Source organism: Marmota flaviventris, chromosome 2 (genome assembly GCF_047511675.1).
Source record: "Marmota flaviventris isolate mMarFla1 chromosome 2, mMarFla1.hap1, whole genome shotgun sequence".
In the NCBI taxonomy this organism is placed as follows: Eukaryota; Metazoa; Chordata; class Mammalia; order Rodentia; family Sciuridae; genus Marmota; species Marmota flaviventris.
The window spans coordinates 132,811,054-132,955,232 of NC_092499.1; the positions used below are offsets into that span (position 1 = coordinate 132,811,054).

The window sequence follows — 144,179 nt, forward strand, 5'->3', positions numbered from 1 at the left end:
TGCTGTGCTTTAGTCGGGCTCCCTGGGGAGTGTGAAGTTTGAGGCTGAGTTCCCTTTTTAAGAGGTGGACCAATGAAGTGGATCACATTAGAGGCAGGAAAAGAGCAATGTAAGACTTTTCAATTTAGCTCTGGCCTCTGATTTTAATTTTGTCTCCCACCATGTCTGGCCTTACCTCACCTTGTGCAAGCCACATTACATTCACCCAAATCCAAGCATTTAAGTTTCTCTGAATTCTTTTTGCTTAGAATGGTTCCTTCTTCCCTCAAAGCTCAGCTGTTCGAGAATCTCAACCAGCACCCCACAGAAGAATGAATCATTATGTATTCTCTGAGCACTTCCAGGATTCTCCTATCACTGCTACCCGGCAAGTGATATAAAAGTTATTTTTGCATGGCTTTCTCCCTGAGGGCAAGAGCATGGCTTATTCAATTTTATGACTCTTTTGTAAACCTTCTGAGGTTCCTGGAAAATATCATACCTCTATATATTCAGTACAGGGGATTGAACCAGGGGTGCTTTACCACTAAGCTACATCCCCAACCCTTTTTTTAATTTTAATTTTTAAAATTTGAAACATGGGTCTTGCTAAGTTGTGTTAGGGCCTCGCTAAGTTACTGAGGCTGGCCTTGAACTATTGATCCTCTTGTCTCAGCCTCCAGTCACTGGGATTATAGGCTTGTGCCACCCAACTTGATTTATATTTATTTTTATTCATTATACCTATCTTGTTCCAGAAATGATTTAAAAAGGTAAAAGATTACCAGGATACCTAAAATAAGTCCAAAAACTATAAGAAGGGTTTATTTATTTATTTTTATTTCTATTTATTTCTTTTTTCTTTTTTTTTTTCTCCCCCCCACCCCCAGTATCAGGGATCGAACCTAAGGGCTTTCTACTACCAAGCTACATCTCCAGTCCTTTTTATTTTTTTGTTTTGAGACAGGGTTTTGCTAAGTCAATGAGGATCTTGCTAAGTTACTAAGTCTGGCCTTGAACTTGCAATCCTCCTGCCTCCACCTCCAAAGTTGCTGAGATTTCTGGGTATGCATCACTTCACCCGGCACAAGTAAGGGTTTTAAGAGGAAAGCAAAAGAACAGAATGGCAACAAAATAAAAATAGAAGATAAGTTATAATTGTAAGTGATCACTGCCTCACTGGCTTTTAGAAGGCAGCAGTTAGCTGTAAGCTTTTTTATGAGCCAGAGTGAAAGGGTTATAATGGAAGCAAATGTACATTGTAAAGATTGTTGTGAGAATAAGCTGAGTCAATATATGTAAAGTCATATATCAATATGTTAAAACATGAGCACAGTAATTACTCAAGTGTTAGTTTTCATAATTATCATTAGTATCCTTATTATTACACATCAAGCACTATGCTTTGCAGAGCACAACAAGTAGAAAGGAATTTTCTACAAAACAGGCAAAAATACTACCGTCTGTCTGCTGCATGCCTCAGAATTACAAAAGGAGAATAGTAGCCAACATGTAGCAAGCTATTTTCACACGTCATGTGCTGAATATCATGCCTACATTATCTCCTCTAATCTTAACAAAGCCCTAAAAAACCAAGACACACGCAGGTTGACCATGTACCCAAGTTTATCCACCTGGCACTGGCAGAGTGGAATTTGAACCCAGGTTTTCAGTCACTGCTTGGTCTATCCAAGGGGTAGGAGAGATTCTTTTTTTTTTTTTTTATATTTATTTTTTTAGTTGGACACAATATCTTTATTTTTTTAAATTTATTTTTATGTGGTGCTAAGGATCGAACCCAGGGCCTCACACAGGCTAGGTGAACACTCTCCTGCTGAGCCACAACCCCAGCCCAGAGAGATTCTTTATGAAACTTTTATTAGAGAACAGAATTTAGTCACATGCTGCTGAAATGTTTGCAACAATAATCCTTTGAGGTCTTGACAGTTCACAGATATTTTCTCCCAAAAGGTGTTGTTATCCCCTTTTACATTTGGGTAAACTGCAGTTCAGAGAAGTTTTCTTTTTTCTTTTTTTTTTTTTTTTTTTTACCCATGACAAAATTGGATTCAAATCCAGATTTAACCCCTTTCTACAGCCTAGGCTCCTCCACTGACGAAAGTCTAGTAATAGAAAAGGAGTTGTAAAAGATAAAAAGATCTGGCTATCCCATCTTTTTACTGATCTGTATGGCACAGAGCAGAAGTCCAATAATATTTTGTTATACATGTGATCTAAGCAGGGAAGATTGGCAAAGTGGACACAGCCAAAGATGGGGGGAGGGGTGGAGGAAGGATGCCTATTAAGGTGCAAATGAGAACATTCCTGACACAATTCCCCAGGAAACCAAAGTCTGGAAGAACATTCTGTGTTAACAGATCAAGGAAGGACTAGGTGACAGACTCTGGAAGAGGGTCAGTAAGAGGAAGGAGAGTGGTAGAAGAACAGGATGCTGTTTTTAGGGAAGGGTCTTCCATCTCTGAGGAATGACAGTGCCACGTGAACACAAAGTGCAGGGGCTTACAATGTTTGTGGATAGTCCAGTAGAGAAGAAGTGGAAAGGCACGGAGAGGCATGGCAATGCAGAAGTCAGGCTTCATGGGTACAACCTGGCTGTGAGGACTACTGTCACCATTAAGGAAGAAGGCAGAAAAGGGAGGAGAGGAAGAGAGTAAGCCTGCTGCAAAAATCATCATGGAAGACAAAAGCATACCCTGGTTGTGCAGGTGCATCCGTCATGTTGTTCAGAGAAACAGAACCAACGGAACATGCATAGGGAAGTACAACATAGGAAGGAGACTTATGGGGACTGCCTCACAGTGAGACATCTCATCATCTGCTGTCTGCAGGCCCATCATGCAGTTTAGTCCAAAGGCCTAAGAACTAGCAGAGCCAGCCAATGGTGACTCCCAGTCTGAAGCCAAAGTCTGGCAACCAGGAGGGTAGGGAGGAAGGAGGGAGGAGTTGTCAGTGGAACAGAACTCACACTTCTTCCATCTTTTTGTTCTACCCAGTCCCTCAACAGATCAGATGATCCTGCCCACATCTTTACTCAATCTACTGATTCAAATGCTAATTATTTGCACTTGACATCCACACACACACACACACACACACTCACACACTCACACTCACACCCCCCCACACACACACACACACTCACACCCCCCCCCCCCACACACACACACACACAGAGCTATCTAAGCCTCCCTTAGCTGGGTCAAGTTAACACACAAAATTAAACATCACAGTAGGTACCAACATTGACACCATATTACATGGACTCCACAAGGAAAAGATGTATGAGGGCAGGGATGGGGGTGTGGAAGGTCACTGAGGATGGGCCATGGTCATCTTGTTCATTTTTATATTTTATGCAGAAATCATTTCTGGCTCCTAGTAGTTCTTGGGAGAGCTTTGCTTAATTCAATTGTAATAACATTATTTTGTTCTTATGTTAATAGAAAAGTATCTTTAGGATGTTAATTTCTTAAGTGTCTTAAAATAACTAGAACATCTTTATTATTCTAAAGTACCTTCTTTTCTCCATTTGAAATGACATTTATTATTCACTTTAAATTGTAAGACTAACATATGCTTAGAACTTACAGAATATCTGCATGTACTAGAAACAACCAACCAAGAAAACCATAATAAATCTCCTACAACCTCATTGTCCGACAACACTTTTTTTTCTGGACTTTTAAAGTACACTTACCTTTTGCAGATTGTTTTTATGTTATTTTCACTCAAAATGCTCTGGATATTTTCCTATATAAATACAGTTCTTCCATTTCCATTTTAGTGGCACATATTATCTACTGTCTGAAGATACTATTATTTACTTCTTTACTCTTTGATGAAATCATTTTCCTTTGCTATAATAAACTATACTGTCATAAACATCCTAGTATTTAAAATCTATGTGAAAAATGAGTAATTTCCTTTTACTAAATCCCAATCTGAATTACTGGAATAAAGTTTGTTATATTTTTAAGCCTTTTTATATATATTGTCAAGTTCCCTTCCAGAAAGTGAAACCAATTAACACTTCTGCCAGAAAATTGTACATGAGAAAGCCTACACTCTCACAGTGTTCAACAGAGTGCTCTTTTGTCTTGTTCTTAAATATTTGAGTCAATCCATGGACAAAAATACATTTTTAAAAATTTGCTTTGTTTTTAAAATTAATGACTCTAAGCTTTTTAAAAAATATATGCTTATTAGTCATTTGAACTATATATATTTTTCATTTTTTGTGGTACTAGGGACTGAACCCAGGAGCAAATCACCATTGAGCTACATAGGTTCCGCTTTTAATTTTTAATTTTGAGATAGGGTCTTGCAAAACAGCAGAAGCTGACTTCAAACTTGCAATCCTCCTGCCCCGGCCTCCTGAGTTGCTGTGATCACAGACATGTGCCACCACGCCTGATAAGCCCCTTCTCATAAAATGCTTGTTTGTGGATCCATTCTATGGTTTTGTTATGCTCGAATTCGGGACCCCCAAAAGACCACCAGAGACCCAAAATTGATGTAAGCAGCAAAGAGGTGTTTATTGCAAGCTAGCTCAGTCCTCCGCGCGCACACACAGCAACTGGTGATGCTGAGAGGCCCCGAGCCCAGGGTTTGCAGCAGTTTTATACATTCTTTGGAGAAGGCAGGGACCCCCACATACATCATAGCATCTCTTAGCAAATCATCACACACGGCGGGAAAATCAAATAATAACTCTAAAACATGATTAGCGCATTCACTGGCGGGAACAAGTTGGGTAGGGGTGATTGGTTACTACAAGAGGGGGATTCATTTGAACTGATTGGTTTAAGCCAAGAGGGGTGTTCATGCTGAATTACATGGTTTCCCAACACGTTATCAACCACCATAAACTTCTGGGAGGGTCATCTGGCATCCCAGGTATTTCCCTGTCTCATTCTGATTGGTGGCTGCTAGGGGGTTGCTATGGATCGCCACCTAGTCTGACTGAGTCAGGGACATCTGGTGCAGCAGATCTCTCTGTTATTTGTAGATAAACCACTTAGCAGGGTGGGAATGTGCCTAGGAGCGCTCTGTGGGTCTTTTCAAGGACAAAGGTCATGTCCCTTCCTTGGACAGGCTTTGCTCTGAGATAGAGGCTGGTTTTTCAGTTTCACATTAGGGTGTTTGACTTTTAAAAAATAAGATCATAGCTAATATTTTTGTTTAATTTCTTTGTCAAAATCCTGAAGATTAAAAAAGTGATTTTTTTCCCCAACATATAGAACAGTAGAGGGAATAGTATATCAAACCCCAATGCACTCATCAACCCATAACCTGGATTCAGCAATTATTCACTCATGGCTAATTAGTCTTGCTTCATGCCTGCCTCCCTTCCTCACCCTGTCCCTATATGCCTTTGTTGTTAGTAAATCTTCAACATCATATCATTTCATCTGTAAATATTTCAGTATAGAGACAACTGAAAATATAGGTAGTCAAATCACCCATCTTTCCCCTTGTGGCTTCTACCTTTGGTATTATGCTCAAAAAATCGTCTATTTTTCCAGTTGTCTTTAGTTTCATTAAAAAAACAAATAAACAAAAAAACTTTGACCTTTTGGATCCATCAGAACTGAAACTTTTTCAAATATTTAAGCCACTAAGTAAGTTAGAATATCCTTACTATCTTGAAACATTTCATATGTGAAATACTTTTGCACAGGTCATTTTGCCTTCTCTGTCCAGTCTTATGCTGTGATGATTATTTGCGGGAGTATAGATTTAATATTTATTATTGTAAATTCCCTGGAAAACACTACAAATTGATTATCACTTACATTGTTTTAATGTGCAACCATCTAAAATTCTGAAAAAAACAAAACAAAACCCTTAGTATTGCAGCCATGATATTGCTCATTAGTCCCTTAAAATTTGATTTTGCAAGCTCAGCATATAAAAGGCTCTCCATTTTCCATTTTAAAAATTATTTATTAAGGGAGTGGGGATGTGGCTCAGTGGTAGAGCACTTTCCCCAGCATTGGGGAAAAAAAAAGAAAAAGACTTATGAAGTAAAATTTTCGTTGTTACTTAATTATATCCAATCTAATAATTAATAATTACATCTTTGCACATTAAACAAAAGTGATTAGAAATTACCAGAAATATAATTTCAATCAATTGACTAAAACATTTTGAGTTCTCATGATGTGCTAGGTATAAAATAATGTTTGGTGATGACAAAAGAACAAACAAGATGGACACAGTCCTATCTTCAAGTAACTTACAACTCCAAATGCTGTGATCAATTTCAGGGACTCCAGGTCTGCTGTGAAGAATCCATGAATAGGTATTAGGACAGCTCAGTCAGAAATGCAGGTTTGAGGACATAATCATCCATGGAAAGACCTAGTTATAGGATCTGTGAAAACGTATTTCAATGGGTACTTGGTGTTTTATTTCTTTCATTCCTTATCTCTGCAGTGCTTTCTCAGCATTTTGTGGATCTCAGAGCTCCAGCTAGGTTTCAGTGACCTCATTCACAGCACTTTGGATAAGAGCCTGAGGCTGAGAAAGGTTCTGAGAAAAGATATTTTGCCGTCAAAAGCTTTCAGTTGAATGATGGATCTCTCACTCTAATTAATGCCATCATAGATCCCCTGGAATGGCCTCGAAGTATTATTTATCCTATTTTTATAATTGAAAATTATAAACTTTTCATTTCTTTACATTTCATATGTGTTCATTTAATAGATAACTCCTCAACAATTGGTTCCATCTTTAGTGATACTTAAATATTTTTCTATGTGGAAATAAGCAGGGTTTATGTATAACTACTCTGTTTTATTTTTTGTTTGTTTGTTTGTCTGTCTGTTTTGGTACCAGGGATTAAACTCAGGGTTACTTAACCACTGAGTCATATCTCCAACCCTATTTTGTATTTTATTTAGAGACAGAGTCTTACTGAGTTGTTTAGTGCCTCAAAGTTGCTGAGGCTGGCTTTGAACTTGAGATTCTCCTGTCTTAGCCTCCCAGGTTGCTGGGATTACAGGCTTGCACCACTATGCCTGGCACTACTGCACTGTTGATCAACAAAATACTCTCTCTGTTTCTATTGGGAAAGAGGTTAAGAATAATGTAAACTCTTTTGCTTCTGATTCTTCAATCAGTTAATGTTTCACTAGGCTATAGGTAATGAAAGAAAGACACTATCAGGCCATAAAGAAATTTGTTTGTTTGTTTGTTTTTTCACTTAACAATAAGTCTAGATAAAGACAGGCCGGAGCTGGGCAGATATTTAACAGTGTCATAAATAATCTAGGGCTGGGGTTGGGCTCAGTGGCAGAGTACTTGCCTCACACATGTGAGGCACTGGGTTCGATCCTTAGCACCACATAAAAATAAATAAACAAAATAAAGATATTGCATCCATCTATAACTAAAAAATATTTTTAAATAAATAAATAATCTAGATTCTATCTTTCTGTACCACCAACTTCAACTGTGAAATTCAACCTCATGGTTGCAAGATGGCTGCTATAATTCTAACAGCAAACCCACCCGAGCAGGAACAAAGGGAAAGTACAAGGGGCAAAATCACAGCTGAGTCTGGCTCTATTAAAAGTCTGACTAGGGTTGAGGGTATAGCTCAGTGATACAGAGTTTGCCCAGCAGATGTGAGGCTCTGGTTCTATTCCCAGCATCACAAAGAAAAAAAAATATATAGTCTTTCCAGAAGATTCCCCCAGGGCTCTCTACTTAGAGCCTATTGGATAGAATTGTGTCATATGCTCTCAGCAGGAGAGATGGGGTGATTGTGTGTCTTAATTGAGAGTACTATTATTCAGAACAAAAATTTGGGCTCTGTTGGTAAGAAAGATGGGAAGAATGTCACAATTCCCACTCACTAAGGGTGACGTTGGCATAAGCTTTGGAGCACTTTCATCTTCTTCAAAACTCAATAATACTGCCTATGCCAGAAGGCACCAGAATTTCTACATTCAATAAATCACTCACTCATTCTTTATCAATTCAGTTAATATTCACCAAGCATCTTCTCTACACTAGTCATGGCAGAAACAATGATGAACAAAAAGTAAAATAGGGCAATGTCTCAGATTTCATCCAGACAATGAGATTCAGTTTTTAAGCATCAGTATCTTTCTCTTATGGTCCATAACAAATGGATAATTCTCAACACCCAGAACACTAACATAGAAGACAGTCAAACATGTAATAAAGGGCCAATATTAAATATCAGAGACCAAAATATTCAGCCACATAGCATACTGTGTAATTCATCAATCTTGGCTGGTTTAAGAGGATACAGAGTTACTCCAGGCAGATTATACCATGAACTTGTACCTTTACATTCCAGGGGTTAACTCAGTGACCGATTCATGGTAAATACCCAGTAAATACATTTGCTGACCTGAATGCAAACTAAGATCTCACCCTAACAGAATGATAAGAATTACAGAGAAATTCTTTAAGGTCAAAGAGGATAGCTGGTAATCCCTGACCTTCGCATTTTGTAGGGCAAACTTGCTATCTGTGCTGTATTACATTCAAGTTTCCCAGCGGAAATGTCAGGGCACACTGACATATTTGTAGTGGAGATGTTACAGAGATACTGAAATACTGAATCTTTTAGTCCCTGGGTAGCACATCTCATCTGAGTGGGTCACACAAACTTCACTACTGGCTATATTTGGCATGAAGTGGGAAAGGCTTGCTAGTTCTGCTCTATGGCCCAGAACTTAGGGGTTTTAATTTAATACAATAATCAGAACAGTCATACCTCCTGGGGAATATGTGTTATTTCAGCCCACCTCTGCAAAGATTCCTAGCAGGATGAGAATAAAGGCCAGTCTTTTATTTATGTGCTTATTTATTGATTGATATTATACTGAATCGCACCTCACAAGTCTTTTGTGGAAAGAGATAGGGTCTAAACAAACAAATGTCTGTCTCTTTAATTTTCCACCAAGCCATATTGAATATGAAGGCGCGCTCTCTCTCTCTTTAGGACTAGGAATTGAACCTAGTATGTTGAGCTGCATCCCCAACCCTTTTCACTTTTTATTTTGTGTTAAGTTGCTGAAACTGGCCTCAAATTTGCAACCTTCTGGCTTCAGTCTCCCAAGTGGCTGGGATGCAGGTGTGTGCCCCTAGCTAGGTGCCACAGTCCAGCTGCAGCAAAATAACCGGGGGGGTGACGAACAACTTGTGTATGTTGATACAGCAGGAGAGGGAGCCGTTCATTGCAGGACAGGAGCAGTATTTATACATTCCACACAGCTTATCTAATTAGCATAAACTAGACACATCAGTCAACCAACAAGGAATCTCCACACTTAATGGCTCGCTTTTGTCACTTCTCAAACCACTCCCTCTGGCATTCTGCCAGGCACCATCCAGACTTGTTCACGAACTCTAACATTCCCCTGGCAAAATGCCAGGTGTTATTTTGACTTGTTTACAGACTCTAACATTTCCCCCTTTTGTTTAATTTAAATAACGACCATAGTGGTTTTTACAGAAACACCATAAATAACCTGCTACAAACAGAAAGGGAGGATACAAAATGCCACAATACCAAGCCAATTGATGGCTCCATGCAAGAAGCCCTTGGAAAAATTATACCAGCAATGACAGTGTTAGCAAAGATACCGAGTTACAATTTGTTATAGATTACAGTTTGTTGTCTCAGTCCAGGTAAAGTAGTGTCTCAATAGATTAACTCACAGTCCAGGTAAATCACAGTCCAGGTAAGTTCTGCAGGCAGCTAGCTTAAATCACAGTCCAGGTAAGTTCTGCAGGCAGCTAGCTTGATCCGAAGTCTCGTCCGTTTCTCAGCTGAAGTCTCGTCTGGTTCTCAGCAACACTGGAAATTCTTCCACCTTGGTCTTTACCGGCACTGGGACGAAGGCAGGAACTCAGGATGGCTAAAGAAAATCCTGTAGCATTCTACTAAGAAAACAACCTTCTGAACAATTTAGTACATTATCTCAAGGTTTTATTTACATTTGAAATAAGCATTAATAGTGCTCATTACTCATCAGCTTCCAGGTGTGGGAGAACCATTGTAGCTTAGTTATTGGCATTGAAAATGACCAAACATCAGGGACACCAGTAGCGTCTTCTGCTGGCTGTAGTGCCTGGGCAGCCCCAGATGGCCCTGGGGAGTGTCCCGGACTCAAACTGCTACTGGGCACAGGGAGCAAGAGCCTGCGAGACTGTGCCTCCAGGTCAGGTCTAGATTTGGGGTCGGCGCAGTGGCATCCCGCTCCCCGGGCGGGAGGCGGGGAAGGGCCAGTCACCGCTGCCTCTTGGAAAATCCTTGCTGCGCTGTGACCGGCTTGCACACTTGGCAGCCGCCTCTCTGCTTCACACACCCTCCGGTAACGAAAAGTATTTAGTAATAGCCTTTTGCTGCAACTTTTTTCCTGATAATCCTTCTTCTTCTGAATTTTCTTTTTCTTTCTGACTAGAGTTCCTGGGCTCTTATCAACACATGCCCTAACTATTCTTGGTTCCACTGGGGTGCCTTCTTCCCTTAGTAATTTGCTTCTCACCCCTTCCATATTTTCATCATAAAGACAATACAATACACTGAGACAAAACAAGACACAAACATACTGTATCAATCTTCTCCATTTTCTCGAAATGGTCATTTTTCCTCTCGCCCTATCTGCCTAGGGACGAGCAGATTTGCTCCCGTCCTATCTATGGACGGGCAGCATTTTTTTCGTTACTTACCCCCGAGTGTCCCGGGGCTCCCCGTACGGGCCACCATCTGCCGAAGTCCAGCTGCAGCAAAATAACCGGGGGGGGGGGGGGGGGGGGGGTGACGAACAACTTGTGTATGTTGATACAGCAGGAGAGGGAGCCGTTCATTGCAGGACAGGAGCAGTATTTATACATTCCACACAGCTTATCTAATTAGCATAAACTAGACACATCAGTCAACCAACAAGGAATCTCCACACTTAATGGCTCGCTTTTGTCACTTCTCAAACCACTCCCTCTGGCATTCTGCCAGGCACCATCCAGACTTGTTCACGAACTCTAACATTCCCCTGGCAAAATGCCAGGTGTTATTTTGACTTGTTTACAGACTCTAACAGCTAGGCACGGCATGAAGGTTGTCTTTTCCATCGCAGCACAAAGATATGGACTTGAGATCTCATCACAATCCCCTTTCATGACCCATGTGATGTTCAAACCTTGTCAAGAGACAGGTGAGAGGAGTGGTGTTTGAAAAAGATTGGCCAAGGGATGTGGTAGACACCCTTTCATCTCAGTTCTCAAAATTCTTGTCCTGCATTAGATTAGAAAGTAATGCACTTGGCTGTCACCTTTGCTCCCCTCAGAAACATCACCCTGAACTTTCCTCAAGTTTCATGAAGAGTTGAGATTTTTAAGACACATAAAAACAAACAAACAAAACTTATTGTGAATCTTTTGCTGATACCCTAGATTGTAAGGTCTGAGAGTAGGCATTATTTTACCTTCTGCAGTTTTAACAAACACCTTAGGGTGCTGTGGGCAAGAAAAAATTACATGCATGTATGTTGAGTACAAAAAAAAAAAAAAAAAAAGACCAAAGTAAAGTATACCAACATGCAGCAATTTACAAACCTTTTTTTTTTTTTTTGGGTGTGGGGGGGGAGGTATCGGGGATTGAACCCAGGGGCACTTAACCTCTGAGCCATATCCCCAGCTGTCTTTAAAAATATTTTATTTAGAGACAGGGTCTTGCTGAGCTGCTTAGGACCTTGCTAAGTTGCTGAGGCAGGCTTTGGATTTGTGATCCTCCTGCCTTAGCCTCCAGAGGTGTTGGGATTACAGGCATGCGCCACCAGTCCCAGTTTACAAACTTTTTTTTTTTAAAGGAAATCTAATTCTGTGAAGCTAAAATTTGGCTTTAGGTGAACAGTTTCACCAAGTGTGAATAACTTTAAAACAGACTTCAAATATGTAGTCTGAACAGGCTTAAAAACTTTTAAAAAAATTTACCAGGTTTTTAAAAACTAAGTTTAAATAGTTCAGAAACACCTAAAAATTGTTTCAGAACAATTTTGTTAAAGAACGTCTTCTTTAACAAAGTTTTCAAGTTTACTGAAATCAGTATGGGTAAATTCATCTAGATGAGCGTGCTCAAAATTCTTCTTCTAAGAAAGCCACAACAACAAAAAATTCTTCTCCACACACCAGAGTTAAAACCGCAGGTGGAGTGGAAATATGGCAATTTCGGAGCTCCTAGTTGCCTTACTGCCTGCCAGGCCAGGAAAGGACCTCCTGCCAATTCCCCAAAGAGAATTTAGGCCGCCAAGTCAGGAGGGAAAAGGCAAGTGCAGAGGCTGGATGAGCTTGGCACCAGAGCACGCAAGTTTCAAGGTATTGAGTTATATTTGGAAAAATCATTTAGAGGTGACTGCCAAGATTATAGTGAATTAAAATCATTGTAAGATGTGGGGATAGGAAAGATAGTAGAATAAAACAGACATTATTACTGTATGTATATATGTGACTACATGACCAATATGATTCTGCAACATGTCCACTCAGAAAAATGAGATTATATCCCACTATGTATAATAGAAAATCTACCCCACAAGAAACAGAAAAGACAACCTCACCAAGGTTTATTGCGAAATACATTACGGCCTCGTTACAATAGCTGACCCTTTCTAAGTGTTGATGGACCTTTATTTTATTTATTTATTTATTTATATGCAGTTCTGAGAATGGAACCCAGTGCCTCACACATGTGAGACAAACGCTCTACCACTGAAACATGATCCCAGCCCAATAGCTGACTTTTATAGATACAGGGATGTACTAAAAGTGAAGTCATGTCCCTAGAAAGTTAACAATGTTGCTACATATGCAGAAACATCTGCATGGAACTGGGAAATACATCCATGATTGTCCCATCCCACATCTCTAGTACCCCTTATGGTGTGGAGACAAGTCAGAAAGTAGCACAGACACCAAGAGCCAAACACTGAAGGTTCATTTTAATTCCTTTCCAGTCGTTAATTTTCTTTTCAATAGATTCCCAAGAACCACCATCCGACACAAAAACTTGGATTTGGGTAAGGAAATACCAAGGGGAGGGGAGTGAGGGGAACACTCACTCAAGAGTGACGCCTGTGTCCCCCCCCCAGTCCGTTCCCAGTATCAGCCCAGCTGCCCAGCTCCCCGGAGTAGCGCTCCAGCACGAGGCACGAGAACGCGCTCTCCAGGCCCGGGAAGGCAGGAGCCCGCGCCCAGCACCGCGGCGCAAGGCGGGCAGCGGGGAGCCCCGCCCCAGAAGCCGCCTCGCGCGTCCCGTGGGGGCGCCGCGGCGCGGTAACCCGGAAGCGGCGGCGGGCGTGCGGGAGCGCGGGCGGCGCGCACAGCCGGCCCTGGCCGCCGCCGGCTTTGTGTGCCGCGCGCGGGCCCCGGCCGCCCGCGCGTCGCCCGGGCCGCGGGGCAGCCGCTGACCCGCCCTCCCGCTCCTCCCTCCCGCCGCGGGCGGGCCGCAGCCTCCCTTCTTGTCGCGCCCGCGCGCTCCCTCCTCCCCGTCAGCCACCAGCCAGCCGGGTCGCCGGCGGGCGCCAGGCCGCCCGGATGCCTGAGCCAGGCCCCAGGATGAACGGCTTCTCGCTGGGAGAGCTGTGCTGGCTCTTCTGCTGCCCGCCCTGCCCGAGCCGCATCGCCGCCAAGCTGGCCTTCCTGCCGCCCGAGCCCACCTACACTGTCCTGGCGCCCGAGCAGCGCGGCCCCGGCGCGCCCTCCACGGCCCCCGCTCCGGCCCCGGCAGCTGCGGCCCAGCCGGCGCCGCAGCAGCCTGAGGAGGGCGCGGGCGCGGGGCCCGGCGCGTGCAGCCTGCACCTGAGCGAGCGCGCCGACTGGCAGTACTCGCAGCGCGAGCTGGACGCCGTCGAGGTCTTCTTCTCGCGCACCGCCCGGGACAACCGGCTCGGCTGCATGTTCGTGCGCTGCGCGCCCTCCAGCCGCTACACGCTGCTCTTCTCTCACGGCAACGCCGTGGACCTGGGCCAGATGTGCAGCTTCTACATCGGCCTCGGCTCGCGCATCAACTGCAACATTTTCTCCTACGACTACTCGGGCTACGGCGTCAGCTCAGGCAAACCCTCCGAGAAGAACCTCTACGCCGACATCGATGCCGCGTGGCAGGCGCTGCGCACCCGGTGAGCCTGGCGGGGGTCACCAGGCCCGGCTTGCAGCTGTAGACAGGCTGGTGGGGGTCTCCTCGGCGGTCTTCAGGGAGAGGGGCCTCTCCTCTCCGACTGGGGCGAGTAGAGAGCCCCAGATTGCTGAGGATTCGCATTTCGTCCCCACTCCTGTCCTGTTTTCACCCTCTTTCAAACCTGCCAGCCCTCGGGTTGCTGGAGAGCTTAGATCCCGGCGCTGTGCCGCTTTAGCACGCCCAGGTGCCGCAGGTCTTGGGGCTGGGTCTTTTGTGGCTCTGGCCACTGCAAGTGGCGGCGTAGGGATGTGTAAGTACTGGGCAAAGAGAACCAACTTGTTTCCTGCTTAGTTTGTATGAGCTGGCCATCAAGACTGAAGGTCCTTAGGCAGAAGTGACCTTGGGCAAGACATAAGTCTCTAGACTCTGTTTCGGCCACGTGAAACAGGAGGCCAGATGGGATGGCCTCGGAAGACTTTCTGATTGTGAAGTGCCCTTGGAGCAAAGCCTTTGCAGACAGTTGGAGGGTCGGATGGTATGAAGAGTTTGCCTCCCAGTGGAGCAGAGTAGCTGGCACTGTTTGGACAGGAAGTTAGCTGGTGACCTGGCACCTTTCATAGAGCCTCAGTAAACAGCCCAGGATGAGTTTGAATCATACAGGGATGGGGAATGTCTTGACCTTGAATTAGTACTCATGGAAGGATTGGAAAGTATTTATTGAGTGCCTTTTTATGTACCAGGCACAATCTGGGTACATGATTTAGGGGCTAGACCTGGTAACACAAGCAAAAACCTGAGTTTTGTGGCCAAGTCAGGTCACCTGCTTGTGCTCCAGTTTAGATGTCAGCTACCTTTCTCACCTACCTCATAGCAGTAATTGGTGAAGATACTTGAGGTCATGTCTATACAGAGGTTGGTTTTCTTCAGAGGAAAGAGTCCTCAGAATAAGCACAATAAGCACTGTGTTGCTGTAGACCTTTTTATAGTTCTTAAGCTTGTTTGTTCAACTCATAAGCATGGCCAGTGTTAATGATTTTGTTTCCATTTGTGTTTATGCGTAGGTTCATAACTTACCCATTGCCTTTCTGGGAAATGGCTTGTCCAACAGAGAAGTACTGGCTTGTTCATGTTCTGAAGTCCTGATGGGATGTCCTCATTTAGAGTATATAGCTTTTGGAAAATGGTTTAGGCAAATGAGAATGTATCATATGCTCATGTATTGAGTCAGAATCCACAAGTAGTTAAAAGCCACCTGTTCAGGAAAGGGTTTCAAAAGTATGTGCAGATTGCTAGAATTTGCCATTGGAATAGGTATTAAAATGTAAGGTTGGTTGGCATTAGATCTTTTTTAAGTGAAACATAAAAATTCTACTTTGAGTATGTTATTCAAAAGTTTCTGTAGAATTTTGTTGCTTACATGTACATCAGCATTAAAATGAAAGAACCCTTTGCCCTGAGCAAGTAGGTGTGTCTGAGTTGCCTCATATGTAAGGCATAGTTACTTCCTGAAGTCTTCTGTCATCTTTAGTTTTGGATTTGAATTATCTGATGGTATTCCCAAACTTTGCTCTCTGATATTTCCAAATTTTGCTTGTGATTCTCAACTAAAATAGGTTAGAATTTAGTGGCTATAAGTGAGAATCTTAGAATTTGAAGAAAACTTACAAGTTCTCTGGTCTAGTTCTTTTCAGACTTTGTGATCCTACAGTAAAAAAACTTGTTTTACATCTTGATCAAGCACTGTGCTACATATTTAAAGTGAATGTTTCACAAAACAATGTTTTTCCTTATGAGTGATTCACATAGCAGAATATGTTGTGTTCTGTTTTATTTCGCTTAAGAAAGTAAAGAAAATGAATGCTGGTTGTAAGCTGTTAGATGGATTTCCCAGCTCATGCATGGATCCTGCTCTTGTCCACCCACTTCATTTGAAAGAATGACAATCTTACCAGCCATAGGTCTCTTGGCTACTAGTTTAGAATTCTTTACACTGTACCTTGTAGTAATATATTTCACATATACATATATGTGACTGAGTTGTTCTATGAAGCTTAGGTATCCCAAACTGCCTTCCTAAGTCTTTCCTTTCTTTTTGTTTCCTATGATTTTTCTTCTATAATCTGACCATTGCTGTCCTTTTACAGCTCTGTTCAGGTATTGCCATGGCAAGAATACCTTCCACACCATGTGTCCATGGTAAGAACCCCGCCTCCCACTTGAACCCCCTTTTTTTCTGTGGAGCTCTGATCTCCTGGTTCTGGTATTGTTTAGAACACTGATTGGAGAGCTTGCCTTATCCTGAGTCATCTTTGTCCTTAGATTATATCCCCAGCAGGACTGTGCTGTGCAGCCCCCATAGAATTAGGCTGAGTCCCTTGCCTCATTTCTCATGCTTATACCTAGCCTTTAGAATATGACCTAGTATGCTGAGACTACTGCACCCTGACTGGACCCTAAATGTATTCCCTGTGCGCCTGCACTTACAACAGTGTTGTTACTTCTGTTACTTAATTGAATCCTCACTCAATTCAGAGTTCTTAAGGAAAGGGATTCTATCTTGTCTTCTGTGTTTCCAGCAACTGGCAAAAGTGCTTTTAAATAAAAGGCATTCATTAAATATTTGTTCAATGATTGCGTATGATGGTTACCCTATCAACAAATGGGAAACATTTAATTTTTCTTAAATGTTTAACGTTTTTTAAATTGCAAAGAGTTGAATCCTATTTTACTTCTAGAGTTTAATATCCGTATGTACAACCATAGACAAAAAGGTGTTCAAATGTATTAGCCTGAGGTATGATCTACTTTGTGTCCATATCTTGGTGTTCATGTAACACTGAAGTGTCAGCATTGAAGAACAGAGCAGCAGGTGCCTTGCTATCACAGTAGGTAAGCCATCAGTCTCATAATCTGAAGAAAGAGAGCAGCAGGTACCCTTCACTTATCTTGCTCCTCATCTTCTATCCACTACCTGTCTGTGAGGTCTCCTCTCATGCTTAGTGAGTTGCGCAGCCCTCAGTGAAGAACTTGAAACATGAATGCTTTTCAGTGTGCAGTCCCCACGTGGATGCACAAAGCAATGAATGAGTCCCCTCAGAAGAAGGTTAAGATTAAGGTGTGCAAGTAATTTACAATAAGGGTTTCATGAGGCAAGAAAGATGATTTGCTCCTTGACCAATAGATGGTTATTTTAAGGATTCATACCATTACTGAGAAGGGCATAGAAAGAGAGGTGGGGGGTTGAAAGAGGCAGGAGAAGTGTGGACTCAGTATAGAAGAAGGGAAAGTTGGTGTGGAACAGGAAGGAGGGACAACTAAACCTAAGCATGATGGAAAGTGTCAAGATTAGGACATATTTTACATTTGTGTAATATTGATGGACTTTGTAAGTATGTTGTGAATGGCAAACAATTGAGGGCATGAATTAAAATCACTTACAGGTGTTTGTGGAAAGGGCACTGTAAAATTCAGGACTTCCTTACTGGAACCTGTGAGTCAGGGAAGTAAAGTGATTAATCTGTGTAGGTCAATGGAAGAACACCTGGGTTCAGCTCCCTGGATGCACAACCTTTGAGGATATCTTCCTGGACCTCAGCAGTTGTAGACTGTGCAGAAGTGGGACTGTGATTCAAGTGGGAAGGAATAAAGCTGGTTTGAAAGTATAAACCCAAACAAGCAAATAATCCAAAGAATGAGGTGTAAAGCAGGCAGAGAGCGTTTGAGCTGAGACATTTTAATCTGGAGAAACAGAAGAGTGGGGCATTTGTGATTTAGTTTGTTATTGGTGTTTACCAATACCCCAGAAGTCTTCTTTGAAACTTCTATTTGATACAGTTGCCAAAGACTGTGAAGGCAGAGAGAAAACAAATGCCGAGAGAGGAAGATAAATAACAGACTTTGTGCCTAGGTGCAAAAAGCAAATTACAAAAGAGTTAATATTTCATTATTTTATTCATTTGACCAATGGACCATTAACCATTAAATACACATTTAATAATAGTACTGTGCTTATTTCAGACACTGGAGGTTCTCTTTGAGTATCATTAATCCCCAACTCTTTCTTTCCCCTCCCTCCCTCCTTTCCTTCTTTCCTTCCCTCCTTTCATGAGAGGACAGACTAGAAGCATTTTGAACACATACATGGTTAGCTTTATAACTTTGATGTCTGTGATTCACAGGGTCTGTGACTGGGGAATCCATGTCCCCAGAAGACTGTAGTGACCTGGGGTGTTGGGGTCCTTGGAAGCACCTCTGTTGATTGTGAATGGTGTTTATAGTTGCCACTTTCAGGGTGGAATTGCCCTGAGAGTAGCAAAACTTGCCTTTCCTTGACATAATGGCATAGCTTCTTTGTTCTCAATTTTCTCAGAGGGAATACTCTGGGGCCATTAAAGGAAGAGAGCCTAGGATTTCTACTTGACTTAGACTGATCAGAGCCAAGAAAAACAGAACATGTTATAAGTACTGTTTGATACAAGATGAAAGCACAATGATATCTGTAAAAAAGGAAATATATTCCTTAGTATCCACAGAAAGTTATTTCCAGGACCCTTTGTGTATATCAAAATCCATAGATGCTCAAGTCCCTAGTATTAAATAGTACAGTGTTTGCATATAATCTGTGGGCATCCTTACACATACTTTGAATCACCTCTAGATGACTCATAATACCTAATGCAGTGTAAAGGCTACATAAATAGTTGTTGTACTATATTGTTTAGGGAATGATGACAAAAAAAAGTATATGTGTGTTCAGTACATATACAGTTTTTGTTTTTCAAATCTTTTTGATCCTTGGCTGGTTGATTCTGCAGATACAGAACTTGAAGATATGGAGGAGTGACTGGCAGAATGTTGGTTTGCATTTCTAGGCAGTCAATATGAGAATATCCTATTAGGAAGAAGATGATTTTTTCCTAAGAACAGACCTGATGACATGTAACTAGGGCTGGGCACAGTGGTGCACACCTGTAATCCCAGTGACTCAGAAGGCTGAGGCAGGAGAATCACAAGTTCAAAGCTAGCCTTGGCACTTAGTGAGACCCTGTCACAAAATAAAAAATAAGTGTGTATATAGCTCAGTGGTAGAGTGCTTCTGGGTTAAATCCCCTATACCAAAACAAAACAAAAGTAGGCCATGTGTGTTTGGGGGTCAGCTCAGAGCCCTTCTCTTGGGCCTTTCTTCTCTTCCTTCCTGGCTCTTCAGGCTCCCCTTACTCTGCCATCATGCAGATTTTGTTCCTATTTGCAGTACCAGAATCTGAGCTTCTGCCTCCACCCCACCAAAACTCACTCATGGTTCTATTTTGAGGGACTGTACTTTTAGCCAATAATCCAGTTGAGAAAGATCTGAAAAACACTTCCATTTTCTGTGTTAATGGGCAATAACTCTTTGATGTGTTCTCTTTTAAGCACATTTGCTTTTATTTAGGGAACTCTTGGAGACTGTTTCCACTAAAACTTACTCTTAAATCTCTAATTGGTGGAAAAAAGCATTTCTTTTTCTTTGCAGAAGTAAATTACATCATACTGTCCTCTGATTACTTAGACCTTACCTTTAAGGTCATTCACTCCCTTCTGCTGCTTTCCCTCCTCACCCTCCAAATTGAGTAACTTCTTAGCTCTGGCCAGCATTGATAATCCCATTTAAGACTTCAAAGCCCGATTTGAGGGATTGCGTGGTTCCCTTTGGTAGTAACCCTACGCTGTGCAGACTTTTGCTTAGGCTCATATTGAAATTACAAATCTGTTCCCCTTTAAGAATCCTGTTGTATAGGAATCCAAAATCTCAACACAGAAAAATATAGGAGATTGTTATTTGGATAACAGGGTGATTTGTTTATAGGAGGTTTAGTCAGCTTTTGTGTCACTGTAACCAAAATACTCAATATGAACCATTTAGAGGAGGAAAAGTTTATTTGAAGCTCACTCACTGTTTCAGAGGTTTAATCTTTTTTGGCTGACTCCATCGCTCTAGGTCCACGGTGAGGCAGAGCACTGCTCCCTTCGTAATGGTGTCAGAAGCAGAGAGGGGAAGGGACTGCAGGAAAGATTCACCCATCCATACAAAGAGGGGGCCAGACTTGCCCTTAAATAGCGAACCCACTGTGCAATGAGACATAGTCTATTTGTGATGGTGGAGCTGTTGTGACCTAATCCCCTCTTCATGGTCAAACTTTTTACTCCTGTAAAAACGGGAATTATATTTCAGTATGAGTTTGGGAGGAACAGACATTCAGATCATCTTCAATGAAACATTTGACACTTTTGGTGTCCACATTCCATTATATATATATATTTTTTTTTTTTTTGGAGGGGGTTGCAGATACCAAGGATTGAACCTAGCCCTTTTTATTTTTTATTTTGAGATAGGGTCTCGCGGAGTTGCTTTGAGCTTCAGTAAGTTTTGCGGAGGCTGACTTTGAAATTGCAGTCCTCCTGCCTCAACCTCTCAAGCCGCTGCTATGCCTGACTATTCCATTGTTTTAAAACATGAAACAATGAAATGTAACCCAACTACAGGAATTTTGAGGTGCCTTCTGTAGGTTTATATTTTGTAACTTTCAAGAGATGCTCTTAGTGCTTTTGAATTTGCTTGTGTATCTGTTGAGCGGTTTACTGGTATGGAACCCAGGGGCACTCTGCCACTCAGCTACATCCCTATCCCTTAGTATTTTGAGGCAGGGTCTCACTGCGTTGCCCAGGAAGCCTTTGAAACTGCAATCCTCCTGCCTCATCCTCCATAGTAGCCGGAACTACTGGTATGCATCATTGTGCATGGCTGAATTTGCTTTTCTTGACCACACTGGGAAACTTGATAGATTTCATATGGTTCAGTGGATCTCATCCCTGGCTTTTCTTTACAATTTTCCAGGTTAATTTTTTTTAAAATGTATGTTTTAGTTGTAGGTAAACAAAATACCTTTACTTTATTTTTATGTGGTGCTGAGGATTGAACTCAGTGCCTCACGTGTGCTAAGCAAGCACTCTACCACTGAGCCACAATCCCAGCACCCCCAGGTTATTTTTTTTAAAGTTTGTGATATGTGTGTGTGTGTGTGTGTGTGTGTGTGTGTATAGCCAGAATTGAAATACACAAATTTAGAAACATCCAAATGCTGGTGTATAAAGATTAGCCCCCATTATAACTGGTTAAGAGTAGAAGAAAAGAGGCTGTTAAAGATCTTTGGTGGACAGGATCACTCTAGAATAAACCATATGAGGAGGCAGTAGTTGAAAAGAAATATATGTTTGTATTTGTGAGAGTCCCCAGAGACTCAAGGCAGTGCAGCTGGGATCCTGTCCCCAGAGACTCACAAGGCAGTGCAGCTGGGAAGCCCTTCACCTCTCCAGCTTCCTCTGCCTGCACTGGCTTGGTGTTTCTCAAGTCCTTTTCTCTGCCTGCCTGTCCCCTTGCTCTTTCCACAGACAAGCCTCTATATTGCTGAGCCCCGCCATCTGACTTCCCTCTGACTTGGTGGCCGGTGGCCGCAGAGCTGGCTTCCTTTGTGCTTGGTACCCTTCCTTGGTTCACCCCTTTGTACCTCCAGGTTAGTGATAGCTGGTGCTAGAGCAGTCTACAGAAGCATGGCAAGTTGGTCAGGAGCCAGGGGCAGGTGAGAATGTCCAGATGTCTCTGCTACTCTGGCCTTTCTGTGAGTCACATTACTTCCTCTGAGTGGGTAGTGGGCTGTAGGAATTGGCTCTGCTTGCCATTCAGCTCCTATAATGTGACACAAAGTTCCTTCTGAAAGGAGAGCTTCAACCTTGAAGAATAGACCACAATTAATTCTTTAAACCAGGTCAGTAGAACAGTGACGTCATTGCCCTTTTGTGACCACATGTGTAGGCACGCATTGGAAAACTGGGAGCCAAGGCTGTAGCAAAATAGTCTCTTGCCTTTTGGTGCCTCTTCTCCTATCCTACCACACATGCACTGTCCACCATGGACTGCCAAAAATGGCCTGTGGTGTGGACACAATTCTGAACAGCCTGTGGGGCAGGGAGGACAGGTCAGGCATTGGATAAAGAATGCAAGCAAGAAAGGGGCTGAGGCAGTAGTTCATTGGCAGAACACTTGCCTAGCATTGGGTTCCATCCTCAACATCACATAAAAAAATAAATAAAATAAAGACATGCTGTCCATCTACAACCATTAAAAAAAAAAAAAAAATGCAAGAGAGGGCCAAAGGCTGAAACTGCACAGTGCAAATGGATCTCTGTGTGACTCAGCTTAAAGATCCAGGGTGTGATATGACTTAATGATTTATTTCTTCATTTAGATGATTTACAGCTGGAACTGGTTTCCGACTATAACTGGTAACCCAGGCAAGGTCATTTCAAGGGTAACCTGGGGAGGAACATTCCCTGCAGTTCTTACTCTCTGTGATGTATTTTGTAGTGAAGGGCAAAGGATTTAGATAGACAAACTTGGGTTTAGGTCCTGCCCGTGCCGCTTTATTAGTTGCTTGTCTCATCAGGCAAGTCTCCTAACCTTTTCAGACCTTAGTTAAGATAATAAAAATAATGATAAAGCAATAATAATCTTGGTGCAGACATTTCATGTCAGGTGCTTAACAACGTTGCCTTCCACACAGTAAGGGCTCATTGAATGGCTTGTTGTGTTAGAATTGTTGCTCACACTGTTGGAGCAGTAATAACCAGATGCTCAGATCAAGCTGAAAACCAGACACTAGGTCATAAGGAGAGGAGCCAAGCTGTAGACTTTGCTTCTTTCCCTATTGTTTGTAGGTAGGAACACCTAGGTCAAGGCTGGCTGAATGGGTGTGCACATAGAGGAACAGTAAAGATGTTTTGGTTTCATTTACAGCTAAGGAGAAAGAAGTTCTTTGAATTCAGTTGCTTGTGTCCTCGAAAGCTTTGGGGATTGATTACATTAGTATTTTAAATCTGATAGCACTTCATCTCCCAAGGTGTTTATATCCCCAAAGGAGATCTTTAAAGGAGAGGAAACCCTACCTGTAATCCAACACTTGCCATTACTTTGCAAACCATTCTGCACCTGCTCCCTCCCCTTTGTGTCCAGGCTTAGCTATGGGATTGGAACAGGAACCAGAGGCTTCTTCATCATGGGGTCAGGAGTGGCAAGGACTGGAAGTGAAACTCTGTTTCCTCTGCACCAGAACATTCTGGTTGCTCTTTACTAATGGGGCAGCCTTAATCAGATAGAGCTGTCCTCTTTTCCCAAAGAGGGCCAGCAGACCTGCTTTTAAAATATGAATGCTCCCATAATGCCTTACACCTTAGATTCAAGTGGAGTTTTCAAGACTCTGTAATGGAGCTCATTGATAACTTCCACATTATTGATTCACTTTAAAGTGTTAAAGGACCATGGTACCATGGTGAAATTGGAAACCTCTGTTTCCAGGAAGTCTAGGTCATTCAGATCCAGTGCTTAGTCTAGTAGTTAACTGTTAGGTATCATTTACTTGCTGAATCACTGAGAAAAGCCCGTTCCCCAAAACTTCTTGTTGTCAGAATACTGTGCACATTTTCAAAGAAAAAAGGAACACAAAGAACCCCCAATATGGATTATTCATTTGTTTTCTTCATTTAAAATTTTTAAATGGTTTTAACAAAATCTGGGCAGTTATTCAGTGTGTGGGGTGTGTGTATGAAGTAAGCTCATTCAGAATATATCCACAGAGAGTGAACTTCTAGACATTAAATATAACTCTGCTAGCTAGAACCTCATCATTATGGTCAGTAATCAAGACAGTCCAGCTTATCCAGAGCTGTCTTTAGTGATTGTCATGGACATAACAACCTGTGCAATAGTAATTATGTTGACTGCAAAGGTCTGTGGTGCCAGAACAAGCTTTTTGTGTGCTGGTTGACCTTAAATATTTGATTTTTTTTTTTTTTTTTAAAGAACAGCTTTTTTTTTTTTAAGAGAGAGAATTTTTTAATATTTATTTTTCAGTTTTTGACGGACACAACATCTTTGTTTGTATGTGGTGCTGAGGCTCGAACCAGGGCCGCACACATGCCAGGCGAGTGCGATACCGCTTGAACCACATCCCCAGCCCAATTTGTTTGTATTATCATAAATTACTCAGGGATATTTCAGACTCAGTGGATTACCATGATGCTGAACTATAACTATTGTCCTTAAAACTTTGTAAAACTTGTTCTATTTTAGTTTTAACATATCTGTTAGGAAAGGACTATTCACAGGCTAATCACTTCTAAGCACATTTTATATTATATAAATAGGCTGGGTGAAATAAATAAGTTAAAAAAGTAATATGTGCTGTCATATAGTTAATTGGAATAAAATAGTTTTTCCTACTAAAAAGTCAGTAAAATCCTATAAATATAGATTAGGAACGTATTAAGCTAGAAATAAAATTACAGGGAGGGATAAAATAGTTTGGGCTGTCATCATCTGTATTCAGGGGACTTCTCTGTCCCTGAAGCTCAGTGGTAGCTTGTAGTCTGAAGAGTCTGTCCATCTCTGGACCATGTCCACTGGGCAGTCCTGCCACACTGTGGGTTCAGTGTACTGTCAACACAGCTTTCACTGTTTTGACCATTAGTGTGCTCACTTCCATTTATTCAGGCTCCAAGTTAGAGGGCTCCTCGTACCTTCCCTCCTTCATTCACACACCCGAATAGCCCCAAGTTTCTATGGTTTTTCCTTTGAATGTTTTCTTTTTTCCCCCCTACCTTCTTCCTTTGATCTAGGCCTTCCCAATTTTCCCCATTCTTCTCCAAGTGGGCCCCCAGCCCTGGGGGCAGGCTTAGGTCTCTTGACTGCCATTGCTCTCTGCTTCTTCTCAGCTCCTGAAAGTATAAAGCCTGGCACAACATGAGCACTCCTTGAAAACTTGATGAGTAAACAAATGAATAAGTTGATAGCCACAGAGCTCACGAACTTCAGGGTTGGAATTACCTGGGGTGGGGGATACTTGTTAAAATAGATGCTGGGTGAGGCCCTAAGCCACTTGGCGAGATCCTGTCTCAGAATGAAAAAGGGTTGGGGATGTGGCTTAGTGATTGAGTGCACCTGGGTTCAATTCCCAGTACAAAAAAACCCCCCAAAACTAGGCTCCATCCATAAAGGCTACTAGAGAATGGGTGAAGCAGGCCCAGAGTAAACCATTTTAAACCAGCAGGCCCCGTGTAAAGGTCAGTTCCTCTGCATTTTAGGAGCACTGGGACATGTAAGCTCTTGAGGGAGGCAGTTAGAATACCTCATATGGTGACTCAGGGTTGTATATTACCCCCTCTCTGAAATTTGCTGTAATTCTCCTTCCCTGGAGTAATAGCACGCATTGTAAAACTGGTAGTCCATAATTCAGGGCTTTTTAAATTTTATTTTGAAGTAAATATCTGCTTTTATAAACATATATGGATATTATAAATATATAGTTTCTTTAAAAGCTATTTGTAGCTCTTGTTCTCTAGGATATGGTTGCATATTCCTCAAAGATTTGTACAATTGGATCACAGTTTTCTTTGTCACTTCACCTTCTGCTGTTATCCTGTGCAATTTAAGTATTCTGAGATATAGAGATGCTATTCAGCAACTCTGCCTTGCTGTCTTTGCCCTCTCCCTCATTATTTTCCTCCTTCACTCTGCACCACTCCATAGTCCATACCTGTGGCCACCCTTTGTGATTACCTGGAACGCTCTACTTCCAGGATTTTGAATTCCCAAAACCTCTGGCTCACCTCATCTGTTGGTTCTACTTATTAACAAATGTATCAGTTGCCCTCTGTAGGCCAGCTGTCTTCCAAAATAAAACAGACAAACAAACAATTACTGCTCTTGCAAAGTTTCCATTCACAGATGCTGATGACAGATGAATCATTAATAATTTTTATGTAAATGATAGTTTCTTAGAACATGGTAAGTGATGCAGAAAAACAGAACAGGGCAAGGTGAGGGGGCATTGGAGAGGGGTTTAGCCTGTGCACTGTAGTTTAAAAGGATGGTCAAGATTTGCTTCTTCAAGAGAAGGATACTTATTTCAAAGCAATGAGAGCCTAGCTATGTGTAGGAAAGGGCTGAGAGACAAAGGTCCTGGGGTGGAGTATGGTTTACAGTTTCAAAGAACATAATGAAACCAGGGTGGCCAGAGCAGGGCAAGTAAGGGGTGCAGAGGTTAGGAAGATAACAGAAGAGGACTGAGAGTAACTGAGGGGGGTTGCTACCTACAATCTTACCCATCGTTGCAAAGACTTTGTCTCTTACAAAAGGAAATGGGCGCCCTGGGAGGGCATTGGGAAGTGGAAAGACATGATTTGACTTAGGTTTCAAAAGGATCACTCCGTATTGTGTAAATGATAAATTAGAAGGTCTGGTGTGCCTCTGGAGGAAGAAAGGAGACCAATTAGAATTGACTACAGTATGTTAGGTGAGAGATAATGGTGGCGGACCAGGGGTGGGTAGCAACAGTGGTGAAAAATACTTTAGTTGTGGGTACATTTAAAGGGAGAACAAACAATACTGCTGATGCAAAATGGGAAAAGAAGACATCAAGGATGACTGCAAAGATGTTGTCTTGAGCCGTAGAAAAGATGGCTTACTATTCATTGAGTGCTGTAAGTGGCTCTGGTTGTGAGTTGCAGGGCATAGTTCAGGAGTAGGGCTTCGGATCTGTGGAGTTTGAGATGCCCATCTCCACCTTTAAATGGATATGTAGAAGAAGTTATAAAATTTAAGTCTATAATAGTTCAGGATTGAGGTCTGAGCTAGAGATAAATTTGGCAATTGTCCCTTCAAAGAAGGAAAGCTGTGAAACCAAAAACAAACTTGAAATGATTGGCAGTTTTGCCTGGGATAGACCTGCTTCTGCCATTGTCCTTGCCAAAGTCAACCTGTAGATGCTTCATGGAATTCATTCATCTGGTACCCTGGCATCTATGATCCGTATTTCCATTTGACTTCCAGGAGTCCAGTGTTTGGAGGGTCAGGTGCTCCTGTGAATGATTGAATGACAGGTTTCTTTCTTATTAGGAGGGAACTCCTTGGTATCAGTGGGCCCAAAGTGGTGGCTCTTTGGTCAGTCTCTGTGCCTAGAGAGCGATGGCAGATTTCCCTGTGATCTCAAGCACCCAGGAGAGTGTCAGGATTACACAGCCCAAGTGTGATTTTTCAATAGAAGGTGACCAGCAATCTTTTAGAGATCTCTTCCTTACTGCATGCTTTCTGGTTTCTACTGTATTATTTTTTGAAAAATCCTTGTGTAAGATTACAGTTTAAAAAAAAAAATTTTTTTTTTTTAGTTGTAGATGAACACACGGTATCTTTATTTATTTTTATGTGGTGCTGAGGATTGAGCCCAGTGCCTCACACATCTGAAGCAAGTGCTTTACCACTGAGCTATAGCCCCAGCCTAAGATTACAATTTTAATTTGCATAAAGCCTCCTGCCTGTCTGTTTCCCTGTTTCCGTCTCTGAACTGAAAATGGGACAAGAGTTTCTTGGGGACTTTTTTTTTTTTGCAAGCATCTGGATCTTCTGTAATCCATTCTTTTCTTATTTTGAGTTATCCTTTTGGCTTCACATTTACTAAAGAACTGCAGAGTCAATTAATGAGCACCCCAAACAATAGGCGTCTAAATCTCTTAGGAGTTGTCCATTCCATCGCAACTCTTTTCTCAAAAGTGCTACTTAGAATGAAAAACTGATGCCCGTGTATTTCTGAAAGAAAAAAATATATATACCTTGGCTGGTCTGAGCTCTTTACCTGGAGTGCCTTCTCTGGCCATCGTGTGCTGGCTGGAGATTCTCTGTACCATTCACATGTCCACCATGCAGACAGAGCCTTGTCAGCAAGGTAGGCTTCCCTTCCTCTGTTCCCGTAGCTCTGGTTATACTTCTGTTCTAGTTCTTGTCACCTGGTCCTTTGGTTAGTTTTAACTATATCTGATTCATCTTTAAGAATATAATCTCCTTGAGGGCAGAGCTGATCCTCGACTTACCCAGAGCCAAGTACATTTCTCCTTGCAGAAAAGGCCCTCTTGTATTAGTTGAAGGACTGGGTGGAGTCATTGAAAGGTCTTATTTGTATTCAGAGCTCTTTCTTTTTTTAGATTCAAGGATTCTGAGTCTTAACCTCTTTGATTTTTGGCTGGGTAGGCATCACTGTGTCACTCAGGTAGCTGTTACAGACTCAGCTTCCTGCTAAGATTTCTCTTCAGGGTTGAACATGAATGTGTAACCTACCCATGTGATAAGGACTAGGGAACTGAGAGACCTTTGCCACATCCTGCCATCCAATCCCTCAAATGCCTGCTTTCCTCCTGGAAAATAAAGCTTGCTTTCTTAAGAAAAGCCTTACCTGTCCATGGGAGCATTCAGGAAGGGTGACCGGAGTACTTAGAGGAGAGGAGGACATCGGTCTTCCTTGTGAGAGGAGAGTGTGCAGGTTCATCTGCTACCAGGGCAGTACCCCATGTCGTCAGGAGGTATCCTTGACTGTCACATTCAATAATGTTTTTTTTTGGTTGTTGTTTAATTATTTGGAAAAAGTAGTTGTGGTTGATATTATTGAGGGTATATTTAAAGTCAGTTAACAATGAAGAAATTTTACAAGAGGGTTTCTAGTTGGGTGCAGTGGTGAGCACCTGTAATCCCAGTCACTAGGGAGATTGAGGTGGGAGAATGGCAAGTTTGAGGCCAGCCTTGGCAACTTTGTGAGACCCTGTCTTAAATAAAAAGGGCTGGGGATGTTGTTCTCTGTTAGAGCGCCCCTGGGTTCAGTCCCCAGTACTGGGGGGGAGAAAAGAAGAGGGAGGGAAAAGGGGATGGTCATGAACTGAAATCGATTTCCATGTGTGTATGTGAGTTTGTCTACTATAACCCTAAAGCTTTAATTAAAAAAAGAAAGAAAAGAATTTTCTGTTTGTAGTTTCTCTGACTGCCAGCATATGACCTAATCTCCTAAAATCTGAGATCCACAAACTCCTTTTTACCTTGCCGTGTTGCTTGTTAAAAACAAAACTTTATTATGGAAAAATCCAAGTTATATGCAAAGTAAAGACAATATGAAAATAAACCCCACGATATCAGTGCCCATCTTCAGCAGTTTTTTAAAAAAATTTTTGTAGTTATACATGGACAGCATGCCTTTATTTTATATGCTTATTTTTGTATGTGGTGCTAAGGATCGAACCCAGTGCCTCACCCATGCTAGGCAAGCACTGTGCCACTGAGCCCTAGCCCCTTCAGCAGTTTTTTTAAACATTTTGCCATTCTCATAGCATGACGAGCTCCACTCATACTTCATCCTATCTATTATTACTTTGTGTGGGTCTATTTTTGTTTTGTTTGGTTTTGATACTGGGGATTGAACCCAGGGGTGCTCTACCACTGAGCTGCATCCCAGAACCTTTTTATTTTTTATTTTAAATCAGGGTCTTGCTAAGTTGTCAAGTCTGGCCTTGAACTTGTGATCCCCCTGCCTGAGCCTCTTGAATAACTGAGGTTGCAGGCATGGGACACTACTGACCTGTGTGTGTGTGTGTGTGTGTGTGTGTCTAAAATGCAGAAATTGTGGCTAATTTCCAGCAATTCCTTTTTGCTACCTATGCCTAAACCCAGACTGGTGCTAAGTCAGCACAGGGGCAAGCCTTCCTTCTTGAGTGGTGGGAACAGTGTTATACCATGAATGGGGCATGGATTGCAATAGGAAAAGACTGAAGGGAGTACTAAATAGATTTAGTACCATATATCAAAGACTGTGCACTGGGTGCAGAAAGAAAATATCAGAACTTATATTTATGTTTATTTTTTTTTTCCAGTCTGTCTTCAGTGTTTATGGTTTTGTGGAGTGTTTTAAAAACCACGCATGTGGGTGTGCACACACACTAGAGCATGCACTCATTTTTATGAAGAAGAATTCATGATTAAATGTTTAGACACCAGGGCTGTTAATAAATATTGTTACTTAATCTATTTTTGGATTTCTTTTTCCAGAATTGTAGGATCTGGGCCTGATAATAAAATCCTTAGAAATTTTAGTCTTTCAACAAATTGGGTGCTCAGCATATGTCAGGTGCAGGGCTAAATACTGGGTACAGTCTTCAGCATGCGCACAGGCACATACACACACACATTTAATTTGCATTTTAAAAAGATGACTTTGAATATCCTTGGAGAGACCTTCCCCCACAGAGTTCTGTACAGTTGTCTAACTGTATTCTGACAAAATGTCTCCTGTATCTTTGAAAATCAATTGAAAGGAAGAAAAGAAATATGGCTTTTCTGGTGAAATAGTCACTAGGATTCCTTTTAACACGTGAATTGAGTGGCTCTGACTGCTCTACTGTTGTGCAAGTGTGTTTGACAGCTGGAGGTGGCTAAGGACTGGTGATCAGAATCTTGATGACTGTAGGTGGCCAAGTGTAGAGGTTAAGAGCAAGGGCAACAGAGCAGACTACCTGGGTTTGAATTCTACTCATGCTTCATTTTCTTTTGTGAAATGGGGAAATTATAGTGTGTATATAATACGGTTTATTTAAATAAGTGAGTATTTGTAAAGTGCTTATATAAGTTTGATAAGAACAATTTTTTAAAAATCTGAAAAGAGCTGTGGTGCATGCCTGTAATCCCAGTGGCTTAGGAGGCTGAGGCAGGGGGATTGTGAGTTCAAAGCCAGCCTCAGCAAAAGCAAGGGGCCAGGCAACTCAGAGAGACCCATCTCTAAATAAAATACAAAATAGGGCCAGGAATGTGGCTCAGTGGTTGAGTGCCCCTGAGTTCAATTCCTGGTATTAAAAAAAAATCTGAAAGGAAGGAGGGAAAGAGTTTACAGTAGTAGACAGCCCTCAAAAAATTTGAAAAATGACGAGCCATTGTGTTTCTAAATGGGTTTGTAATCTTCAAAGCACTTCCATATGCGCTCTGTCATTGTTCCGAAGAACAGTTCTGTGGGAAAGTTTGGTGAGATGGTATTATTTTCATTTCATAAATCTGTCGACAGCAGTTTAGGGAGAGTAAGTGGTTGATTCAGCCTAGGTGTCTAACTGTGAATATAAGGATTCAGTGTATTTCATTGGATTTTTAAACATTTCCAGTGTGTAAGCTACTTCAGTCAATTTGTTGCCATTGGTGGTCACTTGTGTATGGGGTGCGAGGGAGGCTCTGGGGATTGGATATGGGGTGTTCTACAACTGAGCTAACATCCCCAGCCCTTTTTTAATTTTTTTTTTTGAGACAGGATCTCTTCAATTTGCTGAGGCTGGCCTTGAACTTGTTAGCCTCATACTCCTGAGCCCCTAGGATTACAGGCGTGCACCACCACACCTGGCTGGTAGTCACTCTTATAGTTTGCTTTCTGTTGCTTTGTCAGCCTGTAAACAAAGCAGTTGCACCCAAATGGACCAGCTGTGTAATCTTTGCTGTGTGATCTTTTTGCATTTTAATTCTCTCCTCTGCTTATTGACATTCCTGTTTAGAGAGTCAGGTAACCTCTTTTAAGTAATCCAGAGCACAGTTTTATTCCTGATCATTTAAGCAAGGACTGAATTGCATCTTTTTCTTTGGGGGGAGTTAAAATCTTTAAAACCTTTTTTTTTTTTTAATGGAGCCCCTACAGTGTACTTAACTTGGAGGGATAACTAAAAAGAGGGGTTCATCATCTCCTAGAGCTTGATTTAACATTGCAGGCAGCTTCCTGGAGTCACACACACAGTCACTCCAACTGTGCGGAAGTTTGGTGCATGGCTTTTTTCAGTGAGGGTCTATTAACCTGATCCCAGTTTGCAATCCTGACCTACTCTGTCCCAAGACCACTCAGACAGCAAGTGAGCTAAATCCCTGTGACTTTGTTGGAAGCTTCTTTTTTTCGTGATTTCTTAGCAGTCTATATATCTCTCATACTTTCTAAGAAATGATGAAAAGAGCCTTTTAAATACCCTAAAATGAGAGAACTCTGGCAGCAGAGGCACAAGAGTCCTGTCTAGAACATCAGTGTCTTGGCAGGATGGACTTTTCAGGACTTAGACACCATCAGTAAAGGAAATTATGAAATCCCTCCCCTCTGCCCACCAAAGTCTCATCTTCTTGAATTGTAGCCAGAGATATTAAAAGGCATGGTTAAATGTGCTGTGTCTTATAGTCCTGTGAAGTCCATTGTTTATCAATGGACTTTAAGGGTTTTGCTCTTGCACTGGGAATCCATTTTGACAGTGTAGTCAGATGGCCCTCAGAAGGGACCTAAGCGTTGACCCATTGGATACCTAATGCCAGTCTTTAGTACAGGAAGATATTTTTTGCTCATCTACAGCAAAATAGGAAAAGCAAAGACAATAATAGTTTCCTGAAGCCAGTAGCTCCAGTATACTGAGATTTTTTAAAAAATCTCTTTTGTTCTTTGTCGTTAAAATAGTCTTTATAAATATTTTACTTTGCATTTGCTTGTTTTATTGAGGGGAGGGAAAGGCAGTTTGTCAAGTGTATGAAATCCAGAAGTCTAGGATTTGCTCATTTGGTCTAAGTCAGATTTGACTCAGGAATTCCTTGAACTTTTTTTTAGAAAGAATTCAAGTGTAAAATTTGATCATAATCCTAGGTTCTTTATACATTTCGTGGCCCTCTATCAGTTTATGTGTGTTTGGCTTTTATGTTTGTTTTGTTGATGTATTGGCTATCTCAGATCCTTTATTCTGGATAAAAACTAGGGAAATGACCAAATTATATTGTTCTATTGTGTGCATATATGAATATGTAACAATGAATTTCACTATTACATATAAAACACCAATAAAAATATGCAACAACAACAAAATGCTAGGGAAATGAAATAATTTGTTCTCATTATATGGTTCCTGTCCTATTGCTTGCTCTTCCCACCTCCAGCCCCTCTGCCTCTTTCCATTCCCAGGTAGTTAACCATCTAACCCTGAATTTATCTTTGCCAACAATTTCTTTATTGTTGATTGTCATTTAGGCTCAATAAATATTGTTTAAAATGAATAGCTGAATTAATGTCAACAACAGTTCTAAGTATAGTTTTTCTTCTGTTAAGCTCATTTCTGTCTTTTAATTTTTTTTCTCAGTGGTCCCAACTCTTGGTTGCCATTTCATTTAACTGCTGTGAGGTGTGGAAACTGCTGTCCTGTAAGCTATACTAGGGCAAAGGTGGCATCTTGTTGATACTGGAACTCTCCACAGGACCTAGCATAAGGCAGAACCTCATTGAATGTTGGCTGAATTAGATTAAATTCTTCTCTTACTTAATCATCTCTTTTACAGGTTGAAAATCCCTGTTTCTTTTGACCATTCTTTGAGGTATTTTCAGAACCTTTACCATTTGATGGTCTCCTCTGAACTCAATCTTGTTTAGTGCATTACTGAGACAGGCCTATGAAAACAGGAATACTTTAGGCATGGTTTGGTCAGGGGAAGTACGGTAGAACTGTTCCTCCCATGGCCTCCACTCACCAGCTAATGAGGCCTAAGGAGAGCAGGCAGCCTGTTACTGTCATAACATGCATTTCTGAAAATATTGGATCAAGCTATAGACTTCTATGTTCTAGGGAAGTTCATTCACCAACAAGCCAAATTGAAAAAAAAAAAATTGTCTCTAATTATATCTTGATGTTTAAATTGTTTTTAAGATGACATTTATTCCTGGTTTTTCCTATGTGTTCTTTAAAAGTTCTTTTTTTTTTTTTCCCAATTGGACTTACACTATCAGACAGAGGCCAGTGAGCATATTAATAGAGGGGGGAAAAACACAACTCAGTATATCAAATACTTTTCATATTTGCCTCATATAAATATGTGAGTCCTGAGGTTGTTATTAATTTTAGCACTTTCATTATTCCATTTTCCACTCATTTGATAAAATTAGAACAAAAGGCACTAAAACACTGGTTCTAAAATCCTTATTTGGCAGCTGAATCCTTTTTCTTCAAGCAGTAGGGTTGTACCACATAGGAAGCCTAGAGTGTTCCCTTCACTTGGGTTTCCCAGAGCTCAGGTGCTCCACACAGTTCTGAGATGGTTCTAACAAAAAAGTGAAATGGTTTCGCAAGCACTGCTAAGTTAGGGTGCCACTGCTGACCCAGCTACATCATTGTCTGGGAGCACTGTCATCATATACTGCAGAAGTCCACTGGTGTGGTCAGGAAGGTGAGGGTAGGGAAGCAGGGTTGCTCTAGAGCATCATTTATGATAGCCTTGGAAACAGCTCCATCAGACTTATTTTTTGCAGTGCTGAGGGTTGAACCCAAGGCCTTGCTCATGCTGCATAAGTGCTCTACCTATGAGCTACATCCCTAGTTCTCCATCAACTTCTGATCAGTGATAAAACCTCCCCCAACTTGTTCTTCCTGACATGAACTATTGCCAAATCAGGTTTCTAGCTCAGGGTTTAATTTTTTAAGCCAGATCTCAAGATTTGAAAAATATTTATCTATATTAAATGTCTTCTCATAATTTGAAGCCCCATGCTTTGCCTATCAATATCTCCTTGCCACCGACCTTGTTAATATTCCGTCTTGATTTTTAGTTGAGAGTCTTAAATGTAATTACTGCAAATTAGCATCTGGTGACTTGGAGGGCGATGGCATCCTTTCAATAAGTGGCGTCATTTTCCTAGAGCTGAAGAGACATAGTTGATTTGTAAAGGGCAGAATAGAGGAGAGAAACAATAATTTTGTCAATCAGTTTGAATAATGCCTGCATTTCATTTCTTCTTTAGTTATGACTGGTGGAGTATGGGGTCGTAACAACTGCCTTTGTTTTATTTTTAAAGAGTGTCATTATGGTGTCCTTCATGGAGAATATGCCTCCATAAATATAGTAAGATATGTCAGTAGGCACCAGGATAGGCCAGAGTGCCAGTAGCAAGTGGCAGGAGAGGTGAGTAGCATTTTAATGAAAGAATTTGATTTTTACTAAAATGATATTATGTAAAATAACAAGTCAAATAAAAGATTAGGATGAAAGCAGATGCAACCCTGTACCTCCTTATTTTAGTACTTAGCAGCACCTTGAGGCAATTGTTTATTGACTTTATGTGAAGGGACATGAGGATTTTTTAATTTTCTAGTCCTGTCAGCTTATTTTAAGTACTTAGTAGGCTGTGTTTATGATTTTAAGTAATATACTTTTTTTTTGGAGCGGGTACTGGGATTGAACCCATGGGCATTAACCACTGAGCCACATCCTCAGCCTTTTTTTGTATTTTATTTAAAGACAGGGTTTCACGTAGCCTCTCTAAGTTGCTGAGGCTGACTTTGAATTCAGACTCCCTCAGTCTAAGCTTCCCAAGCTGCTGGGATTACAGATTTTCACCACCGTGCCTGGCCAGTAATATACTTTATTTCTAGCTAAATCTGCTTTCATGTGTGCCTCAGCTCATTTCAGTTTCTCTACCCTCAGCTCCTGCCTGGTGTGAGTCCTGCCTTTGCCACTACAACTTCAGGGTTATTGATGTTCACATTCTTTCTAGTAATCACCTGTGACATTCCACTGGGTTTCTATCATTTGAATCTGTAAGTTTAAAAAGACTGAATACCATTACTGTTGGTGCACGTGATTCAGTAGAAGAATGTTCTCATCTCTACAGACATGATTTCAGGGCTTGTGGACCACTCAGGTCAAAGATCACTATTCCTGGGGCTGGGGATGTGGCTCAAGTGGTAGCACGCTCGCCTGGCATGCGTGCGGCCCGGGTTCGATCCTCAGCACCACATACAAACAAAGATGTTGTGTCCACCGAAAAATAAATAAATAAATATTTAAAAAAAAAAAAAAAAGATCACTATTCCTAGATCTTTCTTGATTAGTGCAAATGTGTGCTCCAACAGTGGCTTAAAACCACTACCATATATTTAGTTTCATAATTGAATTCTGATTTCTGTGCACTATGTTTTGCTTTTCCTGAACTTCATGATAACCTTTTTTTGGTTTGAAAAAAATAATAATCTTTCATCATAGGCCCAGATGTTTCTTTTTCTTTTTTCTGGTTGTACCATGTTTTGCATCACACGCCCCCTTGCCTTCTGGAGTCCCTATACCCTCTCCCATTTTATTTATTTATTTTGATTGGGGTCTTGTTATGTTGTAGGCTGGCCTCCAACTCTGGGCTCAAGCACCCTCCTTCCTCGGCCTCTGGAGTAGCTGGGACTGCAGGTATAGGCCACTGTGCCCAGCTTCTCCCATTTTAGGTTGTTGTTTCCCTGCTGTGACTCAGTGCTCATCTTGGGGCTTTTTTTCATTGCCCACCTTGGTTGGACCTACCATTTCTGGATTCTATGTGTTCTTTCTTGGATTCTATGTGTTCTTTCTAGTTTTGCTAGAGTACATTCCTCAAAGGAAGCATTTAATGGGTTCTTGTCTGGGTTGAAGATAGTTAACCTGAGAGTGTAGAGGGCTAATAGACTTCGAAATTCCCAACACCTTGAATGTATAGCCTGGTGCTGGATTGGTTCTTGTTCCTTTGTAAAGGGCTGTTCTGTTCTTCCAAGGAAATTATGAGGACCTTTTTCTTTTTAATATTCTGAAATTATAAAAAAATATTTCAAAGGAGAGACTTTTAAAATTGTTACTAATTAGCTATTCTGGACACTTAATGAGATCTTTTACCAACTCTTAATCTGACAGATTTTCTTTAGTAGTTTTTTGAAATTTTCTTCTTCTGTTTTCATAGATACCCCTTATCATAACATCTATTTCCCTGACCACCTGGATTTTCCTCTGTCATTCATGTTCTCCATATCTTTGTCAAGTTTGTTTGACATTCTGGGAGATCTCTCCAAATTTATTTTCTGGCCCTTGAGTTAAATTTTGTATTTTAGCTCTCAATTTTCATGTCTTTTTCCTCTTGACTTCCCTTTTTCATAGCATCTTGTTCCTTTTTTCGGAGTTGTATTTTCTCAGATATATGAATAGACATCTTTTCTAAGGCCTGGATATTGGTCCCTTACTTGTCTGTGTTCTCTGAAGCTGCATTTGGGTCTTTCTTGCTGCTGACTTTCCTCGTATGCTGATAGTTTAGCTTAGTGATGAAGAGCTCGGTCACTGGCTCAGACTGGGATTGAACCCTAACTTTGTTGTCTTCTTACGCAATACTTTATAATATATCTACATACTGGGGTGTTTAGCGTTAAATGAATAAATATAAAGCTTTTACAATTGTGCCAGATAAATGATAGGTGCTCAGTGAAAACTAACTAGCTATTGTCATCACTGCTGACCCCTCAGTCTGTATGAATGGCATCTCCAGCATCTCCTTGAAACCAGGTACATGATTGCTGGTGAACTTCCTGTTGGATGAGACCCTCTAATTTTGTTCACAATGACAGTCAGTTGGGGTCTAATAGTGAAGGAACGGACTAGATCATGTTGTTAGGGGCAGTGTTTGCTTATCCTGTAGACCTACCACAGTCCATGGGGAATATACTAGGTGTGGCATCGGGAATACCAAAATGCTGCCTTATCAGCATTCCAAAGTTAGTCAGACACTACACTACCATGCACACTAATGAGAGGCTTTAATGTTTACAACATGAAATATTTAGGTTAAGCAGATACCTGCATTATTGTAAACAGGTTTGTGTATAGACGAAATTCAGTGAAAGCCAAGTTACCAAAAATTTCCTGGGACAAATGGAATCAGAACACTTGACAGCCTACAGTGGCACTGATCCCCACGACTGAGGTAACCTGGGTATTTGCTATCACATGGTAACGTGCCTTGAGAATTCATTTTTAAAGTTTATTTATTTGCAGTACTGGGGATTGGACCCCAGAGTCTTGCACATGCTAGATAAGCACTTTACCACTGAGCTATAACTCCAACCTAGAATTAATTTTAAATGATTTTCAAAATAAAATGTTAGAAAGCATTCTATGTGCTAAATTCTAACTGTATCTAAATAACAAAAGGCAGCAGAGAAACCGTTTATCCTGTGGCTTTTCTCTTTATTATTTGTGGTATTGGGTATTGAACCCAGGGGTTCTCTACCTCTGAGCTACATCCCCAGCCCTTTTTATTTTTTATTTGGAGACAGAGTGTCACCAAGTTGTCTAGGCTGGCCTAGAACTTGTAATCCTTCTGCCTTAGTCTCCCAGGTAGCTGGGATTTCAAGTATGTACCACCATACCCAGCTTCATGGTGTCTTTGAAGACCCAGAAAAGGAACAGGAAAGGATAGGGATATAAAGAGAGGCAGCATTTGTAGAGCACTTACTATGAGCCAGGGATGTTGAGAGGCACTGTATTTCCTTTCAATCAGTCTCCAAAACAACAACTCTTTTTTTTTTTTTAAAAGGAGAAAGTTGTAGAAAGTTTCCCTGAATTAAAGTATGTTCTTAGAATTTTTTAATATTTATTTTTTAGTTAATCGGCAGACACAACATCTTTGTTTGTATGTGGTGCTGAGGATCGAACCCGGGCCGTATGCATGCCAGGCGAGTGCGCTACCGCTTGAGCCACATCCCCAGCCCCAACAACAACTCTTTGAAGTAGGTCCTGGGAGCTCCCTTATATACAGGGGAAAAGAGGCCAAATGGCTTCATCATCCCTAGCACAGAGATCTTCTCAGTCTCCCTGGCTAGTAGGTCTTAACTTTCTCCTTTAGGGTGGCAGATGTTTGAAAAAGATGCTTTTGGAGAAGGCAGGTGTAAGAGCCAGAAATGGGTTTGTTTCCTAGTGTGAACCTTTGGGAACTGTGGTGAGTTGGGTCCCAGCACTGTGTGGGTCACCTGTTCTCTACCATGGGCTCCAGGAACAGAAGTGCCTTGTCCTGGCTGATGAGAGAAGCCAGCAGCAGGCAGGAAAGATGGTCAATGAACTTGATTCAGATGGAGTTTTTATTTTTTATTTTTAGTTGTCAATGGACCTTTATTTTATTTATTTTTATGCAGTACTGAGAATTGAGCCCAGTGCCTCACACATGCCAGGCAAGCACTCTACTACTGAACTACAACCCCAGCTCTGATTCAGATGGAGTTTAAAGGCAGGGGATGTATTGGGCCAAATTATATTATTATATTGTGTGCAAGTATGAATATGTAACAACAAACTGCACCATTATGTATAACTATAATGCACCAATTAAAAAAATATATGGGGAAGAAAGACAGAGGAGGGCAGTAAAACCTTCACCTGCAGGCCTCAGAGTCTCCAAGTTGGCTGTTGCCAGCACAGTTACAGAATGGAGTTTCCCCAGCCACATGGACATTTTGAGTAAATTTGACTTTTTTACTGAGCCAAGTGATAATATTTGCGGGAGGTTCAAGTTTAATCTCTGGGATTCCTGGGGGTTCCATTTACTTGGAAGGCATTTGAAATACTGTGCTGAGGGTCAGACACTCAAAAATGAGAGATGTGTCCATGTGAATTCCAGAGTAGTACTGTATATATCCTTTTAAGACCAAAGTTTACAACAGTTTGTGATAGAATAGGTCTAAAATATCTTATGTACTTCCTAAGCAGAAAATAAGCTGTTTAATCATTTATTAATGATGACTCTGGTCATCATTATGGAAATTGAGTGTTGTACTATTCAATTTGTGATTGATGACTGATTTCTGTCTTGTCTAGGATGAGGTATAACTTATTCTTTAGGTTACAACAAAGAAAACATAAAATCAAGACTGAAAATGAAGCGTAGCCACATGGGGGGTTTAAAGATGCCTCTCATTGTGACCCACTGCCTTCTTTAACATATATATTGGGTAGCTTTGCCAAGCTCTGGGGGCCTGATGGTCTGGGAAGTAGTGGATGCCCCCACCCCAATACCCTGGAAAATTTTTTTCTTTACCTCCTCTCTCTCTACTGCTCCTCTTCTTTTTCCTAGTGTTATCAAAGATGAAGCTTTTTGCTCCTGGGCCCTTCTTGGAATCTTGATTTGTGGTGAGTTTCAGTGTGGTGGTGGTGGTTGTGGGGTAGAGTAACATTCCTGTACTTTGCTAATCTCTAATACCATTTCTATCATTGATCTTTTAAATCCTGCACAAAGTCATTATCTTAGTTATATATCGACTGTGGTTGTGTTCTCACATTCTGTCAAACCATCAAAGAATTGTGGGGTGGGAGGGAGGGGAGGAACATAGGGGGCCTACGGGATAGTTTCATTCAGAGGTTCAAGTGTCTGTGGGTATCAGATTTCCAGTCTGTTAGAGGGACAAAAATGAATGAAACCAAACACATTGAAACTTGCCCAAAACTACCCATAAATACACCTCATTTCCTCTACAATTTCTAAGAGGTAACAGCCCCAGGGAATAGAGATTCTCTAAAAGTCTCTTCTGGCATCCTCTAAGGATGCTGTTTGTCTGCTCCACACACTTTCCAGGTGTGGATATCTGTATATCTGTTACCGGTGAATTTCATATTCTAGTTTAGTGTTGATTGCTTTGGTTATTTTGGTGGTCAGGGTGATGGTTATTATATTATATTGTCTCTCTGTCTCTCTCTCTTTTTTTTTGGTGGTGTGGGACATGATTTCCAGGGCCTCACAGGCACCAGGGAAACACTCACACCCAGCCACACCAGAGTCCCACATCATTAGTTTTATTAGTTTTTCCATAGGCTATCATTACCATTTTGATTTCTCCATTCAAGATTTGCTTAGAAAAGTAGTTGTTTGGTGTTTTTTTGTTTTTCTTTTGTTCTTCTGAGGATTGAACCCAAAGGTGTTTTAGCTGCACTAGCAGTGCTTTTTATTTTTTATTTTGAGATAGGATCTCACCAAGTTGCTGAGGCTGGCCACCAACACGATCCTCTTGCCTCAGCCTCCCAAGTAGCTGGGATTACAGGTGTATGCCACCATGCCTGGAAGATTTTTCTTGTATTTATTGTCCTAAAATGTCAAGGATTTCCTCTTCTTAGTTAATTGGTTCTTTTTATTTTGTTATTATTTGCATCATGGTCAAAAAACTGTCATCACTTTCATTTACTTTGATTTTTTTTTCCCCTAGTACTGGGAATTAAACCCAGGATCTCCCACGTGCTAGACAAACATTCTACCACTGACCTACACCCCCGTCCCTACTTTGATTCTTAAGATTGGTTCCTTTTTAAAACTTTGTAGAATCTTTTCACATGTCTAGGAACTTTCCTACTATTCTCTGTTCTTTGAGTGTATCTGTAGTTGCCTATTATTAGGAATTGAAACAGGTCAGTCAGATGTCATGTGTAGCCCTGTTCCAATCTTGTAGAGGAGGCAAGAAAGAAATGTTTAACTAAGTGCAGAAATGAAAAATGTGACTAACTTGTTTCAAAATAATTTCTAATGGGTATGCTGAATTCTGAAGGAGACCTGGCCTTGATGCCTTTTCCAAGTCCTTGAAAACTGTAAACTTTAAACTTTTTAGGTCTTTTTTTTCCCACATGGTAAGAGATCTGAGTCACTTAGTGTGGCTCAGCAGTTCAGGGCGCTTAGGAAAAGATGTGGGGCAACTAGCCAGTGGAGAGTGTGTTACAGGATCTGGTTACTTGAGAAATTTAAGGTGAGAAATTTAAACTATCTGGTTGTTTGGCAGGTGGCACCTCATAGCTCTGTGCACTTTTGATAAAGGACATTCTGACTGCCATAGTCAGGCTTTCCATCCTTCAGGGCATGAATGCTCCAGATTCCTTTGAGCCACTGTTGATTCTCTGACTAGCAATCAATGTCATAGCATAGCATTCTTTTTAAATTAGAGTATAACCAGTCTCCAAAAATAAGAATAGTTTCCTTGAGATAACTGGGAAAGTATTAGAGAAAGGAGGAAGGGAACTGAAGAGTGTGAGAATGCTGTTCCAAAGTGTGCTGTTCTCAGGGCCGCACACAGAGTGTCTATGCTTGTTCCACGTGCCAGTGACCAGTCTGGTAATAAGTATTCTGTTCATTGGCTCTCATTGCTGTTGCACTATGAATTCTGGATCTTCCTAGCAAGATTCAGGTGCTTCAATGTTGAAAAAATTTGAGTGTGGTGTTACAGGCCCAGGTGGCATCCTTAGGTCCATCTCTGAAGAGATTGCCCACCGTCCTGAGTTCCTGACCTTCTTCGCACCCTGCCCTAGCTGCCCTTGTTGTTGACTCTGTAGAGAGGGCTTAACTTTGAAGGCAGACATCTGACCTGATTCAGAGCCAGGCTGTGCCACCCACTAGCTTCATGGCCTTGGGCAGGGACCTTAGTTTTCTGATCTGTGTAATGGAGCTTGCAGGTAGTTGTTAGGATTAGAGATGGGGTAGGTAAGGCTTATTCTGCTGTGTGCCAGGTACTATCTAATGACAAACCAGAGCAAGACCTGCTGTTAAGGAGCTTCATAATCATTAGCACACACATGTCCACACCCACCTGCAAATCACAGGGTTCTTGGTGTATAGGGAGCCCTCCAAGGGTCAGGGCCATATTCACAAGCAGATGAGGGACTCAGTCTTTACTGAGTAGTACCCATGGTCTGTTTTGCTTCAGCATGGTTTCTAACCTTGTAGGACTGAAACTGTAGGGAACGGTGACAGTGAGTAGCTGAGAAGGGAGAGGGGCTGAAGCAGCAGATATAGGCCTAAGCCATTCCCCTTGATTTACAGATAAGAACTCTTAAGACAGGTAAATCACCTCCGTGCTCATGTTCCCACAAGGTCAATGCCCAGGCATTTTCATGGGGCATTAGAGTCAGGATTAGAGATTTGTTGGCTCAAGGTCCTTGACCTCTCTGTAGTACATCCAAGTCCGTGAAACCAGGTAAACAATGAAATTTTCAGGACCTTAGTGTCTGAACAAAACTGATAAGTGTTTAGAAGAGCAAATGGCACCCTTCCCAGATAACCAAAGGAGTCATCAACAAGCACAGGTCTTCCAAAGGTGGTACACATCTAAGAGTTAATGAGGCTTGCAAGTGTCAGCTGAACGAAGCAAATGGGCAAGACTTTAAAGCCAGTGCATTCATACTCAGATCATGAGACTAGGAGCCCCAGGAAGGCAAAACCTAAATCTTCCTTGCTCGTTATCACATCCTCAGCCTGTGGTATCAAAGGCATACAAAGGGGCTTAGTGACTACTCAAGGAATCAGTTCTTCCTTTCTCTGTCTTTGGTGTTGAGGAGGCCTGACAGAGAGACCCCAGGCAGCATGTATGTAAGTAACCAGGGAGGGAAGAAGCTCAGCAGGGGTGTTTTTTAAGCCATACTTGATTCACATATGAAATCTTAATAAAATTTTGAATATTTTCATACATACTTTGGCTATATAGTCCCACATTTTCTTCAACCTGAGAAATTCTAATACACTATAGCAATAGGTACAAATGTGACCCTTTCAAGACAAAACTACATACAAATAGATCTCTGTAATGGAAATCATTTGTTTGTACTTTGTGGAACATTTTATATCCATCTGATTTCTTTCAAGTTCTGGGTGAAAAAACATTTCTTGACTGCCTTTAAAATTACATAGTAAAAATTCTTTCTGATTTGCTTTGCTCTGATGGAAACGTGAATGCCATGATAAATTGTCAACAGGGAGTCAGATGTATTGGAAGAATAATGAGGGCCAGGCATGATGGTACACACCTGTAATACCAGCTACTTGGGAGACTGAGGGAGGAAAGTCTCAAATATAAGGCTGGCCTGGACAACCTTAGGGAGAACCTGTCTCAAATAAATAAATAAGGCCTGGGGACATGGCTCAGTAGTAAAGCACCCCTGAGTTCAATCCCCAATACCAAAATAAACAAAAAGAAATAATGTGGGACCATTCCAGGAATGAGGAAACGAATTTGTAAGTTTAACATATTAAAATACCCATTGACATTTTGGATAGAATTTTAGAGAAACCAGGAGGGTTTGAGGTCCACTGAGTTTAGAAAGAGGTAGCTAATGGGAAATGGAGTAACTGCTAGAATTGTATTAAAGACTGACACCATAAAACAACAACAACAACAACAACAACAAAGTGAGCACCTAGAATGGACATGTGGGGATTATACATAAGCAGGGGAGTGGAATAAATTTCATATACTCCGAACAGAGGAAACTAGATCTGACAACATTGCCTCAACTAGAGGTACCCCTAATCATATCTGACCTCACCACACTACTTCCATCCCTTGCCTGTTTTAGCCTGTTAACCCCAGCATCTGAGGATAGCCCTTGGGTCCTAATGTTCACTCTCCCCAAAGCCCATGATATCTACTGATGATATGGCCTCTTTGAGTTCCTCTGGATGTGGAGGGAAATCCTCTCTATCAGGCCCCTTTGTGTGATAAAGGCACCTAGATATTGCTGTGATCTGAAGTTTTTACAAAGACAAGACAATTTCTCTTCAGAATGGAAAACCAGGTCTGCGCCTGTAGCTGTCCCAGTCATCACTGGCATACAACTTATAGGCGGTTTCTCTGTGTGTGAAACAACCTGAAATGTTTAGGCACAGAGGTGAGTGTGGGATGAAACATGAACTTGCAGGGTAAAAGCTTGAGCATTTCTTACTTCTGGGCTTATGTATGATTTTGCACACTTGTGTTGTCTGCAAGAGTAACTGAATCTGCCCTTTATGCTGCCAAGTCTTTGGTCATTGTGTTTTCTCCAAAGACTGCATTATAAGAATGTGGTAACTGGTCACAGTGAAGTGTAGGGAGTGGAATGTGGTTAGCTGAACATTTTGAATTATTAATGTCGTGGTGCACAGTGTTCTTAGTGCCCTGTAACAGCTTCCTGTTTACGATAAAGAAGGATGTAGGATTTGCATCGTTAAGTTTATACACTACCTAGTATTTTAATTCAAATTTAACATTGAAGTCACCTTGAAGTCTAATTTTAGGTCAATACAGTAAAAGGAAACAGCATGTTCTATGGGTTAGGCTTCTGAGTCACAAAGTCCCTGTCCTCTGTTTGGAGGCCATGGAGATTGGATCTGGCAAGGATAATCCCCAATCCCGTGCCCTTGACAGACGGGTGGGGGAGATTTGTTAGAATGCAGCCGCTCTCTTTACCAGCTGCCCTTGAGTGTTCAAATATAGAAATGGGAGTCTCATTACTGTTTTATTTAAATGAAAGATACCGCTGAAAGAAATACTTGCGTCTGCGTTTCCACTCAGTATGTGTGTGTGTGGGGGCTGCCTTTTGTGATGGTCCTGTGGGAGCCCTTTCATCTCCAAGAGGGGAGGGTGGAGGAATTGCTGTGCCTTCCCAAGGAGTGGTTTTCCTTTGTTGTGCTTTTAAAAACCAAGGCGAGGAGGATAAGTAATGGAAGGGTCTTCATGGCAGGGAAGTCAATGTTGTGTTTAAATAAAATAGAGTTATTTTAAGATCTCAGCTTGGTTATCATCACTTCCCTGAACCCGCTGACTGCCCTCTGAGATATACCCTGAGTAGAGTATTCTACCAGATTGGTCAGAAGAAAACAGTATTTAGTGACACACACATTTTTATAAGCTTTATAAACATGTTACTGGTAAATTTTAATGTTCTTGGATCGATTGATCTATCTTTCTTTCTTTCTGATTTGATACTGGGGATTGAACCCAGGGGTGCTTAACCACTGAGTTACACTCCCAGCCCTTTTTATTTTTTATTTTGAGGCTGGTCTCACTAAGTTGCTGAGGGCCTTGCTAAATTACTGAGGATGGCCTTGAATTTGTGATCCTCTTGCCTCAGCCTGCAGAGTAGCTGGGATTACAGGGGTACCCTTGAATTTTAGAGATTTTACAGTAAAAGGTAAGATTTTACTGTTTATTCCTGTTTTACCATTTATTGTTTTTACTTAGTATAGTATGGTTGTAATATAATCTCATTTAGCATTCAGGAGAGGTTGGATTTTCTTTTTACCATCTAATCAAGAAATGATTCACGTAAATCAGATTGAAGAGAAATGTCACTTTTTTTCCTTTTTAAAATTGTGGTAAAACATATATGGCAAGTTTTTGCCACTATAACCCTTTTTAAATATGCCATCCTGTGGCATGAGGACCTTGGCACCATCACTACTGTTTATCCTCTGGACTTAATTTTTTTCCTCAACTCACATTCCATGCCCATGGGTGGGATATTCGTTTCTAAAACAGCATTGCAGTGCTGCAGCTGATGCTGGGTACATGTGTGGTCTGGGCTGCTCCTCTGGCCAGAGGGGGTGTGTGAGAGAACTCAGTGTTGAGCGCCACTTGTCATGGAAGAGCCTTTTTCACACACAGGTAACCGAGCCCAGAATGGGGCTGGAGCTTGGCAGCCACAGCAGGAATTCACACAGGGTTTGCCTGTCGGAAGCCATGAGCTGCTTCAGTCCGGTGAAGCTTGATTTGTAATTCATAGGCTTTATAGTTCTTTGCCAAGTCTGTTTAGTCCGTAAGTCTGGCTCTGATATACTTTTCAAAGCTGTCTTAGTAATTAGGCTGTGAGTTAAGTCAATAACTGTGCTCAAAGCTTGAGTTTCCTTATCTATAAAATAAATTAGTGCATCTGTATGATCTCTAAGGACCTCTCCCTGCCTGTCCTGTGGTTTGAGATATTTCCATAATGGATGCTGTGAAGTTTTAAATTATTTATCTATTTATTTATGTACTTTTTTTATTGGTACTAGGAATGGGGTGCTTAACCACTGTGCCACATCACCAGCTCTTTTTAGTTTTTATTTTGAGACAGGACCTCCATAAGTTGCTGAGACTGGCCTTGAACCGATCTTCCTGCCTGATCTTCCTGCCTCGGCTTCCTGAGTCACTGGAATTATAGGCATGTGCCACCACACCCTGTACTTTTAAGAAGGATGAAAAGAGAAATGGAAGGTTCTAGAAGCAGAACGAAGAGTAGGGAACACAAGGAGAAAAGGACCATGGCAAGCACACTGGCAAGATTAGGCCTGGAACAGATCTGAAGATGTCATTGGGCAGGGCAGGGTGGAGTAGGGGGCAGTGAGCTTCTTCATGAAGTCTGCCCATTGGAGCCTGTTGGACATTGGACACACTTTCACTGTGAATTTTGCAGGAGGTGTTTGAAGGACTATCAGGTGAAGCAGGACCATTCCAAACCTCAGTTGAGGGGAGAGAGCCAGGTGTTGTCTCTGGTGTTGGGGGCCATCTGGAATCCCCCCCCAAGCCACATTTTGCAGTGGAAAATAGGTGAGCAGCCCTAGAGAGAGTGAAGAGGGGAAGAAAATCATGCAAGAGAAAGAACTTAGCACACCTCTTATTGTTTTGAAGTTAGTCTAAGCATGGAGACTGTCCTGCCTGTACCTAGCAGTTTCTTTAACTCTTTCATATAACTGTCACTGCAGTCGCTGGAGGCCAGAGTTATTAGATCCCTTTATGGCCAAGGCAGTGGTACTGGAGAGCATTTAGATGCAGGGTGGAGCCAGATGCAGATGTTGAAGCCAAAGCCTTCTCCAGCTGTGCCCTATTCCTCAGTTCTCTACCCTCCTTTCCTTGTCTCAGACCTCCATGTGGTTGTGACCTCATACTCCCAGGGCTTACAAATGTCCAGTGTTTGTCCTACTTCAAGAGAGAGAGACATTCACACTCTACCCAGATTGAAGCACAAGACTGGATGCGGGGCCTCCAGTGCATCTGGATGTAGGCTCTCACTCTCCTCAGCTTTGCTCTCTGTAGTTATTCCCAAGGAGGCCCTTTCTGTGTGGACGACAAAGGCATCCTGCCCTATGCCCAATAGAAGTGGGTGCAGACATCTTGGGGGTGATTGACTAGTCCTTCTGGCTGGAGATCCAGGTGTCATTGGCCAGTCCAGAGGTGTGTGCACACCTGGAGTTCCAGGGCTGGGAGGTAGGTAGGTGCTCCACAAAGATGGAGTGGTACTCTCTGCTTGCACTGTGTTGCCATCTAAGAGCGTGCCAGTGGATAGCTTGGCAGTGTTGGTGCAAGAACTACTGTGGTCTGTAGTACTGCAGTCTCAGGTCCACAGTTCTTGTGACTCAGTTCAAGGTTCCTAGCCATCTCAAGTCATGTCTGCCATATTCCTTTGAGAAGTCATCTTACAGCAAGATAAAGCAATTAGGCATTGTATGTTCAGGTTTCTAGTTCTAAGGAAGAACTTTCAGCCTTGGCCATGAGGTGGATCATTAAATTGGATTTTTAAAGTTTATTTTCCCATCCAAGAGATTCTTTTGAAATCGGTACCTTACTTTTCAGTTCAGTTTCTTGGAGGTAGAATCATGGGTCTTTCAGAGCTTCACTTTAGCAAGCTTCTGTCTTTGTGTTGGAATGGGTGGAAGCAACATTTATTGAGGATTTTTTTTTTTTTTTGTCAGATGCTTTTGTTGGGATTTGATATAAACCTGCACCTATAATCCTCTGAGTAACCCTATAGGGTAGGTGGTATTCTAGCTAGTAATAAGTATTTGTGCAGCAATAGTCAGGAGTGAGCATTTTCTCACTATGTTAGATAATTACAGAATTCCAAGAGTCTCAATTATCATTAGAACAATTTCAGCACAATTATGTTCAGATAAGTTAAAGCAAATTATTTTATTTTAATTGTTAACAGCTCCAGAGAAAGCTGTTAATTTTATATTCTTTAAAGCTGTAACTTTTCCTCTGAAAGGTTGACTTTTAAACTATTAAGCAATTCCATCAGGTCTTGTTTACTTGTGCTTTGACAAGGAGAGAGTTATATAAAAAAGGAAATAGCCTTCAGTGTCAGAAAGAATTGAGTTGTTTTGAAGGTGGACTTTGACCTGACACAGAAAGCCCTCCCTGAACCAACATTTAGAAGAAAATTGGAAGCATCTAAGATAGAATGAAGCATCATCATAAACAAGGGTGCTTTACAAATATTGGATGATACATGTAGAGATACGCTTTGAAATAAATGTGTTTAAGAAGGGCTTCACTGAGCCTTTTTGTAAGTGATGTTTCCCCATAGTGCTTTTATTCTCTGCATTGTATCACCGCCATCTCGCATGGGGATTGTGCCCCTTGATTCCTCCAGAGCCTCTGCCATTAGCTACACAGTGAGTGTTTTATATCTCAGGGTACCACATCCATGGGTTCCACCAACTGCAGATGAGAAATGTTTGGAAACAATAACTCCAACACGTTTCTGAAAGCAAAACTTGAATTTCTTCCCTGAGTACTATGCAGAATCCATTTGTGGAATACAACGCATAGCTTCTGCCTTTAGCATCTCAGCCCCTCTCCAGCAGTCGTCTGAGCCTAGTTTGCCTTGTCTTTCTTGTTTGCCAGCTGTGTAATGCGGCCTACTGTGGTCACATCTTTACTGAACATGTGCAGACTTCTCTTCTCGTACCAAGGATTGAACTCAGGGGCTCTCAACCATTGAGCCACATCTCAGCCCTATTTTGTATTTTATTTAGAGAAAGGGTCTCACTGAGTTACTTAGTGCCTCCCTATTCCTGAGGCTGGCACAGGCTGGCACTCATAATCCTGAGGCTGGCTTTGAACTCACAATCCTCCTGCCTCAGCCTCCGGAGCAGCTGGGATTGTAGGCATGTGCCACCAGGCCTGGTTCAGACTCTTTTCTCTTGCTACTGTTCCCTGAATCATACAGTGTAACAGTTACTTACATTAGCACTTCCATTGTATTATGGATTATAAGGAACCTGGAGATTATTTAAAGTATATGGAGATTATATGCAAATATTATACCATTTTATATAAGGGACTTGAGCATCCCCACAAGGGTCCTGGAATCAAATCCCCCAGATGCTGGGGAACAAAAGACTTGTTTTCAGGCTGTTGCTTCTTCTGGACACTCGTCCTCCTCTGTACTCCAGTAGGAGGTAGAATGAGGTGAACTCAAGGGTCCAGCTTTGTAACAAAGATGTCAAACAACTCTAGGAAGATTTTTATTTTTAATTAACCCTGAGAGGTTGACTTTTATATGCCCTGCTTAGAATATTCCACAATTGCTTGATACTCACTATGTTCCCAAACTGAACTTATTCCCTACTGAAACAGAATTTAATTCCCCCCATAATCTCTTTCCCAAGATTTCCATTTTGAGCCTGTTTTCTCAACACTTACCTTAGGGTTGTCTTTGAATGTCTCCCTTAGTCCTTTCTGCCACATACTTTTCTGAAATGAGTAACTCTTTCACAGAACACTTCTTCCCCACCATGGTCTTCTTGCTTTTTTTTTTTTTTTAATATTTTTATTTATAGATGGACACAATAGCTTTATTTTATTTATTTATTTTTATGTGGTGCTGAGGATCAAACCCAGTGCCTCACACATGCCAGGCAAGCACTTGCCACTGAGCCACAATCCCAGCCTTGTCTTCTTGCCTCTTGCCACAGCTTGCAGCCAGTCTCCATATTCTTGGATCTGGGCACAATCCCCAAGCCCTTCCATATCTAGCTCCACCTTCTTTCTACATTCTGCCGCTTATCAGCATAAACTCCTCACTGATCCCAGCCCAGCCGGACTCCAGGCCCAAGGTGTGGGTGCTCTGCCTCCCCTGCTTCCCTTGCCTTTCTTTTGACATTTTTTAGACTTTCCTCCCTTGACCTTGGCTTCAAGCTCTGCTTTCTGCCTGAAGCTGTTCCCCACTTCCCAGTCCCTGCCCTGATCCTTCTCTTAGCTGAACTCTCTGTAAGCTTCCTGGCCATACTATTCCTTTTATCAGTACCTGTTTTTGGTGTTATTTATTGCTTCGAATCTCATTTTCTTCTTTTTTGTACTGGGTATTGAACCCAGTAGTGCTCTAACACTGAACTACACCCCCAGCCCTTTTTATTTCTTATTTTGCATTAGGGTCTCACTAAGTTGCCAAGGCTGACTTGTGATTCTCCCAAGTCACTAGTATTACAGGTGTGCACCACTGTGTCCAGCATAACCCTGTTAGAGTCTCATTAAGTTTCCGAGGCTGGAGCCGAGTGTGGTGGTGTGTGCCTATAATCCCAGAAATTTGGGAGGCCTGAGGCAGGAGGCAGGAGAATCACCAAGTTTGAGGCCAGTCTTGGCAATTTAGCAAGATTCTCATTCACTTAGTGAGACCTTATCTGAAAACCCAAAAAGATTTAGGGATGTAACTCAATGGTAAAGAACCCTGGGTTCAATCCCCAGTATCCAAAAAAAAAAAAAACAGAAAGAAAAAGAAAAAAGTTTCCAAGACTGGCCTCAAACTTGTAGTCCTCCTGCTTCAGACTCCTGAGTTCCTGGGATTACAAGGATGTGCTGCCATGTCCAACTCAAAAGGTGTGTTGTAAGAAAGAAAATAATGCTTTAGGTGATTGATATTTTCCCCCGTCTTCTTCATGTAGGGCACATGTTTATTAAGCATTGTCCCCAGAGAGTACAAGATTGGTTTGCCATTTTAATGTCTGAAAGCAAAGGGATCCCACATGGCCATCTGTGCTTTTGGCAGGTCCTTCATGTATACACCTGCTTCCTTTGCACAGTCGGTCTTTTGCTCTGAGGCTTTGGTCCAAAGTTTATGAGGGTTTCTCCATATCCTCCGACATCATCCTTCAATTAACATTTATGTTATTTGTGTATTTATCTTTGTCCTATGTCTTAAGATATTTCCCCTAGGAATTCTGGCTCTGAAATATTTAAAATGTTGACTTCAAAAGTCAGCGGAACTGTGCCAAATGTGCTGCTTCTGAAGATAAATGGGAAGGCTCTTGACAAAAAGGACAAAGTCAAGGCCTATTATCTTAAACAGGATGCAGTATGTCTCAGGCTGGTTCATGGCTATAGAAAGAGAAGAAAGCCTTACATTGAAACAAAAACAAACCTATTTTCACCTTATAAATGGCCATTCCCATGGAACACCATCTCAGCCCTCTTAGCCTCTGTTTGTGGGTGTTCCTGCCCCAGCCCTCTCTCTTGCTGCTGAGAGTGTCACAGAGCCCTTGGCTCCAGGGTGAGTCATGTCCTGTGTAGAAACTGAAAACTTCATTCCAGTGATCCACCTGTGCTCCTCATAGCTTGTGATTGCAAAGTCAGTGGGCATTTGGAGACGTTGACAGCAAAACTTGTGGCCTTCCAAGGGAATTTACAAGTAACACTGCTAGTTAGGGTAGTTATTCAGTATCTTGTCTTTCCCTCCTTTGATTCCTTGTGCTGTTTTTTTTTTTTTTTTTGGTACCGGGGATTGAACTCAGGGGCACTCAACCACTGAGCCATATCCCCAGCCCTATTTTGTATTTTATTTAGAGACAGGGTCTCACTGAGTTGTTTAGTGCCTCGCAGCTGCTGAGGCTGGCTTTGAACTTGTGATCCTCCTGTCTCAGCCTCCCAATCTGCTGGGATTACAGGTATGCGCCACCGTGCCCAGCTCCTTGTGCTGTGTTTTAAGAAAATCTCATATCATGCCTAAAAGCACGCATGTTTACAAGCTCACTAAGAATTAATGTGGTCTTCATTCTTACTACTTTGCAAACAAGAGATTCTGCTCCTATCCAGATCCCTAAGAGGATGTTAAACTTTGAACAGCTTTTTATATCTATTGGAATAACTCTACTTGAAATTTAGTTTTAATTTGTTCAGAAATAGCCTTTGGCTAGAATCACTTTCTGTTCAAAGTAAGAGGTGCCTCTAAGCTCACTGATCTCTGGGCTTGGGTGTTAACTTCACCAAAGAGGAAAACAGTTTTACCTAACCTTGTGGAGCTTACAGCCTCATTGGCAGTATAGGGCTCTCACAAAGTGGCTTATTACTTACACTTTCACATATGTAAGCACCTTAGTGAATGGCTCAGGGAAGAAAATACTGTAGATGGGTTGGAGGCATTAGGATTACTATGCAAAAGAGATAGGCCTGGAAGGGACCTGCATGACACAGGGTTTTCTAATGATGGATAGTAGCAGTGGTTTTTATGAGCCAGTTAAGAGGAGCCCAGCCTTCAGGAGCAGGAGCTTAAGTAACTTGGACAGAAAAGAAAAAGAAGGAGTAATTTGTCAGGGCCAGATGTAGATTAATTGAGCCCATGGACTTTTATCCTTAGTGATTTGCTGAAGGGTTTGATTAGCAAAGTAACATAACAAAAGTTGTTTTGTTTCCAAGGAACACTTGTAATGAGGATGCACAGGATGGATTGGAGTGGGGAGTGTGGCAGTTCTTATAGATAGAAAGTGGAAGGAAGGTAGTTTTGGAAGAGAAAAGTAGAGGTCAGGCATGGATATTGATTAGGCCTGGGGGATTCCAAGGTTTTGTCCTGGGAAAAGGAAAGAGGCCAGAATGAATGCTGGCAGGCTGTCAGAATGCAGCCATTAACATGAGTCACAGCAAGACAGGGATTAAAACCAGGTCAGCAGTCAAGAACTAGGACACCTGCTTCCTCATCGGCCATATGATGACACACAGAAACCAAAAGGACAGAACAGGATAGATTGGTAGCTTGAGCAGCGAAGGACCCACTGGAGCAGTCTAAGCATCAAGGAGATGGACATAGAGGCAGCAGTAGTAAGGATTTCAAAAAGACCTCTGGGGGCCAGGCAGTGGGTACCTGTAGTAAAGAAACTTGTCATTGGGCAAACTGCCCATTTATATACTGATCCACAGGCAGACCCTGATTGGTTGACCACAGGTTGCTGCCATGTGCAGCTGCTAGCCACAAAGCAACAAGCTGGTGTCAAAAGGTGGTCAGTCTAAAAAACATCTCAAAGATAGACATGGAAGGACTTAGTGACTAAGAGTATGTGAGGGAGAAGGGAGAGAGAAGGGTGAGATTTATCCTAATTCTCCGTCCATGAGGTGAAGTGTATGGTGAACTGGTAGAAATGAAAAGATGGAAAATGAAGAGTCAATTTTTGAGAAGTGTTGAGTGTGAAGTGATGGGATATTCACGAGGAAATAGCAATAGAAAGCAAAGAACTGGGAGACTAGAGCCAAGATGAGGCACCTACAGTGAAGAACAGATTTCAGAAACTGAACCATCCATTTATTCATTAACAAATATTTATTGCAAAACTATCATATATCTGCTAGATATGATAGATGCTGGCACTGAAGAATTCTGCATAAATACGAAGAGGAAAAAAGTCCAGAAAAGGGTTAAAAATGTGGCCAAATGTGAGAGAAAGAAAAAGAATGAGCAAAGGAAATAGAAGAAGAGTGCTCAGAGAAGAAATCTGGCTACTGTAATATTAGGGGAAGTAGAGAACACTTTCAGAATGATGTGGTAGTTAATAGCAAGCACAGTTTGCGTAACTTCCCCTAGTGCAGAATTTTTTACCCCTTCCTTCAGAAGTGGGGAAACCTTCCTAGACCACTGAACCCTCAAGCCATGGGTCAGCTCCCAGGCCCCCACATAACGTTAGCATGTCTTAGTGATGGCCCTGCATCTGAGTTTTCTGTTATGTGTTTATTGGCACCCACCCTATTTTCACCTCTTGACTCTGTGTCATCCAGGCATTTCTGTGAACTTATAAGTGATCCTCTGCCTGGGTTCTTTTGCCCTAACTCTCTTCCTTTTTAGGTAGTTCCTTCTTCCTTTTCAAATTGTTGGTGCTGGGTACCTATTGTGCAGATGCTTTGTGCCTTCTGACCTTTCTCCTAGTTCCCCTGTCTGGCTTCCTCATCCCTGCCACCAAGTCTGTGCCTAGGTTTGTTTTCACATGTTTTGTTTTCTGGCTTTACTCTTCCCACACGTTCAGACCTCCTGATGCCCCCGCCTAGCCAGCAGCTCTAATCTTGCCACCCACTCAGACCAGTAGTTTACCCTGACCTTGTTACGTGCTTCTGCAAGTCTTCTCCCTGCTGGCCCTCCACATTGCTGCCATGTTGGTATCCTTTCCCCTAAGCTATGTCTTTGAGTTCTTGGAAGAAACGCACGTCCTAAGACTGACTGGGTTTTGAGCCCTTCTTGTAGACTCCTATCAGAAACACCATAAGTTCCATTTTCCAGTTAGAATAAAATATGAAAAAAAGAAAAATCATTCTGTTTTACCATGGAAGAAAATCATCATTAAAGTCATTTTCACATGTTGCTTTCAAGTTCCTTTTCCCTTGTGTAGTTTTTTTTTTTTTAAGGAACCTAATTGCAACCCCATTCTTGTAGGTTGCTTTTTTTGGGAACATTCTAACATGAGTTTTTCCTTACTAACTAACTATGAAACATGATTTTTAATGGCCTCCTAATTCCTTAGGAAGTTTATTTTTTTAGCACAAAATCTGCATGAATTCTAACAGTGTTGGGAGAGCTGTGTCCATAGCTAAAGGATCAGGATTTTTTTTTTTTTTTTTTTGGACTAGGGATTAACCAGGGCCTCAGATGCTCTACCACTTTCCCAAAGCTACACCCTCACCTCTTTTCATTTTATTTTGAGACAGGGCCTTGTTTAGTTGCTTAGGCTGGCCTCAAACTTGGCAATCCTTCTGCCTTAGCCTCCCATGGTTAATGTTGTTCTTGGCACATGCTTTTAAAATTGGATTTGAATTGGTATTGGAATTGGAATTGAATTGGTATTGTTCTAAAAATTATTGCTGTGGTTTCAATATTTGTTACCGTCAAAACTCAAGATGAAATTTAGTTGAAATATATTGGAAGGTGGGCCTTTAACAGGTGATTAGGACATAAAGATTTTACTCTTGTGAGTTGGTTTAATGCCTTTTCCCAGGCTGGCCTGGGACTTGAGATCTTCCTGCCTTCATCTCCTGGATTGCTGGGATTACAGGCATGTGTCTATGTGCCCTGTGTGTCTGGTATACTTTAAAAAAATTTTTTTTTGTTATTGTTATGACAATGTAAGTTCATAAAATGCAAATGTCCAGCTTAATGACTTATGACAGGAGTACCTATGACAAGGCAGAGACCATAACCATTCTTCATCCCCCAAGTGACAGGCTCCTTTCCAGATGTAGCCCTGCCCCTTCCCCTGTCTGTAAACAGTGTCCTGACTCCTGGGGATTCACTTCCTTATTTTTCTCTATAGTTGAACAACCTGATTAAATATTCCCAAACAATAAAGTTTAATTGGGGTGAGTTTAGATTTTTTGCAAACAGTATCATATAGCTGCATTCCAGTTGTTTCTGCCCTTCTTAATAGTTGGTCTTCAGGACTTGCTGTTGGCCAGGTGTGGTGATGTACATGTAGAATCTCAGTGACTGTGAGGCTGAGGCAGGAAGATTGCTAGTTCAAAGCCAGTGTGGATAACTTAGGGAAACCCTGTCTCAAAATAAAAAAATAAGAAAGACTGGGAATATAACCCCATGGTAGAGCACCCTGGGTATTTTTTGGTGGATATTTCTGTAGTGAATATGTCTTGGAATAGGTCCCTGAGTTTGTGTTAATTTATCTTCAGTTTTACTTAATATTGAGAAACTGTTTCTGAGTGCTTCTCTCAGACTGCATCCCCATCAGCAGGGAATGAGTGTTCCTGTTGCTGACATCCTTGCCAGCACCTGCCATTGTCAAACTCTTAGGTATTTCTCAATCTGGTGAGTATCCGGAATATCACATTATGACTTTAGTTTGTATTTCTTTTTCTTTTTTCTTTTCTTTTTACCTAATGAAGTTGAATCTGTCTGTCTGTCTCTCTTGACCCTCTGGATTTCTTTTATGAAATGTTCATTTTGTAAAATTCCATTCCATTTTTGGTTGTTTTTCTTGTTGATTAGTAGTTCTTAAGTCCTCTGTTGGTTATGTATGTGGCAAATGCCCTTTCTCACTAGGTGTCTTCCACTTGTACTTTTTTAATGATGTCATACAATGACCAGAAGTTCTTGATTTTAATGTAATACATTTTCTCTCTCTCCTCCCTCCACCACCTCCTCTTTTTTTCCTTAATGGCTTGGTGTTCTGTGTTTTGCCTGGTAAAATTATAGTAAAGTCTTTGACTCATGGATCATTGACTGTCATGAAGGATATGCATCTGATGGAACTCAAAATAGAATATGTAAAGATGGCGCTTCCTGGGGCTCATAAACAGAAGTTTTAGAGCTGTGAGTCCTTAGGTGATATAGTTCCAACTTTTCCATTAGACACTGGAAAGTGATAAGGGCTGGGCGTGATAGTGCATACCTGTCATCCCAGAGACTCTGGAAGCTGAGGCAGGAGGATTGCAAGTTTGAGGCCAGCCTGGGCAACTTAGTGAGACCTTGTTCAAAATAAAAAGGCTGGGGATGTAGTTCAGTGTTAGTGTACACTGAGTTAAATTCCTAGTGCCACCACCATCACACACACACACAAAAAGGAGATTGAAATCTCTGAGGATGGATGGTTCGCGACACTCAGAAGAGAAAAAGCTGCCTGGCAGGTAACCACAACATTCATCTCTGCCCCACGTGGCAAGCTTGCATCTTTCATCCTTGTTCACTTCTCCCTGAGCTTATTCTTTCACTGTAACCCCTGAGCTCATAAAGTCCCATGACATAGAGTGTAGAAGAGCCAGGATTTTGAAAGAACACATTTAACTTAATAAAAAGTGGAATGAACATTTTCTCATAACTGTCATAAAACCATGATTGCCTACAACCCTCATAATTCCTCAGATTTGATCAGTAAAGGTTAGTCTGATGCCATCTTGGCAGTCATTTACTTTATTCTTGATTTTTTTATATAATTTTTTTTTAGTTTTAGGTGAACACAATATCTTTATTTTACATTTATGTGATGCTGAGGATCGAACCCAATGCCTTGTGCATGCTAGGCCAGCACTTTACCACTGAGCCACAATCTCAGCCCCCTATTCTTGATTTTTAATATTAACCATCTCCTTTTTAATATTTATTTTTTAGTTTTTGGCAGATACAACATCTTCATTTTATTTTTATTCATGCCAGGCGAGTGTGCTACCGCTTTAGCCACATCCCCAGCCCCCTCTTTAATTTTTTGTTTCTTCATTCATTAACTGCCTTCAGTTGTCATTTCCCCCTTTCTTTTCTTTCCCCCTTCATTTTATTTAATTTATGATTGATTTTCTACAGCTGATAGTAAAATATCCTATAATAGGAGTGGCAGTTATGGAATGAGTCCTCACCCCAGATGTGGAAACGGGGGGCTCTTTTTTCTGCAGGCACTTGATTATCCTCCATCAGTATCCAGTGGCCCTTATGCTTTAGGTAGACATAGGCTACTCCGAAAATCTGAAGACTGAGGGGAAAGGGAAACTCCAAATATTTATGCTCTCCCCAAGAGGTCCATAAACTCCAGGTTAAAATCAGAAATTAAAGAACGGATTTGGTGGCAGTTGCACTGGGGGAGGCTCCTGGAATAATTTCCATTTAGCCAAAAGCTAAATAATTTCCTGAGCATGGCTGTGCTTTTAAAATCTTGGTCTCTAACATAGATTTTGGGCACAGGATGCTGCTGCTATCAATTCCCCACTCCTCACCATCAAGACTCCTGTGACCATTTAATAAACTTGTTCTTCACTGGGAAGGGAGAAGAGTGGGCGAGACCTGCTTCCAGCATACTTCTGCTTGGGCAGTTGTATTAGAAGGTGTCAAGTTCCAGGGATCTGGGCCACACAGACACTTCACTTTAGAAAATAGAGGGTATAGTCTATTTTTAAAAAAATTCTAAAAATCTTTTGTGTCCTCCTCCCTGTAGGATCCCTCACAGTCCCTTAATTGATCTCCTTGTTTCCTTTTCATGCCTCTGTCATCTCTCTTCTTGACTTGGGAAAGAGGATCCTCCCAAAGCACAGGTTTGTTCTTGTCACCTCGCCCTTTGATACTCCAGTGGCCCTCACCTTTAGGACAGGTTCCAGCCTTTAACTTCCCTTTAAGTTCCTCCCAACCATGTACCCCCTACCCCACCCCCCAGGCTTTTGTATTTCCTTGTGTTTCAGTCCTGCCCTGGCATAGCCCAGATGTTAATTCTCTGTAAAATGCATCCCAAGACTTGCCAAGCCAGAAGTAGCTGCTCCCTCCCCAGATTCTTTTTAGGCCCCTTATTTTCCTGTGGTGTTTTCCTAGAGCTTGAGGTGGAAAAAGTGGGGTTAGAATCCTGTCATCCTCTTCAGCTGTGGATTGATAGTTCTTCTCACTGAAGTCTCTTATCAGAAAGCATTTCATATCACCTTAGAAACTGTAGTTGGTATTTATTCTGAAAAGTGGGATTGTTGGATTCCACTTTGGGCTGCTGGGAATCTACTGTGGATTGCTTCAACTTTACCAAATAATATCAAATTGTTTTCCCAAGTGCTTATACCAATTTACACCCAGCAAGGAGTTCCACTGTTCCGTGAACTTGTCATCCCTTGATGTTTTCATTTTTATCTATCTCTTGGGTGTAAAATAATCACTCCTGCCTTTAATTTGCATCTTCACGGTCTGACACAATGAAGCCATCACGTCTTTGTGTGTGTGTCAGGCGTGTGTTTCCTCCTATGTCCCACATCTTCATTCCTTTTGCCACTTTTGTCTTTTTCATGTGTAGGACTTTTTTATAGATTGTGGCTATCCTTTGTAGGTTAGTTAAAGGGCACACATTTTCCTGGACTTCTTCAGTTTTGTTCCACCACCATACCTAGGGTGTTGCTTTCTTCTCCATCTTTACTATGACATCTGCTTCTCATGCACAGGAAGGGAAAGGAAATGGGAAGCACTCTTTTCCCTCTAAGCTATGACCTGAAGGTTGCTCACCTCACTTCTGCCCACATCCTATTGTCCTATTGGTCTCTGGCCAAACCAAGCTGCAAAGAAGGCTGGGAGCTGTAGTCTGTATTCTACACAGGCCTTTACCCAACTGAAAATTGAAGAGAATGAATTCAGGGACCGCTGATGGGTTGAAAGACTTGGAAAGGTTTAGCTATTGAGAAGAGAATAAAGAAATACAGTTGTCTTCAAATTAATTTTGCCTCAATAAACCTTTTTCTGATACTCAGACCCTTCATATCATTAAAACTTCACCTGCAGAGCTCTTAATATAATTTGCAAGCCTATTTTCATTTTTACTTCAGAAATGCGTTTATTGCCGGGTGTGGTGGAACACGTCTGTAATCCCAGTGGCTCAAAAGGCTGAGACAGGAGAATCTTGAGTTCAGAGCCAGCCTCAGCAAAAGCGAGGTGTTAAGCAACTCAGTGAGACCCTGACTCTCAATAAAATACAAAAATAGGGCTGGGGATGTGGCTCTGAGTTCAATCCCCAGTACCAAACAACAACAACAACAACAAAGTGTGTTTATAATTATCAAAGGAAATATAAAGAAGGAATATTAGGAAATAAGCCGGGCATGGTGGTACACACCTGTAATCCCGGAGTCTCAGGAGACTGAGGCAGGAGGACCTTATGTTTCAGGGCAGCTCAGAGATTTAGTGAGGGCTTAAAAAACTTAGTGAGACCCTGTCTCAAGGAAAAAAAATAAAAAGAGCTGGGAATGTGGCTCAGTGGTTAAGTGCCCCTGAGTTCAATCCCTGGTATCAAAAAAAAAAAAAAAAAAGGAAATAGGATGACTATGTAGAAGCTGAAATTTCTGATGCATTAATTTAGTTAATGTGCCAGGGGATAAAAGTTACATTAAAAAAAAAATCTATCTTTATTTATTTTCCATTAGTTCAAATGTTTAAGGGGTACAGCATCACATGAATTCTGTGTCCAATGGCCTTAGCAGGAATGTTGCTTCAGAATTTGGCCCGAACCATGCCACTGTTTCCGTGGGCACAAGTTACCTTTCCCCAGATTACTCTGGTTTTGTTTGGTTTGCCACCAGAAGTCACTGTGTTATTTTTTGCTTTGTACACGTAAGCACATCTTTTGCCCAAGCAGAACTTGGCTTCATCTCTGCTATAAACAAGTTATGTTTGTTATTTTTGCAAACTATTGCAGAAGACAGAATCTTAGTCGCTCAGTACTGAAAAAAAAAAAAAAAGCCTCCAACTTTTCTTTTTTAATCAAGTTCATGTTTTTTTTTTTTTTTAAGTTGGACAGCATGCCTTTATTTTGTTGGTTTATTTTTATGTGGTGCTGAGGATCAAACCCTGTGCCTCACACGTGCAAGGCAAGCGCTCTGCCATTGAGTTGCAGCCTCAGCTCAAAGTTCATGTTCATTTTAATCTAAAGCATATAAGTTAGATGATATGATTTTAAGCTGGTAGCTGTGGAAGTTTTACAGGTTTAAGATTTCTGTCTCACTATCTCCTCTCTCTCTTCCTGCATTAGCTAATGGAATGCACCTCTGATTTCCCCAGGTATGGCGTAAGTCCAGAGAACATTATCCTCTACGGTCAGAGCATTGGGACTGTCCCCACTGTAGACTTGGCCTCACGGTATGAGTGTGCTGCTGTCATTCTCCACTCCCCTCTGATGTCTGGTCTGCGTGTGGCTTTTCCGGATACCAGGAAAACCTACTGCTTTGATGCGTTCCCCAGGTGAGCTCACATTAGTACAATCGTGAACTTGGCCAACAACCCAAGCTCACATTGATATTGCCATTAACAGTGCAACTTCCAGGTATTTACTAAATATATCCACACATTGGGCCCTGTGCTGGAGATATGAGGCAACTATGACACATATACCATAGAGACTTTATCCTCTAGGGCCTACCTAATTTATGAAAATTTCCCAGAGGATGTATAAGGACCTTGAATATGCTGATACCTAGGATTAATAGATAAAGCTGTACCACATAAAATAAAAATAGCACCCACATATCACCAAAGGAACTTATAGTTCAGCATTTGTTCATCTGGAGGAAGCCACATGCAGAAAGAATGAAGAAACAATTAGCAGTTGTTTGGATGGGCACTCAAATAAAGTGACAAGTAAACTCAAGTTTGAAATTTCTCTTGCTTTTCCAGTTACATAGTACAGGTAAAGGAAAGGTGACATGCTTGGTTAATCTTTGTAAATAGAATTAAAAGTTTGGGTTAGGAGCAGTGGTATATGCCTATAATCCCAGGAAGTTAAGGCAGGAAGATCAGGCCAGCCTCAGCAATTTAGCAAGACCCTTTCTCAAAATAAAATTAAAAGTGTTGGGGGATATAGCTCGGTGGTAGAACCCTTCCTTGCCTAATATGCATGAGAACCTGAGTTCAATCCTTAATTCCAAAATAAAGATAAAATGGATTACTTGCAAGCCATGTTTTGATTTGTGGTAACTGTCCTCAGGGACAGTAAAAGTGAACAAACCACCTACCACTTTTTCCTCTGCTCTCTCATTTTTAGCAGGAGGCATTGTCCTGCAGAGGTGCACCTACCAGGGGAAGTATAAGAACAAGAGCTGTGGGCTCCCCTGCCAGTCTTTTAGAGGTGGCAGAGCACTGCTAACCTAACTCCTGCTATTTTCTAGTTCCTACTGATAGAAGGAGGAAAAATATACTGCAAACACAAAAGCAATGAGCACATTGGTTCTTGAATACCTCTGTTTGAAAATTTCTATTTTTGTTTGTTTGTTTGTTTTTGGTGGTGCTGGGGATTGAACCCAGGACTTTGCTGGGATTGAACCCAGGATTGAATCTAGTAGGCAAGCACTCTACCAACTGAGCTATATCCCCAGACCTCCGTTTCTGTTTTTTAATAGAACATATTTGCCCCCTAAACTTGTTTCACAGTATGTTGTTAAAGCATCCTGAGATTGTTACAGCAAGCTGGCTAACACATACTACCATTTTATAGGAACAGTCTCCGAAGAAGTAATACAGTTTTAGAACTTTGATTACCTATTAATTGCTGTCATTCTTCTATTACTGGGTGTAGGTGGGCATTATTTGGCTGCATGAACATGTCCTGCACAGACTGGTCTCACAGGAGCAACCCACTGTTCACACCTTGTGTGAACTTCAGTTCTATGCAGTTTACCCCAGGACTCAGTGAAACTCAGCTTCATGGGAAAGTGGATTTCTAATAGTGTGGCCAGGAATGCTAAGTAGGGCTAATATATGTCTCACATGTGTCCTTATTTGTGCTGAATCAGTAATGAGAGACCAGTTTGTTAAAAGACACATATTTCCGCATGTTTATAGAAAGCAGTGCCAGGAGTTACCCTGGCAACATAATGAATAGTTTTTTTTCCTGGCTTCTAAATTAGCCTATACCTTAAAGAGCAGCCAGGACTAATTGCAACTTATTGATTAATAACAAATCAACAAATTAGACTGAGTTTTTCTGTTTTACCAGTCATTGGGCTGTGAGTTTTAAGTTCATTTTTCCCTTCAATCATCATGGCAGCCTTAAGAAGTTGATCCAGTTACTGTACTCATTTTGCAGATCAAGAAATTGAAGTTTAGAGTTTAAGTAATTTGCTTACTTAAGGTTGGTGATTGGAGACAACAAAATGAATCAATTTTTTTTTATACTCAGTGCCATAAATTATTAATATGATAAATTTCAAACCACTAATGGTTGCATGAACTTTAATCATTAATTGAATTTGGTAAACATTTTCTTCCAGTGTCCACTGCTATCCAGTGGCAGAATTATTTCTGTTTATGTTCCACTCCTCAAAAGATGATACTCTCATATTTCCTTTTTGGTATTAAAAAAAAAAATACTAGGGCTGGGGTTGTGGCTCAACGGTTAGAGTGCTCGCCTCTCATGTGCGAGGCACTGGGTTTGATCCTCAGCACCACATATAAATGAATAAATAAATAAATAGATAAATAAATAAATAAAATAAAGGTATTGTGTCCAACTGTGTGTGTTTATTTAACTAAAAAAATAAAATAACCAGATATGGTGTCACACATTTGTAATCCAGCTACTCAAGAGGCTGAGGCAAGAGAATCCTTGCAATCACAAGTTTGTTTCTCTCTCTCTCTCTCTGTCTCTCTCTCTCTCTCTCTCTCTCTTTCTTGTATTGGGGCTTGAACTCAGGGGCATTCGATCACTGAGTCACATCTCCAGCCCTATTTTGTATTTTATTTTGAGACTGGGTCTCACTGAGTTGGTTGCTTAGCACCTCATTTTTTCTGAGGCTGGCTTTGAACTTGTCATCCTCCTGCCTTAGCCCCCTAAACTGCTGGGATTACAGGCATGCACCACCACACCTGGCTTTGTATTTTTTTTTTTTTTCCTTTCATCTCTTTTACATTTAGGCTAAGAGCATGGCATTAAACTTCAGTACATTCTTCAGACAGAAGAGATTCCCCTAAGGAGTGCAGCATGGGGCATAGTCCTAGGCCCATCGTAACCACTGAAACCATTGAGTAAATGTCTTTTTAATTGAATATAGTTAAACTCTCTTAAAGGAGGTCACTTTTAAATTTCATAAAGGGGGAAAGTAGGTTTCCAAATAAGATTCCTAATAATACAATTAAATACTGCCACTGAGGTTTTGATCTTTGCAAATTACATAGCTGATGAGCTTTTGCAATATTTCTGGGGTACCTTGAAGTGGTTGGCAGCTTCATGAGTTGTTAATAATAAAGACTGTGACAATTCTTTATAGACCTTTGTAATGTGTACTTGATGTTCGAACTTTTAATTATCTCCACAGCTTCATGCCTGTTATTTAATAAGCTCTCTGAGCCTCAGTTCCCTCCTTGATAAATTGGAGCTGGTCACTCCTCTTTCATCATGTTTCACTGAGGATTAAATGAGATTGTGTGTAAAGTACAAAACACTCTGTTATAGTAAATGTTTAATAAGTGTTAGCTGTTACTTTTAACAAAATTTCCATGGGATCTCATGAAAATAGAAAGGAGATGATTAGAGACGAGGTAAAGGATCAAAAAGAAGGAAACAGAAGAAATTGAGGAATGAAATTGATCCAATTATGTAATATGCATGTATGAATATATCACGTCCCATCTTTATGTATAATGATGATACAGCCATTATCATAAATATAATTTAATATAGATAGCCAGGCACTGTGGCACATGCCTGTAGTACCAGAGACTCAAGAGGCTGAGGCAGGATGATCACAAGTTTAAGGCCAGAATGGGCAACTAAGTGAGACCCTTTTTCAAAAAATAAAAAGGGCTGGGGATGTAGCTCAGTGGTAATGCACCCTTTAGGTTCAATCTCCAGTGCAAAAAATATATATGTACATTTATATTTACATAAACAGAAGAAAAACTAGTAGAGGAAGGGCATCAGTGGAAGGGATGGGAGAGAAGGGGAGGTACTGGGGAATGGATTGGGGCAACTTATATGCATATATAAATATGTCACAGGGAACTATACTATTATATATCATTATAATGCACAAATAAAAATATTTTTAAAAAAGATTCCCACAAATAGTACCGATTCTTTTTTTTTTTTTCTTAATATATATATATTTTATGAATACAATATCTTTATTTATTTATTTATTTTTTATGTGGTGCTGAGGAACAAACCCAGTGCCTCACACGTGCTAGGCAGGTGTTGTACCACTGAGCCACAACCCCAGCCCCAAATAATACCAATTTTTATCCTTATATAACTTTGATTAGGCTCAGACATGGAAAGAGAATAAAAATAAGAGGGTCTTTGGTGGGAGAACAAACTGGAGAAAGATTCATTGCTCTTGATTCATTTGTAGGTTAAATGAATGTTACCCGCATTAGAGAAGCCCCCCAGACTCCTAGCCAAACAAACACTGTTAGTCCTTCGTGTCCCTCCTTGAGATATGCTTTAGAGCCCGAAGCACATTCCTTTGAAGATCCTTAAATATTCATTCTTTGAGAATACATTTGATTTGTATAAACATTCAGAAGTTATTTGAAATCGAATCTAAATCATGTTAAGCTTTCAATCTGAATAGTATAATTTTTATCGAAAACTGATACCTTAGCTTTTATGAAATGCAGTTCTGCATCTTGTTAATCAGTTTTCTTAAAAAATGGTTTCTGAGAACTTGAGAGGCAGTGGATCAAGATATGTCAAGGGCTGGCCTGTTTATTTTTATTTTTTAAAATTCTTTCTGAAAACATGAATATATCAAAAATATTAGTTACTGGTTTGTTGGTCTGATGCTTTTAGGAGTTCTGTTTTTAATAAAATACTTTAACAAAAACACAATAGCTAAATGCAATGTGGTATTCTTGATTGGATCCTGGAACAGAAAAGAGACATTAGTAGAAAAACTAGTGAAATTCACATGAAGTCTGAAGTTTTTAGTTAATGCTAATGTATCCAAATTAGTTTCTTAGTTTTGACAAATGTACCATGGCAATGTATGTCTTTAACCTTATGGGAAGTGGATTAAGAACATGTAGAAACCCTGTATTACCTTTACACCTTTCCTGTATATCCAAAATGAAGTTATATTAAAAAAAGAAAAAAATAAATACTAGAAAAATGGCAGAGGAAGCCAAATCATCATGGTGTATCCATGTAGGTTCATTAACTGTAAGAGTTGGATTACTCTGGTAGGGTTGTTAATGGAGAAGGCCATGCATGTCTAGGGCCAGAGGGTACACGGGAATATTTATAACTTCCTCTCATTTTTGCTGTGAACATAAGACTGCGCTTAAAAAAAAAACCAAGTCTTTAATTGAAAAAAAAAAACCCATTGTTAACTTCCTCATCTTTGGTGACGTGAGCATAACTAAAAGGAGCCCATTTCTCCCTTTCCCTCTGTTTTGCAGCATTGACAAGATATCTAAAGTCACATCTCCTGTGTTGGTCATTCATGGTACAGAAGATGAGGTCATCGACTTCTCCCACGGCCTGGCGATGTATGAGCGCTGCCCCCGAGCTGTGGAGCCTCTCTGGGTAGAGGGAGCTGGGCATAATGACATAGAGCTTTATGCACAATACCTGGAAAGACTAAAACAGTTTATATCTCACGAACTTCCTAATTCCTGAAGACAACAACGCGATCTTACCTCATTTACTGTGAACAGAAGAGTCCTCTGTTTTGCACATGCTTTAACTGGATAGCTAACTGGCCCATAACCACAAAGAAGTGCCCACCTTTAGGGTACTCTGATCAAAGAGGTGAACAGACCTCAGTCTTTTGTATTAAGAGGTTGTTCTACTCAATTCCCACAACACGTTAAACTGCGCAGCCGTGATTCCCAGCTTCGTTACCTACAGGAATGGGAATGAGAGCTGAGTGTGGGGAACCTTTTCTAGTGCTGTATAAAGTGTGCTCTCATCTGTTTCATGCCCTTGCCCATCATTTCTCATTCATTGATGCAGGCCTTGGCCCTCTCTTCCCCAATGTGCTCAACATTTGATATGTGGATCTTTCTCAGCCACTGGATTTACCCATTTGTGAAGCTGTGATGGTGTAACTGGAAAACCACTGTGGTGGCAATCCTTTTATTAATTTTTGTTAATGTGCTGATCTTTTCCCAAACACATGAGTTGAAGGGTGATTTACTGGAACTATCACGGGCAGCTTCATCAACTGTAACAATATAAATATAACTGGAAAATTCTTAAGCAAAAGGAAACTGGGGGTTTTTTTAAGTGTAAATTTATTACTAGCCAACAGAGTTTTAATATTTTGATTGTCTGGTTGGTCTATCAAAGAGCCTAGCTGACTTTCCTTCTGTAAAGTCCTCCTAATAGGCTTTTTTAAAGTACTGTACATATTTGCAATTACATTGTGCATAGATTCTTAATGGGTAGTTTTCTTTTGTCAGGCTACAACAACAAACTGCAAATTCCTTGTTTGTAATGTAAATGATTGAATACATTTTGTTAGTATGTTTTTATTCCTATGTTTTGCTATTAAAAATTTTTATAACATTTCCAAGACAAAAATTCCAAGTTTATGCTTTGAAGAATTTATGTAATTAAAATTTCACTAAACTAATAATCTTTTTAGTTTAGGAGTTATTTGGGTTTTGACACTGGATTTGCGCCAAATGAGCATCAGAAATAGAAGATGCTTAAAATTGCTACACTACTTGTATTGGTTGGGGGTTTGGGTTTGGGGGTCCTTTGTTTTATTTTTATTTTCTTTTCAAATTTAAAAGCCTTAAATGTACTGTAAGCCTCAGATTGTTGTACAACTGGATTGCGGTTGATTGCCAGTTTGTGTACTGTTGCTTGGATGCAGCACAGTGGTTGGTAATGGAATAAAGGATGCATGGATCAGAATGCGTAGGCTTGTGCAGTTTTTTCCTTTCTCTCTTCATCAAAGAAAATAGTAAGAAAGCATTTTGTCTTCGTTTGAGAAGAAATTGATGGGCTACATCACTGTCTTTCTCAAGCTATATGCTTTTTCCTCTATAAAACGCCTTAGATGCCCAGGCATAGTGGCACTTGCTGGTAATTCCAGCAACTCAGGGAGCTGAGACAAGAGGATCTTGAGTTCAAGGGCCAGCCGTAGCAACTTAACAAGTCCCTATCTTGACAAAACAGTGGGAAGAAGATGGTGCTGGGGATGTGGCTCAGTGGCAGAATGCCTCTGGGTTCAATCCATACTACTGCAAATAATAATTACAAATAAAGAAATAAAAAGACCTTATAAAGCCAAGCCCTTGTCCTGGAGCTTTGGAATGACAGCCTATGCAGGCAGCAAGCACAGGCCGCAGCCTTTTTCAAAATTAGCATAAATTCGGACCAACAGTGTTCACCTAAGTGCTATATAAACCCCTAGACTAGCACACTCCAGCAGCAATTCCTCTTGGATTCTCTCTTGCCCTATCGAAGTTCTGTTTCTATTTACATTTGAATAAATTATGTTCTTACACCTACTCATCCTGGTCTGTGGATTTGATTCTTTGAATTTGGGAGTCAAAAACCCAGAAAGAAGAAATTTGCAGTGGGCTTCTGGGGTCTGCTGCAATACTAGAGGGGAAAGGTCACCATTAAGTGCTGCAGCATGTTTCTCGATTTAGAAGCCTGCAGCTTATGCAGAGCCCACCCTCCAGTGGAAGCAAGAAACTCTAGCTCCACTTTTTGGAAGCGACCAAGATTATAAAACAGGTAAAGTGCAGACAAGTAGAATATGCAGTGGATTTGATCTACAAAACAGGAAAAGAGTCTCACTATGACCCAGCTAGGTGGGAGCAAAGTGCTGGTTTCTTTGGAAAGTCTGAGACAGGGCTATTCCACAGGTTCTTTTCAGCCCTGTGACCACGTGACCAGGAAAAGAACCACTGAGGGATGCTAGTTTCAACTCTTAGAACACCCTTCCCTGAGTGTGAATTAAGAAGAAATGACTGTAATCCCAGCTACTGTGGAGGAGGCAGGAGGACCAAAAGTTCAAGGTCAACCTGAGCAACTTAGTGAGACCCTGTCTCAAAAAAGTAATAAGGGCCGAAGATGTAACTCAGTGGTAAAGCATACCTAGGTTCAATCCCCAATACCAAAAAAGGAAATAGTGTATAGAAGAAGGTGCGAGAATAGGAGGGTGCACATCTGAATATGTGTACACGTGTGGAGGCTGCTTCCTGGTCCAAAATTGGTACCTGTGAGGTGGAGCCTTAGAAGGATGGGAACAGCTTTCCTTCCCGGAGGGGGAATCATCAAAGCTCCAGAGGTGATGCTTGTCTCAGAAGTCTGAGACTTCTAGTCAGGAAAGAAGCCTCTTTGGGGCAAGAGAGCAACTAACCCAGGATTTCAAAGCCCTGATTCTGATCCTATTTGTGAGTTAGTGCTTTGATTCTTCTGTAACCGTTTTTTTTTTTTTTTTTTCATTTCAAAAATGATAATGAGAAACTATACAGTTGACAACGAAAGAAAGGGTGGCAGAGGCTTTTCACTTCATTGCATGGTTACATCCATTTGAACCAGCTCATGCTTTCCCAGAACTCAGGGTTGTGACACAGGAATGGCTTTCCTCCAAGGAGGCCTGTGTGGTAACTGGAACCTAGGAAAAGAGCCTTAGGGGACTCCAAAGAAGCAGCCTCTCGGAACAGCAGGCTCCTTCCAGAGCTGTGTTCTATCTAGACCTAGAATAGATTCATACTTGGTTTTTAGGAAGTGAGGAACTTTCTTCCTCTTAGAATTTCTTTCTGTTTAGTCAAAAAGGAGAAAACAATGGCAGCATGAAATCCTCTTTGAGTATAGAGAAGGTATATTATTTCTAATATGAAATCATGTTCTATACTTGTAAAAAATACTTTCATAAATACTTTTTTTTTTTTTTTTTTTGATACTGGGGATTGAATTCAGGAGCACTTAACACTGAGCCACATCCCCAGCCCTTTTTTTTTTTTTTTTTTTGCATTTTATTTAGAGAGAGAGTCTTACTGAGTAGCTTAGCGCCTCGCTAAGTTGCTGAGGCTGGCTTTGAACTCAATCCTCCTGCCTCAGCCTCCCTAGCCGCTGGGATTACAGGTGTGAGCTACCATACCATAAATACTTTTAGAAGGCCTAGAAATAATGTTTGAGCAGGATATTGTGACCATATTATCTTCATTCTCCTGATCATTACTCTGTGATTAAGCAAAATAATACAAATATGGATCAGTCATTAATCAAAAAAAATTTCAAATCCAGGCTAGTAGTGTGTAGCTCAGTGGGAGAGCACGTGTCTAGCATGTACAAGGCTTTGGGTTCAATCCCTAGCACCACCAACCAAAAAAAAAAAAATTAAATAATTATAATAAAGAGAATGTACCATTTACAATAGCCTTTATTTTTTTTTTCCCAGTACATGTCTTGTACATGATGTGTTAGATCATTCTTGGATACTTAATGTATTTATTTTCCACATCTTGCCCAGAGCTCACCTAACTAAATAGGTACTGTGGCAGAGAGCCAGGCAAGCAGCTATGGGAAAGAAGGACTGGCCTGGACTTGGCCGTGTTTCCTTTTCAGCCCAGGCCCTGTGATCCTGGTTGGGCCTCAGAATCGAGTGTGAAGTAAGGGGTCCATTTCATCTGCAATTCTTTTTTCTGTGTGGTGTTTTATATATATTATAAGTAAAAGTTGCCTTTACAACTTCTTTTAGGTTTGCAGTCCCGTGACATTAAGTACATTCCTGTTGTTGAGCAACCATCTCCAACCATCCATCTCCAGAATCTTTTCATCATCCCAAACTGAAACTCTGTATCCATTAAACAATAACTCTCCCTGCTCCCCTCACCCTAGCCCTTGGCAATTACCTTTCTCCTTTCTACATCTGTGAATTAATCACTCTAGGGACCTCATGTAAGTGCAGTATTTGTCCTTTTATGAGTGGTTTCTTTCACTTAGCATATTGTCCTCAAGGTTCATTCTTGTAGTATGTGACAGGATTCTGTTCTGCTTTAAGGCTGAATGATTTTCCATTGTATATATAGACCACATTTTCTTTATCCATTAATCCACTGATGCATATTAGAGTTGTTTCCACCTTTTGGTTATTGTGAATAAGGCTGCTGTGCACTTGTGAGTACAAATATTTGTTGTAGTCCTTGCTTTCAGTTCTTTTGTGTGTGTAACTAGAATTGCAAAGGCTGGGTATTTGAGGAGCTTCATACTCCATCAGCAGTTCTTGTTTGTTTGTTTTTGGTACCGGGGATTGAATTCAATCACTGAGCTTCATCCCCAGTGCTTTTTATTTTTGGTTTTGAGACAGGATCACCCTAAGTTCCTCCAGACAGTCCTTGAACTTGCGATCCTTCTGTCTCAGCCTGCCAAGTAGCTAGAATTTCAGGGGTGCACCACTGTGCGGCCCTTTTTCTGTGATACTTTTTTTTTTTTTTTGATATCAGGGATTGAGCCCAGGGGTGCTTAACCACTGAGCCACATCCCCAGCCCTATTTTGAATTTTATTTAGAGACAGGGTCTCACTAAGTTGCTTAGCACCTTGCTTTTGCTGAGGCTGACTTTGAACTCGTGATCCTCCTGCCTCAGCCTCCCAAGCTGCTGGGATTATAGGCGTGAGCCATTGCACCTGGCCTTGATCTGCAATTCTTAATAGGAGTCCTGGTATCTATGATCACTTTGAAATTGCATGTCATATTTTGGACATCTATGGGCATTTTTCTGGGAACAAGATCCACTGTTTCAGCAGAAGTTATCATTATTCTGAAAAATTAAGAACAGAGTTAGAGAGTATTTGCAGACTCTTTTAAAACCAATATTTTCAGATTCTGAGAACTGAGTACAGGCTACAGAGAGGTTAAGGAGCCTGAGTTTACCTTGCAACGAGCCCAGGAAGAGATAGACTTTTGCCAGGACTCTGTATTAGGAGGAGACTCTGTGAATGAGAAGGAGGTGCCTAGATATAGCAGGGTTGAATGCAGAAACATTTACAAGTCCAGAGAGGACTAGACAGAGGGAGGGGTCCAGGATTCTGAGGCAGTAGGTTTGGCTGGTAGTTCTGTGCCACAGTAACCATGTGACCTTAGGCAAATCTTTTAACTGGTCTTGGCCGGTTCCTTATCTCTAAAATGGTACAATACCTACCACACAATAAAGAGAGGATCAGATGCAATTCTATAGATAGAAATGTCTTGCAAGAGATGGGGTTTTGGACCCACTAATTAAATTGATGGCCAAAATCTAGGTTTAGAACAAAACAGAAAACACTTTGGAAACTCCAGAGTAAGACAGTTTACCCTGTCAGCGCCCTTGTTACATTGTTACTTAATCATCACTCTGCTGTTAAATGGTTTACCATTGATGGGTCTTGGCTTGTTCATAGCCATCCGTGTCTGGCTCCATCTGTGTGTGGGTGGAGATGGGCCCAAGGCTTCCAAACAGGCAAAGATGTTGTCTCCTGTCCAGAATCCCTCAGGCTTTCCTTCTCTAGTCTTCCATGTAGCTCCCGAGCCCACCCAGCACTTCCCAAGATGGGTGGGACCTGGCATGGAGTCGGGGGATTTTGGAATAAGAGGCCCAGGTAAGTAAAGAGAATCCACCTCTGATCTCAGCAATAGCTGAAAGAGCCAGCTCATAAAAGAGCAAAGGATTCTAGTGAAATGTAAGTTACATTTGAGGATGAAGAAGAACTAATATGAAAGATTTTCTTCAAATTTTTTAAAATTTTCAATATTTTATCCAAACCAGTGGATTAAAAAAAAAAAAAAAACATACTTGTTGTTTAACTGGGGAAAATGAACACCTCTAGTTCCACTATTGTACTTAAGAAACAGAATATTACCAAGAGCTTAGAAACCTGCTTTCTGCTCCATTTTTCCCCCAATTACATTCTTTCCTCCCTAGTACCAGAGAAAACACTATCCTGAACTTCCTTTTAGTAATTCTCTTTAATTTTCTTTATAGTAAGAATGGGTGGGGTGGATATACATATATCCATATCACATATGTGTGTATGGTATATGCGCATATAATCTGCTCTTTAATATTTTCTATAATTGTACTGATATATTCTTTATTTGATTAATCTTTTTACTCAACAGTATAGCATTTAGGTTTGTCCATGTGTGTTAAGTGTTCCATTAGTGTAACAAAATACCTGAGGTACTGTTTGTCAGCTTTCTGTTATTGTGACAAATACATGAGAAAATCGACTTAAAAGGAGGAGAAGTTTATTTTGGTTCATGGTTTCAGGGGTTTTGATTCTTGGTCACTTGGCCTCATTAACTTTGGGCCTGGGGCAAGGCAATACATTATGGTGGCAGTGTGTGGCAGAGGAGGCTGTTCACCTCATGGTGTTCAGGAAGCAAAGAGAGAAAAGGGAAAGAGATTATGTGGGGTCTCAGTACCCTCTCCAAGGGCGGTCCTCCAAGGAGCTGACTTCCAACTACTAGTTCCCACCTCTTTTAAGATCTATCTCTTCCCAATAGCATCATGCTATTGATAACACATGGGCCTTTGGGGAACATTCTCAATCCAAACTAAAACATAATCAATTTTAAAAAAGAAACGTTTATCTGGCTCACAGTTTGGGAGGTTTCAGTTTACAATCAGTTGTCCCATTGCTTCTGGGCCTGTGGCCAGGCAGCACATCAGGCAGGAACATGTGGTAGGGCAACCTGCTACCCTCATGGTGACCAGGAAGCAAAGACAGAGGAAGAGGAAGAAAGTGGAGTCCCACAACCCCCTTCGAGGTCACACCCCAGATGAACTAACCTCTTATTAGGCCCCATCTAAAAGTTTCCACCAATAGCACCAAGTTGAGGACCCAGGTTTTAACACACAGCCCTTTGGGGGACATTCCAGATGCAAACTGTAGAACCATCTTAATCCATATGGCTGTAGTTTATTACATTTGTTGCTGTGCAGTATTGTATGACTATACACCAGTTCATTTAGTTTACTGTTGGTGGGCATTTAAATTTTTTTCTAAGTTTTTGCTATTAAAGATTTTTTTTATATTTATTTTTTAGTTTTAGGTGGACACAATATTTATTTTATTTTTATGTGGTGTTGAGGATCGAACCCAGTGCCTGACGCATGCTAGGTGAGTACTCTACCACTGAGCCACAACCCCAGCGCCTAAAGATGCTTTTGTATGTCTCACATTGTGAGGGATTTCTGGTTGATGGTTCTTAATCTTGGTTACGTGTTAAAATTCCCTGAGGAGTATTTAAAAATAAGGATGTCTGGGTCCCACTCCCAGAAATTTTAATTTAACTGATCTGGGGTTTGGCCTGGGCATCTGACTTTTAAAACTCCTCAGAGGTTTCTAATGGGCATCTAAAAGTCTGCCGAGGACCACTGCTCTAGAAGGTCTTTTGTTGTTGTTGCTGTTATCATTGTTCTGGGAATTGACCAGGGATACTCTACCACTGAGCTCCAACCCCAACACTTTTTATTTTGAGATAGGTTCTTGCTGAGGCTGGCCTCAAACTCGCCATCTTCCTGCCTCAGCCTCCTGAGCTGCTGGGATTATAGGCGTGTAGCACCATGCCTGGCAAGAATCTGCATTTCTAAGAAACTCCTAGGTGATGCTGATCCATAGCCCCATTTGGAGTAGTGCTGAGTAGTGAGGGATCTTCCTTCAACTTCACTAGATGGTATCAAGTCAATTTCCAAATAGCAGCACCCACTTACTCTCCCACAACAGTGGACAGGAGACTTAGTTTTTCACACTTGACATCCTCATGCTTTGTATATTTTTGCCTAAATAGAGGATATAAAAATGTTATGTTCTGATCATTCGTGAGGATAAGCAACATTAAAAAAGCATAGGGGCTATTTGTAAGCTCTATATTGTGAGGTGTCTGTACATGACTTCTCTGCTTATCTGATAGGAATACTAATCCTTTACTTAGTTTATTTGTATTTAATTTACATGTTGTAACTATATTCATTCAATTTCTCCCTTGAATAAAATTGTCTTAAGTCCTATACCTCAGCAGTATCCTAGGTGACAGCCTGTTCCCTGATTAAGAAGGAACCTTGATGGGTGGAGATATGACTCCAAGGTAGAGTGCTTTTCCTAGCATGCACAAATTCTTCTTCTTTGTTTTTTTTTTCAGTGCTAGGAATTGAACTTGAGGATCCTGAATACCAGGTAAGCACTCTATCACTGAGCCACATTCCCAGCCCTATCTGTTTTCTATTAGAATATAAATTCCAAGAGGTTAGGAGCTTTGTTCAGTGGTTCATCCCCAGAACCAAACAGAATGCTTAAGAGTCATAAATATGTGTGGGATGAATGAGTAGATAAATGAATGGATTCTGTATGTCACTCACCTTGATAAGGTGATAATGGGACCTGATTAAAAAAGAATGTTGATTAATTAATTAATATATCCCCAGTCCTTTTTATTTTAGATTTTGAGACAAGATCACTCTAAGTTTCTCCATGTTGGCTTTGAACCCATGATCCTCCTGCCTCAGCCTCCCAAGTAGCTGGAATTACAGGGGTGCCCCACCATGCTGGCCTAGATCTGCAGTTCTTAATAGGAATCTTGGGATTAATGACCTCTTTGAAATTGCATGCCATATCCTGAATGTCTGCACCTGTGGGCATTTTTCTGGGAAGAAGACCCACTGTTTCACCAAAAGTTATCATTATTCTGAAAGATTAAGAACACAAAGCATAATATGTCCTGTCAAGGAAACAGGAAATACATTGAGAAAGTGGTTAAGAGCTTCAAATCTTTAGGTCATTGAGAGGATGGGGCATAGTGCTTTGGCATGCATCTGTGGAGTGTTTCACTGGAGCTGGAATTTCAGCTCTACCATCTCACAGCTGTGTGTCACAGGGATGCTGGTTAACTTGTCTGTGCTTCATATTCTTTTTTTCAACTGTCAAATAAGGATGATTTGGTACTTACCTCAAAAAATTAATGTGAAGATTATATGAGCCTAGAACACGCTAAACTCTGAACACTAGCTATTATCACCTAGAGAAATAGAACATTTTATTCTTTACTGAAAGGATTTTACACAGTAACACATGAGTAAGAAGCATCTTAGAAATGTATGGGGAAATGGCATCATTTATTTGATATGTAACGAGTCTGTATATTTCAGGCCCTAAATCATGAACAGAGGTGCCTTTTGTGTTCACAAGAGTTTCCCCTGGGCTTTGATTTTTATTTTTCATGAAGAATTTTCTTTGTAAAACATCATTTTATCTTCAGAATCACAGAAAGCATTTCATTTCTTTTCTACACGTTGACAATGAGCGGCCCCACCTCTGAAGGCAGCCACATGAGTTTACTGTCAGGTTTGTCTTCTGAAAACGGCGTATGCCACCCCGTCCACTCCCAGAATCATGGTGTATCTTAGAAAAACCAGAGTGACTGATATCACCCAGGACTTCTAGCCTTTTCCTTTACTGTGTGAAAGGAAGTCTCTGAAGTCAGTACACACTGTCTCCCTCCACACGTACGCCAGTTGTTTTGTAAACTTGGATACCTCCTATATTTTCAAACTACATAGGCTTATTGCTGTGGCTTATAACTTGACCAGAAAACTTCATGTGCTGAATTAGGACCTGCCACAAGCATAGAATCTCCAACCTGGGTGATTCCTTGTGAAATCCCTAGGGTGCAACTCCCCAATGTGAGATGAGCCACAAATTCTGGGAAGGTGGGAAAAGAGAGAGAAGGGCAAGCAGGAAATTATGACAATATGTTCTGAAATTCATGTATTCTAACCACAGTGTGTAGATGGAGTAAACATTATGCTTTGCCTATATATTTATCATTATTTTGAAATGTATATCGGTATAGGTATGATTAATAAGCCATTCTGCATATTGATTTAAAGCATTCTTGGACTCACTGGTATTTCAGTGTGTAAAATATTTTCTTAATCAACAAGTAATTAAGTAAAAATTCTATCACTATCCTAGACTAGTGTTTCTCAGAGAGTGGTTTCCAGCCCACAGTATCAATATTTCCTAGGAATGCTTTAGAAACAAAGATTCTTGGTATCATTCCAGTGATTCCATATGATTCATGTTAAGAGATAAGACTCACTGAGCTAGAGTTTTAAAAATATATATTTAAAGAAAAAGAGGGATCCAGCACAGTGGTATACACCTGTAATCCCAATAACTCAGGAGGCTGAGGCAGGAGGATCACAAGTTCCAGGCCAGCATGGTCAGTTTAGCAAGGGCCTGCCTCAAATTAAAATAAAAATGGCTGGTATTTTGCGTCCAATCCCCAGTACTCCCCCACATACACAAAATCAGGGTCGGGGGAATCCTACTGAGCATTAATAATTCTAAAAATTGTCTCTAACAATAGTTCCTAGGAAGGAAAAAAACATATTGCCTTTGGTCATTGTAACATGTAACCAAAAGAGCCGGGTTTTAAAGTTGCCCAGTCTTTCAAGTGACATTTTCCATGTACACAGGCTTCAGAAGGCCAGCCAGTTAGTAACAGCCTCTTTGCAGAGACCAAGCTTCTGAAAGGTCTTTTTATCTCTAAAAACCAACCACTGAGCCCCACACTTCCCAAATGTTCAATTTGCTATGTTCAACCCTTTCATATTGCTCAGCTCTAGACAGGTAGTAGTGGCCACTTCTTTCAAGTTCCCATGCAAAAAGTTGGGCTGAGTGATGAGGGCACACCTCTAATACCTACAGGGTAGACAGGTGTGGTAAAAGTATGAGGTGAGATGATGCTGACCTGCAAAGGCTCTGACATACACTCGCCATCTGCAGGCCTGCCTTCTGCCCGGTGAGGTCCACAGGACCTCAGTGACCTGCAGTGACTTAGTCCAGCCCTTCCTCTGCACACAACCTATTCAGTTTAGGCCATCCAAGGGAAGGGCAAATACCCAGGAGCAGAGACTGATCTTTCCCTTGGTAGCATACTTTCAGTGCTTTGAAAAGAAGGCACAGGGGGTTGAGGCACAGATCAGTGATGAAATATGTGCCTAGCATGCTCAAGGCCCCTGGGTTCCATCCCCAGCACAGGGGAAAAAAAATCATGGCATCATAAAATGAAACAAAGATGCTTCCAGGTGAAGTCATGAGGTACATGTGTTTTAGAGAAGGGTATTAGCGGATCTGCTTCTTGATTGTCTAGGAAAGATATGGAATATCTCAACATCATTTACCTATATTTTATTTTCCATGATAGGAGTTTCTCTTGTATGAATCAGAGTGGAGAAATGTTGTTTATTTATGTGTCTATCCAGCATCTACTAAGGCTATCAGTATGTCACTCTGCAGGCAGAAATATGTAAGCTGGGTTGCAAAGCTCACAGCTGTAGGTGGGGGAGGCGCAGGCACGTGTAGGTGTGTGTGTGTGTGTGTGTGTGTGTGTGAGCACACACACACACACACACACAGAGCTATGATTCTATAATGAAACTCTCTACAAATTTCCAGGAGAACTCAGGGTGGTGGTGGGGATCAGAAAGGTCTCCCGGGGACATGACATTGAGTTGGGTCTCTAAGGCTGGAACCATGTTTACCAGGCAAAAAGAGATGAGGAACTCTTCCTGAAATGCAAACATGGTCTGCCAATCAAACACACTCTGGCTCCCAACAGCATTATGGAAATAAAAATGAATTAGTTGATATTTGGAAGGAGACCCAAAACATCCAAATGTTCAGAATACATCCTGTTATACTTTCTATAAATGGACAACTGATGCTGTAGTCCAGAAATCAAAATTTGTTGTCAACCAAAAAATACTTTTGGAGGGCCTAGTGTTCTAGGCACTGGGAATATAGTTGTTAACAAATTCCTGTATTTTGGCTGGGCATGGTGGTGCATATCTGTAATCCCAGCAATTTGGGAGGCTGAGGAAGGAGGGTTGTAAGATCAAGGTCAGCCTGGGCAACTTAGTGAGATCTTGTCTTAAAGAAAAAGAGCTGAGATTCACTGAGCTAGATTTTTAAGCCTTTAAAAAGGGTTGTGTGTGTAGCTTAGTTGTATAGCAGCTCTGGGTTTAATCCCCAGTACCACAGAAAGGAAAAAAAGGACTATATTTGGATCCACTGGCACATTCTGGTGGTATCTGGACCACACACAATAAACAAAGAAATAAGGGGAAAATAAATCAGGTTAAGAGGATGGAAGAGGGAGTGATAGGACAAGACTATATAAGGAGGACAGGAAAGAACTTTTCTAGTGAGTGACCTCTGAGAAGAGGCCTGAGTGAATTAAGAGGTGGTCACGTAGGTGTCCTGGGGGTTGAAAGGGATTCCCAGGCAGAAAAGCAGTAAGTTCAAAGGACCTTGGGCTGGAATGCACTTGTGCTAAAGAAACAGCAAGAGGCAAGTGAGTGAGCGAGCAGAATGGCTAGTGATGAAGGTGGGAGTTGCAGAGGGTGGCCCTACTCACAGGTCATGTAATGCCTCTGCATTTTATCTGTGTGAAAAGTAATTTGTCAGATTTTGAGTAGAGGAGAATCTGACATCTGTTTTGGAAGGAAAACTCTGTACTTTTTTTTAATGCTTTGACACGCCAAGAGACTGTTTAAGATTAGGGCCATCCAGACCCCTCCTACAACAATTCTTTGGTTGCATCTAATAAGCTCACAAATATTTGTGGTGATCTACACATGACATATTCTCTTCCATATAGGAAGTTTCCAAAGGAAGAACTAAAAATGTTGAATGAAAGCATTTTAACTGTGCTGGCAATAAAATCTAAGAAACTAAAATTCCAATGACATATAGTATGTTTTCTATCAAATTGACAAAGAGTTTAAAAATAAACAACAACAAAAAGAATACGAAGTGTTAGAGGAGGTCCAGGAATTGGGTCTTGTCACATGTTGATTGTTGGAGTAGAGATTGGTCCAAGTTTTCTGGAGGGTACTTTGGCCTAAGGTTGGTGTACACTGAAATTATGCCAGAGAAATGACAAGAGAAGCATTAAAAATGTAAGTCTTATCTAGAATGCTGAAACCAGGAATGGGGGTTGATTACATAAAGTATGTCCATATTAGGAAATAGCATACCACTTTTAAATCACGTTGAAAGAGACATAGAGTTGGGGAAGTGTTTATGATGCATAACTAAGTGAAAAAAATAGTATTAGTACATATGATAATTTTTAAAAAAAATATTTAAATTTTTAACTATGTAATAAATTCACTTGGTTTAAAAAGAAAAAAGTGTGAATGAAAAAAATCAGCCTCCCATTCTTGTCTTCCTAATCCCTTACCAGAGACAGCAAGCACCAGATGGGCCTTAGGAACCATATTTTCAGCTTCTTTCGCATCATTCTAGATAATTTCTTATGTATCCACATATAAATGCAAATATATAATACTTTTCCTTTCCCCCATTGCATAAATGGGAGTATTTAATTTTTTATTTTAGTAAAAGTCATTTACCAAAATAATTATGAACTGAAGATGTAGCTCAGTGGTAGAGCTTCTGCCTAGCATGTGCAAGGCCCTGGGTTCAATCCCCAGTACTGAAAAACAAAACAACAAACAAACAAAAAAACAAACCCCCAAACTTTATTCCTTCTTTTCCCCTTTGAGATGGGGATCTCATTTAGTTACTGAGGCCGGTCCCACCTTTGCCATCCTCTCTTCTCAGTCTTATGAGTTGCTACTTTAGGCATGTGCCGCTGCACCCAGCTATTATTCCTTTTTTTAAAAAACAATTGCAATGTACTGCATAGTTTGGATATAACTGAATTTATTTAATTAGTCCTCCTACTAGGCATTTTGGCTATTTCCTTTAAAAAAAGAACTTACAAATAGAACTGCTGCCAGGCATGGTGGCACACACCTGTAATCCCAGCAGCTCAGGAGGCTGGGGTAGGAGGATAGCAGAGTTCAAAGTCAGCCTGAGCAATTTAGGAAGACTCCAAGAAATCTTGGGAGACTGTGTCTCTAAATAAAATATAAAAAGAGCTGAGTATGTGGCTCAGTGGTTGAGTGCCCCTAGAAAATCCCTGTACAAACAAACAAAACACACAAAAGAACTGCTATGTATTACCTGATATCATTTTACACCATAAAATTTGTAGGATAAATTCCCAAAAGTGGAGTTTTTGAGTCAAACATTATGTATTATTTTCATAATTATTGACTTATTGCCCTTACATCTTTGTTTTTTCTATTTATTTTTTAGTATTTGGCGGACACAACATCTTTGTTTGTATGTGGTGCTGAGGATCGAACCTGGGCCGCACGCATGCCAGGCGAGGGCGCTACCACTTGAGCCACATCCCCAGCCCCAACACTTACATCTTTAAAAAAAAAAATTATACTTAACTTTTAGGTGGACCCAATATCTTTATTTTACACTTATGTGGTGCTGAGGATGGAACCCAGTGCCTAGAGTAAGCTAGGCAGCACTCTACCACTGAGCCACAATCCTAGGCCCTCCCCTTACATCTAGTACCAATTCAAGCTCCAGTTGGTGATATATGTTAGAGACTGCTCTCAGCCTCATTGTCCCCTCCCCACCCCCAAGCAAGCAAAGGTGATTTCAAACTTTTGAATTTTTGCCAATCTGAATGGTATTGCAGTGTAGTATTGGTTTTCATTTCTTTGTTTATGTCCAAAATTGAATGTCTTTTCAAATGTTTAGATATCTTTGGGTCTCTTTTTCTACTGTTTGTATGTTAGCTTTATGAGAAATGCTCATTCATGTATTCATCCATTCATAATGTAAATGCCAAAGGGGTTCTGACTCTTCAGTATCCAGGGGAGTTCTTGGAGAGGGGTGACAAGTGGGGTCCTTGGCATATGTGGCAGAAAGAATTTCAGCATGCACCAATTAGAGACAGATTTATTTAGGAATCCAGGTATGCCAGGTGTGGTGGCGTACACCTGTAATCCCAGCGACTCACGAGGGTGGATGCAGGAGGATGACAAGTTTGGATCAGCCTGGGCAATTTAGAAAGACCTATCTATCGCAAAGACCTATCAGTTGTAAAGTGCCCCTGGCTTCAATCCCTGTTTAAAAAACAAAACAACAAAAAACAAAGGAAAGCTGATACACATTCAAGGGAGAATGTGGGCTACCTTCTATGTTGAAAGTGAGAAGCTTTTGGGGTGAAAGAAACAAAAATATTCAAGAGAAAATGTGGGCCATCTCTAAAGGGAAATAGAGCAACTCTTCGCTCTAGCCCGAAAATTTTTATACCGAGACAGTAGTTACCGGACGAACTAGAGGTGGAGACAGGGCGGAGTCATGCAATTTCGCGCCTGTTTTTCTTGCGCTTGCGCTTTACCCTTACATCCTGTTAACTTTTTGCCTCGAGGAACTCTGGCCAAGGACGTGAGCCTTGACGTGAGCAGCTCAAGAGTTGCTTGTTTTGCATTTCAAAGGTTCATGGGTGGTTCTTGGGTGGTTCCTGCATTCCGACAGTTCTGGGTGCTTCTCTTTTGAAGCTCAGTAATCTGTTTTTTCAAATCCCTGTCTCAACAGACTTAGTACAGGTAGATTTGAGGGACTCAGGCCCTGCCCTCCTAGAACACGCTCTCTGGTGAGGACAAAGATTTTGAACTTTTAAACCATTTATGGAAGGCTTACATACATTTATATTTGTGCACCTATATATGTAATATACATGGAAAAAGGCTTAGCTATATACTGAAATTAACAGAAATGATCTTTAAATCGAAGTGATTATTTGTGCTTCTCTCTATATTTAAGCTTTTTGTAATGTACATATATTGTAGTAGAAGTTGGGTGATTTCTCCTTTGTTCATTTTCTGAATTTTTAAAGATTTTGTAAAAACAGGGAACGTTTTTGATTTTTACAATTAGGAAAAAGAAATAATACGAAAACACCATGCGTACATACATAAACACGTTTACCTATATTTTAAATATAAAAAAGAAGCAGAAGACTTCTTTCTCTATGACGACTAGCAGTTTGAAGAGGCAGTGGTAGAAATGTTTTCAGAGCTCTTGCGTGGCTGGTCAGTGTTTCTAGTTCCAGTGAAGACTTCGCTCACCAGAAAAACCTAATACTTGTCTCTCTTTAGCTAGACAGCCTCAATTACATCTGACAAAACAAGAACCTAGGAGCATCTTGTGCAAATCCGATCCCAGCATCCAAGCTGCAATTTCCCTTTTCCGAGGCCAACATCAGGCTTAGTATCCAAGAGCGACCCCTGTTGGTGCAATTTGAGTATTCATGAGCTTGGTCAGGGTGAGGAGGATTGAGGTTTTAGTTTTTGCTTGTCTGCCTGAAACCCTGAGGGCCACAGTCCACCCACATGGCTGCATCCTGCTTCCCAGCTCTCCTTGTTTCCTCACTCCCTAGATTTTCCTGGGAAAGCCAGGACTGGGGGCTTGGCGTATAGAGTCACAGTTGTGGACAGCCTTTAGACTCTGTAGGGGAAGCTTCGGTAGGGGCTGGAGGGCTGGCTGTGCTAGTCAGCAGGTAGAGTGTGGTGACCCTTGCTTTGAGGGGCAAATGTGAAATCCAGCCAGCCAAATAGAAAATTCCAGACATGGGCAGCAGTGAATGGATGTATTACATGGGATGTGGAGAGGGGCTGTATCCTTGCTGAAGAAGGTGGCCTGGAGAAAAATGTGGAGAAGGGAGGAAGGGCAGGGCTCTGGATGAAAGATCATAGCACTTCTGAGTATTTTTCTTCTTTCTGGAGACTCAGCTGAGGGATTCTGGCAAAACCCAGAAAGCTAACAGCTCCCTTCTTTCGACTAGCTCTTATCTCTGCATTTAGAAGACCCTGGATTTAAGAAAGTGTGGATAGTAAATACACCAGGTTAATGTTGCCAATGTTATTCTTTAAAAATTTAACCAGCACACCCCGTCCATCACTGTGCACTGAATGCAAGTGCTGAGTGGAGATCTGGCTGGAGAATCTGGTTTTAAATGTGAGGAGCCTGTTTGTAATTCATCACCATTTCTCTTTTCCCCTGGGTATTGGTCTATGATAAAGAAAACTGGATACCAGAGGAATGTGCTAGGCACTTCTGAGCTTGGAGAAAGCATGACTAAGCACTTCCCAGGGCCCATCCCTGGGAAGGCAAGAATCTTTCTTTAATGCTTCAGTTCTCAGATGCCTGCTGAGCTGGCCTCTCACCAGAATGCTGCCTGGTTGCACTCATATTTTGAACCTCAAATGTACTCTGTGTCTATGGGAGAGGGTAAAAATCTTACTTGTCACTTCAAGCTGGGCTGATCCAAGGCTGTCAAATGCTCTGGGTCAAATGCTCAGTATCTTCCCTCTTGCTTCTCACAAATGTTTGTGGGTTGGGTGTCTGGGTGCTCCATAAGAAAGGAAAGGAAACAGGAATCATGGTATGAGGACTCAGCGGGGACACTGAGATAGGTTCCATTTTATTTTCCAGGAAAGGACAGTGTGGGAAGTGAGGCTTGCTATAGATTCAGCTCATTACTTCCTAAGAAGGAAGGGTTGAGAATCTTGATCACTGTCTCCAGTAAGGATCAAGTCCAGTTTTCTAGAAAGGCCTGGAGGTGGAATGATGGGCTTCTCTGGCATAGTCAAATGACCAAAAGTTTCTGTCCACGCCCAGCAGATATGATCAAAGACATCCAAAGCTTCTGTTTGGCCATAGTCTGGACCAAAAGCCCACACTTAGATTCCTGGAGCTAGCATGTAATGCCCAGAGTGAAGATTTTCATGCAGAGTTGATTCTCACACCACACTGGATGGAAAAAAGAAGGAAATGTGTATTCTAGGAGGCTCCAGTGAAACCAGGGGAAGGGTCTGAGTGGCAAAGTAGAAAAGGGAAAGGACAGAGAATAGACATCAAAGTCCTATTTTTACAGATTAAAACAAACAAACAGAAAACAAACAAATGAACCTCCAAACCATCCTGAGATCCAGAGAGAGGAAGTAGCTGGCCCAAGGTCACATAGCAAGTTAATGGCAGAATTAAGAGGGGATTCCAGATTTTCTGGGGAATTGTTGTCATGGGCTCTTTCCATTAGTACTATTTTCGTGGGCAGGAGAATATCTCACTGGTCACCTTGCTTTGATCCTTGAGAAATTTGGCCTGTCCAGTCCAAGAAGTGCAGAGCCCTCCTGCCCATATGGGAAGCACTCTAACTTACTGAGCACCTGTTAAGTGCCTGGAACTCATAATTCCCTGATGTCATTTAAATCCTCTCACTAGTCTTTTGAGAACCCATTTTTCTTATGTAGAAACTGAGGCTCAAAGGGGTTAAGACCCTTGTCCTATGGTTACATAACTGGCATGTCTAAATCCAGTTTCAAACCAAGGTATCTAGTTGAAAGCCCACATATTTTTCTCTTGGAGGAATTGCTAAGACAAAGACCAGAATCTTTATGTCCACTTTTTTTCTCATGAGTTACTGGGGTGTGGGGGGATAGATTCTGAGACTTCGCAGCCCGGAATCCCGGCGATTCTGTGGCATACATAGGCTTTTCTCCTTTCTCCGAGCCTGTTCTTTGGGAATATCGCGGGTGAAAACCGGGGTTCATGCCTGAGCAGGCTACCCCAGCCCTCCAGGCCGGGCATGCTCCCGGCGCTCCACCTTGTCCCGGGCTCCAGCGCCCTCGCCCGGCGGCCGCTGCGGGTCTCGCGCACCAGGCTCTGGGGCTCGGGTTTGCGTCTCTGGGAGCTGCCGCCAGAGCCCGCCCGGCCCCGGCCAGGGCGCAGGGCCCCCGCCCCACTTCTGCAGGGGGTGGGGGGACGCCTCTTCCGAGGCAGGGGGGAGCTTCGGTGCCGCGCGGGCGCAGGGGCTGGGGTGGGGGGGAGGAGTCAGCCTATAAAAGCGGCTATAAAAGCGGCCGCTCGGTCTGGAGACTGCGAGTGAGCGCGAGCAGATCCTGGCTCAGTGCAAGCGGGCGAAGCTGTGTGCGCAAAGCGGCGCGCGGGTGCAGTGGCCGGGCACCGGGAGCTAGCCAGGTTGAGTGGGCTTAGGTCTGAATCGCGACTTCCCAGACTTCCCTGCTTGCCAACGCTCCAGGAGCTCTCGGCGCCCAGTGGTCAGCGAACGAACGTCCGGGCTGTTGCGCTCCTGGCCGGCGAGGCGTGGCAGTCTCAGTCACCGACCCGGAGGTAAGAGGGCCCGGCCGGGGTCTCCATGGCTTCTCGGCCGACCCCAGCCTCGGAGGGGAGGGAAGAACCCAGGTCCCGCGCCTCCGCCTGGCTTAGGGGAAGTGTTTACCGCCCTCGGCTTCTGTTTGTCCCTGTGCTGTGTAGTCTGCCTCTGTCTGTCCAAGCGTCTGTTGATGGGCACACGCCCCTGTCTCTGTCCTCTGTGAGATATCTCTAAGATCTGTGATTCTTTACAAGCGGCAGGTGTCAGGGGGCGCTGGTGTCCCCAGAGCACATTCAGCGGGAAACAGATATCTGCTTTTCGGTAGATTTCCCCCCTTCTGAATGTCAAGGGAGACTCTAGCCCCGGACAGTATCTCGCCAAAGAGGGACTGTCTTGAAGGACCAGGACTCGGACAGAGCCCAGCCATTAGGGAGCCAGCTCAGACTGTGCACTAGTGGGCGTGCGCCTAGCAACAGGTCTTCGCCCTGCTGCTTCTGGCTCAGCACGGTCTTCCCTCTGGTTTCCCATCGTCTCCTCCAGCCTCTCAGGACAACGTTAGGCACCCAGAGACAAGCTAGAGCGGGGCGGGCAGAGGCAATAGGATGTTAGATGACCGAGGGCCCCTGCTGATATTTAAACTGAGATGCTAAACTGGCAGCGCTGGAAGATTTGCTGGTCCTTGGCAAGGGACACCGGTCCTCTGCGAGATGGGTTGCATTAGGTTGAGAGGAAAGACAGGATCCTGGAAGGGTCGTGGTCAGGTCTCCAGCTCTCCGCTTTGGAACCGAGGGCCAGTGACATTCTGGAATGGACCCCACGGGATGCATAAGCTCATGAGAATGGAGCGCACTGCGCCCGGGTCCCTCAGCCGCAGACTCGCGCTCAGCAACCGCCGCCGTTCCCCGAGGGTCGGATACCACGGCCATCCCAGGCATGCAGCCAGCAGCCGGGTTTGAGGTTCTGAGTCCTGCTCCGAGCAGCCAACCCTGTCCACAGGTAAGAACTCCCTTTCAAAACTAACCTTTTGATGTGTGAGCCAGTGCCTGGCTGCAGCCCCATCCCGGAGACAGTGAGCCCGGAAGCCGGTCCCTCAGTCTCCGCGGTCTGGATAGGGATTCCAGGCGCGCCCGGGGGCGGGGAGCCGGCGGCGCTGCGTGCCCAGGCGCGGCGCCACCATGGACAGCTCCCAGCCACTTCCTCCACTCGGGGTCTGTGGCCCTGGGTCTCCCGGGAAGTCACCCGCTTTCCTGTCAGATCCAAGATGTTGAGGCTCTGCAAAGAAGAGAGGAACTGACAGTAAGCGGGGACCCTTGGTGTTCTATCCCCAGGCGGCACAGACCACTCAGGAGGTCGCTTACCCTACCGCAGTGTGTGGTTTGTGACCAGTTCCTAGCTGAGCCTGCAGCTGACTCTGTAGGACGTCTCCGTGTCGCCTGGGGCTTCCTTGGCTTCTCTGGGACAACACGGGGACCCTTCAGAGGTGTTATGAATGTGTGACCCTTGAGTATCTGACGAAGGCAGTGAGATAATGCCAGACTGAACTCAAACGGCTTTCTATGTAGGACATAAGGTCGTGTGTTCTATTTTTAAATTATTTAAGAAACATAATTTTGGGAGAATATATGAGTTTCACAGTTAATGCCAGGATAGAGAAGAATTCAAACAGAACAAATGTACAAAAAAATGCATTTGAATGCATTTGCCAAGGCAACTATGCTATTTTGTGATCCTAATAGTTTCCTCCAAAGGGATAATGAAGCAGCTTTCAAAGGCTCCTCGGTAGCCCAGTAGATGAATGTTCAAGTTGGTTACTTGGAAACAGGAAGAGAAAACCTGTGGGAGTTAATCTGTACACCAAATTAAACATCTCTCTCCTCCAGTAAGAAATGACACTCTATGCCCGGGGCTTTTCTTTTTGTCATCCCTATCTACACAGAGGTGTGTATCTCCCTTTATTTTACAATCATAAGAAACTCGGGAGGTCTTTTCTGAAGACCAACAGGGGTAAAAATAATAAGGCAAGTCTTTTTGTTTTGAGACAATGTCTGTGACTTTTGGAAAGTCAGTTACAGTTTTTGTGCTGTTTCCTCATCTGTAAACTGGGAATAATACACTCTACCTTTCAGGATTGTTATGAGACTTAATTGACACAGTTAAGCTTTTAGCCTAGTCTTGGGCACAGAGAATACTTCTTAAATGCTATTGATTATAGATATATTTTAAAGATATTTTTGCATTTTTTTGAACTATGTTCTCTGTACTCTCTCCTAATCTAATAACTATTTGATAGAGACCCTATCTTCACTCTATTTTCACATTCAAGATCTCGATGGAATTGATGAAAGAGCTGACATTGATAGCAGTGCCAAAAACATTCATATTTAAAGATAGATGGAAGACTTTTTTATGTGACACAAATCAGTTAACTATCTTTCCCGCTTATTCCACTTTAGAGGAAAGATAAAGGTCATTTTCAAAAGATGTTCACAGTCCTCTGTTTCAGATAATTAATTCTTCCTATTTTTTTCTCTCATAAGAATTCAAGATCTTATAAGAGTCCTTATTGTCTTTCTTGATATTGGAGGAGAGGTCCCCAAGCCCAGTTCCTGGGTTGCTCCAGGCTGAGTGTAGGCTAGCTGTGTTGTCAGGCCTGGTCAAGGAGGCCATGAGTGGTAATTGTTATGCAAGAGCATATTTCTTCATGTCAGAGACTTGCTTGAGTGTGAGATCCTGGCCAAGACACTTGTTCACACTTTTTTTTTTAGTCCCAGCTGAATTTGAAAGGCCCCATCAATTCTGCATTTTGGGGCCATATCTGGTAGAAATCACAAGTATATGGATAATGAAGTTGTAAAGTACTCAATTTTTCACTTATATTTCCTTACCCCAAAAGTGTGCGTGTGTGTGTGTGTGTGTGTGTGTGTATGCATACATGCCAGTTTCACATTCTGGTGCCCTTAGATTTTCCTTCTTTTTTCTCCCTTAATAGATCAAAAGGAATCTTAGCTTCCTCCATCTGAAAGGAGTAAAGCTCAGGAATAGTCTATGGACACTGGGAGTCTTTCTGAGACTTTCATCCACTGGTGATGTGACTAGAGCAGAAGGACATTTTCCCCTGGCTGACCTTGAAGTCCAGGCTCTCTTCTGTGGACTCCCATGCAGTTTCCAGTTCGCTGCATACTCATGACTTTATGGTAAGAAAACTATTGAACTATGGATTAGTCTTGATCAGCAGGACCCATGAGGGATGGGGGAAGTGGCATGAGTGGAGGTAAGGAGCTTTTCGTTGGTTCTGTGGCAGCTTGTCTGTTGCAGCAGTGTCTGAGTCCCCAGAGACAGATAGATCAAATGGCAACAGTGGCATTTAGCAATAAAGGCCAGTGGGATGGGAAAGGTGAGTTTAGTGACTCTCATTAGCCTCCTTTGAAGCCTGCCACTTCAATGACCTCCATTAGTAACTCTGTGGTGTGGGCAGAGCAGTATCATTTGATGGATTAAATGCATTTGTAGTTATAGCTTAAAAGAGAAACTCAAGTATGTAAGGTGGGTTCCTAAAAGGGAAAAAAGTTATATTTTGTGGGCAGCATCCACAAGATTCAATATACATAAAAAGTCCAGGCTACACATATTACATATATCTTTGTTCATGGTGGCAAATACCCAGATGTTTGATCTTACTTGGGTAATGCATTTGCTGTCCCCCCTTCCCCCATGGTTATGTGAAAATAGAATGAAGATAGGGTCCCTATCAAATAGTTTTTAGGTTCAAAAAATGCACAAATATCTTTAAAATATATCTATAATCAATGGCATTTTAGAAGTATTCTGTGTGCCCAGCACTAGGCTATGTTTCAGTTTCCTTTGGACACTGAATGTGAAAGGACCTAATTTTTACTCTCTTGTATCTGCTTGGGTCAGAAGGAGGATAACAGTGGCCATGGGTACTGGAGGAGACTTCTCAGTGCTACTTTTCCTTCTGTTATTTTGCTAGCAGCTCTGCGGGTCTGAGCCTCCTTTCCTTCCTGCTCACTTTGCAAATTTGGGTAGGATGATGGTTATCATGGTGACTTTTATTAATCTCTGTACCTTCTTGTTCAGCCACTTCCTTCAGCGCCATTCTAGCCTCTCTGGTGGAGTCCCTGGTCCTTTTTTTTCCCCCTGTTTGCTCTGATGCCAGGCTTTGTTCAAGCTTGCTTCTTTGGATGGCAGGCTGCTTGCAGAGAAATGTCATCAAATATACATTCACTGCCTGCTTAGTTCCCTCACTGCCAAGAAATACACATACCCACCCAGCAGGAGAGGAGCTCCTGCTCCTCCCCATCCCTGTTATTTTTCCAGGACCCATTTCTAGGCTCAGCTTGGCTCCTCTAGACTCTGCTTGGCTCCAGGAATCTGAATACATTCTTCTCTTTCTACCCCTGCAGGTGAGTGAGCCTTGGAAAGCAAAGGCATAGAGGCACCTGTGCAGAGCAAGGCTCCCTCTCCCCAGCTCTGGACAGCCTGGCTCCTTGCATTGAGGAATTGCTGAGGCATTATCTTTGAATCTTTTGCAAGGGCAGCTGTATCATGAGTTTAGATACAACTTGAGTTTAAAGAGCTTGGACCAGATAACTGTTTTTGAAAACCCTCTGTATTTCTTTCTCTTGGCTGTCTGTTAAAGAGCTTAACTATTAAGCGTTTTATGTTACAGGGAAGGCAAGGTCCACAGGCTGGTGGTTTTGGCACAGAGAGTCTCCATCTTGTTTCTAGGCATTATGTTGGGGCAGGAGGGCTGCAGGCTTCCTCAACAAGCTGCTTCACTGATAGTCCTCTCTGGGCTGGGAAATCCCTGCTATTGGTCTGACTCTTCATGACTGCAAGGTATGGACAGCACCAGGAACTGAGGACAGTGCAATGGCTTCCTTTTCTGTGGCTTTGCCAGTTAGGAAAGATGAGACCCATTGGAGTGTTCCTTGGGGACTGGATTAAAGGCGATGCATTGTGACTCTGCTCTCTACCTGGACCAAATGACAAAGCTTGGGCAGGTTCCTCAGCTCCTCTAGTCTTCTATTTCTTTACTGAAAAATGAAGGGATTAAGTTAGATGGCCCTTCTTGGACTTGAATATGCAAATGAGCCAGAGAGACACTTGTTAATGTGTGAGTTCTGATTAGGCACATCTGGGGTGAAGGCTGAAGGTCTGCCTACTTGCTGTTCTTCCTTCTTTCCTTCCTTCCTTTCTTCCTCCCTCCCTTTTGTCTTTCTTTGTTCAGTACTGGGGATTGAATCCAGGGATTCTACGACTGAGCTTATACCCTCAGCATTTTTCATTTTTTATTTTGAGACAGGGTCTTGCTAAGTTGCCCCGACTGGCCTGGAACTTGTGATCCTCCTGTCCCAGCCTCCTGAGTTGCTGGGAGAGGATCTGCATTTTTAACAAGCTCCCAGGTGATTGCTTCTGGCCCTGAGTTCCCTTCAAGTGGTGAGTGCCTACATCATCATTGACTTTCTAACTCATTTTGGTGTCATTTAAGTCAATTTCTGATGTCCAAGTCATGGAGTCCAGCTGTCCTTTGCTCTCCTGGTGACCTTTTATTGACCCTTCAAATTCTTGGAAATAATTGTTGACACTCCTAAGCTGCCTTATCAGCAGACTAAATATCTTGAGCTTCTTTAAGTTTCCTCCTTTCCTTGTCATAATAAATTTGCAAAGCTTTCTGGATGAAGTTACTTTTAAGTGCAAGACCATTGTGCAAATGGCAATTTATCTTTGCCTGGCAGAGGCATTTGAATGTAATTTTGGTGGTATTAAGAGATCACTTGGGAATTTCATCAAACTCTGGTCCCAGACACTGAGAATGCATGTTTACATTTAAACAACTTTTCTTGAGTCAAAAAAGATCACTTTTTTTAAACCTGAAAGTGAAATTTAAAGCCCAGTTTTGTTCTTCAGCTTCCTTCCCTGCAGCATTCTTGGGTGGATTGCAAATACATTCTGGGAGCCCAAGATGCAGTTTTGCAATTGCATTGTTATTTACCACCATATATGGAAACCAAAACCAAATAGAGTACACATTTTTGATTATCTTCTTTATGGCAGGCCCTGAATTAGCCACTTGGAAGGCAGAGTTGAAAACATGGTCCTCAATCTCAGGGAGCTAACAGTCTAGCGGGGGAGATAGATATGGAAGATAGGAGTTTCCCTGCAGTGTGATGGGGACCAGGACAGATGGGTCACAAGAGTAGAGGTCAGATTACCTACTAGGAGATGAAGGACGTTAAATCAGAGGATTAACTTGCTATGTCTTTTCAATATTCCAATATCTTGTGGGGTTTTTGTATCAACAATTTTCAAAGAAATGGAAGTGGAGTGAAGTTACCTTGTGTGTGACAATGTAACAAATACAGGGTACAAGGATTACCAGTGAGAAAGACTAAATAACAGGTGCTAGTGCAGAAAACTCAAGTTAGAGCTGACCATGGGCAGATGGAGCTATGAGTGTCTTGTAAAAATAGGCCTTTTACTTTCAACCTTGCCAATCAACCTTAAAACTTCTAGACTTTTCATATTCTATAAAAACTGGCAAGGGAAAAATATTATTTCTGGGATGTGAAAGTCAAGAAATCACAATCAGGATTATGCATCTATTTTCAACAATGTAAAGAAGCCAATTTGAATGCAAAATGGTTTTGAAAGTGGGGTTTGAAAGGTCAGATGGGCCTGGGGATGTGGTTCAGTAGTACAGTGGTTGACAAGCATGCATGAGGCCCTGGGCTCTACCTTGCATTAAAAACAAAACAAAACAAAACAAAACAAAAAAGAGCTCCAGGAGGCCCTGAATGAGCAGAATGCTCCAATCCAACAGCTGTACCTTCTGTGTGCCTCCTATAGGGCTGGCAGTGTGGTTCAGTGGTAGCGTGCTTGTATAGCATTGAGGTTCTGGCTTTGATCCCCAGCACCACAAAGAAGAAAAAAGAAGAACTGTGTGCCTCTCATAAGGAGGAAATTAGTATCCTTAGTGGGACAACACCAAGATAGCCAACTCCTCACTGATAGGTGGTCGTAAGTCCTTCAAAAGTGATCCAAGGAACCACTACAAAATAATCATATAAATTATTGAAAATGATAAAATCTTGTTCAGTTCAGTCAGTCTTCTGGAAGAACCAGTATTGTACTGGTTATATGAGGAAACTTGATAGAGGGAAGGGCACCTGGAAGATGGCTTTCCTTCCACCAACCTGCTGTGCTGTGTGGTGTCAGGGAAGCCTGGAGTGTGGAAATCAGCAGCTTTACTCTTCAGGGGCATCTGACCCCCTGTCCAGAGGCCTTTCCATTGCTCCACATCAGATGCCCTACTGAAGACAGACTCTCAACCACAGGGATTCAGCCTCTCCCTTCTTCCTAGGTCTTTGCTCAGGGCCAGGCTTAGGTTAGCTCCTGTATTGCCTGAACCTCTTGACATAGGTGACCACAGTCCCTATGAACCTAGGTGCTAGCTGGCAGCAGGCCTGACCTGTAGACCTGGATGCAGTGGTTACTGCCTGTGCTGTCACCATTTCTACTTCCTTTGGATTCACCTTCCCTCAAGGGGGGCAGTGGTGTCTTCAGGTGGGGCATGAGGAAACTGATTCCTGGGGCTACAGAGGGGTGCAGGGTGGTACCTTTGCTTCTGTCTGCTTCTAGTCCAAGGCATCTTTTGCCTGTCTTCTTCAGAGGATACTTGTTCATTCTGTGTGGTAGGGACACCTATTTCCAGTTTGGTCTTGAACTCACCTAAGCCTCCATCCCTGTGGGTATACAAAACTATTCTCCTTCTTGTAAAGAACAGTAGGAATGAACCCCAAAAGGAGTGCAGAGGGGAGAAAGTTTGGGTGAGCCATTAAAAATGTTTATTTAAACAAACTGGTGGTTTATGACAAGCCTTTTATGGGCACTGAGTAATTTACTCTTATGCTTATTTTCCAAAGGTTTAGGTTCAGGAAAACCTCAAACATAGTGGCTAAGTACTTTTCCTTTCCTTCCATTTGAAAATCATGTTTATTTTCAGAGGAATTTAATCCATATGCTTCAGATCCATTTCCATGTTACTCAGCAAAAGGTTGTTTTTCAGCAACATTGCTAAGCCATGAGTGAGTGCCCTTATTTCTCTGCCCCTCCAACTCATGTGCATAGCTGAACCCTGGACTCATGGCTGAGTGACTCTGCAGCCTTTTATTAGACATAAGGAAACTGGGGGCAAAAATAAAAATCAATAACATTGACCCCCCATATAAATATGTATATATAAATAATTTTGTGTGTATTAACTCTCTCTATATATGTATATGAATAATTAATTTTATTTTTGTACTGGGAATTAAACTCAAGGATGCTTTACCACTGAGCCATATTCTCAGTCTTTTTTTATTTTTTACTTTGAGACAGGGTCTTCCTAACTTGCTGAGGCTGACCTTTAATTTGCTATCCTCCTGCTTCAGCCTCTGGGATGGCTGGGATTACAGGCCCATACCACTGAACCTGACTTGAGTCTGTGAGTTCTTAAGAAGCCAGAGTCCATCAGATTTCTCAGTTCAGTTCTTATGGTAAAAGAGAAAGCAGTTGTGGAATTTGGGCTTTGGGACTTCCATAGACAGGAATCTCTTTTTGCTTAAATGACTATAAAAATACAAAGGCTGGGTGATCTCAGAGGGGTCTCTTTGGTTCACAGCTTTGAAGCATCTTTGAGTTCCCTTTGACCACATAATTGTGGGTTATATATATTCAGAAGCTTTCCAGGTGGCTGAGAAAGAGCTTAAGTCTGTTTTAAATCTTAAAATCACTGGGTAATGTTCTTACAAATAGTAACACATAAACACTCTGGGAGTTTCTGAAAATGACCATGTAGTCAAGTTCATTTTTCTTCTAAACATCCACATATATTGTTACTTTAAATAAGGTTTTTGTTTGTGTACGACAATGAACCTAGGGGCACTCTACCACTGAGCTGCATCCTCATTCCTTTTTAATTTTTAGTTTGAGACAGGATCTCACTAACTTCCTGAGTCTGGCCTCAAACTTGTGATCCTTCTGCCTCAACCTCCCCGGTTGTTGGGATTGCAGGCATGCACTACTGTGCCAAGCCTAAAAAGCTATTTTTGACATACAGAACAGGATGATGTTTCTACTGAATCTTGCTTCATAAGCATGAACTTGAGCTTCTACTCTGTTGAGGTTGTTTGAGGACATCACCTCTCTAAGATCAAAAAGAACAGGAAGGAATAGTCACAATTTGAATGGTGTGTCTGGCTCCTGCAGGGCCTTTTGATGGCCATCTGGGAAACTGGTGTAGGAGGCTGTGGTTTCCCTCAGTGGGGATGGCTTCTATCCCAGCCCTGTACCAACACAACCAACAACCAACATCCTTTTCTTAATTCGGGGGGTGAGACTCTTACTTGGCTTAAAGTAGAGGCTCTTCTGTGTTCTATTTATTCCCAAGGGCTGGCACATAGTAGGTCAAATATTTATTAAACATGCAAATTGAATCCTGCATATGCGTCCCAGGACCCCAATCATGAAAATCTCTCAGTGGAAATAAATTTGATGCTGACTCTTGTGTATTCTGCTCTGGGAATCAAATGAGCCTCATGGCTGCTTCTGAGTGATCCATACTCCTGTGGTCCTATCGTCACTCCCATTTTTATTATTAGTGTCTACTTTTTATTGAGACTTAACAAAATTCAGACCCACATTACCTTGCATGCATCCTCAGTTAATCCTCCTGACAATCACTGAGCAAACTTCCCTTTCGTAGGTGGAGAGGATCTAGTAAGTTTATATCTCTTACCTGAGGTCACTTATTTGAGATGGAACAGATGAAACTGGGATCCAGATCTGTGTGAATCCTAAAGTCTGCACTCATAATAATGACTGATACTGCTTGATTTTTTTATTATTGTTCTGAGAATTGAATCCAGGGGCTCCCTACCGTTGAACCCCATCTATTCCTTTTTACTTTGGAACAAGGTCTTACTGAGTTGCTGAGGCTGGCCTCCAACTTGCAATCTCCTGATCATCCTACTGAATCTTTGGGATTACAGGTGTGCACCACAGTGCCTGGCTATTGCTTGATTCTTAAATTGAAAAAGCACGTTTAAGAGAATATGATAATTTGTAGTAAATTCATAATAATTCAACCCCAGTGCATTCATCATTGATCCACTAATTCTTTCTAGACCTGGAACTGAAGATGGCTCCATTGCATCTCCCTGCAATGGAGAAGCTCATGGTTTAGTTGGAAGATGACAGACAGTTCACCTACAGTCTGTGCTGTAGTTGTGGTGTGAGCCAAGCAATGTGGAAGCACTGTAAAGAGATGGCAAACAGCTCTGCTGGTCCTCATGGAGGAAGTGATCTTTGCAGGCCAGAGAAGGGAGGGTTAGGAAGAAAGTAACAGCCTGAATTAAATATAGAAAATCTCAAAGATGGATATCTGGAGAAAGTCTAGGAGTTTCCCTAGGCTGGAAATGAGATCATGAAACTGAATCAGGTGAAGATGGTCCTTAAAGTACAGTTAAGGAGTTTAACCTTTAACTTAAGTGGCTTTGACAGGGGAGGTGTGATTCTGAGATAGAGATGGGCATTAAGCCATTGTTCCTATTGGCAAGTGGCTTGGGTTGGGCTTGTGTCCTTCCTCCCCAAGGGTGGTATTCTTGGCAGGAAGTGCATTTCAGAATTCCAGTTCTCACTCTGGCTTAGTGGAGAATGTAGCTGCTCAGCTTGGCTAAGACCATGGGCATTGAGAAAAACTGCTTTACCAGGGATGAATTGCTGATTTCTTCATGGCCATGGAGTGCAGAAGGCAAGAGGGAGAACATTAAATTGGAAACATTGGATTTTGAGACCTGAGTCACTGCCAACCTGAGCTCTGTATTCCCTCTGCAGGTAGAGCTCCAAGCTTTTGAGGAACAATTCTGGGGTTCAGTGTCCCAAGTCCTTTTCTCACAATATCTCTTTGGACAGTGCATCCATGTTTTCTGTGTCCAGTGTCTTAGCTGAGGTCAAGTATATTTATCTTCTGACCTCTGCTGTTTTCTTCTGTAAACTGTACCGATATTTTAATTTTTTCATAATTCTGTATGAATTTTTGCACAAATTTCTAACTGACTTGTTTGACTGAACTACAGCAGAGATGGAGTTGGAACATGGGATAAAGGGAGAGAATTTCCATGTGAGATTCACCTTTGGATAGGAGGGAGTAGTCACAGTAAAAGTTCAGGGTGGGCATCGTGGCACACACCTGTAATGCCAGCAACTCCAGAGGCTGAGGAAGGAGGATCCAAGACCAACCTCAGCAACTTAGCAAGAGCTTGTCTCAAAATAAAAAGGGTTAGGGATATAGTTCAGTGGTAGAGCACTCCTGGATTCAATCCCCAGTCCAAAAAAAAAAAAAATTGTTTTATATGTATTCATCCTCAATGAGTACCATTTCTTTTATTTCACTTTCACAGATGAGGAACCTAAGAGCTTGTATCACTTCCTGAGGTCACACAGCTAGCAAAAGGCAGCACTGGGCTTCCAGAACAAGTCCTCACAGTCCAGATCCTTGAGCCACAATGTTGTACCTCGGGGGCATCAATAGGAAATAGAATAGAGAAAAAAGTTTGCAATTTTTTGACCTCTGATGAAAATGCTGTTTAAAAAGTATAAACAACAGATCTGCTAAGATCTCTGTGCCCTGGTGCTAAGTGTCCTACATAGAGTATGCATGCATGGAGTTCATTTTGAGAGCTGCGTGCATAGCAGAAGGTGAACATGAAAAGTTTTTGTTTCTTTTTGTTTTGTTTTGCATCTTTTTGTTTTGTCATTATGGATATCACATATGTCCATGGCCTCTTGCATGGCTTCTGCTGTAGCTGTTCATATCTTACTCAAAGGGAAAGGCAGCTCTTACCACTGACCCATGGAACTCTGCTTATCACTGCTGGGTTTCCCACAGGTAGGATTACCTGTGAGATTTGAACAATTTATTGCTAATTATGGTTTTGAAAAACCAAGCTTAGATAAGCATTTCCTAGAATGCCTTTCTCAGGAGCACCACTGCCTTGGGGTGCCATTGGGTATTCTGAGGTCAAACAAGTTTGTGCAAACTTGGGATAAACCAAGTTGTCTAGTCTCCGTCGTCAAAGGTAGTCTGAATGCCTTTATAAACCAGGGTGCATCATGGATCTCCAAGAGGGGTGTTTGGTAGACAGAACTTACCAATGAGTTTGTCCAGGGAACCCTTCTGTTTTGACAGAGGTTCTTGTGAGGCTTGTGGGCTATGAGATCTGTGTTGGGGAAACTTAGGGCTAAATATTTATTAATGGAATAAATGAAAAATAAATATTATGTGTAATTGGGTATCTCTGCCCCAAATCCTTAATGGATGCTAGTTATAGCTTTTATTAACAGTATTATTAACTTGAGTTTTTGTAGAATGCTTATGTCAAAATAGCTTTAAGATTTTTATCATTTTAATTTTGAGTCACAGTGTCACCAAATGTGTTCCTGGTTTGAGGGACTTGAACAATGGGATAACTTGGAGACAGAGACCCTTTCTTTGTTTGTCTTTCCTTTTTTGCTGTCACTTTTCTCTGCTTAAGCCACAGGTGGCCTAGTAGCTCTGTTTGGCGTCTAGAGAGGGCCCTAGTTTGAGCTTGCTCTTACAAATTGTGCCTCATCAAAAGTTTCTCCCTCTTAATACCTTACAATCAAATAAAATGAATTTACAAACTCAAAGCACAGATTTAGCATTCTTAATCCCCAAATCCAAAATCTGAGATGTTCCAAAAATCCAAACCTTTTTGAGAACCTACATGATACTCTGAAGATTTTAGATTGGGGAACATTTTGGATTTTGAGTTTTCATATTACAGGATGCTCTTGGTAAAGTCTGCAAATACTCCAAAAATATGACAAATTCCAAAATCCAAAATGCTTAAAATTCCAAGCATTTCAGATAAGGAATATTCAATCTGTACCCGCAACCATATGACTATCTTTCCAGCAAGAAATTTTTTCTTTACTTGCCTTATTTATTTTTCTCTTCTCTCATTTATTTAATTGTTCTGCAATGTGATGTAGTCAGGTTATAATATTCCAGAGGGTGCTGAACTCTAGGAGGTGCAGCAGTGAACAAAATGAGCTGAGTCCTTCCTTCACAGAAATGACAGTGTAAAACAGATGTACACTGTCCAATGGATATACAAGGGGAGACACTTAGATGATTCTGAGTTTTGTAATACCCCATTAAAATAATAAGAAGAAGCAAGTAAAATTAATTTTAACAGTATATTTTAACCTAGTACATCCAAAATGTTTTTAACTCAACACATAATTAATATAAAAATATTGAGATAGCTTACTCTGTTTTTATACCATATCTGCAAAATCATGTATTTTCCATTTGTAGCACATTTCAATTTGGACTAGCCATGTTTTCAATTTAATAGCTATAGGTAGCTAGTGGGGACAGCATGGGTCTAGAGGGAGAGATAGGAAGAAATAGCAACACACTTGTAAGGATTTCAAACTGTGGTCAGTGATGTGAAGCAAAGTTAAAAGGCATCAGGAGGGAAAATAGACAAGGAGTTTGCTGCAGGTGGCTGCTGGAGATGGGGAGCTGAGCATGGTGGTGGTGAACCCATATAATCCCAGAGACTTGGGAGGCTGAAGCAGGAGGATTGCAAATTCTAGGCCAGGTTAGGCAACTCAGGAAGACTGTCTCAAAAAAAAAAAAAAAATGTAAAAGGCTGGGGATGTAGTTCAGTAGTAGACTATCCCTGGGTTCAGTCTCCAGCACACAAATATATATTATTTTAAAATGCTATGAGATGTTTAGTTATTATCTCTATCTGAGAGTAGGGAATGAAATTGCCTATGATCCATTTTGCAATCCTTTATTATGATGCTACAGTTTGTTCCAAAAAATGTTTTTCACAAAGAGGCGCCTATTTCCACAGCAAACTTTTAAAACAACATTACTTAACAAGGGTTGTAAGCAGATTTGTATTAGCTTCTTTTTGTTGATTACACTCAGAACTATAGAGTGCTTTGTAAGTGGATAGGGCTGTGGTGAGGCTCAGGGCCATTAATGTACATCCTTGGTGGGTCCATTTTTCATCATGGAGAGCTCTGATTGAGAACTTGAAACCCCAGACCTGTTCAAAAGGAGTCTGCCAGGAAATGAATGAGCTTATTTCAGGTATTCTAGATGAAATGCTCTTCCCACAGCACTCTTAGTGCCCCCTCTGTGTGATAAGCCACCCATGCATTTATCAGTCTGACCTGTTTACTGAAAAAGCTATAGAGGGTTTGAAAGCTCTGAGTCACTGTCAAGGAGATCAATAAATTCATGAGATATTGCATTTCCTTAGAACATTTATTTAGCAGACATTTATTCATCAACCACTCTACCCCAGACATGGAGGATATATAACCTAGTAATTAATGCTTCTACTTTACAACCTGGGAGGGTGGAACGTGCAGTCATGTGAACAAACGAGAACAATAGATTCTGTGTCCACATGAGGCATAGAGGGGGGCAGGAAAGTAGGAGAACGCCTTTACTCTTGGGGAAATTGATCCTTGACTTGAACCTTATAAAGTATAGTAAGAATTGTCCATTGATTAGTGAGGGCACTTTGGGCAAAGAGAGATCAGATGAATTGGTATATTAAAGAGCTACTAGCAAAGACCTGAAGCTCAGAGGTTCTTTTCCTTCTTTCTTTTTTGGTACCAGGGATGAACTCAGGGGCACTTAAACACTGAACCACATCCCTAGCCCTTTTCTTTCTTTCTTCCTTCTTTTTTTTTTAAACCAATGATTGAGCCCAATCACTCAGCAGCATTCCCAGCCCCTTTTTAAAACATCTTTTAAATCATTATTTTTTTAAATTTTGAGACAGGTTCTCACTAAGTTTCTCAGAACTTTGCTAAGTTGCTGAGACTGGCTTTGAACTTGCGAACCTCCTACCTCAGCCTTCCAAGCTGCTGGGATTATAGGCATGCACCACTGCACTTAGTATGGTTCTTTATTACTGTAGCAGAGTGTAAACCACTACCAACTAGTATGCAATGCTGAACAGTCTCCAGGGAGTAAAGACACTGTATAGAAAGAAATGTATATTCATTCATTCATTCCATAGATGTCTCACAATTTCAAGATCTCCTTGAGTTGCCCTTTAGATACTGTATTGAACCAACCTGTTCTAAGATTTTTGGAGGGAGGAGTAGTAACTAGGAGGGGAAGCATTTCATTACTTTTGAAAAAATAATATGTATGTTGCTTGTGTGTGTGCATATAATATTTGTCTGTTGTGTAAGCCATATTACCGTATAACCATATTTCTTTCTTTCTTTTTTTTATGTTTGGTACTAAGGATGGAACACTGGCCTACATCCCCAACCCTTTTTAGTTTTTATTTTGAGATAGGATCTGGCTAAGTTACTGAGGGTCTCAGTTAGTTGCTGAGGCTGGCCTTGAAGTTGTGATCCTCCTGCGTTGCTGGGATTACAATTGTGTACCACTGGCAACTATATTTCTTTATCACTTGGAAAATACAGGAAGGAAAAAATATTATAACTTGACCACTTAAAACAGACACATTTTAAAAATGGTAAAAATTTTAGTGAATATTTTTATAGTATTATTGTATATTTTATATAATATTGGTATAACTTTACTTTGCACATAAGCACTTTTAAGTTTTACTTTCAATGTTTTTTTAAATGTATTTTTTTAGTTGTTGGTAGATCTTTATTTTATTTATTTTTATGTGGTGCTGAGAATCGAACCAGGTGCCTCACATATGCTAGGTAAGTGCGCTACTGCTGAACCACAACCCCAAGCCCTAGCCTCAGTTTTTAAAGCTATCATTTTGATAACTTTAGATGGATATCAAATTCCTTTTAAAATATTTACTATTAAAAATGACCATTTTGTTTTTAGGTTTTCTCACAATTTTAGCTAATTTACACAGAAGATTCCGGGATTGTAATTAAGTGGAAGTACATGAACAATTTTGATTCTTCATTCATATATCTCCAAAGATTTTTTTAAAATTAACACTATCACTAACGGTTTATAACAGCATTGTTATAAACACTCAATATTATTAAAATTTTTATGGCTTTTATTGCTGCATTGTAATTATACATGATAGTGGGATTCATTGTGATGTACTTGTACATGCACATAACATATTATTAAAGTCTGAAGTTATTTAGTAGGTGAAAAATCATGGCTGATAATTTAAGTTTGTATTTCTTGATTACTGGTGAGGTTGAAAACTATGCTATGTACTTGTTTACTAGTTATTTTTCTGTCCTTTTGGAATTTTCTCTTCAGATATGCTTATTTAGGAGGAATTCATATTTTTTATGTCAATATACACAATCTCTTTATATATTTGTGCAGTTCTTTCTCCCATTTTTCCCACTAAAAGTGTTTTCATAAAATATGTGACATATTTTTGTGCAGTTCACTCTGTCACTCATTTGTGTATTTGATTTATTTTATTAATGGACAACTTGCAAATCTTCTGGTGGTCTGTGATTTTTAAAGTCCTTGACATGTCTGGAATTTATTTCAGTTCTTGGTGTAAGGAGGGACCCTAAATTCATTTCCCCTTCATCTTACTAACCTGTTATCAAAGCATAATTTCCTTTATCTGCTGATTGGTGCTGCCAGGAAAAGTATATTTGATCCAGTTCTCAGTATGGAGGATAACAGGAATGTGATAAGGTTAGCTCAGAAGGAATTCAGCCAGCCATTTGATCTGACCATCTGGGCAAACTTCAGAGATGGCATCTCAGCATACCAGGCCTGGCTACATCTCTGAGGCCCTGCAGAGATGTGGCCAGTTCTGCGGCCATTCTGCTCTGAACATTTGGTCAAGTGAGGATTAGGCTGGTGGCACGCTGGGCCCCTGGCTGCCTTGAGCGCCAAATCCAGACATCCCTGTGTAGCACTGACTGGGAGCAGAGCTGAGTAGATCTTTCCTAAGGGGTCTCACCTGCTTCTCTCTGGGAGAGACCACACTGGGGCTCCTACCTGTGGCCCAGACTAGGCAAGGCCTAGTCTGTAGCCAACGCACAATTCTGAGTGTTATGTGTATTTTTTCCACGAGATAGAAGTTTAGGTAAGTTTTCATTCACAAATACTGTAAGGAAATTGGCTAAGAGCCCCTGTGGGAGAATTGGCTGAATCATCAGGCCATCCTTGTATTGCCTCTGCTGTTAAAGACCATGTGAGTGTGTGATGGTGGTGGGGGCCCATTCTCTCTTCTGCCTGCAGTGAGGAGAGAGCATGGTTCCTATCTTATTCATTTATAGAGCCCCAGGGCTTATTTCAGGAGCTGACAGAGCAATGCCTACACCCTTTGTGACATGCATAAATGAATAAATGAATGAATATTAGTGACTGGATGAGGCTGCCTTTCCAGGTCTTTCCACTGGCAGACATTACTTGAGGGACTCCTTTTCAACTTCTGACAGTTCTCTTGAATAAAAACTCTGACTTTCATATTATCTTATTTTGGAACTTTTCCCTCATTTTACCAAATACATGTCATGGTCTTGTTTTGTTTTGTTTTGTACTCAAGATAGAACCAGGGCCTCACCCATGGTGGGCAGTGCTCTATCACAGAACTATACCCCCGTCCTTGTGGTCATACTCTTGAGGGGTTTCTATGAACCATATTTTCAAAAAATTTATAATAGAGCTACAGAAGAAATTCATTCTAAATTTTTGTGTATGTGTGTGTGTGTGTGATAATTGCTATTTTCACCATCTATGGTTATATTAGTTATTTTAGTACTTGATGTAGGAGAAAGAAAGATTGGATTTACCCCTTCTGATACTTTTCCAAAAACTTTTTATAAAGTGAAACTGTTGGTCCAGAGGTTTGGGAACAAATGGGGCAACAATTCAGCCGGGTGCATGGCTGGGTAGCACCTTCCTCTTCAGTGTCTTGTTCAGCTGCTTCTCTCTTCCAATTTAGATTCTAGCAACACACCAGGACTTATGGTTCTACTGACATAAAGCTGCTTTTTGTCATCTTGCTGTTACAAATGCTGTTTTCTTTGCCCAATCATCTAGCAAACTACTGTTCATTCTTCCTGACCCTGATCAAGTATCCCCCTTTCTGTGGAGAGTTCCCTAATCCCTCTTCTTCAGTGTATCAGTAAGTTAATGCTGTATAACAAAGCACACCAGGCTGATGGCTTAAACAGCCAACATATATTATTGGTCTGTGAATCAGCCAGCTCTTTTGCTGATCCAAATAGGCTTGGGAGATCTTGGCTGGCTCCTGGGTCTACATTTAGTTGGCAGGATAGCTGGAAGCTGGTTGGTCGAGGTTAGCCTCACCCACATGCTTCACATTGGTTGGCTATCTGTTGAGGAGATGAGGGTGAATAGACCATGTGTTTCTCATCAGCCAACAGACCAGCCTGGTTTGATCCAATGTGGCTGCTACAGTCCTGTGAGAAGTTTAGGTAAGTTTTCATTCACAAATACTGTAAGAAAAAAAGGGACAAGGTGCATGATCTCTTGAAGCCTAGATGGCTGAATTCAATGTTGTCTTTTTTCTTTCTTTCTTTCTTTTTTAATTGTTTTTTTGGCTGAAGCAAGACTAGTTCCTTTTAAGAGAAAATTAAGATTTTGCCTTTTTTTTTTTTGTATCAGGGATTGAATTTAGGAGCACTCAGACACTGAGCCACATCCCCAGCCTTTTTTTATATTTTATTTAGAGACAGAGTCTCACTGAGTTGTTTAGCACCTCGCTTTTGCTGAGGCTGATTGATCCCCAGCCCCCCCCCCCACCCCCTTTTGAGACAGGGTCTCAGTAAGTTTGCCCAGGCTGGCTTGGAACTTGTGATCCCCCATCCCAAATTGCTGGGATTATAGGCATGCACCACCGTACCTAGCTAGATTATGCCTTTTGATGGAAGAAGCTGCAAAGGCATGTTGCAAAGGACATTGATCTGGGGAAAGAGGGAATGATGAGAGGAATGGGGCCATTTGTGATCAATCCACCACACATTCTATATGTTTGATAGAATTTCTCTGTAGTAGTATCACACTTGGATATATTGATATATTATCACATTGCGTTATTTATTTGTCTGAGTCCTAATTCCGCCAACATGGCCTGATACTTGCATTAGTCTCATCTGGCATCTGAGCGGTTAGCTAATCTCCTCAGGAAGTGTTGGCATCCATCCTCTGAGTGCAGCAAGACCTGGGGTGACAATGGGAGTGCCCAAGAGGGAGGGAGCATGTGCACAGAATCTTGGCTGCATGCCCTAAAACCTGGCATAAGTTGTCAATGCCTGCAGGGGAGGGTCAGAGCCCAAAGGAAGCCAGTTGCCCTTTTCTCCCTTACTGATGCTTCTGCCTTCGTCCAGGCGTGGGCAGCCTCACCAGCTGAGGCTCCAGCCCTTACCCACAATGTCAGCAATGCAGCCCCCAGAGGATCTGCCCACACACCCGGATGTTGACAGGGGCATTGCTCCAGCACTAGCTTTTATGGATGGTCTCATCACTTTTAAAATAATGACTATGGGGTGTGGGTTGACTAGAACAGTGACATCACTTTCCTGCAATTCTGGGTCAGTTCCTGCCGCTTTTCTTTGCATCTTTAAATGACTGAAGTAAATTTACTGTTTGGGTATGTGTTCTGGAAGGATCCTCAGATGTCCATTCTGGAATGTGGTCAAGATAACACTGGCATTGGAGTCAGAGGTCCTAGGTTCTAGATCTTGGCACTAGTTTGCAGTGTGAACTTGGACTAGCAGGTTAGCTTTCTCATGCCTAAACTTTTCTGTTAGTACAATGGTGAGAACAACCCTTGATTTTGTAAAACAATAGTGAGAATGGACTGGGATTTTTTTTTTTTTAAATCAGAGTCACTTTCAGGCCATTCAAGTTGCTGTAATGGACTAAGATTGGGTGGCCTATAAATAAGAGAAATTTATTTCTCACAGTTCTGGAGGCTGGAAGCCTGAGATCAGGGTTGGGCTTTGGCAGAGGCCCTCTTCTGGGTTGCAGATTGCCATTTTCTGGCAGATGAAAGAGAGAGGGAGAGAGGGGGTAAGAGGGAAAGAGAGAGGGGAGGGGAGATAGAGCAAGCATTGTTCTCTGAATCCTTTTATTAGGGCACTAATCCCATTTGTGAGGGCCCTAGCCTCATGGCCTAATCACCTTGAGAGTTATGATATTAGCATATGAATTTGGGAGGGACCTGAGCATTCAGTCCAAACTCAGCAACTGCTGGAGTTTGTGAACTTCACTAAGACGCCAGAATGAGGGAACACTAAGGGCTACAATATCCCTCCCTCTTGCTCTCAGGCCGGGTACCCTGGCAGGGGAGTTGTTCCTGTCCCAAGGAAGGGGTGCTTTCTCTGTGCACAGAGGCATTCCATCTTGCTCTTGTGGTTGCATCTGTCCAGAGGAGGTGACTATTCGTCTGATTCTACCTCTGTTTCCCTCTGTACATTTTCTCAGAGTGGACCTCTTCCTACCACCATCTGGAAAAGCTTTCTCTCCCTCTCTTTAGAATAATTTTGGTTTGGGGCGTGTGCTAATATTTTAACAGACTTCAAAGTCCTAAATAAATAAATGGTAAGAAAGAGCCCTACCTGGGTAACAGATTAGGATTATTATGGAGACCCAAAGTGGGTGGGTGTTTCTTTCCCTCTAACCTTGATTTTATCTTGAAGAGCACCCCATGGGTAAGAACTGTATCTTCTCAATTAGGAAACTTTGCTGAGATTCTCCATCCTTCTGGAGAGCCAACATTTCAGTCTACCCCAAGTCCCATGTGATCCTGGCATGAGGGAGCATTCTCTCAGGGGCAGGAGAATGAAGTCTAAGGAGAATCCTGGCTCTTGTTGGTCATTTTCTGATTCTGGTCTTTTCTGGAAATGCTAAGAGCACCAGCAACCCTGCTGGGGTGGATTCCCAACCCTTTGCAGTTTGTCTCCTCCCACCGGTGGGGTGGATCTGTACACAAGTAGGCCCAGAGCAGGTGCTATGGAGGGAAGAAGCAGAGGGAGGAGGTTAAGCCTTGGACTCTGGAATCAGATTCAGGTTATATGTTAGCTTGACCCTGACTGGTTTTGTGATTGTAGACAAGCTTATTAGCCTCTTGGAACCTCCACTTCATCACAAGCCAATCCCTGTAACTATCTCTTTGGTCACTGTGAGGGCTGAGTGAGATAATACAATTGAAATCCTATGGCTGGCAAAAAAAAAAAAAAAAAAAAAAAAAGAACTTGAAAGATTATAGCTCTTATTATTGTTGAAAAGAAGGAGACATGTTGAGTGTGGAACATGTTCCAACATGGCAGCCATGCACAATGCTGGGCCTGACTAAGAAGAAGAGAGCAGTGGAGGGGATCCTGGCTTCCCTCCATAAGGCAGAGACACTTAAAACAAGGAAATGATGTATGTTTATAGCTCTGCAAAGATACTAATGCAAGACCACTTTGCCATTGCACTGGAAACAGCCTTCTTGTGCAGAATAGCTTCTCCACACTATGGATCTCTCTTGATGTTTCCTAGAGCCCTAAGAAAGAGGGTGATTCCTCAGCTCAGTTGTGGCTTGCTCCTGTCCTAAGTACTTATTCTGTATTTCCTCATGGAAAGAGGCCAGAAGTTACTGCTTTACCTTCCTTGCCAGTGCAGATGTTGGATAGTCCAAAAAGATGGTGGGTGTAACCATGGCTTTAATTTTTTTTTTAGTACTAGGGATTGAACTCAGGGGTACTCGACCCCCCAAGCCACATCCTCAGCTCTATTTTGTATTTTATTTAGAGACAGAATCTCCCTGAGTTGCTTAGCACCTCGCTTTTGCTGAGGCTGGCTTTGAACTTGCAATTCTCCTGCCTCAGCCCCAAAAGCTGGGATTACAGGCGTGTGCCACTGCACCCAGCTATAACTGAGACTTTATATCACTGGTGGCTCCCAAATTGCATAAACCTCCCTTGGGGCCATGGAGTGACTGAATTCTGTCCACTCATTCACAGGGACGTCAGTGTTCCTGTCTAGGATAAATGTGTATACCTCAGAGGGTCGTGGATGGCTTCACATGGTCATCAAAGGATCAGGCAGGAGATATGTGTAGAAAGTATTTGGTTTAGTTTTGACCCAAGGTTTTAGGCATTGGATTAGGAAACGTCAAACTAGAAGATTTGATTTTAGGGTTTATTTCAATCACAAAACCAAAGAAGAATCCTATATGAAGCAAAATATTGTGATGGGAAGTTCCCTGTATTAGAATACAAGGCAGTAAAGGTGATGATGATGTTGATGGCATTTGTATTGACCTGAGTTCTGTGAGGGTGGTTCTATGCCATTCAGATAATCCAGAGAGGTTGAGACCCACAGCTAAACTGTGGGATTGAGGAGATTTTCTGTCTGAGCTCAGTTTTCTCTTAGACCACAGACCCACAAGTCTCTGTTTTGCCTCTTTCATTTTCCTTTATGGATAAGTGGCTCTTTGGGGTCACTTTGATTCCATTTAAAATCAGTTGGACCCTTAGATCTCTTTTCAGATCTGAAATACTCTAATCTTTATGACTTGTATCTTGCTGAAGAAAACAGTGCTTTTTTTTTTTTTTATGCCCTATTTGTTTGTTTGCCCTGGAGATGGAACCAAGGGCACTCTACCACTGAGCTACATCCCCACCCTGTTTTATGTTTTATTTTGAGACAGGGTCTTACAAAGTTGCTAAGAGTCTACCTAAGTTGCTCAGGCTAGCCTTGAACTTGCAGTCATCCTGCCTCAGCCTCCCCAGGAGCTGGGATTACAGGTGTATACCACTGCTCTTGGCTTCATGCCTTATTTGTGAATGATGTTGCTGCACAGCCAGAGAATGCATGAGACTGTGTCTGCTTTTTTTTGAAGTGAGTTGTGCTTTAATGGAAAGTGTTTTTGTTTAAGGGACAGGAGCCCTCAGTTTTACTTTTAGCTTCAATGCCAAGTGGTTGTGTGACCCGAGGCAAATTGACTCTTCAGAACCTCAGTTTCTCCAGCTATGAAACAAGCAAGTTGCACCAGATTGTCTTTAGGCTCCTTCCAGCCCTGACACCTGTTCAAGGATGCCAGGCCTCTTCACTCATTGCTTTAGACATCCAAGGGCAGATCCACATGCAGGATCAGACTTGCTCACAGCGCATGTGTCTCTCCTAATGGATGACTGGGATTCATTCATATCAGTTCAAAATTTCAAAACCTGTGGGAAAGATTTTGATGTCAGCACAAACATTTTTCTTTTATGATAAAACCAAGTTCTTCCTTCCAGTTGATAACAAGCTGGAACAGAGTTCTTATCATAGTACCTATACCAGGTGACAAGCACTCTTGGGATATGGTAGTTGTTGGAAACACTTTAATTTATCTATGACATAGGAGGTAGCCAGGCCTGGGTTTCCAGAAGAGCACAGGCTGGGGGCCAGTCCTGTGGCTCCACAGAGCCATCCAGCTGTCCTGGAATTGCACACTTCCCTACATATGCTCAGCACAAGGACCCCAATTCCTGTTTCAACACCTCTCCTCCCCCAGCTCCCACAACCACATCAAAGCCGGAGAGGCAGATTTATGTCTAAACAGCCCAAAGAACAAGCTTTGAACACTGATAAAATCACAGATGGCATCAGCCCTGGAGAAAACTGGTCTGTTTCATGGCCTGACAAGGCTGCTGCAGGCTGTTTGCATTTTGGGAGTCAGGTCCAAAGCAGAAGGAATATACAGAAGATGATGATTATGGGTGTTTTTAAAACCTGCCCCTTCCTGCCCAGCCCGGGACAATATTTACAAAGCAGACATGCAAACAAGCAGACTTTCTTTCAGGTTCAAATCGCCTACTGAGCCAGGTTCTTCCCGTGCAGGAGCCCTTGCCCTGCACCAAGTTAGGTGTTTAAAGAGTACATTTGCCAGCAACTGCTGCCTTAGCTCTGGTGGTTATGCTGTGGTTAATGAGCTCAGGAACAGTGTTGCTCTTTAGCCGGAGTAAGATAAAAGACTCCTTTCTCACCCTCAGCCCTGGGGATTGAATTCAGGGATGCTCTACCACTGAGCTACCTGCACAATCCTTTTTATTTTTTATGCTGAGACAGGGTCTCCCTAAGTTGTCCAGGATGGTTCCACTCACTATCCTCTTGCCTCAGCCTGCCAAGTTGCTGGCATTACAGGCATTTGTCACCATGCCCAGCAAAAGACTCTTTTTAAGGGAAAACACTCCCAAGGATGTCCAATGCTTATTTAAATTACATTTATTATTATGTTACTTAAATATGTGCAAACATAAAGCCAGGTATGAATTCCTTCAGTTTTTAGTTCTTAAACAATCATAAACCTAAAACAAATTTACAAATAATATGCCAAACAAAACTTGAAGAGGATTTAAATTGTCAACTTGAACTCAGGAGGCCAAATTTAAATCTCTGATGTTGAACTTAATAGGAAAAAGCTTTTCCTCCCTGTTTTATATGTCCCTGATGTCTTGATTTGTTTGATTTTTTTTATATGTATTTAATTTTGAGTTTTTCCACCTTTTAACATTGAACTGATTTTAAGCCAATGATCCATTGTTTTGACTGTTCCTATAAGAAGAAATCTACCAATATCTAATAGTGAAAAAAATTTAAATGCTGGTTAATAGAATAATCTTCATTAGTATACTTTCTAATGATTAACTGATGCTGGTGTGGGCAAAGGCAGTTCTGTACAATGCATCTATTGACAGATAGAATATCCTATTAAAAGCATTTTTTTTTTGGGTGAGATTGGCATGCTCATACCAACATGGGCCCTGTAGTGACTGTTCTTCTACCACTTACTAATTATTGTACTGTGAACATGTTAGATGGTACTTAGGCATTATTTCCCATTGACTGCTCTGAGGTGTTCACTAATGCAGATATGGGCACTGGCCCATGTGCAGCTCTCCAAGGTGCTCATCTAGCCAATCTGGAGGATGCTTGTATTATAGAACCCTTGAGACTATGTCTACAGGGGTCTCAGAACTCCATTTTGAAAATTATTCCTCTGGAAGGAAGCCCATGTGAGTGCTCAGAAAGAAAAAATGTATTTCTGCAGTGTGGGATGACCCAGGAGAACAATTTTCCTCCAGAAAAGAGGAAATGGGCAAGAACTTGTCCATTTGGTAATTTGTTCACTAAGTATTTATAGGATTTTATATTTTTCATATGCCTTGCTCAGAATAAAGAGGAAAGGGCAATAGTCAAATTAGGTATAACTGTTCCCTTGGGAAGCTGCTTGAGAGAGTTTGAAAATCTCTTACTAAACTAGTCCCAGAAGAAAATCAATGCCTGACCTTTAGATTATGCAACACCTTTTTATGCAGTTTTGTACTATTTGATCATATACTTACTTCTCAATTTTATTTGAAGCAATATCTGGCCATTTCCAGGAACTAATCCAAAAGATAAAAATTTGCTAGCTTTAAGAATAGACTCAAGAATGTGCTCTAGACTTTGAAGGTCACTCAAATGACATTATAGTCATTATCCTAGACTCTCCAGAGGGTGTGTTGGGGTGATATAATGGCTGTCTGGAGTGTTTGCTTCAAATATATGTACCCCTCAATTTACCACACAGACCACACAGGAAATCACACGTGGAAATCTATTGGTGGCCAATGCCTATTAAGCATCATAAATGAAAAGTATTCTAAATTTTGATAAGAGACTTAAATTGTGGGTTGGACTTTCTTGGGACAGGCTAAAGAATAAGTGGGAGTAGGATGCATTACTGCTGTGGTTTGGACATCCAAAACTCATGTTGAAATTTAATTGCCACTGTACCAGTGTTGAGAGAGGTAGGGCTTTTAAGAGGGGATCAGATCATGAACAGATTGTCTCAGTATCACAAGAGTGAGTTCATTATCCCTGCAGTGGGCTCCTGATAAAAGGATGAGATCAGCCAGATTTCCTCCCTGTCTCACTCACTTCTGCCATGGGATGACTTGTCACTAAGGACCTTATCAGATACCAGTGCCACGTTCTTGGACTTCCCAACCTTCAGAACTGTAAGCCACCTGCATTTCTATTGTTTATAAATTACCCAATCCATGGTGTTTTGTTACAGCAGTAGAAAAAGGACTAAGACAATGAGTTACAGATTGCAGAGAGTAGAGAAGAAGACATTCAAAGGTTAGAGGAAGCATGTAGAGGAAGTCCGCAGGGGAGTATATTTATAGGGAAGGAATGCAAGGGAGGATAAGTCTGGAAAGGTAGATTCCAGAAAAGGTATGAGCGGGTAGCCCTCATAACCTAATCACCTCTTATAGACCCCACCTCTCAACATTATTACAATGAAAGCTAAACTCCAACATGAGTTTGGAGGGGGCATTAGAACCACATCACTCACCCATCCTACGTCCACTTCCACTTCTTCTTTAACCTGTTCTGAGCAAACAAAATCCAAATTTGGAAGCCTTGGATTCTAGGACAAGAGTGTACATTGGATTATTATCAGTGGGGACCAATGGATCAAGTGTTTAGGGACACTAAGATATTGTTGCTGAAGCCCATCTTAAAGACATTGGGCCTATCAAATGGTTATGAAGTTCCTGTCCCCAGTAGTGGCCTTCAGTGGACACATTCTCTTTCAGTGTTTCTGTCAGTGCCTTGTGGCTGCATTGACATTAATGCCGACCTGTCCATAGTGGAGATGGCCTCACCTCTGGGATGGTGACGTTTGTCAAGGTGGTGTCCATGTGTGGACACCATACCTGTGTATGGGCACACCCTGGGCAGGGAGCACCTTGTCCCCAGGGTCCTGCTATACTTACGCATTGTAGCCTCTTCCCAGCTCTACAAGAGAGTGTGTAGTACAGAATTTGTGGAAGTTTATAAAATTCTTTGACATCCATCTCATAGCATTCTCATTGACATCTTAAAGCCAGTAGGTGGGGGTAGGTATTTTTATCTTTATTTGCTAGATGAAATAAATTTGTTTTAGAAGCGAGGATAGTAGGCTCAGTAGAGAGTTCTGCATTGTCCTTGATCACCATGGCCTGCTCAGTATGGGGCATACTAGAGGTGGTAAGTGGCACATAAATGGCATAAGACTGTTGACCCCGGAGGTTGATGAAGGTCCCAGTCCACATCCTCCTACTCTGTGACCCTCGCTGCAGTGAACAGGACATGTCAGTCCAGTGACCTCCCTTTGCTGCCACAGGGGAGATTGCAGCAACCAGTCTCTCTCCCAACTTTGGGTCTGCAGGCAATATTCTAATACCATTCACCAGCTGGCATTGGGATTCAGAGCATCATCCTGTACCACAGTTGGGTAAAATAACCACCCTGGATAGAGTGGTATCATCCAAGATAAATAAATTAAAACACACAAAACAAAACCCAGGTCTGTGAAAATGTTATGTGGCAAAAAAAGAAAGAAAGCAATAGCCATAGCATTGAAGAAGTAGAGAAGGAGCAGTCCAAAAATAATTGCGTCCAGGAATTATGTGTGAGTTAGCTTTTTGTTACCATGACCAAGATACCTGACAAGAACAACTTAGAGGAGGAAAAGTTTATTTTGGGCTTATAGCTTCAGAGGTCCATGGATGGCCCACTCCATTGCTCTGAGTCCAAGAAAAGACTGAACATCATGGCGAAGGGTGTGGAAGAGGAAAGCTTCTCAACTCATGGCAGCTGGGAAGAAGAGAGTGAGAGCAAGGAGCCAGGGACAAAATATAATCACCAAGTTATGCCTCCTGTGATTTGCCTTCTCTAGCCAAGCCCCACCAGGTTGCAGTTAGTAGCTAGTAATCCATTTAGATTATTAGTCCATTCAGATTATTAATTGATCCATTAAAGGATTAATCCACTGCTTAGGTTATAGCTCTCATAATCTGTTCATTTCACCTAAACAATCCTGCATTGCTGCAAGAGTTTTTCAGGGATATCTTATAACCAAACAGTAACAAAATGTAAGTAAAATTTCGGAGTCATCTGATTTGGACTCTTCAATAAAAGAAAAACAATTCTATGAATTAGGAGGTAGTAGGCCGAAATGAAATAACATATGGGAAAGCCCCAAAATACTCATAAGAATGTTAGCAATAGGCTAGGATGATTTACAGTATAATTAGAAAAAAATTAGAGAGTAGAACTGACTTTGCTGAAAATTGTCAGTGATTTAATTGATCAACAACATAATCACTGTGTCCAAATATAGAGTAAAAAAAAAGTCTGTGATTAGAGATTAAGATGATAAATGTGAGTGCTAGGGAATGGAGAGGCAAGAGTTAAGTTATTGATGGTCCACAAATTTCTTAGCTGGGGCCAGGTATGGAGAACTGAGCAGTCTCATATAATGCTGGAGAGTCTCAATTGTATGGAACACTTTCTGAAAGAGCACCATATTAAAGTGCAATTTCATTTCTTGGACTTTATTTTAAAGCACAAGAATACATCTACAGGAACTTTTATAGTAGTGATGTTTATAATAGTGGAAAACTAAAAACTCCCAAATGCCCAGCAGTAAGGGAAAGAATGATTCAATTATTGTGTAGCCATAGAATGCAAAGTACATGGCTATTTAAAATCTTACAAAACAATACTTATTTGCATGAGGAAATATTCACGCTGTGAAGTCACCATTTGAATCAATTGAGAAAGAATGTGGCTGTCAAATATTTCCTCGATCAGAAGGAAATAACAATTCAGTTTCTATCAAGAATGAATGTCTTTTATGGAATTGTTGTGGGGGAAATTTATATCTTAGTTTAATGTGACTGCCTAACAAGTTACCCAGCACCTGATGTACACACACCTGTGCTCAGCAGCTTAAAACAACCATCATTTATTAACTTACTGTTCTGCCAGTCAGAATCCTGGCACAGTGACTGGGTTCTCTGTTCCGTATATCACAAGGCCAACACCCAGGTGATGGCCAAACTCAGTTCCTGTCTAGAGACTCTGGGAGTGAAAATCCAGCCTTTCTTATGGTTGCTGAATTCACTTCCTTAAGGTTTTCAAACTGAAGCCTGCATTTCCTTTTTCATTTTCAGCTGATGGCTGCTCTGACTTTAAGTAAAAAATGGCACATCAAATTCTGATTGTGCTTTGAATATATAACTTATCTTTCTGTAACTAACCAGAGAAGACTCAGCTTTTAAAGGGCTCATGTGTGGGCCAGGTCCACCAGAATAATCTCCATATCTTAAAGTCAACTGATTAGAGACCTTAATTACATCTGCAAAATCCCTTCACAGCAACACCTACTTTAGTGTTAGATTAACTGAGCACAGGTGTGTGTACATCAGGTGCTGGGAATCTTGGTGGGTGATCTTAGAATCCTACCTACCAAACAATTGATAAATTGATTACTTTTCTTAATAGTAATATGAATATACAACATTGTGGCATTGTTGAGACCAATCTTAGTATCACACACAACAAAAAATTTTAACAAATACTTGCTCAAGATGATTTTTCCCCTTGGATTTGAATAAGATTAACTTTGCACTCTCCTGAAAAACAACCTCCTATTTTCTTTTATCTGTGCTCTTTAAACTTGTATATAAAATTGCTCAGTGACTTAGCTTCTTGGGAACTTGTCTGATCTTTGATATCCATGTATTCACCCACTAATCTCCTCAGCCAGATCTTCCATAACATGTCCATCTGTCCATCCACTCTCATACCACTCATCCATCTAGGTGTCCATCCAACAATATATTCAATTAGGCTTCTCCCATATATTTGCCCCCTCAACCTTCTGTCCATTCAAGTATCTATCCATCAACCTCCCCATCATTCAGACATCACCTTTCTTATAGATTCAGCAAACCTGTATTGAACCCTATTGGATACTAGGATAAAGCCCCTTTCCCTAATCTGCTTCTAGTCTAGTGGGAAAATCAGATGAAAAAGTAAACATATCTACAATGAAAAATCCTATAAAAGGAGTATATGTCAGAGGGTTTAGGAGCTTCAATGGGTAGGAAATATCTGGGGAAATAATTAAAGAAGACGTACAAACTGGACCTGGAGGATGAGATGAGCAGTATGCCAGCTGTGTCCATTATGGAGCCTGGACTGCCAGGAGCTCTATTCTCTATGAAGGTGAAATTTGTCCCATGTGACTTTTGTACTTTAGGAATTACAAGGTATAGTCCTGGAGGGCTAGGTCAGTAGCATTTGTTTATAGTCTTCAGGACGTGATTACATGATGAAGGCCACGGGAGATTGAAAAGCACCAGAAGCAACCTTGCTGAATTAACAGTGATGACTAATCTCTGTATGGGCCCAAACATGGTCCACAACACCTTGACTTCTTTGGAATAATTTGACTAGTTGCTTTGAGTACCAGAGAATTTTTCTTATACCTGGGAGCTCACAATCAGCATAGTTTTCTCTTCAACTCCACATGTGGCTTTCACCTGAGTTGTTTGTAGCCATCTTTGGGACCCTACCCCTACCTCCATGAGCCTGTTGTTCCTCATGTTATGATTACCTGGGTGGCCAGCATCTGGTATCTTTTACTTCACATTTATGTGAGGCTAATTTCAGAGACTTGAAAGTCTTGGGAGTCTTTTTTTTTTTTTTTAATTTTTTTAACCTTTCTCTTTGTGTTATGAGCTACTATAAAAGACTAGGAATTTTGGAGACAGAAACTTGGAGTCAAATCCTAGCTTTGTCATTAATTGCATGACCTTGCATTTGAAGGTAAATGGATGAAGTTGGAGAATATAATGCTAAGTGAAGCAAGCCAATCCCCCAAATCCAAAGGCCGAATGTTTTTTTTTATTTGATATGGGGATGCTGACTTATAATGGTGGTGATGGAGGGCAGGGAGCATGGGAGGAAGAACTTTTTAGATAGGGCAAAGGGGAGGTGGGGAAAGGAGGTAGGAATGATGGTGGAATGAGTTAGACATCATTATCCTAAATACATGTATGAAGACATGAATGGTGTGAAAATACTTTGTGTACAATCAGTGACTTGAAAAATTGTGTTCTATATGTGTAATATGAAATGAATTGCATTCTGCCATCATGTATAACAAATTAGAATAAATAAATAATTTAAAAAATTGCATGACCTTGCATGTATTGCTTACCCTTGCTGAGCTTCAGTTTCTCACCTAATGGACCTAATTGTACCTGCTTGTGGGCTTCTCATGGGGATAGGAGCTAATGCATGCAAATTGCAAAACATGAAGTATGTTAACACATCCAGGAAATGAGAGCTGGTTTTGTCACCCATGTTATTACTATTATTCACAGGGACATTTGATATTTTAAACTGTATTGGGAGAATTCTCATATTTTTCCACAGGCTGAATTAGCTCATTAATCAGACAAACCAGATTTATGGTTAAACATGTTTATAAAAAACATGTAGTCATGTTTTTTTTTAAATCCAGCAGGAAAGCAACTCATTAGGTCTAATTTATTAGGCTGAGAAAATGCTGGAATGAAAGTGCTGTTAACAAACACTCAGCATAGGCCAGACAATGATCACAGGCATTTTATCTTGAAAGGTTAATACGCCCTGTTGGAAGGGGTGGGTCAGATGCCAATAATGGCTCCTTTAAATAGCTGTCCTGAGCAGAGACATCCCTCCACCAGAGTCACAATGAAACATGGGAGAGGCTTCAAAAGTAAAATTGTGTTTTACATCACTACCCTCTTTTTCTTTCACAATGACTACTTAATTTTAAATTCACTAATGCATTTATCTCTTGAAAATATGATGTGACATTGAACTGCATGTTAAAGGATGAGTAGGAGTTTGTCTGGGACATCTGGAACTTGAAGAAGATCTTTCAAGGCAAAATAATAAACAGTGGTGCCATCCTGGATGGAGCCACAAGAAAGAACCGCAGGGGATGTGCTTAGAACAGTGGTTGGCACATAGTGATGTTCAGTGAGGGTTAGCTACCATTGTCACCACCCTTGCATCCTCTTCTGTGATAGAAGCATAATACTCTTTAAAGAGTAGGAACCTGAAGCACTCTGAAGGTGAAATAATTTCCTCAAGGTCACACAGCAAGTGGAACATTCAAATTGAATCAGGAAGGTGATTTCAGAGCCAGCCCTCTGTATTACACATTTTAAAATTATTTTGATGTTGTACAGGTACAAATGAAGATTTATGTCAATTACTAATGACTTTCCAAGAGGTGGAATTTTTTTTTCTTTTAAAACCCACCAGCTTCTGGGCTTTTCAAGGGCGGGAGAGCATGTTTCATTACCTGGGGACCCACTCACCCTAGCAGAAAAAGTCCAAACTCTTTCATGACCTTCAGAGCAACCTGTGACTTAAACCTCTGTCTCTAACTCAGCTGGGTCTCCTGCGATTCTTTCTTGGCGCTGACACACTAGTCATTTATTCCTTTGTCTTTGAAAGAGCTCCTTCAAATTCCAGATGCCTCTAACAATCTCCTACTCATCCTTCAACACCCAGCTCAATGTTGCCACTCCTTAGAATCCTTCTCTACGCCCCAAACCTCAAGGCAGAACATGTGGGTGTCTTAGAAGATGTCAAAGCCCCCAAAGGATCTCCAATTGGACCGTCAAGGATAGGTGGGATTTGGATCAATAAAGTGGGGGACCCTTTTGTCAAGGGGAGAGCGCAGCCAAGACCTGGAAAAACTCATGGTTTCCAGAGAGAACTCATTAATTCCTCCAAATCATTGTTTTCTCCAACACTAATTATTTTCTCAATACCGATTTAAATTCTACTGTTGCCTTTCAGTTCCTTATAACCTCACAGTGTCCCCTTACCTCTGATTTTTAGTGGATACCTTATCTTTGCTGTTGCTTCATGACCTCATCTTTGGTTTCTCATTTCATCAAAGACATGTGCTCTCAAAATTTGCTGAGGTTGAAAACTGCAAATGCTTTGTTCAATTTATTCTTGTTTCTGTCCTCTGGTCAGATTATTGCTTTTCTATGTCAGCTGTGTTCTTCATGGGATTCTCTTCAAATTGTTTTGCTCATTTTTAAATGAATGTTCAGAAGAATAGTTTTAAACACTAGATGAATAAAGGCCTGGACAAAACAGTGAGCTATGTTCCTACATTTTCAGGAGAGTGGGATATATTAGGCAGCCTGCAGGACATGGGAGCACCTGGGTCAGTCTCTGCCAGGGAGCTTTGTCTCTACAGTGGGCCCCTATTCTAGTGGGCCAGATTTCTGTAGCCTGCTGTTGGCAATGTCTTTCCTTTCAAGTGCTTGTAGCACAAGAGGACACTACTGCACCTCAGATTCTTTGATCATGAAAATAAGGCCAAGAATATTTTACAGGTAACATGACTATGAGGATTAAATGAATAATACTTAAATGAAAATGCACAACAGTATGTCTGTCAGATAGTAGATTCTCAATGAATGTTCTTTTCTACCTCCCTTTCCTTCTTTCCTTCCTCCCTCCCTCCAACTCCCTCTCTCTCTTTTTCTTCCCTCCCTTCTTCTTTCTCCTTCATTTATTAGTTATAAAAACAAGAAGTTGGAGTAAATATTCTCTAATTAAGGAATCCAAGTCTGTGCCTTAAAAAAAAGAGAGAGTCAAAAAACATGTTTTATTAGTGGGATGTGATATATTATTTGGAAACCTAAAAAATATGAATTTTTTTTCCAAGTAGGAGGGAAAAGATCCAATCTTTCCTGCTCTTGGAGCCCCAAAACTTACAGGCAAAGTGATGAGCACAATGGAATAGCCTCTTTCTTTCTATTTATAGTCTTTGCCATACAGCCTGGTGCATGGTGAGGTGCTTTTTCCAGCATAGAAACTTTCCTTGGCTGAGGAAAGGCGAGAATAAATACTTTTCCTGGGATGAGTCCATTACCAGTGCCCTCTTTCCAATATTCCTCCAGATTGGAATTTATGCTTAAAAATCCAAGTGAGCAGAGAGAGACTGAGTTTCTATAGCAAACTCTTTTGCAATGAAAAGTTAGTGGTGTTCCTGTTTTAAAAGGTGAGGTGATGGGGATGTGGCTCAGTGGTAGAGTGCTTGTCTGGCATGCATGAGGCCCAGGAGTTCAATCCCCAGTACTGTTAAGATAAAAGAAAATGAAATGTGCGATGACCGCATGTGGATTTGGTAAAGTGTGTTTATAGTAGTATGGAAGACTGTATCTGATAGAGATAACAGGAGAGACAGAATAACAGAATTCCCCATTCTTTCCCATCTGACTAGGACCCCCTCATTCAAGGGCTTCCCTCCTCCATGTCACACTTTAATGGTGATTGAGGCCAACTGGGATGGATACCACATATAGTTTTCTAGGGAGGGGAAACCAAAAAAATGGACCCCTGAGGGAACAGGAAAGGTATTGAGTAGTTCTTCTGACCCCTTTCTGCTCCTTCTCCAGGGTCTCCTTCAGGCAGATAGCCACATGGCATCTGCCCTAACCCTGTTTCTGCTCCCATTACCCATGAATGAACCATCCTGCATCTCCTCTGGGAAGCCTTCTCAGACACATTCCAGATCTCCGAATTTCCTTTCTTGAGGTATTTCAAAAGGTTGTAAATTAGATTCTTTATTTCTGAAACCAACTCTTATGATCTCTTCTAACACTCTAAACTTATCCCTTCAGTTAGACTTAAAATCATCTGGTATATTGGGGCTGGGGATGTGGCTCAAGCGGTAGCTCGCTCGCCTGGCATGCGTGTGGCCCGGGTTCGATCCTCAGCACCACATACAAACAAAGATGTTGTGTCCGCCGAAAACTAAAATAAAATAAATAAATACTAAAATTCTCTCTCTCTCTCCCTCTCTCACTCTCTCTTTAAAAAAAAAAAAATCATCTGGTGTATGTTTGTGTGAGAAGATGTGGGATGGGTCTCAGGGCAGGTCAATAGGAGAGAAGACAGAGGTTAGACAGGGGTGGGAGTGGGAGGAAATCTTGTCCTTGCATCCACACAGTCCCATGTCAGCTATGGGCACAAACATTACTTGTGGCCAATTCACTCTTGTGATTAGGAACTTGTCATGCACAGAGAGGCCTAGGCTAAGACAGTCACGATGAAGCCAGGGGTAGTTTTCTCTCCATATTTCACCACTAAGGTATTATTTATATACATGATGAGAGGAAAGAGAAATCTATTATTATATTTTGTGTTTGTAATATATACTCTACCTAATTCTGGAAAAGATTGGAGTTGGCTGAAAGTTAAGAGTTTATAATAAGGCTACTTATGAGAGCTGGGGATGTGGAAGGCTGTGGGACAGGCTGCCCACCACGTAGTATCTCTTTCTTGAGAGAAATGAGGAGAAAGTGATTTAAATAATTGTATATTGCTTACATAAGACTAGATTTTCATAAATAATGTATGAGTAGAAACAAAGAGCATAGTGGGGTAGGTGCAACTGAATCTAGGGATTTGGGTGACTATTGCAAGGATGGGTGGGATACTTAATTTAAGAGGCTATAATAGTAACTTGTGGCTTTATTCTTAATGATTTTGTTTGGTCATCTTGGGAATAATTTTGGTGTTTTGGGGTCAATTTTCAGATAATATTTTTCAGTGAGATCTATGACTTGCTTACATGCCCCACCTCTTATGAAATTACATGACCAGAATTTATAAATCTCTCTTTCTCTCTTTGTGCTAAATAATTGTCTAGTTGATTGCTTAATTTATCTAGGCATTGTTTATATATAATACATATGCCATATTTATATATAAATGTTTTCTTATTTATATAATGTGGATGATAACATTTTCCTTATTCCTTGGAGGATCAGAGGAGTTAGGATAAGCAAAATGATGCTGCCAAGAACGAACGATCCCTAGCCATCAGTAGTTTAATAGTAAAAAAATAAGTAAATAAATAAATGTTTATTTCTTATATTCATGCTTATGTCCAAGAGGAATTGGCAAAGAAGCACTACTAGTCACAGTTCTCAGGGGCTTACAACTGGTGGAAGCTGTGTGTCAGCACACCCTTCTGCTATTACCAGGGTGGAGGGACAGGAGCATGGTGGATCACACACTCATGTCACTTCTACTCATACATCATTGGCTAAATCAAGTCACAAGTTCTTATCCAACTTCAAAGAAGGTAGAGAAGTACAAACTTATCATGCACCAAAGGAAGACAGAATCAGACTATTTGTGGACAGTTTTAATTTTGGCACAGTAATATATTGTAGACTTGAAAGTACATATGATTTGCTCCAAACAAACATGAACATTTCCACTTTTTCCACTTTAAGACCACTGTGTTTGTATCACAACAGAAACCCTGAACTTTAGGGAATGTTGACCTGGGATCAGAAAATCACAAATTTCAGTATATAAACTTCATGACTTAGCAGGGATCCCAACTGAGGCTAGGATGCTGCTTGCTAGAGATTGCAGAGAGTGAGATGCAAGATCCCATTGACTTTGGTGGCTTCTAGGAGACTTGAATAAAGGATTGGGTCTTCTTTGTAGTGGAAGAGCTGTGATTGATTAGTAATGTCTAACATGGGAATAGGATGTAAGGGGTGGAAGCGGTTGTCAGCCTTTTGTTGTCCTTAATCAATTGTATCCCTCAAGAGGCCTACACAGCAGCTGATGAAAGGATTCGCCTACAGAGATCCATCCTGGGGAATGCTTTGCAAATCTCTCTTCTCCAAATGTGCATTCCAGAGCCAGTCTACAGCTTCCAAAGGATCCAACTATGCCTGCATTGTTGCAGCTTAAAGTGCTTTTCTTTGTTGGTCCCACCCTGCCTTAGTCTCTTCATTCTACTTGGGCTATACCAGGAAACACATCTTTCTAGAGACCCAGAGAAAAAGGCATTTTTCTGAGTTTCCATAGCCTATCCAGAAGGGCTGTTAAACAACTCATTCAGCCAGTTCTTTCCAAAAATACCCACTCCTGTTTTAAAAATGGAGGATTATATAATTCTTAAACTGGCCTCACCCATTTCCCTTCTTGCTTAGATGCCATGACTGTCACTGTGTGGTTAGATTTCAGGAAGCCATGGAGAGGCACAGGATTTTAAATCTGCAGCCACTTGAGGTAGGAAGTTGATTCCACTCGTGGCAGGGTTGGGTCCTGTCTAGAGGAATGGCCACTTTTTAAAGGATGATCCAAGATGTCTTGCTGGGTTTGGCTTATGTATGTAAACATGAAGCCGGAGGCCATGGGCTGCAGTTCAGATGTTGCTTTTCATCTCAGATCTTTGTCACACTCATTTATATCTTGGTTATGACAGGTTGTGACCTACACTGAAAGACCACTAGTATACTTCCTCAAATTTTTATTCATTAAGACATGTCCTTTAGCACCCTCTTAGTGGCTACAGCATTTGTGAATAGATATTAGGGCTTCATGTAGAATGATGGGCTGGATTGTTTTCTGCCTATTTTATTATTTTAAGGGGCTCTTCCCTTGGGGTAGGGTAAGGGACTGGAGGGATGTTTATTGAGTACTTCCCATGGACTAGGCCTGTGTCAGGTGCTTCTTGTCAGTATCTCATGGCTCTTATGGCAATTTTTGTGATATAGGGCTTGGTAATCCTATTTTGTGGGTGGGGAAACTGAGACTCAGTTAATTGAGTGACTTGGTCATGTGGCCAAGTCAGGAGTAAAAAGTTAGTTGGCCTAAAGCCCCTGAGATTCTGCAGGTAGCCTGAGATTTGAAACGGAGGACATCCTAAACTGCCTGGCTTGGTGAGGGTGGACAGTGAAGCTCAGCCTAGCTTTACTCCCACCATTGGTAATCCTTCGTTCTCAGCTGCAGTTCTGGACTTGCCCAGAACTCTGTGTGGCTGTGCAAACATACCACTTTGTTTCTCTCTCTGTGTATTTCTGTTCCCTGATTGATGTTCTTCTATTTAATCTGGAATTCTTTGTGGCAGTGGTATTCCATGGTAGTGCTGCTACCCAGACTGGTCAGAGGAAAGTGGGCAGCCTGTTCCTTATAAATACCGTGAGTCACATGTCTTCCCAGCTGCCAAAAATATTCAGGCAGAGCAGTATTCCTTTGGCCTCTGTAAATTTCCTGAAGCTGGGAGCACAGAGCATCCTTTATACTCATAGATTCTCATTTTTTTCGGGGGTCTTCTTATCTTAAGAACCTGGTTTTTGGTGGGCTAAGGTTCTTTCCTCAGCCCACCTAAACTGCACTTGGGACCACCATGCTTAGCAGTGGTGGTGGATCATGGAGTCTTAGTGCTGGCCTGGCCACTTACTAGCTGTGTAATACTGAACAGTTCCCTAACCTTCTTGAGACTTAATTTATTGATCCATAAATTGTGGTGATAATAGTTCTTAAGGGCATAGGTGCAGAACTTGATGGATCTGGGTTTGATTTCCTGAGATTTGAGAACTAAATAACTTTAGTCACAACTCTCATCCTTTTCAAACCTCAGTCTTCTCATGTGTACAATGGAGATAATAGTTCTTGACCCATCGAGCAGGTGTTGAACACAAATGTGGAAGCTCTTGGGATAATTTCTGGCATGTAATAAATGCTCATCAAAATTTAATATTACCATTTTATTACTATTATTCTCGTTTACAAAGTTGTGGGGTGGGTCAAATAAGCCCAAAGCCTGAAAGTGAGTAATGTGGTCCTTGGAACACACTAGATACTTCAAAATAGCTACTCTTGGACTTCATCATGAGGATGTGAAACCTTCGAGAAGGCAGTAAGTAGTTGGGAAGGAACTTCTCAGATAACAGGCTCTGTGCTGGTTGCTCAGAATTCAGAGATAAGCATCGCCTTTCCCTAGGCTACTGGGAGCATATAAGCCCTTCAAGAAACAGCCATGGACAGCACAGGGAGAGAGTGGGGATGGTTCAGAGTGATGAAGGTCCATGGGCATGGAGACCCTATTCTTCCTTAGCTTATTGTGTTGGGAATTTTAATTTCTGTTTTATTTTTATCACCAATAGTTTCATTTGCATGATCAGAGAGAAAAGCAGAGATAAAGTTATAAAGGGTTATGTTGAGAAGTTATGGGCCATGAATAGCCAAAAGCCACAAGAAGAGTTTGAACAGGAGAAGGCATGAGGCATGAGTTCATTTTTATTTTTTGAAGATACTTCTGGCAGCCAAGAGAGTTGAGTGGGAGCAGATAGAAAAGAGCAGGGACACCAGATTGGAGGCTTTGCCATCAAGCAGGTGAAAATAATAGAGACCCCCTAAATGCAGGGTTGGGGGCAAATTCAAGAGGTCTGAAGAAGATAAGTAGAAAGGTTTTATTCAAGCAAGCTGAAAGGCTGCCACTTAGGGTGTGAGATGGGAAGTGCAAGAGAGTGGGATGAGGTCTTTTGGAGAAGTAGGCACTTACATCTCTTTAGGTCTTCTTCCTCTCCAGGAAATTCTCCTTGGACTGCTTAGATGTGACTATGGACTATGGCATATTTTGGTTCTGAGAGGAACTGGAGGATTACTCAAAGCATAGTTCCGAGTGCATATTCCTAAAAGGGTCTCTCAGGACAGTCTCCAGGTGATCTTTCTGCCTCCCATTGGGATTAGAAAGAGATACATATCAGGAGTTCTTGGAAGCTCTTCAACTTTAGTCTAGAGACTGTCATGGTGGAAGGCTACTGTGAGTCATTGGGCACTTGAAGAGTAACATAGTCAATTTTCTTTTCTTCTTTCTTGTGGTAACTTGGGACTCTGGTCCAATGATTGGGTTGTTTGGTCCTCAAGTTGAGGATAAATGGAAGAGTGCCATCTTATCCAGGTACTATTTGGAATTTAATAGTCCCTCAAGTCATTCATTGTACATCTAGTTGGCTTTGACAGATGCTCCTAGTCAGGGCAGAAATCTTGATAAATGTTCCTTGAACACAGCTGCTGTCTCCAAGTGGATTCTCAGTAAATACATTTCCCATTGACCCCTGTGCTGAGCCCCACGCCTGGCTCCCTGCAGGCTCTGAGTGTGGCTGTTGGCTGAATGCAAGCGCCACCCTGCTGCCTCCCCTTGGGGCTGCCACCTCAGAGACCTTTCAGGAAGTGAGGATGATTGATGTTTGTAATGACCTCACAGTATTTTGACGGTCCTGTCATGTGCAGTCACTGCTCTGTCCCTTTCCAAGCCAAACGAGTCTGTGCCAGGCATCAGGTCCCTGAAATAGGGGCCAAGTTCCCCTTGGCATAGGTATCGCCAAACTCCCTCTAAGCTCCTGCTGTCTGGTTCTTGCGCAGACTCTGTTTTCACAAACCCCTGTCTCCTTCAATTTTCCACAGGAAGGACAGAAGAGATTGTGGACAAGCCTGGAGCGAAAACTCTGTTCTGACTTCAGCAGGGTCAACACCACTCTTAAAATAGTTGTTTATTGGGTATGGATGACCATTATGAGGGGACTCAGTTTTTGTAGAACCAAGCACAGCTGCTTGGCTAAAGAGTTTGGTTTTATTTTCCTCCTCATGTTGTTTGTGGCACAAAGTGAGGATATTTCCAGTTTGAGAGTATCCTTGCCCCCAATGTGGTGCCATTTGGTTCATGTGCCTTGTCTGACTTCCATCTGCTGCCACAGAGAGCCCTTCACTTTTCAGTCCCTCAAACAGATGGCCAAGAATGAGAGCCAAGTTTGGGAAATAGTCAAACCATGTGAGAACATGGGGCTGGGAGTCAGGGGCCAGAATCCTGGAATCCAGTCTTGGAAGAGCTAATGACTGACTGTGTGGTCCAGAATAAATTGCTTAACCTTTCTGGGCCTCACCTGTCTTGCACAAGAAAACAACAATAACAAACCAGGATCCTTTCTTATATGAAGAACTGATTGAAAATGAACAGGATCCCAGGAAGGGGATTGGAGGAAGGGTTTATCTGACTTCTCTGTTGAAGTGAGAGTGTCTCTGTCTATTCCCCTGGGTGGTTCTTGAAGACATTTGTGTGTGCTAATTCCCCTCAAGCTAAGTACAAGTCATTCCATCAATGGCAGTTTCAGACACTTGTACTCCCATACAGTTTTGAGGAGCAGTGACAGCCTGTGTGAGATCTGTGGAGTCAGTGTCATCAGGGAGGGAACTTGCCTTGGCATCCTGGAGCCAGAACTGCACAGGACAGGGATGGGGACTGGGGTCCTCTTGGAAGCCACAGATGAATCCTGATGTGTCCCCTGCAGGGATTTGTCAGTTCCAGGCCAGCTCTCCAGGAAGCCTCTTCTTTCCACAGACTCTAGGGATTCAGTCCTCTGAATTCTGTGCTGGTTGCTCAGAATTTAGAGATAAGCATCACCTTTCCCTAAGGTACATATAAGCTCTATAATCCACACATCTTTACTAAGGGTTTCCTATTCTGACACTGGATGTGAAAGGATCCTGTTTTCCTATCTCAACCCTGATGATAGGTTCCAGCAAACCCAGGTGTCAGTGAATCTTAACAGGTTTACTGAGTTTTAAAATAGCAGGGAACGATCGTGCACACCTGTAATTTCAGGGACTCAAGAGGCTGAGGCAGTAGGATTGCAAATTTGAGGCCAGCCTCAGCAAATTAATGAGACCTGTCTCAAAATTAAAGAATGTTAAAGAAGGACCAGGGATGTAGTTCAGTGGTAGAGTGTCTCTGGGTTCAATTTTCAGTATCAAAAGGAAAAAAAAGTAAAACATGGGGAGGAGATAAGAATGTTCAGTGACCTGTGTATTTGGACAGAAGTTAAGGTGAAGAGGCAATTGGATGGATACAGGGAAAAAGATGATGGGCTTTCTTGAACATTTACCAAGTGAATACCTAGTAAGACAGGAGTGAGAATTCTTCATCCCCCTGTGAGGTATCTCCATCTCACAGAAGAGAACTGAGGTACAACTGTAAGTGGCAGAACTGAGATTTAGCCACCAAGGGTGCAGTCTCCAAGACTCCAGAACAGAGTGGCATAGCTAAGGGGGCTGGCTGATGTGCCTGGTGACGTGGGGCATCTGAAGCCCTGGATGCACTTTCCTGTTGCGGTAATAAGTCTTTCTTCTAGTATCAGACAGGGATTAGATTTTATCTTCTCAATTCAAGTGAGAACATTGTGAAGGAACACTTGGGGTCCCTGGGAAAAGGGTTGTGTTTGATTAAGGATATCTGTCAGGAGCTTGAGAAGGGGATGGCAGGGATGCTTGCTTCACCTTTTGCAGAGCCTGCTCTGGAGTTCCAAGCTGCCCTGCTCAGCTTTAACTCCCCTCTGCAATCTCCCTCTGGTGCTTTCTCTACCTATTACCATTCACCTGCCCTGAACCTCTGGAGGCACATAGTCTTTTCTTATTCAGGCCTCAGATTCTCATCTTTTGGGCTTTTGGTTGAAACTGTTGCCGGGAGGTCCCTTGGTCAGTCTCAGCTGGCATCCATGCAGACTGCCCTCCAGGGTTCTGCCTAATTACTCCTGTCTTCTCCTGAGACCCAAGTGGATAGTCCCTACCATCTTTTGCTCCAGACCAGTAGTCTCCTGCCCTGAGAGCACTTGGTGCTGTGTCTGTCCCCAGCCACTACACTGTGATGCAATGCATCTGGAAATCTCTTCTTTTGGGGGGAAGGTAGGGGTTCTGCACCCTACTTTGACCTTGGCAGCCTAGTCCAGCTGTCCTTAACAGGCAACAAGTCCTTTTGTCTAGTTTCACTAATTTATATTTCACTAATTGTTTGTTCATTTATTTATTTATATTGGTTCCAGGGATTGAACTCAGGGGCACTCAGCCACTGAGCCACATCCCCAGCCCTATTTTGTATTTTATTTAGAGACAGGGTCTCACTGAGTTACTTAGCACCTTCCTATTTCTGAGGCTGGCTTTGAACTCGTGATCCTCCTGCCTCAGCCTCCTGAGCCTCTGAGATTATAGGTATGTGCCACTGCACCTGGCTCATTAGTAGTTTAAAAGGCTGTTGCTAAATGAGAAGGACATCTTGGCTTTTATCTTTGATTCTTTTAACCTCTTTGAGCTATGTTACGTAGCTTTTGACTCACTGGGCCCAACTTTATTGAGCTCAAAAAGTGACTCCCTGCACCCATGAAGAAGCAGATTGTTCTTACCTGAGGCCTACCTACCATCAGTTTGGGTTAGAACATATGATGTTCTGGAACATTCTCCAACTAGCTTTTGCTGGTGAACCCAAGTGAAGTGGATACTTTGATCTCTATTTGGGTTTACATGTTTTCTCCATCAATCAGAGAAGCAAGAAGGAATGACCAGCATCCCAAACTACTCACATGCTCTATCTAATGGGTGCCTTAACAAACCTGTGCTGTATAAATCTCCATTTATAGATGAAGACAATTATTGAGTGTTTAGTATGCATCAGGTGTGCACTGTATCTTCATGGGGTGAGTGCATGTGTGTGCATGTGTGCATGTAAAACCTCTCTTAGTAACTCTTCCAACAATCCTATGGTGGCCTTCCCTTCAATTTATAAATCTACAAATGAGAAAACAGGCTCAGGGAGGTTAAATGCTATGTTAAAGGACATACACTGGGATATTCTGAAACAGGATAAAAATTTAAAATTCCCAACTCCTAGGCCCAAGCCTTTAAACTCCACCCTCAATGAAACAGGGATTATTTTCTCCTCCTATTCTTGGAAATGTTAATAAGAATTTCCAGGCTCAGGGCTGGGCTGGGAAGGCCCCTGTCTGACCTGCTGTTTAAACCACTCCAAATGCTAAGCTCTGGCCAAGCCACAGCATACATGGCCATGGTTCAAACAAGTAAGCAAGGCCATTGCACCTTCTCATTAGCATCTGGGAAGAGAACAAAAGCGAGAGAACCAAAGCCTCCATCAGCCATTTCACTATGGATCCAGGCCACTCACTGGCTTCATGACTAGCCAGACACCTCAGGTGTCCTTCAGGTCAGAGGAGTGACAGGGCACAGGGATAACTTCTCAGGCTTTAAGAATGCTTCTTCCCCCAACCCTGAGATTTGCAGATAGTCCTCTGTTACTCCCCAAATCTCTGGTTACTGAAGGGTGTTGAAGATTGCCTCTGTTACTGTCTGGGCTGTGGCAACCTGGCCTTCTCCCTGCTTCTGCGACTCGCAGATTCAACTTTTAAACTCCCCCCACTTTGAATTGCACAAGTCTGTACTTGGATACTTCACGTCTTTCCTTTTTCCTGCAGCCCCATGCTGATCACTCATTCATTTAATGTTAACCAAGCAACTTTGGTGTGTTTCGACTGCCTTATACTTAGTAAGGAAATTAAAATATATATACAGTCCTGCCTTCAAAAGCTTCATATTTCATCTAACAATTCATTTTCCCCAGATGTTACAAATTTGCAAAATTCATTTGCTTTCATGTTTTCAGTTGGGTCTATTTCTGCGTGCTGCTCTGCTTCCCCCTGAAGACTTCCTGATGCATATTAATATTCTGTAGCCCTGAGTTCTCAGATGATTCCAGGTCTTGCTTTAGTATGAGCAGAGGACTCTATTAGTATAGACCAGTGAGTATTGTGAGTGTCACATGACACTCGGTGCTTCAGCCTTCTGCTTTGATAGGAAGGGTTTTCCTGAGAGACAGAATGCAAATTGGTTTGTGGTTTTATGCAGCAACTCATTATTTGTTCAGGTTGAAGCTGGCAGAGAACTAAGCCCTGAACATAAGTTTCAGGTCATGGAAGTCTCCTGCCTTCTAAATTCTGCAGGCCTCAAGTCAGAGATCTTCCACTTTTAGCTATCTTACTCAGAACATACTGTGTATGTGTCAGGGGGCAGACATTACAATCATAGGCAAAAATTGGCACACAGAAATAATACATTTGGCCTTTGCTATTTTAGTGCAAAGGCCTTTAAGTGTGTCATTCATTCTTTGGAGTGATCTCCAGTGGGCCACAACCCCTGCTGCTCCTTATTAACAATGCCAGCCTCTCCCTTCATTTGTTACTGACTGTTTCCTGATGGATTTGTGTTTCCATTTCCTGTGTAACAGAGCATTCTCACTGACTTCTCATAATAGCTAGGTGAAGAACATTTTATTAACAAGGAAACTGAGGCCCACCTGGAGGTTATGGAATGTGTGTCAAATCCCATAGTAGGATTAAGAATGGGCTTAGTTTTTCTAATGTTCCATTCCTACTCTTCACTCCACTGTGCTACTTCTAACCTAATCTTTCGTCCATCAGACAAACTTGTTCCATGCAGCAGTGGTCCACGCCTGACCTGGAGTTGCAGGAGTAGAAAGACATGGCCACAATGTTCCATGGCTTGAAACATTAACTTAGTTCTTTATACCTGAGGGTGTGTGTGTGTGTGTGTGTAACAAAGAGACAGAGATAGAGATGGGGAGTGGGATGGGGAGTCCCTTCCCAAGATGGCAACCATGGCAGTGAGTAGCAGATAAAAGGAAACTGAATTGACACAAAAGACTACAGTATACCCTGACAGTTTTCAGTCCAAAGATAGTGATCTGAACAGAACTTTAAAATTCTATTTTTCCTCTAAGGAAAATCCCTCAGAAAGAGCCAACCTAATTATAATAGGAAACATAAAACATTGCCACTGAGAATCAGGAAGGATACCTAAGACTTGGAGAAATTTTGACAAGATATTGAGGAGTGGAGGAGGGAATGACGCTTCATCCCCTCAACACTTCCACCTCTCTAAGCTGGAAAATTAATTTACTGTCAGTTTACCAGCTTGGCACTTCTACATTAAATCTGAATCATCCTCAACTCCCATTCCTTGTCTCTGAAAGATTTGAACAGCATCCACACTATCTGTGAGAATCCCAAATAGGTAGGTCTAGTTGAAATGTTTGAATGTGGGCCAAGGAGTTAGAAAAACATTATTATTATTTTTTGTTGTTGTTGTTTTGATACGTGGGATTGAATTCAGGAATGTTATACCACTGAGTCACATCTCCAGCCCTTTCTTGTTTTTATTTTGAGATAGGGTCTTGCAGAGTTGTCCAGGTCAGCCTTGACTTTGCAATCCTCCTGCCTCCTGAATCTCTGAGATTACAGTCATATGCCACTGTGTCCTGCTAGGAAAAGGATTTCTTATAAAGAAAACACTTTGGTTTTCCCTAAGACTTCTTCAGCATACTGAGTACCAGGAAATAGTTCCTGAGGTTGGATGTGAAGGGTTTGACCCAAATATCACATTGTTTAAAATAATAAGGCTATAAACAACTTGAACAATTTGATCATTAAGCTTGATTTGAAAAACATTTTGAATACACAGGACCTCACTCTTTAAATGAACCTTGTGGCTAATCATTTGTAGAATGATTGTGTTTTTTTTTTTTTTTTTTACGTAATGAATACTTTTCTGGTGACATAAATGTATACTCCCTCCACTGTGAATTTCACACATGGGGTCTTCTAAAGTTAGGGCATAGTGGAATTGGATCTGCTAAGAAAAATAACCATAACTTTCAGGTGGCAGGTGACTGCTTTCCTCTTCCTGTGTTTTCCAGTCTGTGTTCAGATACCATCATGAGAAAAAAGTCTTTGGAATAAGTTACACTGATGAGCAGGCTCTGTTCATTTCAGTGATCTTTGGTAGACTTAAAAATGGTTCCTGTGCTTTAAAATAGCCATTGAGTCCATGTGAGCTAGAATGGAGTGAAATCTGGAGACTGGAATTTAAGACTGAGTTCTGAATTATCCATCTTTGTTGTTGACACATAATAGTTGTATGAATTTATAGGGTTCAATATATGTATAAATTGAGATTGGCCAATGGGTACAGTGTCGCAGTAAGATAGGAGGACACACTAGTGTGCTATAGTAGGGAGACTGTAGTTAACATGGTATTATATATTCCAAAATAACGAGGAGAGGATTTTGAATGTTCTCATCACAAAAAAAAAAAATGGATTACTCCATCTTAAACTGAGAATCTTGGCCCCATCCACTTCCCCTTCCATAGAAAGTGGTTTATGAAATAAGGGTAGCCACCAGTAGCCTATGCTGGGGACTCACAGTGGGAGAGCATTTTGTGATCTCAGAGGGATTCTCAAGTACACCCCACAGCTGCTCCAGGCCTTCTCTGCTCTCCTAATACCCTGAGTCACTGTCTGAGTGCCTTCAACTCCCTAACTTGAAGGCCCACATGCCTGGCCTTCTCTTAGGTCTCAGAGGTCAGGAGATTGTCTTCCCTTCCTCCCTCTCTGGGATCCTCCCCTCAACCTCCTACCGCCTGGATTTCTGATAACTGAACATCCTTGTGTGTATCCTGGCCTGGCTCCAGCTGCTGCTGTTTCTCAGCAAGTGCAATTGGGAAGAGATCTTGCATCCACCTCCCCCAATTCTACCACCCAGTTACTCTCTAGCTCCTGCTGTTCCATTTCTGCTTTTACTGCTCCACTGAGATTCTTTCAAAAATCCACCCATAGTTTTCATACTTCTGGACCACCCTGCTGTAACCAGCATCCTTTAGGGTCCTCAAACTGCATTTTCTCAGGTGTTTTGAAAAAAGGAGGTACAGTCTATCTCCCTTCAACCTGTTAAGCACTGGGATGCCATAAAGAGTTTATTAGAGCAAGAGCTTGTTGGCTTCCAGATTTGTAGGGAAATGGGAAGGATGGTAGACTAGTGGACTTCACTTTATGCAACTTCACCAAATTCTATTGTGCACGAATATCCTCCACAAATCTCTAGGTGCTCTTTTTGACTAACAGCTTCTTGGGAACTGCATCTTGGACCCCGTACCTGGGAAAGGAGGTAAAGTGTGAGTGCGTGTGGCCTTCCAATGGGCAGCTAGGCCTATAGCAGAGATTCTGCCAGCCTCTAACTCAGCCTACATATCCTGAGGAGTCTGAGATAGCTGTGAACAGAACAACTCTTGACCCCAACTCTTGCTGGCTAGCTCATGGTTTGGGCTGATGGCTAATCCCTTGTATACCTGCTCACAACTTTCTCTGTTCAACAGTCTTATTAGTTGATTGCTCAACATTTTGGAATTTAACTTCTTCCTTATCCATCGGTTGTCCCCCAAACACAATTCAACTTCTGCAGTAATCACTGTGATCAGCATAAGGTACCAATGGGAAGCTGCTATCACGATTTCTAGTAATCTACATTCACAGTTCTTTGTCTCTTAGTGTCTAACAGAGCCCAAGAGGGAGGAAGAGCATGACCAGGATATTTCAGGTGTCTTTCTGGTTCCAGAACTCTGATGTCTCTGAAGTATCTATCCTGCCCACAGCTAAGACTAGCCCTGGGGGACCCAGAATCCTAATAGACCACTCATCATCTCCTTCCTTCAGCCACCGAAAAGGAGTCCCACGAAATTGCCACAGGCATGAATGTCATTTTTTTTTAAAGGAAACTCCATACATTTTATTTCTTCTATTTTGTGAGCTCTTCAGAATTCTGTGTTAACTGGAAGTAAACTTACTGAATTTTGAGCTTCATTGTCTCATTTGGCAGATGCAAGTGACTTGGTTGAAACTGGCTCTGCCACCTGTGGTTGTGTGACTAGGCACCTCTGTTAACTTTTGAGGCTCAGTTTCTTCATCTGAGAAATAGGGGCAATAAAATATGCCTTGTTTTTGTGAAATAATTCAACATTTATTGAAAATCTTCTGTTTTTTTTGTAAACATTTTTGTGTAAACTAAACATGTGCTAGGTCTTGAAATGGTTCTTTATGGAGCTCACGTGTAGAGGGAAGTAAATCAAGAGGCAGTTACCATGCAGGGGGATTATGTACTGTGTTGAGTTGGAGAATGCCTTATCTAGAGGATAATGACCCCACTTTCCAACCCCGAGAATCTGGCAGGTATGGGAAACAGGTGGGTGGCCTGGGGAGGCCAATGTGAACAGTGTGTGTGCTTAGGAAGGAACTGGGCTGTGGTCTAGGTAGGAGGTGGAGGGAACTGGCTGGGAAGGTGTTGAGGTTTGGCCAAGGCTGTAGATTACAGAACAGGAGCTCTGGGAGGCACTATGGGGAGAGGTTCAGAGAAAGCATGGGGCAGCTGGGGTGTGGGAGAGAACAGAGAGATGGCAGGATGCCTTTTTGGCAGCCCACAGAGTCGCCTGCCAAGTGAGGCATGGTGGGCTCAGCAGGCCACAGCATTTCCCAGGTGATTGATCTCACTAGTCTATTAGGGGGCACAGAAGTGTGGGGGCAGGGTGTGCTGGGGTGTTGACTCATGGAAGCTGGGGCCTGGGCTAGTCAGCCTACTTCCAGAATCAGCAGCAGCCAGTGGTAGGGAAAGACCAACCTCTCTGGAAAGGGGTCCCATGTGGAGATAGTGAGTGCAAGCCCCCAAGGAGAATGCCAAGCACATTTGATTTGAAGTCTGGGCCGGAGTACTGGACTCTGCCAGCTTCCTGGTTCCCTGGCCTGCTCCTCCTCTATCTTCTTACAGAACCCGAATTGTGGATGTCAAGAGGTTTTTATACCAGGAAAGCCTATTAGTAAAAGTCAGGTGTCCTCAAGCAGACCACAAGTCACAGCTTGCTTCCCTCCTCTAAGAGGACCTCTGGGTGCATCTGCTGGCCTCAGGGCTCACTCAAGGATAGCAATGCCAAATTCCTTCTCCCTGGCCTTACCCACACTACTGTGCATGCAGCTGCAGGAGGAAGGTAGATTTCAAAGCAGAGTGACAGTGAGGGAGAGAGAGAGAGATGGAAAGAAACCTACTGCAAACATTTCCCATCTATTGTCATCATGTTTGAAGCATCAAGTGTCCTGGCCACAAAGGACAAAGTGTTTGTAGGACGGTTCTAGAATGCCTGGCATACATGGGGAGGGAGTACCCTTCCAGGTCGGCCTGCTTCTGCTTTGCAAAATCTGATTAGAAACTTTTGCCCTTTCCACATTTAGCAACATTGCAATGGGCGTGAGCTTAGACAATTGCAGTCACGGTCACAAGTAATTCATTCTTTGATGAGAGAGAGAAGGGGAGGGCTGGAATTTGCTTATACTTTATTTGGTCTGAAAGTTGGTTAAAACCGCATACTTTTAAGTCAGCAGGATTTAGTACCTATCCAGGATTCAGCTATCATTTTGATGTTTCAAATGATTGTATATTCTGCATTGGAGTTAAGACAGAATGGGTGGTTGAGTCTGGTTGAGGTTCTTTTGCATGCCAGGACTCAGTGCTTGCAAAGATCAAGGATCTTTGCTTGGCTGGCTTTGAACTTGTGATCCTCCTGCTTGCTGAATCTATGAACCTGGGTCTGAGTGGCAACCTGTGAATCACACCCTAATTTGTTCAGCTCACCCAATGTTTTAAAATCTGGGAAATTTACATTGAAATACATATATTCCAGGTATCTATTACTACCAATTAAAAAAACCTTAGTGAAAAAAATCAAAGGGAGGTCAGTAGAGAAAAGGGACTAAGAGGTGGAAGAAAGGGAGGGAAGGGGGAATGCCGGGAAGTGATACTGGTTCAAATTATATTGTTACATTGTGGCATGTACAAATATGTAACAACAAATCTCATCAATATTATACAACTATAATACACCAATGAAAAGTATGGGGAAAAAACCCAATAATTTTTCTTCTTCTTTTTCTTTTTTTTTTTTTGTGATACTGGGGATTGAACCCAGGGAAACTTTACCACTGAGGCACATCCCCAGCCTGTTTTATATTTTGTTTTGAGACAGGGTCTCACTAAGTTGCTTGGCTGGCCTTGAACTTGTGATCCTCCTGCCTTAGCCTCCCAAGTTGCTGGGATTACAGGCCATGTGCCACCATGCCCAGCAAAACCTAGTGATTTTTAAAGAATAGCAATATTTATTTTTCTCACAAGTTTTGAAATGTGGACAGGACAGGCAGGTGTAGTTTGTCACTGCTCTATTCTGTTTCATCTGAGAGACTGGGGCTAGAACCACTGGAGTTTCTTTTATCTACATGTCTGCTGGAAGCTGGCTTCCCACGGAGACCTCCCCTGGCCTCCAGTGGCCCTTCCACATGACTGGCTTGTTATCTTCCCAAGCATGGTGGCTGCATTTGGAACATGGTAGTCCTAAGAAAGAGACCCCAGTAAAGCTGCATTTCTAATATACTCCCTAAAGCTATAGAGCATTACTTCTGCTTTGTTTTAGTTATTAAAAGTCACTAAAGCTGGTCCATGGGCAAGATGAGGAGAGGTAGACTCCACCTTTTTGATGGGAGAACTATCAAAGAATCAGATCCATTTTATTTATTTTTATGTTTTAAAAATTTTGTTGGTGCATAATAATGATATCAAGTGGTGCGTTTTATTGTGGCATATTTGAGCATGTATATAATTGATTGGTTTCATTCCCCAGTCCCTCCCCTAGCCCTCCACTGCTCCCTCCTCCTGATCTACTCTATTAGTCTTCCTTCTATTTTCATAAGATTCCTCTTTTCTCTCTAGCTTCCACATATGAGAGAAAACATTGCCCTTGACTTTGTGAGTCTGATGTATTTTGCTTTACATGATATTCTCCAGTCTCATCCATTTTTCTGCAAATGACAGAATCTCATTCTTCTTTATGGCTGAAAAAAATTCCACTGTGTGTACATACCACATTATCTTTATCCATTCATCTGTTGATGGATACCTAAGCTAGTTCCTCACTGTTGCTTGTGTTTTTTTTTTTTTTTTTTTGGTACTGGGTATTGTATCCAGGGACACTTAACCATTGAGTCACATCCTCAGTGCCCCACTTTTTTTGTATTTTATTTAGAGACAAGATCTTATTAAGTTGCTTAGGGCCTTGCTAAGTTGCTAAGGCTGGCTTTAAAGTCGCGATCCTTCTGCCTCAGCCTCCTGAGTCATTGGGATTACAGGCGTGTGCCACCATGCCCAGCTTTACTTGTATTCTTGATGATTGCCATTCTAACTGGAATAAGATGAAACCTTGGTGTGATTTGGATTTGCATTTGCCTAATGTCTAAAGATGTTGGACATATATCAGACATGTTTCAGACCAATTTCTCACTTTTGTGGGAAATTAGGTAACCTAGCAAGACCAGGTCTGAGTGGTGGCTGCCCCTGTAGACAAGGCTTGAACACTAGGGTCCTCCCTCTAGAAAATCCATATTCAGAGAAATCCATATTCATGAGCAATTCAGAGTCATCTTTCAGCTCCTTCAATTCATTGGGAGGTGAGAACCCATCTCAGAAGGCAGTAAATTATACCTAAATAAATAATTTTTATAAGATCTAAGCACCCCATTGCCCATCTTTCTTCTGGCATCAGAGGTGCTATTTTATTTGTGGGGTTGTGGAGGGCTGTGGGTGGGAGTTGTGGGCAGAGGTAGCTGAGATGAATCCATATATTAGTGGAAGATGGCTCTTCCTTTCTCAGCCTCCAAGGACAGAAGAAATGGCCAAATTCACTGAGTATATGTATCCAAGAAAAAAAGTAGATACACAGAATGCTTTGTATTTAATAACTGAAATAATTAGGAAGTGGGCATTTAAAATTCTATTAAAATCTTTAAAATCAATTGCACAAATCATCATGTGCTGTTCAAAAGGCCAGTTCAAAATGAACTTTGCCAGCTCACCAAGCCCCTGTTAGGGCCCTTTCCAATTATGATGTCCTTATTCCTCCTTGAAGGTAACCATCATCCTGACACCTAATACTGTACTTGAGGTTCTCTGGTTTTAAAAATGGCATAGGAGTGGTCTAGTGCAGTGTGATGCTGTTGAGTTGGGCTTCCTTGGTCACCATTATGTTGGCAAGAGTCTATCATAATGTTGCTTGTAGCCATAGTTTGTTCATTTCCTTTTGAATACTAATTATATATCATTAGTTATTGGATACACCATTTATTTATCCAGACTGTTAATGAGCATTTAGATTGTTTCCACTTTTTGGCTATCATGCATAACATTACCAAAGTGTTCACACTCGTTTACACTCCCACTAACCAATTATGAGAGTTCCAGTTGTTCTCTATCTTTGTCAACATTTAGTATTGTCAGTCTTTTGAATTTTAGCCATTCAAGATATGTTGTAGTAGCTCAATGTGATTTTAATTTGCTTTCTCCTGTTAATTAGTGAGGCTCTTTGCAGGCCATTAGGATTTTCTCTGCTGTGAAATTCCTGTTCAAGTATTTATTCAAGTATTTCCACCAGATTGTTTATTTTTTCTTATTAATTTGAAGCAGGGTTTCTTGGCCTCATAATTACAAATATTATTTTTTATTTTTTATTCATTCTAATTAGTTATATATGACATGGGCCAGAAAAATGTTTGCCTTGTGCACTATAGAAGGTTTGGAAACATCCCTGGCCTCCACTCACAAGATAATAGTAGCATCCCTTTCGGTGGTCTCCCAAAGTGTCTCTAGACTTGTCCACATGTCCCCAGGGAGAGGGAGGAAGGGCAAAGTTGCCCCAGTTGAAGATTACTCCACATTTGTATCCCATGCATATTGTGAATAGAAGCCCTTTGTCAGTTCTAAATATATTTTGCAAAAATATTCTCCCACTCTGCAGCATGGCTTTTCATGCTTTTAAAGTTGTTTTTGTGGAACAGAACTTCTTAATGTAGTCCAGTTACAATCTTTTTAAAAATAGTTCTTTTTTATTCCTGCTTTACACATCCTAGTCTATCCCACTTTTTTTTCTGGGAACCTAATTTTTTTGTCTCTCACATTTTGAGCTAAAAATCCACATAAGGATTGACTCTTTTTTTTTTTTTTTTCATGGTAAAAAGTACAGTCAGGCTTCATTTTTTAAATTTGGCTATTCAATTGACATGGCAATTTTTATTGAAATTTTTATTAGAAGTTTTAATGACTTTGCTTAACATTGTATTTCGATACTCAATAAGTCAAGTACTACTTTGTTATTCAGTATCACCTTTGCTATTTTTGGCTCTTAGTGGGTATATAAAATTTCTAGCATTATCTTGTCAGTTTCCATTAAGATTAAAAATAGTGGGGTTTTGATTGGGATTCTCCCTATGAATATAGAAAAAAAATGAATATTTGCAATATGAAATCTTCCAATTTCTGAAGATAGTATATCTCCCCACTATTTAGATCTGTAAAATTTTTCTTTCTTAGAAAGGGGGGTTAAAAAAAGCATGTGATAGCTTCTTATATTAATCAAGTGCTATTATTTTTCAAAATAAAGATGTTTACATTTTTAAATTATTAAGTTTTTTTTTTTTTTTTTTTTTTTAATTTTTATTGTGGGTTGTTCAAAACATTACAAATTTCTTGACATATCATATTCCACACTTTGATTCAAGTGGGTTATGAATTCCCACCTTCACCCCATACACAGATTGCAGAATCACATCAGTTACACATCCATCGATTTACAAATTGCCATACTAGTGTCTGTTGTGCTCCGCTGCCTTTCCCATCCTCCACCCTCCCCCCTCCCCACCTCTCCCCTCCCCTCCCCTCCTCTCTCTCTACCTCCTCCACTGTATAACCCTGAGGGTCTCCTTCCATTACCATGCAATTTCCCTTCTCTCTCCCTTTCCCTCCCACCTCTCATCCCTGTTAAATGTTAATCTTCTTCTCCTGTTCTTCGTCCCTACACTGTTCTTAGTTACTCTCCTTATATCAAAGAAGACATTTGGCATTTGTTTTTTAGGGATTGGCTAGCTTCACTTAGAATAATCTGCTCTAATGCCATCCATTTCCCTGTAAATTCTATGATTTTGTCATTTTTTAATGCAGAGTAATACTCCATTGTGTATAAATGCCACATTTTTTTTATCCATTCGTCTATTGAAGGGCATCTAGGTTGGTTCCACAGTCTTGCTATTGTGAACTGTGCTGCTATGAACATCGATGTAGCAGTGTCCCTGTAGCATGCTCTTTTTAGGTCTTTAGGGAATAGACCAAGAAGGGGAATAGCTGGGTCAAATGGTGGCTCCATTCCCAGCTTTCCAAGAAATCTCCATACTGCTTTCCAAATTGGCTGCACCAATCTGCAGTCCCACCAGCAATGTACAAGTGTACCCTTTTCCCCACATCCTCGCCAGCACTTGTTGTTGTTTGACTTCCTAATGGCTGCCAATCTTACTGGAGTGAGATGGTATCTTAGGGTGGTTTTGATTTGCATTTCTCTGACAGCTAGAGATGTTGAGCATTTTTTCATGTACTTGTTGATTGACTGTATGTCCTCCTCTGAGAAGTGTCTGTTCAGGTCCTTGGCCCATTTGTTGATTGGGTTGTTTGTTCTCTTATTGTCTAATTTTTTGAGTTCTTTGTATACTCTGGATATTAGGGCTCTATCTGAAGTGTGAGGAGTAAAGATTTGTTCCCAGGGTGTAGGCTCCCTATTTACCTCTCTTATTGTTTCTTTTGCTGAGAAAAAACTTTTTAGTTTGAGTAAGTCCCATTTGTTGATTCTAGTTATTAACTTTTGTGCTATGGGTGTCCTATTGAGGAATTTGGAGCCCGACCCCACAGTATGTAGATCGTAGCCAACTTTTTCTTCTATCAGACGCCGTGTCTCTGATTTGATATCAAGCTCCTTGATCCATTTTGAATTCACTTTTGTGCATGGCGAGAGAAAGGGATTCAGTTTCATTTTGTTGCATATGGATTTCCAGTTTTCCCAGCACCATTTGTTGAAGATGCTATCCTTCCTCCATTGCATGCTTTTAGACCCTTTATCAAATATAAGATAGTTGTAGTTTTGTGGATTGGTTTCTGTGTCCTCTATTCTGTACCATTGGTCCACCCGCCTGTTTTGGTACCAGTACCATGCTGTTTTTGTTACTATTGCTCTGTAGTATAGTTTGAAGTCTGGTATCGCTATACTGCCTGATTCACACTTCCTGCTTAGCATTGTTTTTGCTATTCTGGGTCTTTTATTTTTCCATATGAATTTCATGATTGCTTTCTCTATTTCTACAAGAAATGCCGTTGGGATTTTGATTGGCATTGCATTAAACCTATAGAGAACTTTTGGTAATATCGCCATTTTGATGATGTTAGTTCTGCCTATCCATGAACAGGGTATATTTTTCCATCTTCTAAGATCTTCTTCTATTTCTCTCTTTAGGGTTCTGTAGTTTTCATTGTATAAGTCTTTCACCTCTTTTGTTAGGTTGATTCCCAAGTATTTTATTTTTTTTGAAGATATTTTGAATGGAGTGGTTGTCCTCATTTCCATTTCAGAGGATTTGTCGCTGATATACAGGAATGCCTTTGATTTATGCGTGTTGATTTTATATCCTGCCACTTTGCTGAATTCATTTATTAGCTCTAATAGTTTCTTTGTAGAGCCTTTTGGGTCTGCTAGGTATAGAATCATATCATCTGCAAATAGTGATAATTTAAGTTCTTCTTTTCCTATTTTGATGCCTTTAATTTCTTTCGTCTGTCTAATTGCTCTGGCCAGTGTTTCGAGAACTATGTTGAACAGAAGTGGAGAGAGAGGGCATCCCTGTCTAGTTCCAGATTTTAGAGGGAATGCCTTCAGTTTTTCTCCATTCAGAATGATGCTAGCCTGAGGCTTAGCATAGATTGCTTTTACAATATTGAGGTATGTTCCTGTTATCCCTAGTTTTTCTAGAGTTTTGAACATAAAGGGATGCTGTACTTTGTCAAATGCTTTTTCCGCATCTATCGAGATGATCATATGGTTCTTATTTTTAAGTCTATTGATATGGTGAATAACATTTATTGATTTCCGTATATTGAACCAGCCTTGCATCCCTGGGATGAATCCTACTTGATCATGGTGTACAATTTTTTTGATATGTTTTTGTATCCGATTCGCCAGAATTTTATTGAGGATTTTTGCATCTAGGTTCATTAGAGATATTGGTCTGTAGTTTTCTTTCTTTGAAGTGTCTTTGTCTGGTTTAGGTATCAGGGTGATGTTGGCCTCATAGAATGAATTTGGAAGTTCTCCCTCCTTTTCTATTTCCTGAAGTAGCTTGAAAAGTATTGGTATTAGTTCTTCTTTAAAGGTTTTGTAAAATTCTGCTGTATACCCATCTGGACCTGGGCTTTTCTTAGTTGGAAGTCTTTTTATGGTTTCTTCTATTTCCTCAATTGATATTGGTCTGTTTAGGTTTTCTATATCCTCCTGACTCAATCTGGGCAGATCATATGACTTAAGAAATTTATCTATGCCTTCACTATCTTCTAATTTGTTGGAGTATAAGGATTCAAAATAGTTTTTGATTATCTTCTGTATTTCTGAAGTGTCTGTTGTGATATTGCCTTTTTCATCCCGTATGCTAGTAATTTGAGTTCTCTCTCTTCTTCTCTTCGCTAGCATCGCTAAGGGTCTGTCGATTTTGTTTATTTTTTCAAAGAACCAACTTTTAGTTTTGTCAATTTTTTCAATTGTTTCTTTTGTTTCGATTTCATTAATTTCAGCTCTGATTTTAATTATTTCTTGCCTTCTACTACTTTTGCTGTTGTTTTGCTCTTCTTTTTCAAGGATTTTGAGATGAAGTATGAGATCATTTATTTGTTGGTTTTTTCTTTTTTTAAGGAATGAACTCCAAGCAATGAATTTTCCTCTTAGAACTGCTTTCAATGTGTCCCATAGATTCCGATATGTTGTGTCTGTGTTTTCATTTATCTCTAAGAATTTTTTAATTTCCTTCTTGATGTCTTCTATAACCCATTGATCATTCAGTAACCTATTGTTCATTCTCCAAGTGATGTATGCTTTTTCCTTCCTTCTTTTATCGTTGATTTTCAGTTTCATTCCATTATGATCAGATAAGATGCATGGTATTATCTCTACTCCTTTATATTGTCTAAGAGTTGCCCTGTGACATAATATATGATCTATTTTTGAGAAGGATCCATGTGCTGCTGAGAAAAAAGTGTAACTGCTTGATGTTGGGTGGTATATTCTATATATGTCAATTAGGTCTAGGTTATTAATAGTGTTATTGAGTTCTATAGTTTCCTTATTCAACTTTTGTTTGGAAGATCTGTCCAGTGGCGAGAGAGGTGTGTTGAAGTCTCCCATGATTATGGTATGGTGATCTATTAGACTCTTGAACTTGAGAAGAGTTTGTTTGACGAACATAACTGCACCATTGTTTGGGGCATAAATATTTATGATTGTTATGTCTTGTTGGTGTATGGTTCCCTTAAGCAGTATGTAGTGTCCCTCTTTATCTCTTTTGATTAACTTTGGCTTGAAATCTATTTTATTTGATATGAGTATGGACACTCCTGCTTGTTTCCGAAGTCCATATGAGTGATATGATTTTTCCCAACCTTTCACCTTCAGCCTATGTATGTCTTTTCCTATCAAGTGCGTCTCCTGTAGGCAGCATATTGTTGGGTCTTGTTTTGTGATCCATTCTACTAGCCTGTGTCTCTTAATTGGTGAGT

The 144,179-nt window shown here is 41.5% G+C and overlaps 1 protein-coding gene across 1 annotated transcript; it reads left to right on the forward strand.

Annotated features, from left to right (window-relative positions):
• The first annotated feature begins 13,548 nt into the window (after positions 1-13,548).
• Abhd17c (abhydrolase domain containing 17C, depalmitoylase) lies at positions 13,549-67,901 on the forward strand. Its single transcript, XM_027919801.2, has 3 exons — positions 13,549-14,159; positions 61,116-61,295; positions 66,447-67,901. The coding sequence occupies exons 1-3, from the start codon at positions 13,576-13,578 to the stop codon at positions 66,664-66,666; spliced, it is 984 nt and encodes a 327-aa protein (XP_027775602.2). The 5' UTR covers positions 13,549-13,575; the 3' UTR covers positions 66,667-67,901.
• Positions 67,902-144,179: the final 76,278 nt, after the last annotated feature.

Excerpts from the sequence above, each read along its gene's own strand:
- Abhd17c (XM_027919801.2), top strand. The coding sequence starts at position 13,576 with ATGCCTGAGCCAGGCCCCAGGATGAACGGCTTCTCGCTGGGAGAGCTG. Across the intron at positions 14,160-61,115 it reads TGGCAGGCGCTGCGCACCCG|GTATGGCGTAAGTCCAGAGA; the intron begins GTGAGCCTGGCG and ends TGATTTCCCCAG. Across the intron at positions 61,296-66,446 it reads TGCTTTGATGCGTTCCCCAG|CATTGACAAGATATCTAAAG; the intron begins GTGAGCTCACAT and ends TCTGTTTTGCAG.